Consider the following 144179-nt stretch of genomic DNA (forward strand, 5'->3'; position numbering starts at 1 on the left):
CCTTAAGAGTTGTCTAGGGTCAAAAGACATTAGAAGAGGGGTGAGAAACCCATGGTTCTCCAGATGTTCTGCAATCTTCTGCTCATGCAACGCTGCTGATGCAGCTACACAAACGCTTTAACATTTGGCCAAACGTTGCATAGATCCACATAATCCACATTTTCACGTCCCAATTAAGATGTCCAGATTGGTTTTTTTAAAAAAATAATTCACAGTGCTATCTTATAAATGTCTTCTCAGGAGTCATGTTGTTTGGTTGAAAGCCAATTTGAGTTGCCCCAGAAGCAAGATGGAGTGAAATCATCATCATCAACTATTGAGTTCAGTGGGACTTGCCCCACTGGGGGGGAGAAATTCAGTTCAGTTTTCATTTAAAGGCAAACATACCTTGTCCACACTTTCTGAAACATGTGACCCAAAATAAACCCATCCTTCAAAATTCACTGTTCTCTGAATTTTGCAACACAGTTCTCCAGCCAAGTGATGTATACAAAGTGCACACATAAGAGCAAACTATGCCCCAAAACACATATGTCGATGAAAATAAAACCCCCCAAAATGCATTGCATCGGGGAAAACTGCAAATAGAAATTGTATTATATTAGGAGAAATTCACACAAAAATGCTGGGGGGATTTTCAAGGTGACATTTAATCTCAAAAGGATGTGTATGTGTATGTTGTTGGTATTTTGTTTTTTGTTTGTTTGTTTTTTGTAAGTTTTTTGGCTGTTTTAAATTTGGAGGTTTAAGTACATATATGTTGGTGTTATGTACTGAGCTGAATCCTAGAACAATAGGATTCAGAATCAGCAGTCTGATTGGTCCGCAGGAGCTACCCAATCCAACTCCAGGTGGAAGTGAATCCGCAACCTGATTGGCCTGCAGGACCAGTCAATCAGGCGGCTGGCAGAAGTGAATCTGCAACCTGATTGGCCAGTAGGAGCAGCCAATCAGGCTGCAGGCAGAAGTCAATCCACAACCTGATTGGCCCACAGGTGTAGCCCTAAAGTAGCCAATCACGCAAGGCCCATTGTGTAAATAATGTATATAAGCAGATGGTTTTGGGAAAAGAGCCATTCTTCTCTTCTTCTCCTTGAAGACTATGAGCTGAATAAAGAGCATGAAATTCACTCTCGACTCCGAATATATTTCACTGGCGACGATGATGGGATCCTGCTGAGCTGACCGCCACCACGCACTGCACCGCAGCACCGCCACCTGCTGCACCACTGCATTGCACCGTGCATCCAGGCTTCAGCTCCAGGACCCAAGGAACCCAGAATGGCAACCGACAGCAGCTTCTCGCCATTCAAACCAGCATCAGGAGACTGGGAAGGGTACGCCGCCCGTTTCAACTTCCTCCTGCAAGCGAAAAAAGTCACCAACGATGCCATGAAGAGGGCGACATTCTTCAGCGTCTGTGGAGAGGAGACGTTCGAAATCACCCGGGCTCTCCTTGCACCTAGAGATGTCGCTACCGTCTCCTCTCGACTCAGAGTATATTTCAGTTGGTATGGGAATTGTTGTGTGATGGGCCAATGGCCGTAATAAATATCAATCAATGTGGGGAAATGAAGACTGCAAATATGAGAAACTGAAATGAGCAGAATCACCCATCCCTGCTCCCAGGAAAGCATGTATAGGATTGAAAGCCATAATTTCACAAAGGATTCAGACAAATTTTCCCCAGCCACACCCAGGACAAGTATTTGCTTCTCTGTATGTAAGCATCCTCTTTGAAATGTCCATCTTAATTCTTCCAGAGTTCACATCTGATCGGGTTTAAGGCAAAGCGCTCATATGATGTGCCAACAGCTGCAATTTAACCAGGCACTTTGAGCCTACTTTGAGAAGGGGAGTGAATGAGCAGGGGGAGCAGGATTTGGTATTCCAGCTGAAACCTGAATCCAGAGACCAGCTGAAGTTTACAGAACACTAGCCGGTCCTACATGCTAAGAATTCTTGACTCATCAAGAAATTGAGTCCGTCCCCCTACGAGTGTTTCCAGTGCAATGCGTATTTCTCCTCACTATTATGGTGATCATACAAATGACAAAAGAAGCAAGCTGCTAAAACAAAATGTGTTTTAAAGGGCCTTTTTTAAGCTACTGTGTCACAAACACACACACACACACACACACACAAACGTTTGTGTATGCAAGGAGATTTTCTGTGGGAACTGTTCTTTGGACATGCGCAGTGTGACAGGAGGTACTGATAAACAATGGTTCTGTGTGACTTGTTGTAACTTGTTCTGAGTCTCTTGCTTGTATCTTACGGTGAGAGAAGCGGAGAGAGCGTCTTGGACTCTTGTTGGACTCTAAACATGCCTTGACCACGGCAGTGGTGAACATCTGTATATATTTGCTACCAATGTGCTTTTATGCCTGTCAAGTAAACCTCTACACTAGACTGAATCTTTATGGCGCCCATGGATGTTTATTGCCTACTGTGTGTACCCTCAATCCCATAGACGCTTCCAAGGAAGGAGGAGATGCGTTGAGATGCAACTCAGCTGAGTACAGATACTGGCACACACATGCAGCAAGTGTCTAAATCATCCGTCAGAAGTTGATGGATTGATCCAACAGTTTCGTTGTCTGGAGAGGTCACTTCCTGGTTTGCATGATGGAGAAGCCATTTTCAACAGAACCCAGTGACGGAAGCATGCAGCTGTATTGAGGCAGCACTGGGCGATGTAATTTTGTGCCCAAACAATTTTGCGCCCAGGCCAAACGTCCCCGTGGCCCTCCCATTCTACGCCACTGCCTGGTATTATCCGACTTTTGTTACCATGTCTCTGATCTCTGACACGTTCCACCTTTCTACCACGTCGGAGCGAGGGCTTTGCCTCTGCAGCTTGCAAACCAGTGGGGGCAAGTAGCTGATGGGGCAGTGAACACCCTGCTCTTGCTGAGACCACTCTTTACTGAAACACTGAATCCTTAGTAGCATCCAGATCTTACAGGGGGGGGGGACTGGACACCACCTTCCAGCAGCAATTTCCTCACTATTGTCAGGGACCGGGCAGAGGAGGAATGGTAGAGACCGCCTCCCCAGCCTGACCCTTCCAGGAAGAAGGAGACAGTTCAGAATTACAACAGGGGTTTGAGGGAGGTCACAGCTCAGAGGAAGATGAGCGGGGGAAATGTTGGGAAGTAATGGGAGAGGAGGAGGAGGAGGAGGAAGGCAAGAGCTGATGGACACAACATCTTTGGAAAGCATTCCAGACCCCCTCCCTCCCAGAAACCTTGAAAGTAGGAGAGCAAAGAGCTCAAAGGCAGAGGATACTTTTCAGCTCCTGTAGCGATGATGCATGAGGAAGTGGGAGAGATGGAGGAGATGGAGATTCACTTGGGGCAACGCCATTATTCCAAAAGGCTGCATTTCCAAGCTTCTCTCTGTGACTATTGAATAAAAAGCAGATGGAAATGACTTTCCCTTGTCTTATCCGTTCCTGGCAACCTCCCATGGGGGTCGGATCCTGACAACTATTCACTTCCTCAGACTTTTCAGATTTTAGACATGGACCTATCTTCTTGTGCCCTGCAAAGTGCCAGGCACCCTGTTGGTCCTGGATAACAACAACGCCACCCCTGAACAGAGACCAAGTTCTAGTATCATCTGGAAATATAAGCAGTTTGCCTGAAAGCCATCGAGCCGCTGAGTTGCAAAAATGTTAATGCCGTGCTTGGATCCTATCCATATTATTACAGTGGTACCTCTAGTTATGAACTTAATTCGTTCCGGAGGTCCGTTCTTAACCTGAAACTGTTCTTAACTAGAGGCGTGCTTTCGCTAATGGGGCCTCTTGCTGCCGCTGCGCTGCTGGCACACAATTTCCGTTCTCATCCTAGGGCAAAGTTCTCAACTCGAGGTAACTCTTCCAGGTCAGCAGAGTTTGTAAGCTGAAGCATTTGTAACCTGAGGTGTTTGTAACTCGAGGTACCACTGTATTGGATTCACTGAGATTTACTGGGAAGGAAAAATGTTTAGAATCAGATTGCCTCCAACCAACCAGCAAGGTGGGTCAGCAGCTGTGTCTGTGTCTGTGGGCCAGATGATTTTTATGATATTATAATTACGCCATATGCTCAAAACATACAAAAGGGCTCAGTTTGGGAGCATATGCTTTTCATGCAGAAAGTCCCATGTTCAATTCTCCTGATAGGGCTGGGAGAAACTGCTACCAGTCAACGTATACAACATCGAATTAGATGCACCAGGCTCTGACTCGTAGGAGGCAGATTCCTATATTTTCATATACATGTTTTTCTTGTGCAGAACTGATTACTATCTTTAAAATGAGCACATATCTGCCTTGAATTCTGATGAGCACAAATGCCCGCCAGAGGGCGGCATCACCCTCTCAAATAACGCAGGAACAAACTTATTTGGAACATACAGACAACTTTTCATTTATGTAGTCTGTATGGAAGGAAAACCTAGACTGAATTTCTCTGTCTACTCAATTCTATTCAACACCTTAATACAAACAAGTTTTCTTGCATTTCATGGCCTCTGATTTATTGGAGAGTAAGGGAGCAATTGTTAATTATTCAACATTGGCTGAGATCTATAGGGCCACATGCACCCATAGTTTTTTGCAGTTGCCTCATCAGGGGCTCATCTTCACCATCCCTGACCCATTTTGTTCTTTCATACAGCCACATTTTCAACAACTAGGTAAACAAAACCACAGCATCAAATCCAAAAAAAAAAACACCCCTGAATGCAGATCTAGGCCTACCCTCATCTTGCAAATGCCTGTGTAGAGATATGACTTGAACTGTTGGTGGAAGGTCATAGAATCGTAGAATTGTAGAGTTGGGAAGGGACTGTGAGGTTCATCTATTCCAACCCCCTGCAATGCAGACCATCTCAACCCATGGTCTCCCATCCAATCTGAAACCACACCAGGCCCTGCTTAGCTTTGCAAATGTGCTCACAGGTTTATTGCTGCACCACATCAGCCGAAGAAATAGCCATACTTCTATGGCAAGACAGAGTTATTTGGGGACTGCGTCTAAACCACTGAGCCCCTTGGGCTTGCCGATCAGAAGGTCAGCGGTTCGAATCCCCGCGACGGAGTGAGCTCCTGTTGCTCTGTCCCAGCTCCTGCCAAACTAGCAGTTTGAAAGCACGCCAGTGCAAGCAGATAAATAAGTACCACTGTGGTGGGAAGGTAAACGGCATTTCCATGTGCTCTGGTTTCTGTAATGGTGTTCCGTTGTGCCAGAAGTGGTTTAGTCATGCTGGCCACATGACCTGGAAAGCTGTCTGTGGACAAACGCCAGCTCCCTTGGCCTGAAAGCGAGATGAGCGCTGCAACCCCATAGTCGCCTTTGACTGGACTTAACCGTCCAGGGGTCCTTTACCTTTTACCTTATTGGGGGACCATTACAGAGAAATAGCTCTCTGCCAGGTCATTGCATATAGGCCAAAACTTTTGGCAGGATCGTGCGAAGAACCTCCCCTACAGGTCATAATGCCTCAGCTGGCTGTCAGAACCAACACCTTGAATTGGGCCTCGTGGCAAACAGGCAGTCAGGATAGCTTCCAAAGTGTCAGTGAGACTCAATCCCAACTTGCTGCTCTGCTCAAAGTTCTGGTTCCATGTTTTACACTAGAAGCAATTTCCAAAGCATCTCCATGGGGCATTATACCAAAAGCAGAACTTTGTTATGATGATTTTTTTTAATAACTCAGTTTCATAATAAACAGAAATGGAACCAAGTATTTACAAGCAAAAAAAGAACGAAAAGAAAGGGGGGCATATCGAGTTTTATGAGGTGGAGAGCGTCTCGTGATTGTTTCTTCCAGCACACCTCCTTGTTTCCAAGTTTTTGCTGGTTTTGCAGTCGGCTGTTGAAAGGATTCACGAATTGTGAGAAAGCTGAGATTCTTGAGTGTCTAATAAAGCTATCACGTTACCTTGACACCAGTTCCCTTTGCTAAATATCATTCAAATGCTCCAGAATCAAACAGTTATCAAAAGTATATAGAAAAGTGAAACTGGACAATAGCAATGCCATTATTTTATAAAAAGCACTTGAGGTATAATGTTATACTCCATGACCAACACCAATCCCCCTGTCTGTTGTCTTTTCTAAAATAGTGACAGGAAATCAGCCCCAGGTCACACGGCCAATGGCCAATGGCCAGGGATGATGTGAATTCTAGTCTTTGGATCTGTTGACCACAAATTGTCACCACTATAGTGGAAAGAATAAGAAGCAAGGCTACAGTCCAATATATACTTACAGTGGTACCTCGGTCTACAAATGGCCCTGTTAACGAACTATTTGGTGAACAAACTACGCAAAACCGGAAGTAGGTGTTTCGGTTAGCGAACTTTGTCTCGGAAGCCAAATGGTGGAAGGGCACTGGCGGCAGGAGACCTCATTAGGGAAAGCGCACCTCGATTTAACGCTTTGATTTAAGAAGGGACTTCCAGAACAAATTAAATTCATAAACCGAGGTACCTCTGTACTTCCAAGCAAGCTCCCCTGAACTCAGTAGGACTTACTTCTGAGCAGTCAGGCATAGGTTTATTTTGTACACCTGTAATTTTAAAGCCACTTCTTTATCAAAGCCCATATAATAGAACTTGTAGCCTTCGCAGCGATTATTGTGGTAGATTAGTCATGGCTGCAGATTAACATGGGTTATCAAAAGACGAAAATTGGGAATACCGAGGATACAAAAATTCAGGATCAGAGCCTTATAACCATGGGAACCGGACAACACTTAAATCTTGGCTTGGGGGGGGGGGGAGTCCCACTGATTTCTACGCAACCAGCATAGGACAGGCTCACAGCGTTACTTTTAACAGCGAAAACTTCAGTTTGTGCCGTCTACAAAATGTACAGGAGAAAGAAGAAACACAAAAGCAACAGCATAAAATCTCGATAAATAACATGTGTGAATAAGGCAGGGAATGCAAATGATAGGCAAAGATGGTAGAAGGGAAGCTATATCCTCTCAATGACAATTTCCCCATCTATCAGCTTCACTTGTTTCTTTCTCTTCCGGCGAATTTTCATTCTGCCTTGGAAACCTGGAGGGAACAAGAAACATAGATGTGAAAAATGATCAGGGGTCAGCAAACTTTTTCAGCATGGGGCCGGTCCACTGTCCATCAGACCTTGTGGGGGGGCGGATTATATTTTTTTGGGGGGGGGGAATGAACAAATTCCTATGCCCCACAAATAACCCAGAGATGCATTTTCAATAAAAGCACACATTCTACTCATGTAAAAACACGCTGATTCCCAGACCGTCCGTGGGCTGGATTTAGAAGGCGATTGGGCTGGATCCGGCCCCCGGGCCTTAGTTTGCCTACCCATGGATGTGATGTACTAAACCTGGCTCTGTATTCCCACTCTCTTCCGTCTAATCCTAGGTTGCAATCCCCCCTCGGAACAAGTACCTGTCCTCATGTTGGCTGGTACCCAACTAGCTCATTCCGTCAGTGCAAGCTCATTCCGTCAGTGCAAGGATTTCGATTGGAACTTCCTCCGCTCTCCTTGCACCCTTCCCAGATCTGCTCCAGGTTTAGGGGAGCTCTGTTGCAGAAGCAGAAATCCTTGCACTGATGCCATTTAGCACTACATGGGATACAACCCTTTCCATTCAATGCTCCGTGTCAATGAAGGTGCTATATCAACTAACAACGCCTCAGGCTCCAATAATAACCATGTCCAATAAGCATATCTGGCGCCCTGGTACAAAGATCCCTCTGGCACCCCTCCCCCCCCGTTTCCCAACGCAGCGCCCCCCCCCCCATGCGCTCTGCGCCACCCAGCCTTGCCGTAGGGCCGGCCCTGACCATGTCTGTGTGGAAGGAAGTTCCACTGAATTCCATAGGACTTACTCCCAGGTAAGAAAGGTTAGGACTGGAGCATAACCAGTCCTAAAAGTAAGCTGCAGTGACTCAATGTGAGCTTCCTTCTCTCCAAGGCGAATAGCAGTCATGAGCAGGGCTGCCATACATCTAGGAATCGGATGCCATTTTGGCATCCTGGGGGATTTTGGCAAAATGTCCAGGAAAACCCAGATGTATGGAAAGGGATGGCAACAAATTTAAGAAATCAATTTTAAAAATCCACACAAAAAGAAAAAGCAGAGAGAGAGAGAGAGAGAGAGAGAGAGAGAGAGAGAGAGAGAGAGAGAGAGAGAGAGAGAGAAGCTCAATAACTTTGACCTTAAAAAAACGAAAAAAAAAAAACTCCACAACTTTGACTGGATTTTCAGTTTGGGGAATATGGCAACCCTAGGCATGAGGCTGCTAATCTGTATTGAGCCCGTAGCAAAGGGCAAAGGACCACTCACTCCCCAGGCCAGAGTCTGGCTCAGGGTCTAAAGCCATTCACGCCAATTCCTAAAGGTGCCCAAGGTCTAAATTTGCACACAAGTAGGATTTCAGTAAGAACAGCAGTGGAAAGTCTGGTGGAGTTTTTGTGTGTGAATAAAAATAATAAATTATAGAATAATTATAATATGCAGCAAGAATTGAAATTTGGGGGAAACCATGGAGGAGGAGAAGAAGCGTTTGGATTTGATATCCCACTTTATCACTATGGCTAACATTCTCCTTTTCCCTTCCTCCCCCACCACAAACACTCTGTGAGGTGAGTGAGGCTGAGAGACTTCAGAGAAGTGTGACTAGCCCAAGGTCACCCAGCAGCTGCATGCGGAGGAGCGGAGACACGAACCAGGTTCACCAGATTATGAGTCCACCGCTCTTAACCACTACACCACAGAGGACGTCCTAGGTTGATTAATTGCTTGTTAAATTTGAAATGTTGTTGAATTATTTTTTATTTTTCAATTTTCTATATATGTACCGTGTTTCTCCCAAAATAAGACACCGTCTTATATTTATTTTTCCTCAAAAAAACACACTATGGCTTATTTTCACGGGATGTCTTATTTCCCCCCCTCCTTCTGCCGTGGCCAGCATTGCTGCTGTGCCTATCACTATGCCTTATTTTCGGGGGATGGCTTATATTCCTTGAATGCTTAAAAATCCTGCTACGGCTTATTTTATGGCTACGTCTTATTTTCGGAGAAACAGGGCATATATATTTTAAAAGGTTAAATTTGCTTGACTTGTGCATCGGATAGTAACTTTTTTCCCCCGTGGAGGAAAAAATATTAACCCTAATACCTCAGCCCGTTGTGTCTATACCTTTCTTACACATCTGCAGGCACGACTTTCTAGAGGTAAAGTTGTTCTCGTTCCCGCCGCAGCCACTGTAACTGAACGGGCGACATTTGCCGGTAGTGAGATTGTAGAAGAACCTTTTCTCGTTGGCTTTGCAAAGGCCTCTGTCCCTGCGCATCACACAGAGGGAAGGGAGCAGGGCAGATTCTAGGCACAGGAAGAAGAAGCAGCTCATTAAGGATCCACCAAATCGTTAATGCTCCCATTGCGTTTGGGCACCTCTTAAAAAGATGCACTCCTCTGCTTGCTGCATTTAAGTACTCAGCAGGTTATTGGGAAAGAAGACACGTATTTGAAAAAAGTCTTCCTTTAAAGTGCAGATTAACGTGGACAGAATGAGAGGGGGGGGGAAACCAGTGACATCATCTGGAAACAGACAGGACGGTCCACATTCAGAAGATATTGTATGGTGGGACAACAGATTTTAACATTGTGCAATTCAAAACATTGTTTCAAATTTGTGTTTTCTTTTTCTTTTTTCCTTTCCCCACCTCTTTTTTCCTTTTATTACTAATTTGCCAATTAGAAGTTGAATTCAGTTGCCGAAACTGTGTTTGTTATGTTATGTTATGTTATGTTATGTTATGTTATGTTATGTTATGTTATGTTATGTTATGTTATGTTACGTTACGTTACGTTACGTTACGTTACGTTACGTTACGTTACGTTACGTTACGTTACGTTACGTTACGTTACGTTACGTTACACTAAGTTAGGGATTATTTTTCAATCTAATTTTTCAATCTAATTGGAAGAGGCGAATTCTTTTGTTGGTATTATTGTTTGCTCTGTTTGTTTGTTTGTTTGGTTGGTTTTCTTTGACTTGTTTTGCTTTGCTTGCTTTCTACATTTTATTTTTCTACATGTTGTTTTTTAAAAAATCTCAATAAAGATTAGTTTAATTTTTAATTTTTTTAAAAAAAGAAACAGACAGGATGGTCCACATTCAGAAGATATTGTATGGTCAAATGGCTGATTACTATTCAGTCTTTTCATTTATTTATTTGTGTGAAAAGATTTGTGTTCCATCAACATTAAGAAAATATATATATATCCTTTAAAAAAGAATGGGAAAAGTTTATAACTTATATTCAAGATCATTGTAAGCAGGTTAAAATATTGGCAGGGTTTTAAACACACTTGTAATATAACAGTGTGCATGGATAACTTAGAAAGATTAAAAAATTTGGAGAAGTATTGATATGCAGTTGAAAATAGGCTCAATAGATGGGGGTGGGGAGTCAGGAGATTCAAAGTGATCTGGATATTTGAATTCTGGAATTGGTTTTGTTGTATGTTTATATTCTAGAAAATCAAATAAAAAAATATTTCAAAGAAGAAGATGAATATATAATGACCACGAACAGCATGAAATCAACAAGGGCATTGCATTCATAAAAGAAGTACAAAAGACATAACAGATCAGGAGATCGGATTGATACATCAACATTGCTAGATCGCCTCTGGGTAAACAGGTGAGTGTTAAGCAGCTGCTTAAATGCCAATACTGTGGGGGGTCTGCAGGTTTGGATTATATGGTGTGAGAAACCATATTTATATCATATGATTAAAAGCCTAGCACCTTTAACATTTGCTATTTATAAAAATTAAAATGCAGAGAGAAAAAAGCATGCATACCTATACGGAGGGAAATATTTTAATAATAATAATACAGTCGTACCTCTACTTACGAATTTAATGCGTTCCAAACGCACATTCGTAAGTCGAAAAAATTTGTAAGTCGAAGCAACCCTATCTAAAAATTCGTAAGTAGAAAAAATCCTATCTAAACTGCATCCAAGATGGCGGACGGAGCTCCATTCGTAAGTAGAAACATTCGTAAGTACTGTACTGAGGTGGGGCAGGGCACTGGCTAGCAAAGCACAGTCCTAGCAGAAGGGGGCACAAGTTCACAGAGATCTGCACTTGCCACCGCCAATCTGGTGCTTCCTGCAAACTTCGTGCCACTCTGCCCTGCTCCATCCTGGCACCCCAGCAGCCAGGAGGGTGGCGTGGTGCCCTGACTCATGGGCTGCAATTGATCCTGGTTCCCTCCTATTCTGGTATGTCTCTGCTTGCAGTAAAGGTAAAGGACTCCTGGAAGGTAAAGTCCAGTCAAAGGCGACTATGGGGTTGTGGCACTCGTCTCGCTTTCAGGCCGAGGGAGCCAGCGTTTGTCCGCAGACCGCTTTCCAGGTCATGTGGCCAGCAGGACTAAACCGCTTCTGGCGCAACGCAACACTGTGCCAATTGCCAGAGCGCATGGAAATGCTGTTTAAACTTCCCGCCACAGCGTTACCTATTTATCTACTCGCATTGGTGTGCTTTCGAGCTGCTAGGTTGGCAGGAGCTGGGACAGAGCAATGAGAGCTCACTCCATCGCGGGGATTTGAACAGCTGAACTTCTGCTTGACGGGCCCAAGAGCTTAGGGGTTTAGACCACAGCGCCACCCACGTCTCTGCCTGCAGTACGCTGCCTGTGATGGAGATGATGGATAGTTGGTGAAAGACCTTCATGAGAGGCAGGGAAGGGGAGATCTGCCAGGCTGGGTGGAGAAAGGGGAGCTTCCAGGTGAGAGCTGAGAGGGTGCATCTATATTGTGAGAGAGGACTTTGCATTCTTCTAGCTCTTTTTTTTAATAGAATGGTTTATTTCTTTTTATTGGATCGTGAAAAAGTCTTAATAAAGCTTTACGCCGGTAAAGTCAGTACTCAGACCAGAGTGGAACGATTCCTTCCCGAGATCTGGGCACTCTGATTATGTACAATCCCTTACCAGGGTTTTGCAAAAAATAAATAAACCCAGGCCGATTTCCACCTGTTTTTCACTGTGGATATGAATGAGCATGTTTTACAGACATGGTTGCAAGTGTTTCCCTGCATCTGGTACCAGTTGGCTATGCCTTTTTTTTTACTCATGGCTATCTCTTGAATGTGTGCTTCAAAAGATAGGATGAAGTGAAACATGTCTATTGCAAAGCAGACAATTAAGGCTGAGGCACTGAAACACACACCAGAGGTAGAAATTGCTCCTTTTCTATTTAAAAAACGAAATAAAAGAATAAAGTACTGATTTGTCACAATGTAGGTTTCCCAAACGTCCGGAATACCGCAGTCGGCAGCAGCTCAACAACTTTTCTGTACGGATTTTCACTGTTTGAAATATGGCAACCCTATCATAATGCCACTCAATTATTTCCAACACAAATGGCTTTCTTCCATTATCGGGATGTTTGACTGCAGCTCGAGTGGTTTCCAGAGTTTATGGCAAATGGAGCCACGGTGCAAAAACAAACAAACAAACTAATGCAACGGTTTCCAATCATGTGCACACTCGAAACGTTTCAAGGACATCTTATTGTGTGGATTGCATGTTCATTCCTTGTTTTCTAACCACCATCCACACATTATACGCCGGTCCCCAAACAGAAGTACATGTGAGCGCAAGTGCAGATTGCCAGCAGGAAAACATGGCGAAAGGGACCCGTCTTTTGCCAGCTGTTGCTTCCTGCCTTCCGCACCACTGTGGATCACAAAAACGACAAGCCTCAATCTCCAGTACAGCGAAGACTCGCGGAGGAGTGCTTGCAGCAGCTCCTTAAAATATGGCTTTTAGAGGAGAAACTAGGAAAGGTCTAAGATAAGAAGGAATCGAGCGAAAGTATTTACTGAGGGAGCAATCCAAACCCAAGGTCAGGGGTGGTCTGAGATGTTTCAGTGCTCAAATCAAAATGCTCCCTGCTGCCATGGCACGGGAGCCGAGTTGCGCTCAACATTGCAGAGCTGTGTGCGTGCGCATGGTGACTGTAGCATTGGGAGAGGCCAACCAGACCTCCTCCTGATGCGACATTCACACACCATGCTTACCTTCCAAGTCCCAGACTGCAGAATCCGGGACCGGCAGCCGTGTGACACCGGAGGTTGTGTCCACGTAACTTCCTGTGTCGTTTTGCCCTTCTATGGGTACCAAAAAATGACTGCCGCCGACACCAGAAGTCGCGTCTATGCACTTCCGGACATGTGTAGATGCGACTTTTGAAGCCGGCGACGGCCATTTTTGGTGCCCATAGAAGGGCAAATCAGAAAGAAAAAAAATGGCTGCCGGCAGGAGAAAATAACGGAGAAAAACAGGAGCCGAAGTGATACGGGGGACCACCGGGAAAAGGTAAGTAAAAACGGGGGTTTCCCGGGGAAAACGGGGGACTTGGCAGCTATGACACCATGCCATGCCGGTTGGCCTGGGGCAACATCCCACCAGGCCTCCTCTGCCCCCTCAAGATTGGGGGGGGGCTGAACCCCATTTGAGGGGACCTCGGAGGGCTGTAGAGGCCTCAGCCCCATAGACTGCGCCACTGTAACGGAGTTGGGGGGCTGTAATGAGGCTCCGCAAAGGCTTCCCCCTAAGCTTCCCCACCAGTCTCCCCTTCCCACCCCATGGGGGGAGTTTTGTTTTCTTTCATTTTGTCCCTTTCATATGGTAAATATGTTGAATATTAAATTGTAAAATCTGATAAAAATATTTTTTTAAAAAATAGCCACTGATAGTCTTGTCCTCCATTGTCTAATTCTCTAATAATTCTCTAAGTTAGCGGCCATTGCACCTTGTGGTAGCAAATTCCAGCTTTTAACTGCGGGCTGACATCTGACTCCGAGTGCCTTGCAATTGTGACTAGTGAGGAGCTGCCTGTAGAATCACAGAAACATAGAACGGTAGAGTTGGAAGGGACCCCAGGGGTAATCTAGTCCAACCCCCTGCAGTGAAGGATTTTTTTTGCCCAAGATGGGACTCGAACCCACGACCCTGAGATTAAGAGTCTCATGCCCTACCGACTGAGCTGCCCTACAGCTTATATGTATAAACCTCTCAAGTTTCTTCTTGTCCCCTTGTACAATGTATTACGAATATGCACGTATAATGAATCGAAGGAATGGATTAAAATTACTTTTTTTAAAAAACAACAACAACCCAGAAGCTTTTCTTTTAGGGGTAATTGTTTTAGAGTTGCTTAAAGACCAAAAAATAAAGAATAAAAAATGTTTATGTATGCTGCAACAGCGACCAGGATGCTTAACGCACGGAGATGGAAAGAAGATTGTGTATCAACCAAAGAGGAGTGGGAGATTAAATTAATGAATTATGCTGAAATGGCAAGGTTTATGGGAGCTATAAGGAACCAAGAGGAGAAAGACTTTATCAGAGACTGGGGAAAATGTGTGGGTTACTTGAAAGATTATTGTACACATATAAGTTGATTAGCAGGGTTAACTTAAACCAAACAGTTAAAACGAAATTCATGGAGAGATCAAGGATTAACTACTAACTGGAATAATGAAGAAAATGCAGAGTCGGAAACTAAAATAATATAAGAAACCTCAAAAGGGGCAGGAGGAAGTCAAACTATTCATGTTTATTAGTTACAAGTAGGTAGCTGTGTTGGTCTGACGTAGTCAAAACAATCCCCCCCCCTTCCAGTAGCACCTTAGAGACCAACTAAGTTTGTCATAGGTATGAGCTTTCGTGTGCATGCTTTCGTGTGCACTTCTTTGTATCTGAAGAAGTGTGCATGCACACGAAAGCTCATACCCATGACAAACTTAGATGGTCTCTAAGGTGCTACTGGAAGTAATTTTTTTTATTCATGTTTATTGTAACATTGGATTTGTATTGTTGTTAAAATATCTTTAAAAAACTGAAAAAAGTATTTTTTAAAAATGCACATGCAATCCTGCACATTGACCATCTTCCACCAAAAAGAATCTTGATGCAACCATATATATTCGCATCAAGCCTGAGCTCTTTTGGTATGTTTTATCAAAACATATTTGCATATCAGTGCCGTACAGGAGAGAAAGGTACCATGGAAATACGGTAAGTTGCTATTTTAGGTTCATTTACATTTCACTTACACTTGACAAAAGTGGTAGTTTATTGCCATTTCCATGCTCATAACTGTCAAATACAACAACAGAGAATTCTTAATGCATTGGTACCTCTTTGAATCTCATCTCACGTGACTGAGAGAACCCTATAATTCGTACCTAATGCTAAACTTTGAATACATACCTTGCTTTACAACTGGAGTAGTATTATACGTTGTGCTAACCAGAATTTCGGTTATTTGCAATGAATTGGCAGAAAGAACTAAAAGGGACGAAACAATGATAAAATAAGCGTTTAAGAAGTGTGCATAATTAGTAGAGAAAACAATGATTGACATATAATTCATATAATAAGAGTGCATTATCCAAAACCATCTTCTCAGTATTTTATTTAAGCATAAGTCGCTCTTTTAGGATGATTTATGTTTCAGTTACATTTTACAAAAGGTTTATTCCTGTTTGAAATTCAGCAGTGCAGAATTCTGATACTTTATATAGTTCTTCCCCCAACTTCTTCGTTGAGGATTTAATCACTTCCTCTTCCTCTTCGACTTGCCCTGAGACTAAGCGGAAACATTGGGCTGGATCCAGAGTAACAGTGCAATTCTAACCATGTTTATTTGGAAGGTAGTGCCACAGAGATCAAAGAGCTTGCTCCTAGGTAAACAGGGGAAGGATTGCAGCCCCAATTTGTTGAGCTTAGGTACATTAAAATCAATTGGCCAAGTTAGTAGTGACTTAAGTCCCAATGATTTGAATGGGAACATGCAGTGTGATCCTATTTACTTACTTACTTACTTACTTACTTACTTACTTACTTACTTACTTATAAAGTTCAGTCATACCTTGGATCTCAAACGCCTTGGCTCCCGAACAAATCAGCCCCTGAACGCTCAAAACCCGGAAGTGAGTGTTCCGATTTTCGAACGATTTTCGGAAGCCGAACGTTCTCCACGGCTTCTGATTGGCCGCAGGAGCTTCCTGCGGCCAATCAGAAGCCACGCTTTGGTTTCCGAACGTTCTGGAAGTCGAACAGACTTCCGGAATGGATTCTGTTCGACTTCCAAGGTACGACTGTATTTGTATGCCACCCTCTTGCACAACCTCAGTGACATACAAACATTTAAAAGCAATACAGAGAGATCATTAAAGCCACAGGCTACTCAGAGAGATATTTTAAACAATTGCAAAGGCCTGTTGGCATAAAAGAGACGTCCCAAAAAACGGAAAGGAAAAGTGGTACCTACAAAAGAAATGTGGCAGAATAAATTGATAGAATATACAGAACTAGCATCTATGACCGTGAAAATAAGAAATAATGAAGATGGGACACAGCTAAAAGAAGAGTGGAAGTGCTTGGGAGAATATTTTAGAAGGTATAATATTCGATCAAATCTCCAAGTGAGAATAAACCTATGAGCAGCAGATAATATCAAATATGGGAAGACTTGAGACAAAACTGGGTGGAAGATCAGGATTTGCAACCGATCAGGGTTTGCATAGAATGCCACAGAGAGATGGACTGGGAAGCCTTTAGGAAAAGGATAACTGAGGGACAATGTGTGATGTATGTACAATAAAATCCATCTTCAAGGGAAAAGAGACATGGCGGATATCACGGTTTCAGGTAGAGATTGGACCTTCTTGACATGGTATAATCATCATACCATCTACTATGAGCACCAAGGGATATAGTAAGATACAGTACCAAAAGACAAGGCCACTTACGGTTGTCCTCACAGGTATCTTGGCATTCTTTCAAAGTATAAAAGTTGTTTTGGTTTCCTAGGCAACCACCATACTGGAACTTCTCACACTTCAACGATTCCTTGTTGAAGAAATACCGGGTAATTAATCCTCGGCAGATACCGGGGTCATTCTCCAGAAGGCAGTAAGGAGGCTTTCCTGCGAATGGAGATTGTTTTGAAGGGAGAAAGTGTCAGGTTATCCAATAAGGCCATTAATGAAGGACTTGCTGCACTTTACCAAAAGTGGGCACGGTCTAACTCAAGTTAAGCATTTTGGCAAGGCGTGGGAGACAAATAGGGGCAAAGCAAGCATGCAACGTATTTTCTGCTGCTGGGGATCACAAAACTAAAACATCGATTTAAAAACCAGCTGAGATGTATTTTAAAGTATCAAAAAGATTATTAAAAGAGTAGTTTCTAAAAAGAAACAAAACACAGGCAAAACACATAGAACACATTTCTCTAAGTTACCTGTCTGAGATTTTGATCTCTTTTTCTTCTCAGGCACATCTGCAATCGAAACAAAATGTTTTTAGTGTAGACCGGGGGGGGGGGGGTTGATAGCATTTACTAAAAAAGTGTTTATCTAACCAAAATCCCATATTTTAATTTAGGAATGCTGCACATGATCCCATTGCTCTGTCCCAGCTCCTGCCAACCTAGCAGTTTGAAAGAACGCCAGTGCAAGTAGATAAATAGGTATCGCTGCCGCGGGAAGGTAAACAATGTTTCCATGTGCTCTGGTTTCTATCACAGTGTCCCGTTGTGCCAGAAGCGGTTTAGTCATGCTGGCCACATGACCTGGAAAGCTGTCTGTGGACAAATGCCGGCTCCCTCGCCTTGAAGCAAGATGAGTGCCGCAACTGCACGGTTGCCTTTGACTGGGTCCTTTACCTTTACCTTTTTTAAGGCATAGGATTGCAACAACAATCTAACTGATTTAATAGTAGATTCGATCAAATCTGCCCCAGCATGAATATTGTCTTATGTGCAATCATGTCATCTTAATTTTTTCAGAGGTGACATTTGATCAGGAGTAAGGCTCACGTGAAGTACCAACAGCTGTGGACAACTAGGCATGTTGAGATTAATGTAAGGAGAGGAGTGAATGAGAGCAGCCATGGGATTTGATATTTCAGCTGAAACCTGAATCCAGAGACCAGCTGGAGTGTTCCAACACACAAGCCTAACCCATACATAATGAATTCCTGGCTGATTGTCAAAAGCTAACCTACAATTTGAATTTGCTTGCCTACAAGTGTTGCCAGAACTGTGTGTGTTTGTGTTTATGTGTGTATTTGCTTTGTTGCAGCTTTCATGATCACATGGATGGCAAAAAGGGCAACCTGCTATAATGGCGCTAGTCAAAGTGGGTGGGATGCTTCACAAACCAAATATGGTACCTGTTCCTGGCACATTAGGGGGCAAGTTGTCAGTCCTCCCCATCAGTTTAAGAAGCAGTGTGCTATAATGCTGTGTTTTAACGGGCTTTCCCACATTTTTCTTCATATAAAAGAATTGAGCCAAATGGTTTAAGCAGCTCTTAGCTTTCCGTTGGCCTGATAACAACCACATTCGCTTTGCTCGTTCCCTCTGCTCCAAACACAGTTGACATTTTGCCTTTGAATTGATTCACTCGTGTGAGCAGTGCAATGTCTGGGTTTGGTTCACACGCCACGTACTTGTCACTGTGATGACTGACACGTGTGAAATGGTCCCACTCCACACCAGGGTAAGGGCTTTAGAGTAATCTGTTGTCACTTCTAAGGGAACCAATTTCAGTGGGAGCAGTTCACCTTTTCAGTCATCAAGTGATAAGCCTTTGATAAAGGAAAAGGTAAAGGGACCCCTGGCCATTAGGTCCAGTCGTGACCGACTCTGGGGTTGTGGCGCTCATCTCGCTTTATTGGCCGAGGGAGCCGGCGTACAGCTTCCAGGTCATCTGGCGAACCAGAGCAGCACACGGAAATGCCGTTTATACTTTGCTAAAGTATTAAGATCAAAAACTACGCATGTAAGAGTCAGCTGTAGGCAGTGGAGTCTGGTGCTCATTAGGACTGGTAGGGTGAAAGGCAGGGAGGCCCACAGTAGGTGGCGACAGAGGACGCAGCTAGCTGTGCCAGAGCCAGCAAGAGGGAGAGGCACTAATTCTGCTTCCCTGTTGAGTTCTACAAAGGCAACACTGAGGAAGCTGACAGCTAGTTGTCACCCTCTAGACCAATGGTTTTCAACCCTTGTACCATGGCACACTAGTGTCCCTTGAATGATGGTCAGGGGTGCCATGGGCAACTCCGGCCTCTGTCCCTCTTTCCTTCCCTCCCTCCTCTGGTGCCCTCTGATGCAAACAACATGGTAGTCAGTCCTGCCATTTGAAAACCTGCTGCTCCCATTGGCTGCCTCCAATACTAGACATGAAGTTATTTGTTTACTTATGAAAAAAGTCTCCTGGAAGTGCTAACATGCAATCGACCGTGTTAAAATCTAGGGGGAAAGGGAAGAGGGGAGGGAAGAGGGAGAAAAGCAAACTCAGGCACCAATTCATAAAGTGAAATAACATTTCCTACAAGGATCTGATGGGAGGAGAATGTGCTGCATTTAACCTAAAGAAAGAGAGAAATGGAGGAGGACATGTACTGACCTGGTACTATGCACTTTAACTGGCATTCCTCTAGAGTCAGAAAGTTGTTTTCATTGCCTTCGCATCCCCCATAGTTAAAGATTTCACACTGGCGGGTTTGGATGTCAAAGTGATACCGGACATGCAATGCTTTGCAGGGCCCGCCATCCGCTTTGAAGGCACAGATGGACATGCCCAGTTTCAGGGGGGGCCAAGCAGGACCTGGAGGAAGGTGAAGGAAAGCTCAGCATATCACAATCCACTTATAAATGCCATTTTCAACTCCTCGAAAGATTCCATCAGCGGTGTCTCCGAAAATGTTTACACATCACTTGAGAAGACAGGCGAACTAATGCCAGCGTACTGGAAGAAGCAAAGATCACCAGTGTGGAAGCAATGATTCTTCAACATCAACTTCATTGGACTGGTCATGTTGTGTGGATGCCTGATGATTGTCTTCCAAAGCAACTACTCTATTCTGAACTTAAAAATTGAAAGCGTAATGCTGGTGGTCAACAAAAGAGGTTTATGTCAACACAAGGCAAATCTAAAAAAAATGTAGTATAAACACCGACAACTGGGAAACATTGACCTGTGAGCGCTCCACTTGGAGAACAGCCTTTACCAAAGATGTCGTGGACTTTGAAAATGCTCAAACTCAGGACGAAAGAGAGAAACGTGCTAAGAGGAAGGCATGCTTGGCAAACCCTCACTGTGATCAACTCCTGCCCGGAAACCTAAGTCCCCACTGTGGAAGGACGTGGGGATCCAGAATTGGCCTCCACAGTCACTTACAAACAAACCGTTAAGACTGTGTTCATGGAAGGCAATCTTACTCAGCTACGAGTGATCGCCAAAGAAGAGAAGATCCCCAAGACATAATGAATCACCTTATTACATTTGTGACCCACCTTTTTCTGCCAGGAGTTCTACGATGGTGTACATGGCTCTCCCTTCCTCAATTAATCCCCACCACAACCCTGTGAGGTAGTTTAGGCTGAGAGGCCGTGACTGGCCCAAGGTCAACCAGTGAGCTTCATGGCCCAGTGAGGATCTGAACCTTGGTCTCCCAGGTCCTAGCTATAATAACCACTGGAATTGGTCAGTATAGTTAACAGCCACATAGGTTCCCAACGGACAAGCTCACAATGACAAGGATGAGTTGGAAGATCTCGTTTGCATGCTTAATGAGAGAGGCAGCACCTACGATGAACCACACAACTGAATTATTTCCCAGATGGCCAAACAGAAAACTCTGTAAAATATCCTCACTTGACTTCTGGTTTTGCTTATTCTATACATATGCCTCTTTTGTAAGGAATTGATTAGAACATCTGGTTTTGGGATTTGCACTCAGTAACCCACGTCAGCCCCTTTTGATCTGCTCCGATTTCTGCCAGCATTAGGGAACCTCATGCCTGGTCGGAGGAATTTGATAGGCTGTGTCCCGTTGGTGGATCAATAGGCACCACTGAAACGATTAAAAAGCAACAACCCAACGAACATCAGTTATATGTGGATTGAGAAATCTCTGCTTGTCCTACATATCTGCTCTGAAAAGAGATTGTCAGGCATGCTCCAAGATTTATTTCCTGAGGGTGGGGGTGGAATGGAATTGGGTCTGGAGCAGATCAGATCTTCCTGATGTGGGATGGAGAAACTGCTACCCAAATGGCAATGGTAGTGGGAGAATCGAAATGCCACATGGCACGCAAATCCCTGATGGGCCCCGAAATTGTGATCAAACATGCAATATATAGCGGTAGGGTATTCCCTCCTGGTTATTCTACCGCTGATAGGTAAGAGACAGAACTGGGTGATCCAGTCATGCTACGCAAAACAGTGAAATATAGCTCAGCATTTGTGGATTACATTAGACAGTGTGACACCAATTCCAGTATTTTTAAACTGTTTTTATATGTGGAATTGTTTTTCAACATTTGTATTGTTTTTATACCCGGAAATGTTTTTTTAAAAAATTGTTTTATATATCGAGCCTGTTTTTACTTGTTTTAGCACTTTTCCTGTTGGATAGTTGCAACCGTTTTCTTTGTTTCAAGATTGCCCATTTCATTGACGTAACCTGCCCTGGGGCCTTCTGCTTAAGGGAAGGGAAGAAATGTGACAAATAAGAAATTATACAAATGACACCTTGGGCTCTAAATGCACGTCTGTTTTTCTTGAAGGGGGCTACGAATATGTTAAATGTGCTACATCGTCCCTGAAGGCCAATGAGCACAAAATGTTCTCCAGAGGGCAGCATCGGCCCAGAAAATAACGCACCAGGGAGTCATAAATTCAACGGACTCACTGGAACATACAGATCTAAAGCCAACTCCCACAGTTTTTGCAGTTTCCTAGTAAGAAGCTGACAAATTGATACAGAACTAAGTTTTTAAAAAGCCAATTTGGGGATTAAAGGTAAAGGTAAAGGGACCCCTGACCGACTCTGGGGTTGCGCGCTCATCTCGCATTATTGGCCGAGGGAGCCGGCGTATAGCTTCCAGGTCATGTGGCCAGCATGACAAAGCCGTTTCTGGCAAACCAGAGCAGCACACGGAAACGCCATTTACCTTCCCTCTTGGAGCGGTACCTATTTATCTATTTGCATTTTGACCTGCTTTCGAACTGCTAGGTTGGCAGGAGCTGGGACCGAGCAACGGGAGCTCACCCCGTCACAGGGATTCGAACCGCCGACCTTCTGATCAGCAACCCCTAGGCTCAGTGGTTTAACCCACAGCGCCACCTGGGTCCCCAATTGGGGGATTAGGCGTAGTTTAAAAGGAAGCAGCTGCTCTTACACCTTAGAAATTTCCTCCTTTACAGTTTTGTGAAGGCAGCGTTCTGTGGGCGCACCCTTCAAATAAAAAAATCTGCAAGAACTTTACAGAACTGCATTATTATTATTATTATTATTATTATTATTATTATTATTATTATTTATTTTTTATACTGCCCTATACCCACAGGTCTTATGGCAGTTCGCAAGGTAAGATCACACCATAAAACCACAAAATACATAACACAAATAAAAACAAGAACAACTTAATAATCCCCCCCCTCCCCAGCACATTTTAAAAGGGCAATGGGTGTCAATCAGCCAAAGGCCTGGTTGCAGAGGAAAGCTTTTGCCTAGTATCTAAAGATCTATAATGATAGCACCAGGCAAGCCTCCCTGGGGAGAGCATTCCACAGATGGGGCGCCAGTGCGGTAAAGGCCCATTCTCGTGTTGCCACCCTCCGAGCCTCTCGAACCTTTTAATTGTTCTCTGAGATGCGGAGGGAGGAAAAAGGAAAACCGGGACGTTCCGGGATCAAATCTGAAACTGGGGTACCTTCTGTAATTCTGGGACTGTCCCTGGGAAATAGGGAGACTTGGAGGGTATGGTACCAGGAGTGGTGGTGGGGAGCTAGCTGAGATAGTGGGGAGTGTTGTGTGGTGCAAGCACATAACTGCAGGAGCACTGCAATGGCTCTGCTGGTGTGTCTGCACCACACTGGCCATGCTGCTGTTTTCCCCTTGCACTCCTAGTAAACAGCAGTGACACCCTTGCTGGGAAGTCGGGTAAGTTCAGGCATAGGCAAACTCGGCCCTCCAGATGTTTTGGGACTGCAATTCCCATCATTCCTAGCTAACAGGACCAGTGGTCAGGGATGATGGGTGTTCTAGTCCCAAAACATCTGGAGGGCTGAGGTTTGGGGATGCCTGCACTAAACCATGGTTTAGAGTTATGTGCAAACACAGCCAATGCGTAGTCTGCTTACTGAGCTGATATATTGCAGTTGTTGCTTTCGTATTTTACATTTTGTTTCAGTGTCTAGCTTTTTTTAAAAAAAAGTTGTATATTTTTTATTCTCATGGGTAAGTGCCTCCACCCAACTATGCTGTCCGCTACTCAGTAAATAACTTCAGGGCCCTATCCCTAAGCCATAGTACCTTTGAGCTGTTGCTAGATATGGCTGCCAATTTTCATTCTTTTTCTTTAAAAACTAACACGCCGACCGCAGATGCGTTTGGGACTGATGCCCAACAATTACTCTTATTTTTTTTAAAAAAAGCATTAATTAGAATGTTCCACCAAATAAAAATAAATAAAAGAGGTAAAGGGTTCTATAAGCCTTCCAGAACTTGCAGCCCAAGAGCACCTCGTTTTGAGATGCAGCAATATATCTTCATCTCTTACGTAGCAATCACTATTTCTTCCATGCTTGAGTTATTTCCAGCGTACCCAGAATTCTAGGACGCAGCGAGCATGCTGAAAAGATAGCTCACCCCCCAAAAAAACCCAGTCTGAGATTGCTTTTGCAATTCAGTGGAGGCTAAACCATTAAACTATTTATAACATTCGTCTTCGTCAATTTGAATCCCTGGTGTAAGACATGGTCTCTGTGGGACTTATTAGGACCAGCATTCTAGCTCTGCCTTGTTTCTGCCAACGTACATGCTTGATTTTCAGTTTGTGAAGCTGTGGCTGTTTCCCTTCCTCACGATTTACACACTTTCTGCCTAACTTCTCCCTATGGATTCCAACAAATCTAAACCCACACATGCATAGCAGCCAACACTTCCATAGCAATAAAAGCCACACAGGGCCATGAGAAACCAGCAAGAAACTGGGTGGCTCTCTAAATGTTGCTGTTGTGGTTTTAAAAAATATGTCCTACCCACTCTGAGGACTGAGCTTAAAATGGTGTCTCATGAAGTCATCTGGAAGTAACTGCTGCTTCAGTTTGCAGAACCTATTCTGCTTCTGTTAGTCATGGGAAAGCTCCCAGAGAAATTAGCTGCAAAGAGGAAAAAAACATGGGCCATTTCAGGAATCACTGGGGACCCACTCGCATGATCCCCACCCCGCCCCCAGCCCAGGGAACAAAGGCCTGGACAATTGCTTGCGTGCAACTTAAAAATGAAGTAGATTTGTAATTTAGTCTTGAGAGTACATGACATCAGCTGCCAATTATCCTATGTTGTTGTTGTTTAGTTGTTTAGTCGTGTCCGACTCTTCGTGACCCCATGGACCATAGCACGCCAGGCACTCCTGTCTTGCACTGCCTCCCGCAGTTTGGTCAAACTCATGTTCGTAGCTTCGAGAACACTGTCCAACCATCTCATCCTCTGTCGTCCCCTTCTCCTAGTGCCCTCAATCTTTCCCAACATCAGGGTCTTTTCCAAGGATTCTTCTCTTCTCATGAGGTGGCCAAAGTATTGGAGCCTCAGCTTCACGATCTGTCCTTCCAGGGAGCACTCAGGGCTGATTTCCTTAAGAATGGATAGGTTTGATGGATCAATGCCTTGTCGTGGCGAAGGGGCTTGAATAACTCAGAGAAGCTATGAGCTATGCCATGCAGGGCCACCCAAGATGGACAGGTCATAGTGGAGAGTTTTGATTAAACGTGATCCACCTGGAGAAGGAACTGGCAAGCCACTCCAGTATCCCTGCCAAGGATACTCCAGTATCCCTGCCCTGTTGCCTAGCAACCCTCCACTGCCTAGCAACCCTCCTGTTGCCTAGCAACCATTCTGTTGCCTAGCAACCATTCTGTTGCCTAGCAACAGCCCCGTTGCCTAGCAACAACCCCATTGCCTAGCAACAATTATGTTGCCTAGCAACAGTCCATTGCCTAGCAACCGTCCTGTTGCCTAGTAACCCTCCGTTGCCTAGCAACCATTCTGTTGCCTAGCAACCCTCTGTCGTCTAGCAACCATCCTGCTGCCTAGCAACCGTCCTGTTGCCTAGCAACCATTCTGTTGCCTAGCAACCATCCTGCTGCCTAGCAACCGTCCTGTTGCCTAGCAACCCTCCACTGCCTAGCAACCATCCTGTTGCCTAGCAACCATCCTGTTGCCTAGCAACAGCCCCGTTGCCTAGCAACCGCCCGTTGCCTAGCAACAGCCACGTTGCCTAGCAACCATTCTGTTGCCCAGCAACCCTCCATTGCCTAGCAACCGCCCTGTTGCCTAGCAACAATTCTGTTGCCTAGAAACAGTCCATTGCCTAGCAACCATCCTGTTGCCTAGCAACCGTCCTGCTGCCTAGTAACCATCCTGCTGCCTAGCAACCGTCCTGCTGCCTAGCAACTGCCCATTGCCTAGCAACTGCCCGTTGCCGAGCAACCCTCCGTTGCCTAGCAACCCTCCGTTGCCTAGCAACCATTCTGTTGCCTAGCAACAGCCCCATTGCCTAGCAACAGTCCATTGCCTAGCAACCCTCCACTGCCTAGCAACAGTCCACTGCCTAGCAACCCTCCACTCCCTAGCAACCGTCCTGTTGCCTAGCAACCATTCTGTTGCCTAGCAACAGCCCCGTTGCCTAGCAACAGCCCTGTTGCCTAGCAACCACCCGTTGCCTAGCAACTGCCTTGTTGCCTAGCAACCGCCCGTTGCCTAGCAACCAACCATTGCCTAGCAACCGTCTTGTTGCCTAGCAACCATTATGTTGCCTAGCAACAGCCCCGTTGCCTAGCAACAGCCCTGTTGCCTAGCAACAATTCTGTTGCCTAGCAGCTGCCTTGTTGCCTAGCAACCGTCTCGTTGCCTAGCAACCCCCCATCGACTAGCAACCCCGTTGCCTAGCGACCGCCCGTTGCCGAGCAACCCTCCGTTGCCTAGCAACAGTCCCATTGCCTAGCAACCATTCTGTTGTCCAGCAACCCTCTGTCGCCTAGCAACCATTCTGTTGCCTAGCAACAGCCACGTTGCCTAGCAACAGTCCATTGCCTAGCAAACATCCTGTTGCGTAGCAACCGTTCTGCTGCCCAGCAACCCTCCACTGCCTAGCAACCACCCTCCGTTGCCTAGCAACCATTCTGTTGCCTAGCAACTGCCTTGTTGCCTAGCAACCCGCCTAGCAACTGCCCTGTTGCCTAGCAACCGTCCCGTTGCCTAGCAACCCTCCACTGCCTAGCAACCATCCTGTTGCCTAGCAACAGCCCCGTTGCCTAGCAACTGCCTTGTTGCCTAGCAACCGCCCGTTGCCTAGCAACCATTCTGTTGCCTAGCAACAGCCCCGTTGCCTAGCAACTGCCTTGTTGCCTAGCAACCGCCCGTTGCCTAGCAACCATTCTGTTGCCTAGCAACAGCCCCGTTGCCTACCAACAGTCCATTGCCTAGCAACCTTCCTGTTGCCTAGCAACAGTCCATTGCCTAGCACCAGTACTGTTGCCTAGCAACCGCCCATTCTTACGGTATGTATTTTTCTTTTTTCTTTTCTTTTTCTCAATATAAAAGTTATATAACACTACTTTCATATGAATGTATCTCAGTTTCTTTTTCTTTTAATATTACCTTCATATGAATGTATTTTAATGTTTCTTTTTCTTTTAAACTAATGTTGCATTGTAATAAATGAAATGAGATTAAAAAAATAAAAAAAATAATGGGTGTGTGTATTTTTTTGCTTGTAAGGCAGACGCAATTTCCGGTGCCGCTCGGTGAGTCCCCGTGCCGTGCCGGTTTAGCACAGCGTGTGGGGGACTCGTTGAGTGGGCGGCTCAGTTTGGGGGGCGGCTTGTGGGCTAGTAAAATTGTCTTTGTGGGCCGCATCCAGCCCATGGGCCACACGTTACCAACCCCTGGTATAAACAATAACATGATGATGGTGGTGGTGGTGATGATGATTTATTGAATTTATACCGTATACCCGCCCTATACTTGGAGGTCTCAGTTATTATATAAGGATCACCTACCAGTTATGGAATAGGAAGCTAGCTCATTTGGTGGCTTCCTGTGTGCTAATAGTTCACAAACAACCATAAAATTTGAAAGCATTGTTATCACCTCATTCGGTTCCCAGAGGAAGGGGGAGCCCCTCAGTTACCCTGGGACCCTGGCAAGCTGATATTATTGCTGTTGTGCTGAAAAAAGTTCCGGAGCCGCACTGTCTTCATTCTTCACACATTGTACCATGGACTAAAAAAAAGGGGGGGGGGTAAAGGTAAAGGACCCCTGGACGGTTAAGTCCAGTCAAGTGTGACTGCAGGGTTGCGACGCTCATCTTGCTTTCAGGCAGACAGCTTTCCGCTTCTGGTGCAACGGAACACCGTGACGGGAACCAGAGCGCACGGAAATGCCATTTTCCTTCCTGCCACTGCGGTACCTATTGATCTACTTGCACTGGTGTGCTTTCGAACTGCTAGGTTGGCAGAAGCTGGGACTGAGCAACGGGAGCTCACCCCGTTGCATGGATTCGAACTGCCAACCTTCTGATCGGCAAGCCCAAAGGGCTCAGTGGTTTAGAGCACAGCGCTATCTGTGTCCACTGACTATACACAGCACAGTTGATGAAATATAATATAGAGGGTCCATTGTATTGGAACTTATGGCAGAATGCTGAAAAGTAGACTTTACACGTGGCTGTCACAAGAAAAGCAGCCTCACATCTCCTCTGCCCCTCTCTTTTGAGAATGTCTAATAAAGCAAAACTACCCAGCCAAAGCAAATCTCTTTCCAGAATGCAATTTAATTCTGCATGTCCATTTGTGTACAACAGGCTTTAGAGTTGGAACAATTGGTTTCAAATGGGTACGAGTCGCTAGGTCTTTTTGTGGTCTGTTCTTCTGTCGGCTAGCTGCTTCTTTTATAGGAAGGACTATTCCTATGTATATGCATTCTGTGCGGCTGTTTCCAAATACATTTTGCTGATGAACTTTATTAAGGGAAAACAGCTTGTCACGCAGAGAGAAGATGGCCTTCTCCTTTGTCCCCTCCATCAGTTTGATTTGATAACTTGCCAGCCACCCAGGCAGACTCTGCTGAAAGCTTTTCCTGTTAGATGAGCCCAATTGTCAAACTGCAATGCTATTACTTAACAGGCCTTCCCATTTTCAAGAAAAGGGCATTTCGACTGCTGTGACTCATTCCCTTTGGGAAATGCAGCTGCGGGGGGCGGGGAATAAAGGTAGCCGGACAGATCTAGCATCTCAGTGCTTTCTTTGTAACATACAAAATAACGTGCACCCAGGAATTTTTGTTTTAAAAAAGCATGCCTATTTTGTGGCTTTGGGCTTTATCCTCAGTGCCATTTGATAGTAATTGTCTATCTTTTGCTGGTTTTTTTTTTTTTTTTTTTTGGTTCAGATTAGGGACAGAGGAATCAACCTATTTCCATTCCATGTCGATTTCACATGTGCTTATTCATAAGTCTGTTCCATCTTATTTCTACATTAATTTGTGATTAAAAATAAAATTACTTAAATGTCGTTAAATTTTAACAGAAAATATGTACACACAGGTCTTGCTATCCAAACGCTCGTTGTATGAAAATTCACTTATCCAAACACGAGGAATTAGCACCCAAATCTTGCTATATTCACAGCAGATTCCGATATCTCAACAGCCAGACCTGTGCGTAGTACTGTAAACAAATAAGCAGCTTTTAACAAGCCCTACTTGGGGGTGTTTTACTGGGGAGGGGGAGAGATAACAATAAGAGAGCATTTTTTCTTTCCTCGTTTTCCTTTTGCAAGGTTTCAGAGGGTTTCCCCGGGCTTTCTTTTTTTTGGGGGGGGGGTCATTTTGGGGTGAGAATTCCATGACCAGGAATACATTAGAAATGTTCCCATTGGAATAAATGGAAATCATCAACTCGCTATGTGAACACTTGCCGGAAAAATGATTCTCGGAGAATGCATTGTGTTCAGATAGCAAGACCTGTGTGCATCTCATTTTACATATTTCTAAACGTATGATTAACCATTTGGGTACATTTTTAACGTGCCAATAATAATTCCATCACAAAATTCAGAGAAGTGCATGATCCAAAGGTTGTTCTGATCTGTGCCGTTAGTCCAAGATGTGTGCATTTGGTCAGTTGACTTGAAAATGTGGACCAAACAAAATTCTCCTCCATCCCTAGCTCAAATTAACAAGGTTTTAGTACAGTCGTACCTCGGACCTCGAAGGCAAAGTGGTGCACCTTCCCCCTTCCTCCGACGGCTTGGGAGTCGCGGGCTGGAAGCATGCTGAATGTCACCTACCTCAGCGATGACACCGGGGTGGTCCGCTCTTCCCCCCCGCACCACCATTCCTATGCCTCTGGGCATCATGAATCCTAAGAAACACCGAAGCTGCCTTATACTGAGTCAAACTAGTTGGTCTACCAAGCTCAGTATTGTCTATGTTGGCTGGCGGTAACTCTCCGGGGTTTTAGACAGGGTTCTATTCAATTCTTTCCTGGGTTGTTGTTTAGTCGTGTCCGACTCTTTGTGACCCCATGGACCATAGCACGCCAGGCACTCCTGTCTTCCACTGCCTCCCGCAGTTTGGTCAAACTCATGTTTGTAGCTTCGAGAACACTGTCCAACCATCTCGTCCTCTGTTGTCCCTTTCTCCTAGCGCCCTCAATCTTTCCCAACATCAGGGTCTTTTCCAAGGATTCTTCTCTTTCCTGGGTAGGCCAGGAATTGAAATGGAGACCTTCTGCATGCCAAGCATGTGCTCTGCCACTGAACTGCAGATCTGCTCCTTGGTGGAGCAAGTTGGTTGCAACTAATTTGAAGTCCTGCTGCTGAGGACTAGCTTTAGCTTGGTTATGCCTTGGAGTGTTTCCTCATTTTTACATTGACTTCTGAAGGCCTCTTCAATATTAGCCACAATATACACATTCACTCATGCGAAGGCCCACAACAGCCCTTTTGGGCTGCTGGAAGAAATCAGAACAGTGGTTAGAAAGACTGCCCATTTGTCAATTCTGGAGTTTTGCTGCCCTGAAGCCTTAATTCTGTGATTGTCTGGACACCTAGTCAAGAAACAGTTTCTTGGGTCTGATTCTCCCACCCAAAAACAGCAGCCTGTGATGTTTTCTGTTTGTGTAAAAATTGCAGAATGGTGACCTGAGCTTTTCCAGCAAGGCAGCTGTCTATGTTTCAAAGACAAAGTAAGACACCCACCATATGTAGATCATCAGCACAAAATTAAGCTGATGGAATTAGCTACCACCAGCTGCAATGATGGATACCAACTTGGGATCGTGTGTGTGGTACAACGGTTAGAGTGTGGGGCTAGGACCTGTGAGACCAGAGTTCGAATCCCCACTTGGCCATGAAACTCACTGGTTGACCTTGGGCCAGTCGCCATCTCTCAGCCTAACCTACCTCATAGGGTTGATGTAAGGATGAAATTGGGAGGAGAACCATGTACACCACCTTGAACTCCACGGAAGAAAAGTGGTATATAAATTTTAACATAAATATCAAAACAATGTGAAAATGAATTCTATATCATTTACAGACTTGAAAAGAGCAAGTGAATGAATGGACTAGATGGCTGGTCTAGATCAGTGTTTCCCAACCTTGTGCCTCCAGATGTTTTGGGACTACAACTCCCATCATCCCTAGCTAGCAAGACCAGTGGTCAGGAATGATGGGAATTGTAGTCCGAAAACAGCTGGAGGCACAAGGTTGGGAAACACTGGTCTAGATGACAATTTGGGTCCCTCTAAACTCTGTGTTCTATGAATACCAATCATACACACTTGACTGCTTTTCAAACCACAAACTGCAGCAATTTCCGCTTCCTTTTTCCATTTTCCGTCAGATTTCTCTGACACCCCTACTGGAGAATTGCAAGTTCCCTGTACGTGCTCCAGCCTCAAAAACAACTCACCCAGCTGCTATCCTATTCGGATAGCAAACTAAATGCTCTTTGTGCCACATGCCCTTTTGTCTTTTAAAAATGGCAGAGCTGTTGAGAGGCAGCCGGGGCGGGGGTGATCCGCTGTGCGCTACGGCGGTGGGGCGATCTGTGGTGTGTGGCGGCGGCAGCTTGAGCCGCCGTGCACGGGGGCAGCAGGGGCAGCCCCCTGCGGTGTGCCTTTTGTAACCCCCCCTCAGAGATGACACCCGGGGTAGACCGCCCCCACCCTCTCTCCCTACACCTCTGCCGAGAGGCCTGGAGGATTGCAGCTCAGGGGTCTCAAGTTCCACATCCTTCCTTAGTAAGCTAATAATGTTGCGGTTCGGAAGAAGTAGAGGGCCTGCCACATGCTGGTCTACACAATCTCGGCTGCCACGCTTTCTGTCGAGCAGAAAAGTGCAGAAAGGAATGGCTCGTGCAAACAGACTGCTCAAATATGAGGGGAAACGGAAGAAAGCCACAAAGTTTATGTGCAACTTGCCATGCTAAACAGGGGTGCTTTATTTCAATGCGCTGTAGTCAGATCTCTTACCGACAACCTCTCCATATTCCTCCTCCTCCTCCTCCTCTGAAGGTGCAGTCCCATGACATGGCCTGTTGCTGGACAGAAGATACAAGATGGCGGCTAGGAATACATCGGCTCTCATTCTGCTCGCCTTTCCTGAATAAAGCAAAAGAAAACATGATGCTGGAGAATGTGATGCGTTTGAAACCCAAATTTGTTTTGAAATACCACATTTTGTTCTAATGGCCTTGGACAAGCCATTGACTCTCAGCTTAGCCAGAATTATCTCCTAGTATAGCAATGAGGACATGCCAGGGGTGAGGAACCTTGACCCACCCCCAGGATAAAGAAAGATGCAAGAGGATAGCTCTACGTCCTCCAAGGAATGAGTGCCTTCTAAGGAAGTGTTTCATTCTTCCTCACAGTGATACTTTCCTTCCCTGAAACCTGCCTTCTCCCTGACACCAGGAGAGTTATCTTTGTGGGAATGGGGCACAGCTATAATGTCCCTGAAGGTCTCACCCATCACTGGATCTTCCTTCCTTCCTTTTTCCATGTCTGCCACCTTAGCCTTAGGGGAACTAATTTGTTCCCAGAGAGCCAGGAGCTCGTGGCACCTTCAACACACCCACGACCTCTGTCTAACAGGGTGATAGTTGTACATGTGGCTAGAACTTCAGGGCTGTTTCCTTTATCCTAGGCCTAGGACCCTCGTACTTACTGGATCGCCTCTCCTGGTATGCCCTGCAGAGGACCCTAAGGTCCATGAATAACCATAGTTTAGAGGTCCCGGGCCCTAAGGAAGTCAGACTATCCTCCATCAGGGCCAGGGCCTTTTCAGTGATGGCACCGACCTGGTGGAATGCTCTGTCCCATGAGACTAGGGCCCTGCAGGACTTGATCTCCTTCCGCAGGGCCTGTAAGACAGTTATTCCGCCTGGCCTTCAATTTAGCCTGATCCCCCATTCCTTTTTTCCCTTCCCATTTTTATGAAGAAACCCTTCTGGGTCCCCACATTAAAATTCTTCCCTGGTCTCCTTGCTGGCCTTAGCAGGACTAACTTGGGCAGTTAGCCCTGGCGATGATACATTGATGTTGTATTTTATGCTGTTTTAAGCCGTTTTTTAAGTTGTTTTAATCAACATTTTATATTTGTTGTTAGCCGCCCTGAGCCCGGTTTCTAAACTGGGAAGGGCAGGCTATTAATAAAAAATTGTTATCATTATCATTATTATCATCTGCCTGTGCCATTCCCAGGAGGAATCTTGAAACCTCTGAATAGCGGGCCCTGAGCTTCTGAAATGATGCCAATGCAAAGTCACTGGAATGGCACTTCCCCAGTGTTTATTTTTATCTTAAAGAGGGGAAGGGGCAAAAACAAGACAAAGGTTATTTCTTGCCCTGCTTTCCAGGTATTGTCACCACACAGTTTGTCGAGATGCCACGGGGAGTGCTGCAAAATGCAAACACATCCGGTCCGTTGTGCTTGTGCTCACGCTACAAAGATGTAAATTTAAATCTCAAATGAGGCATGTGTACTGAGCAACTGGCCTCTCATTCATCCTGAAGTCATGGTTGAAGTGAGTGTAGCTGCCTGCCATCCAACTTCTTAAACTAGGGCACGTGTTGACATTGCCAGGAGTACATACTTCCTTGGCAGGCCTTCCCTCGTTGTTCAGTAAATGGCTCAGGCAGCCAAGAAAGGAAGCATCTATTTCACTCTTTGAATCGAGCCCAAGGAACACACACAACAAACCCCAACCTCAGACAGCGAGTCCATTCACTTCAAACAGCAGCCCTGTTCTTGACTTCCAAGAGAAGCGCTATAGATTTGGCTACTTCAGAGATGGCTGGATCAAAGTGCGGATCGGCTGGCCCTAATAATGAGGAGAGTGAGGCTGCCACCCCAGGCAGCAGATTGGGGGGTGGGGGGTGGGCAGACAGGAGCTTACCTTCCAAGTCCCGGACTGCAGAATCCGGGACTGGTAGCCGTGTGACACCGGAAGTTGCATCGACGTAACTTCCGGTGTTGCTTTGCCCTTCTATGGGCACCAAAAATGGCCGCCGCCGGCTTCGAAAATCGCTTGTACGCATGTCAGGAAGTGCGCCAACGCAACTTCCGGTGTCGCTCTGCCCATCTATGGGCACCAAAAATGGCCGCCGCCGACACCGGAAGTCGCGTCCATTTTTGGTGCCCATAGAAGGGCAAATCAGAAAGAAAAAAATGGCCACCGGCAGGAGAAAATAACGGAGAAAAACGGGAGACGAAGTGATATGGGGGACCACCAGGAAAAGGTAAGTAGCTATGGACAGAAGGCATGAGGTGGGCAGAACTGTGTGTGACAGCCAGCCTGTCCTGTGTCCTCTAAACTAGCCCTCGGGTGCAATGGAGGACCTCCCCCATCACCAGCAACGCACGTTTGCTAGATAGGCACATGATAGGAGTTGAAGCTCACAGAGTTTTCCTGTAAGTTTGCTAGAGAGAACTCTGACACCCACTCCTCCTGAAATGGGGGCCATAGCCCTGTATAATAAAATGATTCCTGAAATAACTGGATTTTCACTTTTGGGAATATGGCAACCCTAATATATAATCTCTTCACTTGCCTGGGCTCTTCCTTTTTTCCTTTTCTCTCTTTCATCTCATTCCAGCCATGTAGAACATATGCTAAGTCTGAGCCACAGCTCAGACTTCATTTTAAACTAGACAAGTATGTCTTTGTAACTGGGTTATCATGTTAAGCCTGCCTGAAGAAAGCTGCTGTATCCGTTACTCTTCAACAGGTATTCTGAGTAAATGTTAGTTTTACTTTTTACAAGATGGTTTGTGTCAGGTTTGGACTAGATGATCCTCAGGGTCCCTTCAAATTCTATGATTCTATGATGGTTTTAAGAGTTCCGAAACAGGAAAGTTGCCTTCACTTTTGTGCTCTAACTTTCTTCAGAAATACCCACTTAACTTACCTTTTTTATTTTAAGAAAGAATCTGGGCCCCCTGCTGACATGGGGCCTGGCACATACCCCCAGTACCTCCTTGTGGGAGGCCATGAGCATAGATATACACTGAATTTCCTAGATCAGTGGCATGGTTAACCCATGGTTCCCCAGACAGTTGGGCACCAACTTCCATCAGCCTGAGCCAACATGGCCAATGGTTGATGGGAGAGGAAGTGTGACAGGAAGTCCAACTCTAGGCTGCCTTCCTGCAAACCTAAGTCTTTTATTGCAGGGGTGGCCAACTCCCAAGAGACTACGATTTAGTCACAGTTAAAAACTGGCAGTGATCTACCCCCATTTTGGGGTGCTGGGCAAAGACGTTGAGTACATTTTAGAAAGGAAAGCACTGTTTTTTGGGGGTGCAGGTCAAAGTTGTTGAGCATTTTTAGGGAGAAGGAAAGCCCTTTTTTGAGGTGCAGGACAAAGATGTTGAGCTTCTTTTTAGGGGAGCCGAAGTTGTTGAGCTTCTTCGGGGGAAGCTGGTGATCTACCGGTGATCTACTACAGATGTCCAGTGATCTACCAGTGGATCACGATCTACCTGTTGGACATGCCTGTTTTATTGCATACTTTCATTTGCTCACAATTTCTCCAAAGAGCTTTTAGTCATAAAGTAAATGACTTGATCAAATGTCTAGACCACACATTGCTACAGTTGAAGCATTTGACACCAATCATACTGAGCTCCAATGTAAGATTATCTTCTATTATTCTATAGTTTCAGGATCTCACTAAGTCAGCTCTGGTTTCAAAAGAAATATTCTGGGAACAAGTATTCCTAAGTATCTAATTAGGAGCAGAATTAAACTCTCCACCAATGGAACACTGTACTGCCTTAATTTTAAGAAATGCATATGTTAAACCCAAACTGCTCCCTAGGAGATTTCTGATAATAACCAGCAGAATAATTGAAGAGAACATTACTCGTGCAGCTTAAGAAGCAGAAACAGATAATGAAATAACATTTGCGAGCAGCAACAATTTTTAAAAAGTGAATGGCTTGTGCAATATTAATGGAATAGATCCAACACTAATTACAAGGGACAGGATTCCACAAAGAAATTGCCCAATATTTTTGTTCCCTTGAAATGCATGCCTCGCAGGGAGGTGAGTGGGAGAAGGGAGTGTTTCCACTGAAATTATTGTCTACAACTCCTCACATTACACAAGTTGGTACGGAACTTCCATTTCCCCCTCCTTCTGTATCTCAAATTCCTAAACTGTTACATCACAGGGGCAGAGAGATGAGGATGCCAGAGAGACACATTTCTCTCACTTTTCCTCTTCCCTTATGCAATACAGGACTGCTCGAGCTACAATCTGCATTCAACACGTCACAAAACTTGGATTTAAAAGCAGAGCTTGCCCTTAGGCATGATCAAAGGTTGTGGCAAAAGGCTGGTGCAGCAGGGTGTGTCTCGGGGAGGAGGCATAGCCAATGGAGAATCATAAGGGCTGGATACAGAGGTATGAAGTGCCCCACCCCTACTACAGAACTAGTTTAGACCAAATTCAGACCATGGTTTGGCATTAGGTGAGAGAGCCTTCATTTCAGGTGCTCCCTTGCCTTGCCTTCTGCCTGCATATGCTCCGAACTTTAAGTCACAGTGCAGCATGCAATTCCTGATGTGCAGACAGATTATGGTTGCCACAAACCATCCTTTATCCAATTCGGCAAACTGTCGTTTACTGTGAAAGAAGAAGTCAGGAGGATGCAACAGGACGAGGGAATGGCAAATGGGGAAGTAGGAGCCCCAGGCTTTGCTCAAAAAGCAAGCTACGGTTTAGTGTTTCATCCCAACCGACGCACTGTGTTGTCCTTTCTTTAGTCACACCTGCACAAAACCCCAAATAATCTCAAATAGATTTCATCGGGGCTTTTCTCAGCTGGAGCACAACGGAGGGGAGTTCCGGCATCTTTCCCCCTCAAACAACTTCTGGTGCTGAGCCCTGGCACAAACCAGACAACCCTTCTCCTCCTCCTTCACCCCAACCCTGACGTGACCGTGCCATTGCTCTTCCCCATGAGCAGAGGCCACTGTGGGCGACGCTGAGGCCTGCCTGCAGGCCACAGAGGCATCCCTTCTTCCTCCTCACTCCGGCCGCTGTAGCCGGAGGTGGCAGGGAAGTTTGTGGTGCTGGAGGAAGTAAGTGGGGAGAGATAAGGCGGGTGAGGGAAAGCCAAGCTGTGCTGTGAGGGGATCACCGCCAGGAAGAAGAAGGAGAGGCCTTGGGATGGCTGAGCAATGGTGGTGGGGGGTCACCCTGGTCCAGGTGCCCAGGGGTGGTGGGGGCAGTATGGCTGCGAGCTTGTGGATGGGAGACACGAGTGTGGAAAGGGCTCACAGGGTGCACAGAGGGAGGGAGGGAGGCATGGAGGTGGTGAGGGAGCAGGCCCACCACCTTTTTTTTTCTAGAAAACCCTCCCGTGGGATTTGATATGGTCAAATTTCCAAAAAGTAGAAAGGAACTGAACTGTCTGTCTTGAGGCAGAATAGTTGTAGTTTGTGAAGAAGCTGCAGTCTCTTTCTGGGATATTTAGTGCGTTGACTGAACGGTCATAAACGTTAATTCCAAACACCTCTTCCCAGAAGCACACTCTCTTGCAGTTTGCGAACAAACATGCTTAGTAATGGAACTTTTATATGCCTGTTGTCTTTGTCCATGGAATTTTCTACGCAGGGATACTGGAGTGGCTTGCCAGTTCCTTCTCCAGGTGGATCACGTTAGTCAAAACTCTCCACTATGTCCATCTTGGGTGGCCCTGCATGGCATAGCTCATAGCTTCTCTGAGTTATTCAAGCCCCTTCGCCACGGCAAGGCATTTACTTTCTTGGGCTCCTTGATCACTGCAGATGGTGACAGCAATTAAAGCTATGGTTTTCCCAGTAGTGATGTATGGAAGTGAGAGCTGGACCATAAAGAAGGCTGATTGCCGAAGAATTGATGCTTTTGAATTATGGTGCTGGAGGAGACTCTTGAGAGTCCCATGGACTGCAAGAAGATCAAACCTATCCATTCTTAAGGAAATCGCCCCTGAGTTCTCACTGGAAGGACAGATCGTGAAGCTGAGGCTTCAATACTTTGGCCACCTCATGAGAAGAGAAGAATCCTTGGAAAAGACCCTGATGTTGGGAAAGATTGAGGGCACTAGGAGAAGGGGACGACAGAGGACGAGATGGTTGGACAGTGTTCTCGAAGCTATAAACATGAGTTTGACCAAACTGCGGGAGGCAGTGCAAGACAGGAGTGCCTGGCGTGCTATGGTCCATGGGGTCACGAAGAGCCGGACATGACTAAACGACTAAACAACAACAACAATGGAACATTGAGATGTTTTCATGTCCCCTTTAAAAACCATGGCTGCCAGGAACTGAGGGGTTGCGTGGAGCTGCATCCCGAGGTTGTAAGAGGCAAAAGGGAGCCGTTCCAACAGCCATGTCCAAGCGTGAGAAGGGGAAGGGCTTCCCAGTTTCCAGGTTAAATCCCCAGCATCTCCAGGTAGGGCTGGGACTGTCACCTGTCTCAAACCCTGGAGAGCTGCTGACAGTCAGAGTAGGTAATATTGAGCAAGATGGCCTAATGGCTTGACTCAGTATAAAGCAGCTCCCTAAGTATTTCACTATCATTGCTGCTTACTTAGGTAAATTCTAGGTTGGCCAAATGTCAATCCCAGCTATCATTCATCCCCATTTTGGGTGAAATGCTGAAGAAATGTTGCCATACACTGGAAATGTAAAGAAAAAGAAGGTACCTTTATCAAATGTGGTGGACGTATAAAGTTGTTAAAAAATTCTGAGAGAGGATACATAATGAAATGAAAAAAAATGTTTAAAATAACTTTTGTTTAAAAATCAGAAGCTTTCTTATTAGGAATTACAGGTACCGAGATCCCAAAGGACCAGAAAAGATTGTTTATGTATGCGACAACAGCCGCACGGATGCTATTAGCCCAGAGATGGAAAGAAGAATCAACCCTGACCAGAGAAGAATGGCAAACCAAGATGGTGGACTATGCCAAAATGGCAAAATTAACTGGGAAGCTTAGAAATCAAGAAGGCAGGAACTTTAAAAAAGAATGGGAACAGTTTATAATTTATTTACAAGACCACTGCAAGCAGGTCAAAACATTGGCAGGATTTTAACCACACTTGTAAAGTAACGAAAATTATGGATAAAAGGATAAAAATTCGGATCAATATTGATATGCAGTTGCAAATATTATCATTACGCCCCATGGAAGTGATGGGGGGAAGTCAGGAGATTCAGAGTACAGTGGTACCTCGGTTTACAAACACAACTGGTTCTGGAAGTAGGTACTTAACCTGAAGCGAACTTTCCCATTGAAAGTAATGGAAAGTGGATTAATCCGTTCGATACTGAAAATACTCAAACCGAGGTGTACTTAAACCCAGGTATGACTGCAATCTCGACATCTGGATATGGAATTGTTATTTGTTGTTACTATATATAAAAAAGGAAATGTTGCCATTCGGCCGCCGCAAACTTTGCAAAAAAAAGCTCAACAAATTTCGTGTTCGGATTGGTGCTCTTATAGTATTGCTCCTGTATCTCTTGCTTGTAGAAAAGGCGTACAAAAAAAAGGAACACAGGTGTGTTTTCTTTTTAAAAGAAGAAAGAGGAACAGCATCTAGATGTCTCCTTACCTACATGCAGTGGGAGTGTTCCTGTGGTGTGCTGTACTTTTTCCTTTCAGACAACTTTGTTTGGATATGATTTCCATAGTAATTATACTTTTAGAGCCATTTCTTAACCCCCTCTTTAGCTTTTTGCAGGCACCCTATTGGGCAGAATGGCAAGCAAACGAGAAGGCAGCCTGTGGATTAGGAGCCAACCACGGATAAGCCTTAGCAAATGTCACAGGGTGATACTGAGTCGCGCTCTCCCAAACCCTCCCAGTTCCATTTCCTGCGCTGTCACTTTGAGTGAGTCACTTCTGCGGCTGCGGCACAAAGGATACGGGGAAAGGGCAAACAGAACGGAGATAATGGGTGAAACTGCACATGCAAAGGCTGAAGCTACAGCAAACACAGCTTACATTAAAGGTTTTTTAGAGAGCCTTGCTTGCTAAGCCTGTTTTGCCTTCACACCTCTTTTGAAAAAAGCAATAAAAACATAGCTTGGGTAGTCACTGTGTATCATCCTTAAAATGTCATTACTGTGCTCTTGCAAAGTTTATGTAGGAGAACATGTGTCCATAACCACAAGAAAAGTTAAGCCCAGCTGAAACAACCTAAGTATGATGAATGAATGCATATTTGGAATGGGGAGGGGGCTGGTTTGTACCTGTAGGCCCTGACATGTACATCCATCCAATCCTCTAATATAAACTACCTGCATTGGGTTCAGCTGGTGCCCATGTCTTCATATACGGACCTTTGATAATATCAATATCAATAATAATAATAATAATAATATTTATACCCCACCCACCTGGCTGGGTTTCCCAAGCCACTCTGGGTGGCTCCCAACAGAATATTAAAAACACAATAAAACATCAAACATTAAAAACTTCCCTAAACAGGGCTGCTTTCAGATGTTTTCTAACAGTCAGATAGTTGTTTATTTCCTTGACATCTGATGGTAGGGTGTTCCACAGGGCGGGTGCCACTACCGAGAAGGCCCTCTGCCTGGTTCCCTGCAGCTTCACTTCGCACATTGAGGGAACCGCCAGAAGGCCCTCGGAGCTGGACCTCAGTGTCCGGGCAGAACGATGGGGGTGGAGACGCTCCTTCGGGTATACTGGGCCGAGGCCATTTAGCGCTTTAAAGGTCAGCACCAACACTTTGAACTGTGCTCAGAAACGTACGTACTGGGAGCCAATGTAGGTCTTTAAGGACCAGTGTTATGTGGTCTCGGGGGCCACTCCCAGTAGCCAGTCTAGCTGCCCGCATTCTGGACTAGTTGGAGAGGAGAGGGGGCAACTTTAGCCGATTCCTTCTCCTCCTGTAGCTCCAGCACTTTCCTCCAAAAACAAAAATACCACCTCTAGAAAGTGGGGGAATACATCAGAACAAGGTAGAAAGTGGCATAGATGTAGTTCCATACAGGGAGACTCCTATATGATCCTATCCATGCCTTAAGATATTTCAAGAAAGCTTCGACTTGGAACACCCCCCCCTTTGGAGGGGGAGATACAAGAGCTGTCTGAGGGACAGAGAATTCTTAAAAAAAAATGGGATCACCCCCCTCTTCGAGGGGGAAGAGCAAGAGCTGCTTGAGTGGCAGAAAGCACACAAGAAACGCAATGGGCAAGCAAGATGGGATCATCGGGGGGAGGACAGAGACATTTGGGTGTCAAAATATGTTTAAAAGGGGGAGGGATGAAGGAGGAAGGAATATATTCTGTATTAGGATGGATAAGAAGGTTTGAAAACTGGATTGTTGACTCTGGACATTGCTGGAATTGAAGGGAATAGCCGTGAATGAGGGAGGAGGAGGAAAAATTGAGAATAAAGGTTAAATTAAAGATTGGGAAAGTAAAAAGGAATTAAAATATAAGGAAGTCCTTGGAAGGAAATTGAGGCAAGGGAGGGAAATTGTTTTAAGTTAGTTAAAATTAGGATGTAATAGTAATTGGACACATTAGAAAATTAGTTTGGGCAAGAGGATTTGGGATGGTTGGGTGTCTCCCCCCTCTTGTTGGTCTCCCTCGGGCTGGGAGCTTCTGGTGGCAGGGGGGGCTTCAGGGCTGGGGGGGCAGAGGGAGGGGAGGGACTCAATTGGATAAAGAATCATCCCCTTGCCTCCTTTTGCCCTCCGGGACTCTTCGTGGCAGGGGGAGTCCTGGAGGTTGGGGGAGGGAGGGCATGAGAAATGGGAATAAAAGAGAAGTTAATAAAGATTTTGGATGGTATATGAATATATGATTGAAAGGTTGGAAATAGAATGAGGATAATGATAAGAAAACTGTTAAATGAGATTTAAAATGAAAATCAGATAGGGGGGAGATCGGGGAAGCCTACATATAAACAATGTTTATGGAAAATGATTAGTTAGTAATTTTTATTATTATTATTTTTTTTCCTGTACTTTTTCTTCTTCTTTTTTTCTTTTTCTAGTTTTTGTTTTTCATTTTTTTTGAGGGGGGATTAAGTGTGGATAGATGATGGGATGGATACTCACTTTCATCTCTCCTGCCAACCTGGAGTCTCTTGGTGGCAGAGGGGGGTTCCGGGAGTGGGAGGGAGGGGTGGGTAGAAATTCAATCACAAATTGAACCACTGTCGACTGCCCGCTTTTCGGGGGATCCTCTTGTGGGAGGGGAGGGCCCGTGGAGGGGGGACAGAAGTAGGTGGAAAATTGGTTATGTATTTTTCTTTATTATGCAAAATCAATAAAATATTAAAAAAAAATAGAAAGTGGCATAGATGTAGTTCCATACAGGGAGACTCCTATATGATCCTATCCATGCCTTAAGATATTTCAAGAAAGCTCTCCTCAGCATACCGCTGTTGAATAGGATTTCCCTGGGATTTCAAAGGCGGAATTGACATCCTTGGGGAATTTCTGAAAGGCGGCACTTTGGGGGTTTCCTGAAAAATAGCACAACAACAACGGGACATCCTGGTTTTTACTTTTTGAAATATGGCAACCCTACTGTTGAGGAAGTGTATTATGCGGTTGCCCATGATAGAGTTGCCCCTGTAATGGCACCCCATATGTGGAATGCCCTCCTCTTCAAAGCACACTTGACCCTCCTGCAATTGACTTAAGTGAAGACTTACTCATTTCCCCCCACAGATTTTGAGGGGTTTATTAGTCAGTTTACCAAAGGTGTCATAGGCTTTGAAGACGCTCGAACTTGGGACGAAAGGGAGAAACACGCTAAGAGGAAGGCACGCTTGGCAAACCCTCACCATGATCAAACCTATGTCCCCACAGTGGAAGGATGTGTGGATCCAGAATTGGCCTCCACAGTCACTTACGGTAAAGGTAAAGGGACCCCTGACCATTAGGTCCAGTCGTGACCGATCTGGGGTTGCGGCGCTCATCTCACGTTATTGGCCGAGGGAGCCTCCAGCCCACGTACAGCTTCCAGGTCATGTGGCCAGCATAACAAAGCCGCTTCTGGAGAATCAGAGCAGCACACGGAAATGCCCTTTACCTTCCCGCTGTAGTGGTTCCTATTTATCTACTTGCACTTTGACATGCTTTCAAACTGCTAGGTTGGCAGGAGCTGGGACCGAGCAACGGGAGCTCACCCCGTCACATGGATTTGAACCACCAACCTTCTGATCGGCAAGCCCTAGGCTCAGTGGTTTAACCCACAGCGCCACCCACGTCCCATAGTCACTTACGGACCCATTGTTAACAACTGTGTTTTACTTGGCTACGAGTGATCTCCAAAGAAGAAGAAGATGATTAGTCAGTTGCTGGCAGAGAGCCTGCAATGTGGTTTTAGTTGCTCCTGCTGTTTAAAAGTGGTTTTAGTTGCTCCTGCTGTTTTTTTTTTTTTTTTTTTTGGTCTCCCACCCTGGGATCCGTTCAGATGAAGGGTGCGCTATAAAATGCCTCAATAAGCATAGCAAATATCAGAATAAAATCCATTAGTGCAATGACTACCTTCAGGAAGAACTTTTCATTGGACAGCTATACACCACATAGACGCCGAAAGTGTTTCTCTGCTTTAGTTCAAATTTATTTAATTTTTTGAGTTGGTGGGCACCAGTTGCAGCTTGGAATGCTGAGCTGAGACATTACTGGCTGGCATCGTGAACAGTGTCTTCCCTACCGAGCCTGTTTTGTAATAGGGTGGGATAATGGGCTCTTGAAAGAACAGCTGATCTTCTTCTGCTTCTTGAATCAGAGCACAAAGGATACACTTTTGACCACTCCTTTGCACTTACCGGTACTTCAGTTCTGTAAAGTAAAATGGGGAGGTCTTGAATAATAGCGTTTGTGTTTCAAGGTAGTATCTGTATTGCTGTGATGGTGGCCTAGGGATGTAGGAAGGCAGCTTTTCACACTTTATTCATCACACGCGCCGCCGTTTCCGCTTCTCTGCAGTTCATCCTGGATGGAAGAACTTTTTAAACTATAACTGTTTTTCCATTGTTATTGGTTTTAGAATATTCTAGCTGCTTTAGAATGTGTTTGCATGCTTCTTGTTTTTAAATCGTGTATCTGTCTGTTGCCCTGGGCTCTTTAGGGAGGGCGGGAGGGCGGACGGGCTATAAATTCAATAAAATAATGAAAAACCAATACTCTCATGGGCATAGCTAAGGGGGGCAGGGAGGGGCAGCTTCCCCCTCATCCAAAAAATCAATAAAAATACATAGCAAATTGAGGTTCTGCCCCCCCCCCCAACAAAAGGCCTGCCCCCAACAAAAATCCTGGCTACGTCTATGAATACTATGAATACTCTTCTACTGAAAGCTACATTATGTGCCTTGCTGTCTGGTACAGTGAAATTATGTATCCTACATAATTTACATATTATCTAAATTGTGTAAGTTACGTTGTCATTGTGCTATTCCACTCCATTCGTTTCAATGCAAAGGAAACAACGCAAATGGGAGGAAAAAATAATAATGAGTTGCATATTGCAGGAGGACTAAAAGCAACAATAACAGTGAATACTAATCTTATTCCCCAGAATGATTTCCATTTCAGACATGGCATGGAGAAGAAAAAATCTGCAATTCCAACTTCCACTTCTTTTTCGTTGGGGTCTTTCAGAAAACCCTCTTGCTGCTTCTCCATTTCCAGTTTCCCTAGTGGGAGAGAGACCCGTTTCCAGCTCTGTGGAAGATGCGTTAAGAAGCAGGGGTGGATGAACTTTCCCCGTGAGAAATCGTAGTTGCCTTACTGTTTACGGAAACCCACAGTATCCTCTTGGCCGAAGATTTGCCATTTCCCCAACAACCCCGAACTATATTTGAGTTTCGTGCATGTACATTAAAAAGCGCAACTTCAGAGCATGCCATTGATATTCTGCCACTGTGTCACATGTCACAGTGTCATGCATCACTGAGCTCCTTTCTTTGACTGGATGGCTTCACATTTGTTTGTTGTTGTTTAGTCATTTAGTCGTGTCCGACTCTTCGTGACCCCATGGACCAGAGCATGCCAGGCACTCCTGTCTTCCACTGACTCCCGCAGTTTGGTCAAACTCATCTTCGTAGCTTCGAGAACACTGTCCAACCATCTCGTCCTGTGTCGTCCCCTTCTCCTTGTGCCCTCCATCTTTCCCAACATCAGGGTCTTTTCCAGGGAGTCTTCTCTTCTCATGAGGTGGCCAAAGTATTGGAGCCTCAGCTTCAGGATGTGTCCTTCCAGTGAGCACTCAGGGCTGAATTCCTTCAGAATGGATAGGTTTGATCTTCTTGCAGTCCCTCTCAAGAGTCTCCTCCAGCACCATAATTCAAAAGCATCAATATTTCGGCGATCAGCCTTCTTTATGGTCCAGCTTTCACTTCCATACATCACTACTGGGAAAACCATAGCTTTAACTATATGGACCTTTGTCGGCAAGGCGATGTCTCTGCTTTTTAAGATGCTGTCTAGGTTTGTTATTGCTTTTCTCCCAAGAAGCAGGCATCTTTTAATTTCGTGACTGCTGTCACCATCTGCAGTGATCAAGGAGCCCAAGAAAGTAAAACCTCTCACTGCCTCTGTTTCTTCCCCTTCTATTTGCCAGGAGGTGATGGAACCAGTGGCCACGATCTTGGTTTTTTTTTTTTATGTTGAGCTTCAGACCATATTTTGCACTCTCTTCTTTCACCCTCATTCAAAGGTTCTTTAATTCCTCACATTTACCTTTGTTTATATCCTGCAATCATTTTATTTTATTTTAACTGTGATGGAAAGGAGCCAAAGGGAACAGCTGAGACTGTTGGCAGCAGCAACAGGCAGTGCAAGAAAAGAAGCACTTGTGCAGTTAAGTGTTGCAGATAGGGACGTTCAGCAAGGAAAGAGTTACAGAAATCAGCATCTGAGTATATGCAGATATGTCAGTGGCTTCCACAGCTCCGCACATGCCCACAAATGAAGATACTGTATAATCAATCTTGCTTTGAATTAGGAGACTATGGCAGTTCATTACAGAGGGATCAATGCTTGGTACACATCCAGTTGTTTTTTAACCAAGCAAATGTGACCTTTTGAACTGATCACTTATGACTTTCAGTAGCATCACTAGTGTCCAGCAGCATTCAGGGCACAATGTTGAGGCTTAAATTCACTGGTGGCTGAAATTCACAAGTGGCAAAGTTTCACACATGCATTTACGTTGCTTCATTTCTCTACATCTTTAGGTAGAAAGGCAAAGGACCTCTGGGCGGTTGAGTCCAGTGAAAGGAGACTATGGGGTTGCGGCGCTCATCTCGCTTTCAGGCCAAGGGAGCTGGCGTTTGTCCACAGACAGCTTTCCGGGTCATGTGGCCAGCAAGACTAAACCACTTCTGGTGCAACAGGACACTGTGATAGAAACCAGAGCGCACTGAAACACTCTTTACCTTCCCACTGCAGCAGTACCTATTTATCTACTTGCACTGGTGTGCTTTTGAACTGCTAGGTTGGCAGGAGCTGGGGCAGAGCAACGGGAGCTCACCCCGTCGCGGGGATTCGAACCGTTGACCTGATCAGCAAGCCCAAGTGGCTTGTATACCACAGTGTCCTAATCTACATCTGAGTACAACTTGACAAATGATGGGGCTGAAGGTGCATGAATTGATTTGAGCGAACAGCGATCATGTCTGATGTGGTTTAAAGAGACTGTGAGGCTTTTCGTGATAACCCAGACAATCATCTTGAGGTCTGAAACAGTCATGAGCAAGTAACCAAGGGGAGAATAAGGCCTTTGTTTTGAAACAGACCGTGTTGTCCACCCCTGGTTAAATATTATATTGAACTTAGTTTGACTTTTAAAGCTTAGCAGCATCCTGGGGTGGCGTGGGGGATTTCCGCTTCTACTTTGAATTAATATCTGAATTCTGAAAACAAGTGATGGTGCATTTCTTTGCTCTCCAGAGATTAATTTTTTAAACAAACAAGGCCAGTCTAAAGGAGTTAGGGAAAATACATACAGCTGGTGTAATAATAAATACTTGGCAGGAGGATACTGCTTGCAATTACATCAGGGAGCATTGTTCCAATTTAACAGAGAAAACCCTGGAGCTGGAAGTGGCTTTCGAAATTGCTGCCCTAAAGCTCCATATACTCTCTAGAAATGCCCATGTCTTAGGAACATATGAAGCTGTCTTATACCAATTTAGTCCACTCGTCCATCTAGCTCAATATTGCCAACACTGACTGGCAGTGGCACTCCAATGTGGTTTAAGCTATTGAATTTCTTCCTCACAGAAGTGAATCCAGCACCCTCCTTGTATAGTTTTCATCAAATGTAGTGTGTGTGTGTGTGTGTGTGTGTGTGTGTGTGTGTGTGTGTGTAAACTGGCCATGTTCGTTGTTAGTATCCACATTTCACCAAAACCGCTTGACCGACTTTGATCATATGTGGTAGAATTGTAAGGTAGTACAGTGGTACCTCTCGTTATGAACTTAATTCATTCCGGAGGTCCGTTCCTAACCTGAAACTGTTCTTAACGAGAGGCGTGCTTTCACTAATGGGGCCTCTTGCTGCTGCTGCGCTGCCAGCACACGATTTCTGTTCTCATCCTGGGGCAAAGCTCTCAACTCGAGGTAACTCTTCCGGGTTAGCAGAGTTTGTAACCTGAAGCGCTTGTAACCTGAGGCATTTGTAACTCAATATACCACTGTAAAAGGATTTTGGGAAATGATATATAATGAGTTGAAAGAACACACGCTTGAAATAACCTTTGCTAAAATAAACCTGAAGCCTTCCTTTTAGGAATTCTAGGTGCCAAAATCCCAAGGGAGCAGAAGAGACTATTTATGTATGCGACCACGGCTGCCCGGATGCTATTAGCCCAGAGATGGAAAGAAGATAAAGTCCCTTCAGGGGCATTCATTCATACCCAAAATCAAAATAATCAAAATACATTTCAGCTATATTCTTAACTTCCTTTGTATAATCATTTCATTTAAAACTAAGATTCCCTCCCCCCTGAATGCCTGAATGTATGGTTTTGTCTGTCGCTTGTTTTCTTTATGATTATGATTATTATTATTTACACTATATTATGTTACATTATTATTATTTATGATTTTGTATGTTATTATTTCTATAATATTGTTTCTTTTTGTATGTTATTATTTCTATATTATTGTTTCTTTAGTGTGTTTTTGAATGTATTTTAATTTGAATTCTAATAAAGTTTATTTTTAACTAAGAAAGAAAGAAAGAAAGAAAGAAAGAAAAGAAAGTCCCTACCAGAGAAGAAAGGCAGATCAAGTGGATGGATTATGCCGAAATGCCTAAAATGACTGGAAGAATCAGAAATCAGGAAGACCAAAATTTTAATAAGGAATGGGGAAAATTTGTAACTTATCTTAAAGACCATTGTAAACAGTTAAAATTGTTAGTAGGATTGGAATATCACTTGTAGTTTAAGGTTGATTCTGCACATCAATGGTAAAAGGTAAAGGGTTTGGATTATCATAAAAAGATGTGGGAAGAAAAGATGGAAGTCCAGGAGATTCCTTGGAATCTTGTTTTAACGATTTATGTTTGATATACGTATATCTGCAAAATTTCAGTTTGGAAAACCAAATAAATAAATTTATATAAAAAAAGAAATCCGGTCACCAGAGCCTCTCCCCAGCAAAAGCAAACTTTTAGAATTTCTGGTTTATAGTCTCTCCCAGCTTTGGAGGCAGCAATGCACCTCTTTGCCAAGGGTGCAAGGGAACCTAGGTACAACACCTCTACACTGTAGGCAACATTAAGCTAGTTGGACCAACAGTCTGACTCAAACTAAGGCAGCTTCCTTTGTTCCAAAATTTAGAGAAGGGAAATCTGATTACAGACCTCCACTGTCTCGTCTAGTTTTGCCCCAAGATAACACAGAGAGGAACATGTCAAATGGTCATATTTTTATGCTGAGTTACACGATCTCATCCTGGGTTTGCTATTTCTCTCTCTGTTGTGCGCGTTCTAGTGTGATGAATTAGTTGTATGAAAGTTCTCCCGGCATGTCGGGATTGAAACACAACGAAGGGTGAATCACAATCTAATTCAGAAGCTTTCCCAGGGCAAGGGGTTTTCAGATTTTAACCCTTGCCTGTATTTGCGAGAGTGGTTCTGTACGTTAAATTCCCTCCCGAGAAATAAGGCAGTTCAAGGCCACTTTGGGGCTTTCAGATAATGAAGGGGGGGGGGAATGCATCTTGTTTCCTGAGTTGCAGCATTCAGAGATCAGGCACAGTCTGTTTCATTGCTAACTAAACTTACAGCATTATAAGAAAAACATTGGTTGTACAAATTGAATAGACATTGATCGATGACTGTACTGACAGCACAGTCGTGTATGTGCATGTCTGCTCAGAAGAAAGCTTCACAGAGTTCAATGTGATTTACTCCCAAGTAAGCACACATAGGCTTAAAGGCTAAAATGCACTAATGCCTCTCCAGCTAAGGCTACAAACCTATGGAAAGTTTACATGGGAGTAAGTCCCATGAACTCAGTGGGACTTACTTCTCCGGGCATGTCCAGCAATTCTCATTGCTCTCTAAATCAGGGATGTGGACTGTGTGGCTCTTTAGGTGTTGTGGGACTACAACTGCCATCATCCCTGATCACTGACTAAGTGGACTGGAACTGATGGGACAAGTACATCTGCAGAGCCAGAGGTTCCCATCCTTGCTCTAAATCAGTGTTTCCCAACCTTGGGTCTCCAGCTGTTTTTGGACTACAATTCCCATCATCCCTGACCAATGGTCTCGCGAGCAAGGGATGATGGGAATTGTAGTCCAAAAACAGCCAGACCCAAGGTTGGGAAACACTGCTCTAAATGGTTGCCTTTACAAAGTTGTCCATAAAAGGTATTATAATACTTGACTGCTCCCTCTCTTGAGGACCAGCCAAGTCCTTTTTGGTACATATTGCTTTAAAGAACAAGTAGTCAATGTGTTGTAGTTTTACTACAACTTCCATCAGCTCCGGCCAGAATGGTCAGGGACATTGGGAGCCGCAGTCCAGCATCATTTAGAGCAGGGTTTCCCAAACTTGGGTCTCCAGCTGCTTTTGGACTACAATTCCCATCATCCCTGACCACTGGTCCTGCTAGCTTGGGATGACGGGAGTTGTAGTCAAAAAAACAGCTAGAGACCCAAGTTTGGGAAACACTTATCTAAAGGACACCACATTGGCTGCCCTGCTTTAAAGTTGCAAGTAGATGCAGAGTAACTCCCCTGATGATTTATGATTAAACTGCTTTTCCTGGGGTTTACAATAGCGTTGGGTTTTTACTAAGGCTGGAATCCGATGAACACTTACATGAATCAGAAAGCCTTGTTTCCAAGTAGAATATGCTTTAGAGTTGTGCCGAGCCAAGGAAATGGAGAGCCCAAGTATAACTCATGGGATAATTTCTTTTCCTCAAGCGCTAAGTCTGTCTTTTTGTTGCGGTGTACATGCACAACAAACCTGCAGAGGTCTACTTAGAAGTAAGTCCCACTGGAAGTAAGAAGTAAGTTCAATGGACTTACTTATAACTGGAAGTAAGAAGTAAGTTCAATGGACTTAGGAAACACAAAGAGGCTGTCAGTCTTCAATTTCCATACCCGATACATACCTCACAACAACAACAACACCCAGCTATGTGAAACCCACCTGGGAGGGTGGCGGTCCTTATCTAGCAAAATAAACAGCTTCAAATAGACGGAATCTCACCAGCTACTCACCAAGCAGCTCACAATGCCAAACGCTTCCTCAGAGGGAGAACTCCTGAGCGAGTTTTGCAGCCTGCTCCTTCCCCTTCCCGCTTCAGAAGGTAAGGCCTTGGGGGCAGAGAGAGGGGAAGCAGAGAGAGAGAGAGAGAGAGAGAAGGGGAGAAATGTAATCTGATCTTGCTGCTGGAGCTGTTAGCACAGCTGCAACAGCCTGATGTGACTGCTCTGCTCTGAGGGTGCCCCTCTTGACTCCCGAGAGGCGTTGGGATTCCAGAAGATCAGCTGCAAATTGCAATGAAGCAATAGCAGAGCTTCCTGTTCAGAGCCCAGTGACCCCGGCTTGCATTTAGGACAACCCTCCCCCGCAAATACGCTATCTCTACAAGGCGCTTCCCAACGCATGGGAAACAGACTGAACGCAGACTGTCTGACTGAGTTCAGGCTCCGTTCACAGATGCCCTCTTCGGTTCCCCAAAGAGTTAATGGCTCTCCGACCCCACATGGAATACGGTGTCTGCAGACATGCTCAGACTTGGGCTGCTCGTCGCTCGCTACCAGATTCCCTGAATTCCAGCTGCCCCTGTTTACCAGAGACAGTTTGTGTTTGCTTGAAGTTTTAAGTGGCAAAAACAGGGTTTCTGTTTGGGGCTTTCGGGAGGATGCTTTGGGGGGCGTCTTTGAAAACAAAGGCAAAGCACGCACACACACACCCAGCTGGAGTTATTCTGGTTCCAGCCCTTTGCTCCTTATGTGGATTTCCTTAAGATAAATGATGTAACTTGGGGCACCCAGCTGCATAAACCTGCAGTCAAGGGCGTAGCCAGGATCAAAACTAGGGGGGGGGGGCAAGCCATGATCATTCAGGGGCGGGGCCACAAAGTGGGAACGTGGGCGGGGCTACAGGGCCAGCTGGCCTGACGACATCGTGGTGGCGGCAGCGGCGGCAGCGGCCACCTTGTGCTTCTGGGGCTGGCAACAGCGGCGGCTACCCTGCTTGGCTGGAGAGGACGGGAGGGTCGGGCAGGCAAGAGGGGGTGACAGGGTGGGCGAGGACAAGGCAAGGCACGGCCGCAGTCACGACGGCTCCGAGGCGTTGCTGCATATCAGCATAATATTTCAACCATGTTGTGGGTTCAAGCCCCACCTTAGGAAAAAATTCCTGCATTGCAGGGGGTTGGACTAGATGACCCTTGTGGTCCCTTCCGACTACAATTCTATGATTCTATTGATATATTGCCATAGCATATGCATCATTCTGCTTTCTTGAATTGTCCTACTCCTAGGCATAGCAGCCAACTCCTAGAGGCCTAGGTGCCCCCCCCAAATACTAGTAAATACCGTATGTGAAAGAGTCATCCCCCCCATGTTGATGGGCTTTCTATGTGGGGCTTATCTGCCCCCCCCATATTTTATTAAGAATGGAAGAGGGAGGGAAGGAAGGAAGAAATAGAGAGAGGGATAACTCATATTTGTGGGTGCCTCTGGGTGACGCTGTGATGCTGGAACTCTGCAGCAAGAGGACGGGAGGGTCGGGCAGGCGAGAGGGGGTGGCAGGGCGGGTGAGGGCGAGGGAAGGCACGGCCGCAGTCACGACAGCTCCGAGGCGTTGCTGCATATCAGCATAATATTTCAGCCATGTTGTGGGTTCAAGCCCCACCTTGGGGGAAAAATCCTGCATTGCAGGGGGTTGGACTAGATGACCCTTGTGGTCCCTTCCGACTACAATTCTATGATTCCATTGATATATTACCATAGCATATGCATCATTCTGCTTTCTTGAATTGTCCTACTCCTAGGCATAGCAGCCAAATCCTAGAGGCCTAGGTGCCTCTCCCCCCCCCCAATTACTGGTAAATACCGTATTTGAAAGAGTCACCCCCCCCCATTTTGATGGGCTTTCTATGTGGGGCTTATCTGCCCCCCCCCAGTATTTTATTAAGGATGGAAGAGGGAGGGAAGGAAGGAATAATAGAGAGAGGGATACCTCATATTTGTGGGTGCCTCTGGGTGATGCTGTGAAGCTGGAACTCTGCAGCAAGAGGATGGTAGGGTCGGGCAGGGGAGAGGGGGTGGCAGGGCAGGCGAGGGCGAGGCAAGACAGGGCCGCAGTCTCGATGGCTCCGAGGCGTTGCTGCATATCAGCATAATATTTCAACCATGTTGTGGGTTCAAGCCCCACATTGGGGAAAAATTCCTGCATTGCAGGGGGTTGGACTAGATGACCCTTGTGGTCCCTTCCGACTACAATTCCATGATTCTATTGATATATTACCATAGCATATGCATGATTCTGCTTTCTTGAATTGTCCTAGGCATAGCAGCCAACTCCTAGAGGCCTAGGTGCCTCCCCCCCCAAAAGAAATTACTGGTAAATGCTGTATTTTAAAGAGTCCTCCCCCCCCATGTTGATGGGCTTTCTATGTGGGGCTTATCTGCCCCCCCCAGTATTTTATTGAGGATGGAAGAGGGAGGAAAGGAAGGAAGAAATAGAGAGAGGGATAACTCACATTTGTGGGTGCCTCTGGGTGACGCTGTGATGCTAGAACTCTGCAGCAAGAGGAAGATACCGGTACACCTGTACAGGAGCCTTGTAAGCAGCTTTCTCTCTGCTTGATTTACAGCAGGCACGTCCAACAGGTAGATTGTGATCTACCAGTAGATCACTGGATGTCTGTGGTAGATCACTGCTAGATCACTGGCACCCCTAAAAAAAGCTCACCCAAATTTTTCCTCCTCCCTAAAAAAAGCTGAACTATGACCTGAAGCCCTAAACAAAAATGGGCCTCCCTCCCTCCTAAAAGAAGCTCAACAAGTTTGACCTAACCCCCCCCAAAACAGGGCTTCCCTTCCTTAAAAAAACTCAACAGCTTTGACCTGAACCCCCCAAAAGGGGGTAGATCACTCCCAGTTTTTAACTCTGTGAGTAGATCAGAGTCTCTTGGGAGGTGGCCACCCCTGATTTACAGTATACAGATGCAGGAGGAGGGGCAGACTGGAACACCAATGCTTTTTATAAACATCACTGTGTCTATCAAAGCTACAGCCCTTCTTATTCACTTCCTTTTAGCCTTGCAGGGCCACCTTAGTCAAATTGAATCCTCTGCACCCTCATTAAATCGCCAATAGAACTGTTAATGCGACCCCTGAATGCCCATTAACAACTCCCACTGAATAACAATAGGGTGAATAGGGTGGACCTTGCCTGAAGGGATATTCTGCTCCATTGTCTTAACTGCTTAAGTACTGGTAGCCACTTTGCTTTATTTATTTGATGTGTTTTTGTTACAGCTGTGTTCCCGCCCCCAGCAAGTGGAGAGCTGCTCTTGCTAAAGCAAAGCCCTTTCCACTTCAGTTTTTGGAGGGGCAAAGTATTGGTTATGGTCTGTAAAATACAATATTTTTTTGCTTCTAGGGGGGGGCAGCTGCCCCCTCCTGCCCCCCCTGTCTACACCCATGCCTGCAGTGCCACTGAAGCACTGGACAGCAAACAGAGGGGACACAGCAGGGCCATGATGTTCTAGTCTAGAACCAAACTGGCAAGTCGAAAAGTCGCAAGTCAGAGAGCAAACTAGACAGCAATAACTAGCTCAAGAAGAGACACAAGTACAAAAGGAGAGGAGGCTGGGGGTTTTTTTGGGGGGGGGGAGGCTGGGGGAAACCCTCTCAAAGAGGAAATGAACAGCTACTTCCAGCTCTACGATGAGAATCCTGCTTATTCAGTTTTATCCTAAGAAAAACATGTTGTTGCTACTAAGTCAGCATTTGTGTAGTACTCTATTACTAAATGCACTGCATAAAAGGAACGTTTAGCACTCGGGGTTTTGCGGTTAATTACGAAAAGAGGTGCTCAGGGAAGTAATTAACCCCAATAGGATCTGAAGTCTTTTCTTTATTGTAGATTGTTTTATGTTTGTTTGTTTCATCTTTTGTTCAGGGCAGGGGAGAGAAAGAGAGAGGGAGAGAGAGAAGCCAGCCACTCCTTTAACTTACACTTGTGTGCATCCCCTCCTCTATCCCATATATTCTGATTAATAAATATATATATATTGACACATTCCTATGGCAACAGTAATATCCTGTACTAATGCACATGGTGGCTGGCCTACACGTCCTGCCTCCACCTTGCAGAAATGTATTCCTGCGGTGACGTTCCTGCCGCAGCCTGCAAGCACTGCTAAAAATCCCCCCCCCCATTTTCCTCGTCAAGAGGTCTCAAGGTGTCTGATGTGGCATTTGTGCTAAATGTGGATTTTCCTAAGATATGTAGCACCACTTTTAGTGAAATCCTCAGCATGTCTACTTAGACATAAGTCCTCCTGAGCGCTATGGGACCTACTACTAGGTATATATAGGGTTGTAGTGCAAATGAGTCTCCTTATTACAGAACTAGGGGACACAGGTGGTGCTATGGTCTAAACCACTGAGCCCCTTGGGCTTGCTGATCAGAAGGTCGGTGGTTCGAATCTGCGCAACGGGGTGAGCTCCTGTGGCTCTGTCCCAGCTCCTACCTACCTAGCAGTTTGAAAGCACACCAGTGTGAGTCGATAAACAGGTACTGCTGTGGCAGGAAGGTAAACAGTGTTTCCGTGCGCTCTGCTTTCCATCACGGTGTCCCATTGCGCCAGAAGCAGTTTAGGCCATATGAAACTGGAAAGCTGTCTGTGGACAAACACCGGCTCCCTTGGCCTGAAAGCGAGATGAGTGCCGCAACCCCATAGTCGCCTTTGACTGGACTTAACCGTCCAGGGGTCCTTTACCTTTTACCTTTACCTTTATTACAGGTAGCTGGGATGCACAAGTCAGCCAGGCACTGTCTAATTTTTGCCCCACAGGTAAAATGATGGAAAGCATCCACATCCACACACTGGAATCTGAGATGCATAGAAGAACAAGCCTCACCTAGAACAGGTTGTGTTCTAGTGTTTTTAGAACTCTTTGTGGAATGGCAGCATATGAGCTAGCAGATGCTGAATTGCATTTTGCAAAAGGTTCTTTGACACTGCTATTTTTTCTAGAAAAAGAGGTGCCAGAACTCACCTCCCTTGTTCTCTTAGAATGGCAATGGTGCCAACCTGAGAGGTGCCAGAAGTGAGTTCCTGAAAGTTCCGGCTGGGAAAAAAAAAGCAGCCCTGGTCTTTGATAAATTTCCCATAAAAGGCTCCTTAGCAAACTCTGCAAATGTGGGGTGATGACCATGTATTACTGCCGCCACATGAAAACAGTAAGTAGCTACCATATGATGGCTTTGAAGTCCCATTTTTCTTGCTTTATGGTGTCCTCCCTCAAAGAGGGCACATGTTGCAGTGGCAACCAAACCCTGTGTTGTGGGTGGGTACGATTGGATAGCCACAACACCCTATTGGTAGGTCCCTTGATGCTGGGTTAATCAGGCCAATGGGACGCTAGCCAAACTGATCAAGGGACCTATATATGCCCATGCACGTGACTCAGAGCTTCCTCTTTTGGTCAGTGCATCGGAACACCCGCCCACCTCTCCCTACTTTTAGGGCTTGCGCGCTTGACCTTGCTATGCCGTAATGTGTCGCCTGTCGTTGGGACAGGGGCACGGCAGGAATTTCCCCCACTTGGCTGATGGGCTGGTGCCACTTGGGTTTCGCCTGCCGCGTAGCAAATCGTCACAACTTGTAAGGCTGCGGATAGGCTCTGGTTCAGGGGATAGGGATGGGGGAACGCTCTCGCCATCCCTATGTGAAGGGTATTCCATTAAAGGAATCCAGGGACTCAATGGTTTGGTCAACCTGCGAGGGGTTGTGCCCGTGCCTGAGTCCAGGGTGGTGGACATGGCATGTCCACGGCTTTTGTCATTCCAGGTGTTCACCCTAGGGTGACCTATGCTGGTGCTATCTGCAATGGTAGCCTGTGCTCCCAGGACACACTCCAGCCAGGCCCCCGTCTGCTTTCTGTCCCCGTTGCCGGAGGATGAAGCTCCGCCACTGCCTTTATCAGAAGATAGATGGGGGAGTGTGATCCTGGCTGATCCTCCTCAACCTCTCGATGGCTTTCAGTACCATTGGCCACAGCATCTTTCTGGGTTGGGCCTATGGTCTGGAAACTAGGAGTACCATGTTACGGTTGGCTCTGCAGGGCCAAGACCCCAAACTACCAGGTGTTTTGCCATTGTGCCACATCCCTTCTTCTCTGCAAGAAGGATGTCTGCCACTTCCTATGGCCTCTCAGCCTCTCTCTAGTGGAGCATAGGAGAGCTTCTTAGATGGCCCTGTATGCTGGGGGTGCATGAGAAACACAGCCACTCCTTCACTTTAAAAAGGGCAGTGCACATGTGTGACCTTTTGACCTGTGCATTAGCTTTGTTAACAAATGCTTCTAAGATGCGGTCCTTCCTTTGAAAAGAAACATAATCTTGAATTGTATCCAACAGCAAGCCATTGAATCTCGTGCAACCCTGCCGAGATCTGAAAGGGTACCTTTGCCCTTCATGTTCACGCAAAGGAATTTCATCCAATACTTTTCTTTCATCTGAGAGGAACCCACGACTGTTGGAGATCAGTATATATATCATCAAAATAAACATTTTACTCTCTGTGTATGTTTGTGTGGAAGATCCAGATGCCTGGCTGAAATGACGAGAGCCTGAAAATATCTCAAGGTCACAGGGTCTTTCTGCTTGTTCAGGTTTTGTGCATTTAAAATTTATTTCTTTCATTCCACAGCTGAATGCACATAATTCTGCCACCTTTCTTGGGTGGGTGGGTGGGAAAGGGTGTTTGCAAGGCACTCATGGAAGAATTCCTTGTGCAAATGTTCTTGAATAAAATAACTTGGGTTGTATACAATGTTAGTCCTACACAGAATAAAGCCATTGAAATGGATAGATAGAACTAATCTAGAGCCCCTAATTTCAGTGGGTCTACTCTGAGGAGGCCTTAGTTGGTCATAACTCCTAACCTTGCTCATTCATGCTGTGCGTAATTTTGTACTTCTAGTGCTGATAAATGGGACTGAAGAGGAAAGTACTATTACTGAAAACGTGACCTTTCCTTTGACATTTGTTCACAGCGCTAACCAAAAACTACAGCTTCAAATAAAACGTGTGGGTTTTTTTGTTTTTAATTTATAAATTTATAAACTGCCTTATACCGGGGAAGTCACAGAACAAAATGTGTTGTAAAGTGCAATATACAAATGTGGCACTAGATGGCGACAGTGAGCTATGCAAAATTCAATGTATTTTTCAAAACTTTTTTTTCTTTAAAGCATTTTCATGGCGGTTCTTATATGTTTGTAGATTCCACCCTAGTAAGGAGTAACTGCATTCGCTCACATTTAGGCCTTGCTATCCTTGCATCACACTTCTCTCCCCCCCTTCCATTGTCTTCCCTTTTATCAACTGCAGACTGTAGGCTGCTTGGGGCCAGAGCCCTCTCTACAGTTTGCTTATGTAGAAGCACAAGGAGGAATCCAGCGTCGCCGTTCCTCCTCTGAGGGACAGCTGTTGATTCAGCAAGATTCAGCTGTTGATTCAGCCTCTGCTACTGTAAGGGAGAGGAAGGATATTCTCACCACTCCACGCTTCCCCCTGCTGTAAAGGAAGGCCCCCAAAACTCTGGAACAAATTTCCAGGGGCCGGCAAGGTGCCTTTAGCACATAGAAGTAATTAGCAACATCTCCTTCCCTTAGCAGAGGCATCTAGTTTAGGATTGCCATACTGTATTTCAAAAAGTAAAAACCAGGACACCCCAAAATAAAGTTGTTGAGCTTTATTTAGAACCCCCCCCCCCAAAATGGTTGAGCTTCTTTTAGGAAATCCCCAAAATCAATGCACTTTTTTAAAAAAAACACAAACAAACCCCAAAGTTGTTCAGGTTTTTTTTTTTTTTACAAAAACGCCAAAAAACAATAATTCTGATTTTTCGATTGACTTGCCTAAGATCCAGGACAAAATGTCGCCTTTCGAAAATTCCCCCTGGACACCCACCTTTGAAATCCCAGTAATGTCTGGGGGAATCCGGACATGTGGCAGTCTTAATCTACCAATATCGAAAGCTAATACAGTGGAACCTCGGTTTATGAACACCTCGGTTTATGAATTTTCGGTTTATGAACGCCGCGGACCCATCTGGAACAGATTAATTCATTTTCCATTACTTTCAATGGGAAAGTTCACTTCAGTTTATGAACGCTTCAGTTTATGAACAGACTTCCGGAACCAATTACACCCATGCTTCAGTTTATGAACGCTTCAGTTTAAGTACTCTGTGGACCCGTCTGGAACAGATTAATCCACTTTCCATTACTTTCAATGGGAAAGTTCGCTTCAGTTTATGAACGCTTCAGTTTATGAACAGACTTCTGGAACCAATTGTGTTCATAAACCGATTTACCACTGCAATGTGTTCCTTGTTCCATTAAATACAGTGGTACCTAGGGTTAATAACTTAATTTGTTCTGGAGGTCCATTCTAAACCTGAAACTGTTCTTAACCTGAGGTACCACTTTAGCTAATGGGGCCTCCCGCTGCCGCTGCGCCGCTGGAGCACGATTTCTGTTCTCATCCTGAAGCAAAGTTTTGAAACTGAGGTACTATTTCTGGGTTAGCGGAGTCTGTAACTTGAAGCATCTGTAACCCGAGGTACCACTGTAGATTGCTGCAATCAACCCTGACCACTGAGTGAGCTGGCTTGATCTTCTGGGAAAAGGTCTCCTCAAACCAAAGGCCAGCATACAGATAACCTTTCACCAGCTCACTATTATACGACTGTCAACTGATCCTAATAAAATGGGTACGATGCTGACTTAGCTGCACGCAAAAATACCAACCTCGAGAGAAACTTGCACTAAAATGCTGATTAATTGTAACGAGCAAACCCCTTGAAACCACAAATTGCTGCAGAAATGTGGAGGGCTGAATTTAAGATGGTAAATATAAGAGACTGAGAGAAACCAGAATTGACAAGCTTGCCAATTCCTTGCAAGGGTCCCTTCCCTCTTGTGCCCTTAAGGTTTTGATACATATAATTGTGCTATACAGTATACAGTAGCTTGCTTCTAACTTCCAGCATGGTTCATTAGTTATCTTATATGGCCCTCTGCTGCCAGCTTTCAAAATTACAGGGGCTTCTTTTTTAAAAAAAGTTCATTTAAAGATATTTAAGATTCTCCCCTTTTCTGCTGCTGAGTGATACTGGGGACTCTATGCCCTGTCAGGGGACAGAGAGTCACCTTATAAGGACTCAGTTACACAGCTGCAAATAAAAGAGGTTTGTTTGTTTGTTTTTTAATTGAGAATAAGGCTTTATTTATTTATAAGACTTTCCCATCCTGCCTTAGCTCTTAGGAGAGCCTCCAAGGCGATTCACAGCAATAGAATAATTTCTTAAATCTACAGCTTCCCCTTCCTTGTGTCCCTGGTGAGAAAAGCCAATCGTGACTTTTTCCCCTTTGGTAATTTAATCAGGGGGTGCAAGGTCCAATAGATTTGCTGAATCATGAACTCTGTACATGCACAGAGGCTACACCCCTTGAACGCAAGACCAAAGCCAAAGTAAAACCCCAAAGATGGGCAAGATGGGGGCATTTCTGTCCAGGGAGTGTCACTACTTACTGTAGCTCCATGGGATATTGCTTATGGTCAATGAAAGCCCAAGCAGGGATTCGTAGAGGGGAATGTTGCTGTGGGTCAGAGCCAGGAGGCTAACTTTGACACCTGAGAGCACAAAAAAGCAGCAGCAAAACAACTACCTATTTCATTTTAAATGGACCTTCATAATAATAGTTTATTTATACCCCACCCATCTGGCTGGGTTTCCCCAGCCACTCTGGCCGACTTCCAACCGAATATTAAAAACAATACAGCATCAAACATTAAAAACTTCCCTAAACAGGGCCGCCTTCAGTTGTCTTCTAAAAGTAAAATAGTTGCTTATTGCCTTGACATCTGCTGAGAGGGCGTTCCACAGGGATCTGTGGGGTATCTCTCACGTGCATGCATCACACATCACGATGCATGCGTCATGACGCGTGACGCACGCGATGCAGCGCATGCGTGCACAGGAGGCATGCGCCGCAGCGCCGCGGCAGACCCCGCGAGCAAGTCGGGGCTTCTCCTCCATGGCGGTGGCCTGGGGGGGGGTGCCCCCTGCTCCCCTATTACTATGCCACTGAACACCGGTCTCTCTCCGTCTTTCCTTGCCTCCCTCCTCTGATTCTTACTCACATCTCTGCCTCTCAAAGGCTTCTTTTTTGTTTGGTGCCTCTGGGACTAGCCAGGGGATGCTGGTTGCTAGGAGCTGAGGTGGCCTTGGAGGAAGCAAAAAAGTGGCTGTGGGAGCCCAGCCAGCCAGTCCGCCAGCCCTTGCTGTTGGAAATGGACAGAGAAACGGGGAGACCAGGCAGACTGGCAGGCAGGCAGGCACTGTCCTGGCCTTTCTTGTGCTTGCTGTGTGCAAGACCCGTCTGGGAGCTGAGTGCTTGCTGGTGAAGGGGAGCCTTTCCCCCATGCTGGCACGGCAGCGCCCACTGTTGCCACTGCTGCCTCCCAACGTAAGGTGCTGGTCTCATGTTCACCTTTGGCCAGTCTCCATTGGGCCGCTAAGGCTGGGGGCAGCTTCCTTCCAGGCCCCTGTGGGGCAGTGTCTCTTTGGCACCTCTCCTTGGGGCAGGTGTGGGGCAGCTCAGAGACTAGGGACATGGCAGCGGCTGCCCAGAGGACTCCCAAGAAGCGACCAAGGGAACACCCCACAAGGGTTTAGTCATGTCCGACTCTTCATGACCCCATAGACCAGAGCACGCCAGGCACTCCTGTCTTGCACTGCCTCCCGCAGTTTGGTCAAACTCATGTTTGTAGCTTCGAGAACACTGTCCAACCCCACAAGGGAGGGTGTTTAAAAAAGGGTCAGGCTGCCAGTTCAGTAGGCAAAGCTTATCAATGGGTGACATAACTGGGCCCTGATCTCCACAGGGGTGCCGCAGAAAGAATATACAGTAGTTGGTCGAGGGAGCCATGGACTCTAAAAGGTTGAAAACCTCTATTGTAAAGGAAGAATGCCGTAAGTCAGCTGGGTAAAAGGAGGAGGAGGAGGAGGAGGAGGAGGAGGAGGAGGAGGAGGAGGAGGAGGAGGAGGAAGAAGAAGAAGAAGAAGAAGAAGAAGAAGAAGAAGAAGAAGAAGAAGAAGAAGAAGAAGAAGAAGAAGAAGAAGAAGACGACGACTTTGGAGACTGAGGGGAATTGAACCCAGAGAAGGCAAACTGGAAAAATTGAGGTTTTTTATTTATTTTTTATAATATATAAATGCGAGAAGGTTATCAAAATGGAAAGAAAGGCTGGAGGTCTACACATATGAAAGTGATGCCACAGATAACCAAAATCTCTCCAGGAGATGGCAACCAGGAGGAACATATTAATATTAAAGGGTACAGGGCTTTGGCCACGAGATAAAAACTATTCAGAATGCAGGCTTATTAAACCTGAAGATAGGATATCTGGATGAAAATGGAGGACATAAGCAGCCTTGCTATGGACTGATGCTTACAGATAGTTTAGCCAGACAGGAAATTATAGGAACGTAATGGTAATTACTTTGCAGACTCAAAAATGCTCACTGCTTAATCTATAGTTGAGATGTTCATCACATCAAAGCGGATCCTGAATTGGTTGGATGGCGATACGGCGCTGGAAGAATTAAGTGTAAACATATTTCAGATTAAAGTATCGTAGCAGGTTATGCTAATTTCTCAAACTTTTTAATTGTCCTGTAAAAGGTAAAGGACCCCTGGCAGTTAAGTCCAGCCGTGAACGATTCTGGGGTTGCGGTGCTCATCTTGTTTTACTGGCTGAGGGAGCTGACGTTTGTTCGCATACAGTTTTTCTGTTCGCATACAGTTTTTCTGTTCGCATACAGTTTTTCTGTTCGCATACAGTTTTTCTGACTAAGCCGCTTCTGGCGAAACCAGAACAGCACTGGCGGAGCTTCATGCTCCGGCACTGGGGGTGGGGGCAGGGCTGACATGTGTTCCGGGGGCGTGACGCCCCGCCTGTAGGGGCGTGGTGCATGTTCTGGGGGCGTGGTGTGCCGCCCGTAGGGGCGTGGCACGCGTTCTGGGGGTGGTGGTGATTGGAGATGAGATGCCTGTAGCAAACTGATAGCACATCTATTGGAAAGCTGCCCCCTCATTTTTTCTTTCTTTTTAATGGCATTAATCATCTTTCTCATTCCCTGCAAATCAATTATCAGAATTGTTGTCACCTACATTTGCTGTCTCCGAATATTTTAGCCACCCGCCAGGCAGGCTTGGCTAAGATTGTCTCGCTTGCAAGGCCTCTGCTGTCCTGCTTAAAGAGAACTTGGAAGCTCTCTCAAGTCAGTATAATTGTATTAAGCTTATGACGCAAATTGCTCTAGACAGGCATTGTGGGCGTTGTCAGGGATCAATATATGAAACAGTAAAAATCTGACAGAAGGAAGGGAAAAAAGGCATGCTAAGCGTACAGTCGTATCTGTTTATATGAGAAGTGTTCAGCTTCTTCAAGCTGCTAAGACAAAATGAGACGGGAGAGTTTCACAGCATGTTTTCACCTCTAGCAAAATAAACCCTTTTGGTTATTATTATTTTTTGCATCCCTTGCGATGGAATTTGCAGTGGGGATGTGGCAGGGGGCAGTGTTGGAAAGGGAAAGGAATGTATACCCACTTCTGAAGCAACTGGACTTAAATTCCCTACCCGATCCAGTTGTTTATTCATTTATTTATAATTCTTATTAAATTTTCATATTTTACGTTACATATGAAACATCTTGCATTATACCATACATTTATTAAATCCCCCCTCCCCTTCCAAGGTTCATTTGACTTTTCCAACCATTCCTGCATATTTTGATATATCCACCTAATTCTATTCTCCTATCTTACATCACTTAAGTATTCATTATACTGCTGAATTCATTTTAATACTGCCAGAGTTTTCAACTGCACACAATTGTTTTCGATAAGCTCAACAACAAAAATCCCACTCCTCCTTAAATACCTGTTCTTCTTGCTCCCTTATTCTACTTGTGAGACCCGCTAACTCTGCATATTCTAACATCTTAAGTTGCCGATCCTCCTTGCTAGGGACCTCTCTCACTTTCCATTTTCGGGGCTAGCAAAATCCAGTTGTATTGCATTGCTTTCAAATGAGATGCATACTCAAAAGCAGGGGAGACCTCCAGCCTACAGGCCAATAATGGTCCGCTGGCCAACCTTAGCTCACCAAGGAGTCCAAGTTAGTTTACTAGGCCATTTCCCCCAAACCTTGCCCATGTCAAGTGATGGGCAGGATCCAATTCAGCTGGGGTCTCCTTCATTCACGTGTTCCCTGTCTGGGATGAAGCAGAGTTTGTTAGCCAGCAGGACTGAACTCTCTACTCATCAGCTGCTGGGTTAAATCCTGCTGTGTGCTGCTTTGGCAATGGCTTCCCTATGGGTTCAGTCCTGCTGGGTGCTGATTTATCAGTGTGTTCCCTGCAGGGGATACAGGCAAGAGACTAATTATGTTTTGGATAGCATACCCTCCAACATTTCCTCTGATGAAAATAGGGACGGCTTATACAATGCAATGCAATGCAATTACAATACCCCACCCATCTGACTGGGTTGCCTCAGCCATTCTGGGCAGCTTCCAACATATATAAAAACACAATAAAACATTAAAGATTTAAAAACTTCCCTATAAAAGCAATGCTTTAAAAAATATATGATGAAAAAAATGATGAAATATGGTTCCAACGATTACACCTGGTTGAGCATAGACCAAATTCCACAGAGATAACATGATGGTTTCCCACAGATTTAAAAATGATAAATTAAGATACAGAGATTAGAAACCGCATAGGGTTAGAAGGAAGTCATGAAAATTAATCAGGGTATCAAACCAGAAATCAGGTACAAAAAAGAAAGTGAGAGATATGAGGGGAAAAGATAAGGAGAAGACAAAGTGAGTTCTTACTGGAAATAAGTTTTTATAATATTATTGATGATGGTTTGTATTCCTTAAACAGTTATATGTACTAGACAAGATTTTTTGTGAGTTTCTCTTTGTCTTTATCTTCTTTTTTCTTTTCATTTAGTTTTTCTTTTTCCCATTTTTCTTTCTTTTTCTCTTTCCCCCTCTCTTTTTTGTATCAAGAACAAGGTGTTTTTATTGTATTGATCAATCCTATATAATAATGTCCAAGTTGTCCCTGCGTCCAGTTGTCCCGTGTGTCCCTGGGTCACTGCGCATGTGCCCCAGGGATACAGGGATTGGACAGCAGAGACTGCGCGCGCGCACTCTCCCCCCACTCTGCCTCCTCCAACCGCCGCTCCCGCCGGACACCGCCTCACTGCAGGGCACGTCAGGGAAGCGAGGGTGGAGGCCGGCAAAGGCCTCCTCACAACCCTCCCTGGCCGTGAGGAGCGGCGGTTGGAGGAGGCGGGGGGGAGAGTGCGCGCGTCCTTCCTGTCGGCGGCTGGGGGAGAGAAAGGAAGGAGGAGAAAGCAGCGCTTTCTCCTCCTCTGTTCCTGTCCCCCTGCCGCCGACAGCAAGGATAGGTCCCAGGGTTCGGAGAAGCGCTGCGTAAGCGCTTCTCCGAACCCTGGGATGTCTGCTTCCTGTCGGCGGCTGCGGGAGAGGAACGGAGAAGGAGAAAGCAGCGCTTTCTCCTCCTCCGTTCCTGTCCCCCTGCCACCGACAGCAAGGACAGGTCCCAGGGTTCGGAGAAGTGCTGCGCAAGCGCTTCTCCGAACCCTGGGATGTCTGCTTCCTGTCGGCGGCTGCGGGAGAGGAACGGAGGAGGAGAAAGCAGCGCTTTCTCCTCCTCCGTTCCTGTCCCCCTGCCACCGACAGCAAGGACAGGTCCCAGGGTTCGGAGAAGCGCTGCGCAAGCGCTTCTCCAAACCCCAGGATTCTAGCGCCCGTTATTGAACGGGCTGAAAACCACTAGTTTGTAAATAAAGTTTATAATAACAGCAATAGCAACAGCAAAAACCACCACCACAACAACAACAACCACAACAACCTCCGTATACAGGGCTGCCTTCAGATGTCTTCTAAAGGTTGTATAGTTACTTATCTCATTGGTTCGGGGGTTGCATAACGCCATATCCTCCAACATTTCACCGATGAAAATAGGGATGTCCTAAGGAAAAGTGGGACATTCTGAGATCAAATCAGAAACCAGGATGGCGTCTGTAAATCCAGGGCTGTCCCTGGAAAACAGGAACACTTGGAGGGTCTGCTGTGGTGAGCACAAAAGTGCATGACCAGCTCCACAGCTGCAAACAACCTTTGGCCCTCTCATGTCTACATCTAGGCAGGTCAAAAGTGGGAGATAGCAGAGGCCACTAATAGACAACTTGACTGCCTTCTCCCAAGTCCTTTCAATCTTACTCCAACAACTGGTGTGGGAGAAGAGAAATGTGGAATGTCATTTCTGTTCAGCTCTAGGTTGTTTCCGTCAGCAGGTCACACCTAGGAAGTATAATTTCCCGGGGCCCCCAAGTCCTTACTAAGCATTTGGGATGCTGGTAGGGTTGCCATATTTCAAAAGCAAAAACCGGGACACCGGTTTTGCTTTTTTGGGGGGGTGGGGGGAGAACCTCAAAAATTGTTACAAAAATGCGATTTTTTTGTTTTGTTGAGTTGCCTAAGATCCAGGACAAAGCGCCACATTTCAGAAATTGCCCCCCCCCCTCCAAGTCAAATCCACCTTTGAAATCCCGGTAATATCTGGGAAAATCCGGACGTATGGCTGCTCTAGATGCTGGAGAAATTAGATTTCTCATGGGCTTTCATGCTTGGTATGCTGCTGCTGTTGAAATCGAAAGCATAACGAAAAGACCATCTCCATTTCTCCTGCTGTAATACTGAGTTTTGTCCTCAGGCAGTCAGGCATACAGCTTGACACATGCTGGACAGTGATGAGAACCATTGGTCTTAGAAAAATCCAATGTTGAAAGCCCTATACAGACAAAATGGTCACACTCCACCCACACGCAGATTTGATGCATGAGTGTTTACATCCATATAGGGCTGAAGACAATATTTTTTTTAAAAAAAAACTCTCAGATAATACTAATGGAATATTATCTGAAGTTGCTGCCAGATGCCATCTGCAGTTTCTGCTTTCATCTGAAGAATTCTGAGGGAACGCTAAAAGAGTTTTGAGAAAACCTAGCAAAATTTCTTAAACTTGTGGAGGAATGGCAGCAAAGTGAAATTCTATGCATATACAGATATTCTTCCTCAGGCAAATGACTTGATCATTTCTTTGGTGGGGGCAGATTTTAGCTTCTCCAGGTGTTGCCTCTTATCTGCACCAATATAATTTCAAGTTTCAATATTTTACATGGCTCTTTGGAAACGGCGGTTCGAGTCAACAATGGAGTTTGGAAACACTTTTCAATCATTCTCAGCAAAAAAAGCATTCCTACAAATTATTTTTTCCTCACTGCCACAGAAAGTGTTCTTTAGCAGTGAACTCATTATCTCTCAAAGACTGTAGCAGCTAGAAGTCGAGACTGTAGCAGTTGGAAATCTCATATTTTTTGCTGGGGGGAAATGAGACAGCAGTAATTGCTTTTGTGGATTCTCAGTGCATAGACCACTCCAATCGTAACCTGAAACTCTAAATGAAATGTGCATATATGTCTGTCTGTCTGTCTGTCTGTCTCTCTCTCTCTCTCTTTGTGTGTGTGTGTGTGTGTGTGTGTGTGTGAGAGAGAGAGAGAGAGAGAGAGAGAGAGAGAGAGAATGAATTTGATTTAGAGTTTCATATTCATTAAGGAAAAGCAGGGGCATATCTGTAGAATTATTTCTGTATGCCAGTGTTATTTTACAACCAAACCATTAAGATTTTAGAAATAAATTAGTCAACCTTTAAAGCCATTTACAGGCTGCATTTCAATGGGCTCCTATCACAACTGGTGTGTAGCCCAGTCTGCCTTATGGCAAGTCTATGTAGAGGAAGATTGGGTTATTTATGTGGTAAACAGCCAGGTTATCCAAACAGGTAAATGAGAATTGTAACCAGAGGCTCAAAGTTCCATTAAAATGCCCTTGTTTTAATCAAACATTAGGCAAACGGTTGACTGGCTCTCTCTCTCAAATGTCCTAAAGGTGGAGCTCAAGTACAAGTTTGCGGCTGATCAGATTTTACAATAAAACCATGTGCACCACTATATTTTTCTAGTAAGCACTATAACTGAAATCCAAAGATTTATGGAACTAGTTCTGCATTCTTGCGGGGGACTATGAGAATGCGATTCTCAAACAGCAGCCCCTTACTAATATCCTATGGGAAGCCACCATTAAAAGTGAGAAGATGTTGTGCTATTCACCCAGCAAAAGACCAAAGATTCGTTGGGCATGCCCAAATCGTTGTGCACTCTTAAAGCAGTCCTGTGGATCCTGGCATGTGTTCATTTTTATAAACCACTTCAGTGCAAAACCAGATTGATCCAGTCATAGCCTTGTATTTAAAACAAGACAGGGCGACATTGGCCCCACCTCAAGCTGCAGTTTGACCCACACTAAGGCTTCTCCCACTTTCTCCCCTAGAACAGAGGTTTTCAACCTTTTTGAGTCCACGGCTCCCTTGACCAACTGCATTCTTTCTGCAGCACCCCTGTGGGGCTCAGGAGCCCAGTTACGTCACCCGTTGCCTGCAGAGCTGGCAATCTCTCACCCTTTTTTGAACCCCCTCCTTTGTGGAGGGTTCCCTCAGCCTCCTCTCCTCTCCCCTCTCCTTGGGAGTCCTCTGGGCAGCTGCAGCTGCCACCCCCACTGCCCCAAAGAGAGGTGCCCCACACTGCCCCACGGGGGCCTGGGAAGCACCCCCTGTTCAAACCCAGAGGCACCATTCACCTATGGAGCTTATAGCCAGGCCTGCTGCAATAAACAGCTGTGCAAGCCTTTGGGAGGCAGTGATGCAAGAGGGCATCAGAGAAGCGAGGGAAGGAAAGAGGGACAGAGGCCAGTGTTGCTCGTGGCACCCCTGACCATCAGTCAAGGCACCCCAGGGTGCCACGGCACACTGTTTGAAAACCACAACCCTAGAATGTCTAGTCCTTGCAGGCATCACACTAAACAGCAGACAGCTATGACCTATGCCTCTTTCATTGACGATCTTCATGTAAAAGGTTTACTTCCAACAGTAAAGCCACTCTCCATATCGGAAACTCCCACTGACTTCAGCAGGATGAAAAGTGCATAGGATTGCAGCCTTGATCATCTAGACCAGGGTTCCCCGAACTTGGGTCCCTAGCTGTTTTGGGACTACAACTCCCACCATCCGTAGCTAACAGGACCAGTAGTCAGGGAGGATGGGAATCATAGTTCAAATAACAGCCGGAGACCCGAGTTTGGGAAACCCTGAGCTAGATGGCTGTGGGTTTCAGGCTGACGTTGTCAGGAAACTGCATGACTAGCACTTATCAATATTTTGCAACATTTTCCTCCGGCAATTCCCAGAGAGTCCAAGACTCTTCTTGAATCAAGATTGGGAGGTTTTACCAGTCTACAATTATTATTATTATTATTATTATTATTATTATTATTATTATACCCCTCCCATCTGGCTGGGTTTCCCCCGCCACTCTGGGAGGCTTCCAACAAATACCAAAATACATTAAAATATCACAGATTAAAAACTTCCCTAAACAGGGCTGCCTTTAGGTGTTTTCTAAATGTCAGATAGTTGTTTATCTCCTTGACCTCCGATGGAAAGGCGTTCCACAGAGCGGGCGCCACTACCGAGAAGGCCCTCTGCCTGGTTCCCTGTAGCTTTGCTTCTCGCAGTGAGGGAACCGCCAGAAGGCCCTCGGTGCTGGACCTCAGTGTCCAGGCTGAACAATGGGGGTGGAGACGCTCCTTCAGGTATATAGGACCGAGGCCGTTTAGGGCTTTAAAGGTCAGCACCAACACTTTGAATTGTGCTCGGAAATGTACTGGGAGCCAATGTAGGTCTCTTAGGACCAGTGCAAAGTGGTTTAAAGTGTAGTGAATTTTGCCTAAGTGCAATTGGAGAGCAGAATCAATGGATGTGGGGTTGGCTGAAACAATCATAGAGGTCCCATTCAGGTTTATGTTTCTGGATAATGCAAGGCAAACAAATTCTAAACCATACCTGCCAAGTTCCCATCTGAAAAATAAGGGACCGGACCGAAAGTAGCATACCAGAAGTAGCGCGACGGCTATTTTGGAACTGGGCGGAGCATGCTCAGAAGTGACTTTTCTTGCTGCTGTGCCCAGTTCCAAAATGGCCGCCGCACCAGAAGTCGTGCTGCAGCCATTTTGGAACTGGGCAGAGCAGCATCAAAAGTCGCTTCTGAACATGCTCCGCCCAGTTCCAAAATGGCCACCGCGCATAGCTGCCAAGTATCCCGTATCCGCCAGGAAAACCCCTTTTTTCTTACTGTTTCCCGGCGGTCTCCCGTTTGGTGATAAATCCCGGCATTCTCCCTTAAATTCGCTTCTTCCCGGCGGCCATTTTTCTGGTGCCGCTTTGCCCTTCTATGGGCACCAGAAAATAGCGACGCCGGCGCCGGAAGTCGCTTCCGTGCATGACCGGAAGTTGCGTGACGCGACTTCCGGTGACGCTTCGCCCTTCTATGGGCATCAGAAAATGGCGGCGCCGGCGCCGGAAGTCGCGTTTACGTGTTTCCGGTCATGCGCGGAAGCGACTTCTGGCGCTGGCGCCGCCATTTTCTGATGCCCATAGAAGGGCGAAGCGCCACCAGAAGTTGCGTCATGCAACTTCCGGTCATGCGCGCGCTGCCGATCCCGGATCTTTACGACCCGGACTTGGCAGCTACGCCGCCGCGCCAGAATAAACCGGGGAAAAACACAAAAAAATCTGTTTTTTCGGCTGGGCACAGATGGAAAATCTGGGGTTTCCTGGGGAAAATGGGAGACTTGGCAGCTATGTTCTAAACCAGCCCTTCAGTCTTATATTCACCCCTCAAGATTCTTCCTAGGCCACACACCCTGTGCCAGGGCTACATCCCTCACTCCCCTGCTTTGCACCCTCCACGAGGTTTTCCCCCCTGGCTGGACTACATCCTTGAACTCTTGCTTCCATGGGAGATATAAGGTAGCCTACTGTTCAAAGGTAAATTTCACATTTGTTCCACTGCCCAATTTTGCCTCTGGTCCTTTCCACCACTAGCATGTGACCCTCAGGTGTCCAGTGGCATCTCAGGCTGAAAAGGTTTCCCCATCCTGCTATGAAAGTATAACACGATCCCCCCCCCCTGCAACACATTGTTACACTGCAATGATATTTCAAGGAAAAAAGAATTCACTTAGAGGAAACTTTCTTCTTCTTCTTCTTCTTCTTGAGAACTCTTGCCAACAAAGTACATTTCTAGAAGGTTGGTTCTGGTCTTGGGACAGCTAACGAAATGTGGCAAGGTCGCTGCGGTAGGTGAAAAGCGATTTGAGCGGAAATGAAGTTCTGATCACATCCCGCTCTTCCTCATTCAGCGCTCCTCCGTTTTGCTCGCTCTCCTGATTTATCTCTCTTGAAAAGAGAGAGGAGAACTGTTTACAAGTCACCTATTTCCCGAGGGGAGTGTGAATCAACAGCACCTTGTTGTGGGGTCTCTCTGTGTGGCGTACCGAGAGCATCCTACCTTTGTGGCTTTTATTACAACTGACTCTTCTGTCAAAGCTCCCCATCCTTACTGCTATCACAAGCTGTAGTGAGTAAAGATAGAAAGATGAATTGCAGCAGTAATGGAATGACCCTGCTTCCTCTGAATATAACCCAGAGGTAAAGAACGTCAGGCCAATTCCCTCATCAACAAAGCTTCTGAAGGAAAGATAAGGGCTGCGAGAAAGAGAACAGCCAGGGAGAAAAAAAGGGATATGATCACACAACTATGTTATAAAATAAGAATTGGGGAAGGGCTGTGGTTCAGTAGTAGGAGTAAATGCTTTTCAGGAAAAAGGAGCCAGGTTCAATCCTTGGCATCTCCTGGTAGGCTTGCCTGAAACCTTGTAGAGCCATTGCCAGTCAGGGTCAACAGCTGAGAGCTAAAAGGACCAATGGTAAGATTTGTACCTTTGACACCACCCACGACTTCTGCCCAACAGGTAGACCATAGCTGCCAAGTTATCCCCTTTTTTAAGGGAAATTCCCTTATGCTGAATAGGCTTCCTCGTGAGAAAAGGGAAAACTTGGCAGCTATGCAGGTAGACAGTAATAAATATGGCAGGAAGTGGGAAACGCTGGTGCCAAGTATTGCACACAAAAATGCACACACTAGGGGGAAAGTGTGTCTAGAAATGCACATTTTAGTGAAAATAACCTGCAAAAATGCATTTTATTTGGAGAAACTGTTTTTTTTTAAAAAAAGTATACAGTGGAACCTTGGTTTTTGAACGTAATCCATTCTGGAAGTCCGTTCAACTTCTGAAATGTTCGAGAACCGAGGATCAAAGGGTTGTCAGCCAGTTCAATGGGGAAAAATTGAGAAATGTGCCTCGGAAGCCATCCGACTTCCAAGGGACATTTTTTTTAAAAAAAGAAGCATTCACTTCTGGGTTTTCAGCGTTCAGCTTCCAAAAAATTCGGCAGCTGAGACATTCAAAAACCGAGGTTTGACTATATTAGGCAAGATTGCATACAAAATTGCATACAAAAGGCACATGCCTTTGGGGAGAAATTAGCATTAAAGCACTCATGAAAAATCATGGGTACTGGGGGGGGGACTGCAAACAATTGTGGAATTGTGGAGAACTGAATTTAAGATTTTTTAATTATTAAAAACAAAACAAAACTGAGAGAACCAAAAGTGATCTATTTGCCCATCTCTATAAGATGATACAAAGTATCTCAAGTCTTGAGCTGAAAGGCAAGTCCATCTGTATTGCATTACCATAATCAGAACATAAAACAAAACTCAATTGGGGCAAATGATGTCCGCAACTTTGTTGAAGGCAAGAGGACGATACAAAGAGCCTAAATCGAACGAGAGGGGGAAGTGAAGATTAAACAAAGAAACAAACACACAAACAAATGTGGAAATGTAGAGAATGAATTTAAGATTGGGAAAATGAGAAACTGAGATAAACGGTAATTGGCAGATTCACTCATCCCTAATGGTGAGTCCTTGGGTGGGATTCACCTAATGGAAATTGTCAGTGAAAGCCCTGCACAAGAATGTGCCCAATATTTTGTCAGTTCAGATATTTAGAAGATGTTGGGCAACTGTTCCGATTAACGTTTTATCATGAGGAAGGCTGCATGCTGTACAAAAACTCTGCCACTTCAGAAAGAAAACATTACGAAAATTAACCTTTGCTTCCTTCTCATTTCTAGCTCCATGATATTCTTAATACAAACAGGCAGGACATATAAAATTTAATAGTTTATGAGTGTGCTAAAGAATGATTTAGTCAGTGTGACGGTTGGCCATGTTCATACCAGGATGGAATAATTGATACGAACCTTCCCAATACCGTTTCAAAGAGCTTGGTTCATTAAAATGGCTGCAGAAATATCTTTGTTATGTGTCAAATCACAAGTGTCAAAGCAAGGAAAGAGATGGATGGCATAAGTCTGAAAGCAAAAGAGGCAGAGTGAATAGAAGGACCTTCCTGGTGGTGGCTTCAGATATTTAGAGATGGGGAGGTGGAGACAGGAAGCCCAACTACCTCGTGCTTCCTGTTTCCATCTGTGACACACACCCTCACTTAGGAAGGATGCTGAGTAATATGGGCGCTATTTAGGGGGTGTTACTTGTTAATTCTGTCCTGTTATCCCAACCGAGGTCTTGTATTAACTGTTTGTGGTAGCATATTTGTTTACCAGCAGCAAGAGGTGAAGGGGAACTTGAGAGCACTCCGCTCTCATCCAGAGGATCTCAGTAAGGATGAGGCACTTTTGAAATGAAACTTTATTTGGTTACAAGGCACAATACTTTTGCGAGCCTAGGCGTTGATCCTGCGTTAAACAGTTCCCCGCACAACACAGATCAAATGAGATGAACCTACCAGGCTCGGATAGCCAGAGACTCCTTCTGCCCATCCAGACAGAAAATTCTTAACTTTAATCTCAGGTCCCTACCTAACCCACAGGTCAACAACAAGAACCCACCGAAAGCTTACAAATCAATGTGGCTAACATAACCCAACACGAAAACAACTCTCACTGCAATCAGCTAAAGACAACCAACCATGTCCTGCCCCATCCCCCACACAAATGGGTTGCCATACGTCCAGAATTTCCTGGACATATCCGGAATACCACATTTGTCAGCAGCATCTCAGCGGAAATTGGCTAAATGTCTGGGAAAATCCAGAAATATGGCAGCCCATGTCGGCTGTGCCGATTTGGATGATTTCTCCTTATAATAGCTCAAAAACAGCAAAAACTAAAAAAAATTTTTAAGCAGGGGCAATTAGAATAATGTCTATTATTTGATTATTTATGTAAGCCTCCAGAATGCATTTTGTATTGTTAAATTTTTACCTCTATCTTCAGTACATTGTATTTTATTTTATTGCTATGGCTAGTGGCTGACGCAAACAAATATTCTTCTGATTCCATCACCGATTCTAGCTCAAAAACAGCATTAAAAAAATAATAATTCTGCGATGTCATCAAAAAAAGCTCAACAACTTTTCTGTCAGGTTTGAAATACGGCAGCCCTACCCAACAACCTCTCTCATCGCCAAGGAAAAATAATAAATGAATAGAAAGAAGTTACTCAAGTGACATTGACACAAAAACCCCACATATACACTTAATAAAAGGACGCAAGTTTTACCACCCTACCCCCTCTCCCCCCCACAACCTTATATTATATATAACACTAATGTCTCACATCGAGTAACTGATTTGCAGAAAAAACTATATGACTTGAAAAAAGAGAAAATACACGTACTTTTGTAACCTAAAAAATTAATTAAAAAATTTATTTTTTAAAAAGAGAATCCCTGCCTGTGCTCTCAGATAGTCCCTGACTGGCAATGGTCAGCATCTAACTTACTGTCAGGAATGAGCCAGCTCCAAGCAAAGGTTTGCAGCCAACTGCAGAAAGCAGCCAGGAACAGAGGGGCTTTGATGTTAGTTAGGCAGGGGAGAGCCGGCAGCTGCAGACTTCAGCTCTTCCTGACCTTGACAGGCAGGCTGATAAGGCAGTAGCTGAGAGCAGGCTAGAAAACAGCCAAAGCTCTCCGGATGCACATACAGGCATGAGCGAACTCAGAGATAGCCTCTCAGAAAAGGAAGAGGTGGGAGCTGATCCACTAACTCCGAAGAGTCGGCGAATGAGAGGGATGCTAGATAGGAAGCAAAACAAGAGACGTAAGGTCCATAAGTTCAATATCTTCTGTTGACGCCGGAAGAAGTCTTCAGAAGGGTCATCTTGAGTAATGGTACCGGAGGCTTCATTAGAGCCATCCGAAGCTATCTGTTTGTTTTTGCAATAATTCCACCTTTTTAATTAGCTACACTTACTGTGTTATGAAGCTGGGAACCTAGGCTCCTGACACTTACATCCCCTCCTCTCCCTCTCCTTCCCTATTTCTCCTCCCTCTACTCACTAGCTTCCACTGGTTGTTGAGTCTCCAGGAGGCAGACCCCAGACCTGTCTGTCAAACCATCACTTCCTCCAGCATCCGAAATGCAACTTCTTCATTTTTCCTGTAACATTTGCGCACAAATCTGTTTAACATAGACACGGTTTCTTTCAATCATTTCTGAGGCAGGAGAAATGGTTTCTACATTTTTGGGGGGGGGTATTGCTTGCAGATACACAGCAAATAGATTGTACAATTTGAGCAATCCTTCAGCTGTGAGCTAATGCCAAGGGAAGCGTCGAAAGGAGCCGTGTGACCTTTACTGTCCCTCATCATTACACAACGTGACATTTCATTCAGTAGCGATCAAATGAAAGCAGTTTGGGACATGAAATTAATTTTCTATTAGTTTTGGTTTTATTAATTCTATTTCTCCCCCACCCCCTGGGCATATGAAAGTACATAAAGCACAATTGCAGCAGATACTCTTGGTGCTTCTAAATGTGGGTGCCACATTTAGCCACACCCCAAGCAACTCTGCTTCCAGACCTCTTGATTCCAAATAACATTCTGAAACCCGGTCGATGGATCTTCTTTCCCCAGCTCCAAATGTCAAGGAGAGGAATTTTCACTGTGGTCATAGCAGCATAGCTGCCAAGTTCTCCCCTTTTTTAAGGGAAATTCCATTATGCTGAATAGGCTTCCTCGTGAGAAAAAGGAAAACTTGGCAGCTATGCATAGCAGTGCTGGCTCTACCATTAGGCAGACTGTGGCAGCCACCTCAGACAGCGTGTGGCCTGGTTTTGTTAGGGCTGCCATACACCTGGATTTTCCCAGACATTACCGGGATTTCAAAGGTGTCATTGATGTCTGGGGGGAATGAGAGGCCTTCTAGATGTTGTTGGACTCCCAACTTTCTCCATCCATGTCCACAGGCCATGTTGACCCCTGGAGAGCACCTTGTTGGCTAACTCTGGTTTATTGCATCTAAGAGGCGATTGCTGGAGCCAGAACTGATAACACCAATCTTCTACCTAGTGATGCTTTCTCAGGACATCTTCACTCCCTGTGCAGAAGATTTTCCCAGCTTGGTCCAAGCGGACATCTCTATGCTTGGGAGAGCATATACGTATGTGCTGGGTTGTGGGAAGTGCCTTAAAAATAAATGAGCTCAGAGCCAGGCCATGTTAAAATTCAGCAGAAAGCTTGACAATGAAATTCTGTGTTTGTCCGCCCCTGGGTTTTTTTTTTATAGGCTGTTTCCAAATGAGGATTATTAAAATCATAAAAAATGCCTCCCATTCCAGGTGATTGATCTCAGCAGTTTGAAAGGCACTGCCATTCTTTAAATTATTCGCATAAACCACTACCTGCATTACAAGTCATATACTTCTGTTTTATTGTCTGCTGGGAAAATATTTGGGCTATTGGTGGGAGTGATAAACGATCTCTATCATGTTCTCCTCCAGCAAGTCTCACACAGCAACATCTAGCATTAAGTAATTATTTGAAGAGCATAAAAGAAACAGCATAAGCGATAACTTTTCAAAGTGATGCTTAAGGGGAAGATTATGTTACACATGTAAGTTTCCAAAAGTGATGCATTGGCTGCACAGAGCATGTGCCCCAATTTTTAGGGCCCTCTGAAAACTGAAAAGCCTGTTTCGCTCCATGCAATTTCTCAGAAAAGCAGCAGCATTTGAAAGCCACCGATTATAGAAAACAAGGCTGGGCAAAGAGACGGATCTACACTCATGTGGTTTTTAACGTGAAGGAAGGGTTAAGGAATGGATTTGATAATGCAGATGGACTTATGACGTCCTACTGTTTCACGTTCATAATGCGTTATCACTTTGTCTTTTTTATCGCTTTGTTTTTAATTGTTTCATGCTGCTATATCGGTGAAACAGTGCTCATATCCCTATGTAGCATTTTACCTCCTTTTTTTACTGCATTCAAACTCCGACCACCCTCCAATGGTATTTGAGGGACAGATAACAAAGGACGACACATGTGCACGACGGACACCTCGCCCCCCAGTGGGGTGCCTTCGGGTTTGCCGCCCCAGGTGGCTAGCTACACCACTGGCTGGGTATAACTTCCATTTGTCGAAAAAAAACAAGGTAAAAAAGTTTTAATTTACAAGCATGCCCTGTGAAATTGTAGAACGACATATCTAATACCGTTCTAAGGGGGGGGGGAATAATATTAAACAGGTCAGTGTAGATCCAGCCAAGGAGTGGATCTTATTTAGAGCATTTGCAAAGCTTTTGGTGTTGATCATATGACTGATTCAAACCGATTAAGAAATCTGAAGTTATATGAAACCTATGTGCATTGCTTCTTAAGCAAGCTAATACGCTCACAGCAAACCGTGAAAAATGTCAGAAAATGAGGGGGGTATTTTGACGCCAATGAAAGTTGCTTTTATTGCATTGCTGCTTATGTTTCATCCTATAAGCCACTTTGTGAACAATTGTTTAAAAAGTGGTGTGCCAATGCTTTCAATAAACAAACAAATGCTACTCACTGGCATTGCCCCCTTGTAAGGCTTGCTCACACATTGCATTAAACACAAGTCCGCTTACCATTTTGGGTGGGTGGCATTATTGCCAGGCCCCAGGTCCCACAGTGATCTGGCTGGGGGCGGAGATTGATGCCCTCCTTGTCACTGTTAGGCTGCATTGCCGACGCTGGAGAGGGCTCTGCCATGGGGCAAACTCTGTTGTCCAATCAGTGCCAGCAGGTGGCACAACCATAGGAAATTTGAACTGTGGCACAGCCATGAGACCGTCCTCTCGCGGTCTTCAAATGATCGCCCACCCACCTGCCCTCTTTTTATGCTTTGCTATGACACAACCTTGCTATGGACAAATGTCGGCCGCCATATTTTGGGGCAGGGCAGGGATTTTTCTACTTGGCAAATTGGCACCAGCCATTTGGTTTTCGCCTGCCTTGTAGCAATCACCACAACTTTGTGAAGTTAGGCATTGGGTAAGCCATTGTTTGGATAGAGGGGAGGTTGGATAGAGCCTCCACCTGGTCCTCTTCATTAATGGTTTTCTGTTAAAGGGATCCGAGGGTGCGCATTCTGTCCAATGCCCAGACGTGGTTTATCCTTAGTTGGACTCCCTGCAGATAAAGTCTGGCTTTAAAGGTAAAGGGGCCCCTGACCATCAGGTCCAGTCGTGTCCGACTCTGGGGTTGCGGCGCTCATCTCCCTCTATAGGCCGAGGGAGCCGGCGTTTGTCCGCAGACAGCTTCTGGGTCATGTGGCCAGCATGACAAAGCTGCTTCTGGCGAACCAGAGCAGCGCACAGAGACGGCGTTTACCTTCCCGCCGGAGCGGTTCCTATTTATCTACTTGCACTTTGATGTGCTTTTGAACTGCTAGGTGGGCAGGAGCTGGGACCGAGCAACGGGAGCTCACCCTGTTGCAGGGATTCGAACCGCCGACCTTCTGATCAGCAAGCCCTAGACTCTGTGGTTTAACCCACAGCGCCACCTGGGTTCCTAAAAGGTCTGGCTTTACCCAATGCCTAAACCAAATGACTCACATCTGTAACCAATAAAGTTGTGGCCTATTCAAACCCATAAACCAAAATCTACTTGTCTATATGTTTATTTATCCACTAGGGAACTGTAGGTCACAGGGCCTTGGCATGCAAGTAAAGACTGCCTCTACTAATGCATAAGTGTAGGCTTGTTGAATTGTACAATTTAACTATTATGTTCAAAGATAGGCAGACCATACACTTGCTGCATGTTGCATGTGACTAACTGAACAAGAGTGCAAGTATTGCACCGGTATGCAGACCGTACTCTTATTGAATGTGATGTGTGAACACCACTGTAAAGATGGTTGTATTAATTTTGCAGACCCCCCACCTCAAATAGCAAAATAATAGCTTTTCTTTTCTAGCTTCTTGACCAAATTAAAATGCTACCCTGCACCAAAAACACATAGCAAAAAACCTGAAATGCAGTTGTGTGACATTAATAATGAAAGGCAATATGCACAAAGGCAACAGTGGCCATTAAAAACATTATGGAAATAATTAAAAAGAGCTTAGGTTGATGATAACAAAGCACTGCCAGTATTACAATTACGCAAATCCTGTTTGTCAATGAGTTTTAGCCTTTATCGGAAAACACAGTTAACTCAGCAATTCCATATCCCCCCCAGTGCTGAGATGCCAGAAACTGTCTTTTACAGAACATGACTGGTGATACTCTTATTACATTATGATCCAAGCAGGCTGAATGATGAGAATTAAAATTCTCTCTTACATTCCCCACAAACCAATATAGATGGAAAGCAGGCATTTATTTTGGGCCCAAATGTATAAATTTTGCAAGCATTCTTCGCTTTCTATAATTCATCTGTTGTTGTAACACATTTACTCTGAACTTTATCCTAGGAGAGTCCCTTCGGCGGAAAGTGTGATGCTACATTTCTTACTTTCTTAGAATATGGCGACTTGGAGAAGTACCAAAATGGGATGAAGTTTCAACTTTGAAGTTCTCTGTCCCTTAGGAGCAAAATACCAGGCCTGCTGCCTCAGACCAATGCTCTATCTAACCCAGCATCCAGATGCGTGTATAGACCTTCTAACCACCCCCCAAAATAAATTCAGACAACTCAGTTTTTTGTTTGGTTTTTGGCAGAATTTAGGCCACAACTTTATTGATTACAATCAAGTGAGTGGTTGCATAGGCTCTGGTTTGACTAGCTCCCTGCATCCTTGCAGGTAGCGCTGACCCTGGGCACCAACCATAAGTCAGCCTCGGGTGAACACCTAGGACAGTGGAAAGCAGGAGCCCTGCTAGTCTCCCACCCAGATGTCCCCTGGATTCAGGCTCCGGGCACAACCCCTCACAGGGAAGACCAACCATGAGTCCGTGGATTCCTTTAGTGGAATACCCAACACATAGGGATGGCTAGGGCGTCCTGCCACCCCTATCTCCTGAACCAGAGCCTATCCACAACCTTACAAGTTGTGACGATTTGCTACGCAGCAGGAAAATCCCAAATGGCACCAGCCAATCAGCCTGGTGGGGAAAATTCCTACCATGCCCCTGTCCTGACAACAGGCGACACACGCCAACATAGCAAGGTCAAGCGCAAGCCCTAAATATAAGGAGAGGTGGGCGGGTGTTCCGATGCACTGAGCCCAAAAGAGGAAGCTCAGGGACATGTGCATGGGCTTAAGTAGAGGTCCCTCGATCAGTTTAGCTGTAATCCCATTGGTCAGATTGCACCCAGGATTGAGGGACCTCCAATAGGGTATTGTGGCCACCCAAACGTTCCCACCCACAACACAGGGTCTGGTTGCCAGGTCGCACCACAACACGTTCCCTCTTGTTAGAGAGGAGCTGATTTTTCACCTTGGTTGGTCTATGAGAAGCCTGAGGGCAACAGCCCATCCCCACTGTTGTTCCTAAGCATAGAAGATAAATGTCTCTGATACCAGTGGTAGATCAGGGTTGTCAGGTGATCGTTGGGCATCTTCACAACTAGGGCAGAAATGGCATTGGGTAGGATCTAAATAGGAGAGGGAATGTTCTCAAGGGGTCTTCAGGAGAAGCACCAGCTCGCAGCCTGAGTTTGGATGCGCCAGGTTTGGTGCCAATATGGACCCAGTTTGCACATCCTGAAACAATACATGACCTGAAACACAACCATACTTCAAACCTGGAGCTTCTCCAAATTTTTCAATACAGTTGCCTGGCCAAAAAATTGCTAGAAACATGTATATACGAGGAGAAAGTGTGCATATATTTAGTGTATATAACATACTGTAGGGCTGCCATACATTTCCCGGACGTATCTGGGATTCGTACATTGGAGAAAGATTTTGTGCGGAATTTCCAAAAATTGATAAAAATGTCCGCAAAATCCCGGGCGTATTGGAAACTACGTCAGAAGTGTTGATATGTGTGTGTGTGTGTGTGTGTGTGTGTGTGTGAATTTCATAAAATAGCTCAAGAAGTTCATTTTGAGGGGGAGATTTTGCAACGACTTTGCAAGCTAAACAACTTTGCAAAAAAAAAAAAGAGCCTTTGAAATGTTCTTTGGAAATACTTTTTGAAATATGATAACCCTAACATACAGAAATGCATTGTGCTAGGGATGGGTAAACTGCAAGGATGGGTAAACTGCGTACAAAAATGTGTTTATTTCATATATTTATATACTCCTTTGCACAAAGCAGTGTGCAAAAGAACAAATAGAATATGTATCTATGACAAACAGTAGCAAAAATGAAATGCAATGCCATATAAAGCAATAGCACCCCCTGAAATCACATTTTGAACACATTTTAAGAGTCCTGGATCCCTTCTCTCTTCAGCTTCCCTGTTGATGAGGCATAGCTTGACTCACAATATTCATTGCCCACTCCACTAACACATATATATCACATCCAATTTTTCTTAGATCTACAGTTACAATGCTTACTGCTCAGCCAATATCATCCATCTTATTCTACTCCCACACCTCTAACACATCCACCCATACATGCAAACACACAATCCAAATGCATAGTAAAATGCCATTGGATTTTCATGGGGCCTTCTTTTTCACAAGCAAGCAAGCAAACAAACAACAAACAAACAAACAAACAAACAGCAAACTGATCTGGAAATGCAGTGATTTGAAGCTAAGGACTCAGCTATACAGCTGCAAATAAAACGTTTTAAGTGCAAAGTGCAATATACAAATGTGACACTAGATGGAGATGGTGAGCTATGACAATTTCAATGTATTTTTCAAAATGTCTTTTTTTTAAAAAAAAAAAGCATTTTCACAGCATTTTTTTATATGTGTGTAGATTCCACCTAAGACTGGAAAAATGATAAACTGAGAGAATTGGCAGATGTGTCCATTTCTAGAGCAATTTGAACATAGCTTAACAGCCTTCAGAATCTTATGTAAATTGATGAGGAACAATGAAAGTCGAAGCACAAATGATCCTTCCTGCTTCCTCTTTCCCTCTCTTTATGTGGTAGTAGATTAAAGAGGGGAAATCGCACATCCTTTCCATGGAGAGACGTATGAATTTTCCCTCCACACATTGAAGTCCATGGAAGCTACTGTTTCTGATATTCTATGAATTAGGCCTGAGTTGCCAGGGTTCTAAGACTAATGACTTCTGACAGCGGTGGCTTCAGCATTTAGGAAAGCAAGTTCAATCAGACTTTGGTTGCTGTAATTCAGGACTTGTGACACATTCCCCATTTATCTTCCTCTGTTTTCCCGCACCCCTCAGACCTTCCACTTCTGACAAGAGAGAGCTTGATCGATACCAGCCTCTGTACTAGAAGCAATACAAATCCCCCGACAAGGGAAACCCATCTATAACTAGAATTTGTTTACAATCATATTCCAGAGTCATAGGCAAAATATATGACCCCACTCCTCATAAGACAGTAATCCACATCAAGCTACAAGCGCATTTTTCAGTCGTATTGCCTCCATAAATTCAGAAGGCCTCAGCTGCGGACAGGGTTGCAAATCTGTCACACGCTGTCAGCTGCCCTGCTCTTATTACACCCACAATATGAAAATGAAAGGAGGGAGAGGTGACATTTGTCCAGGTGGAGTGCACAGAGCCAGCTCCGAGAGCCCCTGTTTGCTCACTTATATATTTCCAGCCGTTGCTCTTAGTGCGCACTCTCTGCCTTCGGTACCCGTCTCTTCCTCCTGGCAACATCGTGAGGACCTTGAAGCTTCAGTAATTTTGCCAGGGAGAGAAGTAGAAAGGGCAGCCAGCGCAGAGTAGCTCAATTAGCTAGTGGCAAAAAATAGAGGCTTTATCCTTCCACTCCAGCACCACGCTAGCCAACTGCTGCCTGAATGATGTTTCCAACATGCATTTTACAGCCAGGAGCAAAGCTGTGGATCATATGAGTGAAATTATCAGATGGCTTACTGAAAAACTGGTGCATTATCCCTAGCTCCATCCCCCCTTTTAACAGCAGCAAAGGAAAGCATCTCTAAAGAAACAGCCCATATCTATCTATCATCTATCTATCTATCTATCTATCTATCTATCTATCTATCTATCTATCATCTATCTCTCATCTATCATCTATCTATCATCTGTCTGTCTATCAATCTATCTGCGACTATGGGGTGCAGTGCTCATCTCGCTTTCAGGCCGAGGGAGCTGGCGTTTGCCCACAGACAGCTTCCTGCGTCATGTGGCCAGCAGGACTTAACTGCTTCTGGCAAAACAGGACACTGTGATGGAGATAGATAGGGATAGGGATAAGTAAAGGTAAAGGACCCCTGGACAGTTCAGTCCAGTCAAAGGCGACTATGGGGTCACGGCGCTCATCTTGCTTTTCAGGCTGAGAGAGCCGGCATTGGTCCACAGACAGCTTTGCAGGTCATGTGGCCAGCATGACTAAACTGCTATTGGTGGAATGGAACACTGTGATGGAAACAAGAGTGCATAGAAATGTATCTGAAGAAGCGTGCATGCACACGAAAGCTCATACCAATAACAAACTTAGTTGGTCTCTAAGGCCTCCAGGAGGCGGCTGCCCAGGTGAACGCCGGCGGCTGCCAAGTTTCCAGCCTGCCCGGGCCTCTGGGAGGTGGCTGCCCAGGCCTCCGGGAAGTGGCTGCCCAGGCCTCCGGGAGGCGGCTGCACAGACCTCTGGCATGCCCAGGCCTCCAAGAGGCAGCTGTCTAGGCCAGTGTTTTTCAACCTTTTTTGGGCAAAGGCACACTTGTTTCATGAAAAAAATCACGAGGCACACCACCATTAGAAAATGTTAAAAAATTTTTACTCTGTGCCTATATTGACTATATATAAAGTAATTCTCCCACGGTACACCAGGCAACATCTCGCGGCACACTAGTGTGCCGCGGAACAGTGGTTGAAAAACACTGGTCTAGGCCTCCGGGAGGCGGCTGTCCAAGCTCCGGGAGGTGGCTGCCCAGACCTCCAGCATGTGGCTGCCCAGGACTCTTTGAGGCGGCTGCCCAGGCCTCCGGGAAGCAGCTGTCCTGGCCTCCGGGAGGCGGCTGCCCAGGCCTCCGGCATGTCCAGGCCTCCATGACCTTACAAAAAAAGGCTTTTACGGGACTTCCGGTGAGGCAAGATGGCGGGCGCCACAACCGCACATAGCTCCCAGGACCATCAGCAGTAGTATAAGACACAAATTTAAGGGAGCGGCTTATATTTGGGTATTGTCTTTTTTTTCTTTTTCCCCTTTGAATTTTAAAGGTTCGGCTTATTTGTGGGTGCGGCTTATATTCGGGCCAATGCGGTATAAGATATTGTGTGAGTACGGAACACCATACATTGGTTCAGATGTGCGTAAATTTGATTTGCACAAGCCGTATTCGAGCTTTCTACTGCCCAGATATATATGTCTTCATAACAAGTTACATCAATATGTAATGACGTTACAATTAAATTTTCCCCAACAATTGATATGTCTCAGCATTTTTTTATTTTTTTACACCAATGCATAATAAAAAAACACTCAAGTTTTCAATAAAGAGTATTAGGTTGTCTACCTTCTCTTGATCTAATTATGTTAGTTCACTTTACTTCCCAGACCTGTAGGATCTAATTTTCTAATGTCATGGTCCTTACATTTTTTAAAATGGCACAAATCATTATGTTAGCGGCTGTTAAAAGATGTGTCACCATTTCCTTGCCCTCCAATGAAACTAAATCTTTTACATAACCCGGCTGGTAATTCCTATCCTGATGTGATTCCCATTTCTCTTTTTATGAGGGTCCAAATGTTCTTATTTTGGGTGCAAAACCCAAATATATGATGCCTACCAGCATTCATTGCCTTACACCAACCTGCAAATACAGTTCAGACTTTGGGGGTGTCAAATATCAAACAAAAATAAATCTACAGAGTAGGCATTTCCCCGAGCCAACACATTTTCAAATCTGCCAATTGACTTAAATAATCTCCCTCCCTCATAAATTGTCACAGTTATTTCCAGAAAATATCTTCCAATTTCTGCATGATCCTTCTTCCCAAGGATTTAATTATATAGTGGTACCTTGGTTTATGCAGGGACGCAGGTGGCGCTGTGGGTTAAACCACTGAGCCTAGGGCTTGCTGATCAAAAGGTCAGCGGTTCAAATCCCTGCGACAGGGTGAGCTCCCGTTGCTTGGTCCCAGCTTCTGCCAACCTAGCAGTTTGAAAGCACGCTAAAGTGCAAGTAGATAAATAGGTTCAAATCTCCGAGCAGGAAGGTAAACGGCGTTTCCGTGTGCTGCTCTGGTTTGCCAGAAGCGGCTTTGTCATGCTGGCCACATCACCTGGAAGCTGTACGCTGGCTCCCTCGGCCAATAACGCTAGATGAGCGCCGCAACCCCAGAGTTGGTCACGACTGGACCTAATGGTCAGGGGTCCCTTTACCTTGGTTTAAGAACAGGTTAGCTTATGCAGAACATGGATTAAGAATGCTGCAAACCTGGAAGTAGGTATTTTGTTTTGTGAATTTTGCCTTGGAAGCAGAACATGTTCCGCTTCCTGTTGAGTGTGTTCCATTTGTAAATTGAGTCCCTCGCTGCTAGGGGAAAGCACGCCTTGGTTTAAGAACGCTTTGGTTTAAAAACGGACTTCTGGAACAGATTGAATTTGCAAACCAAGGTACCACTGTACGTGGAATCACTTGCTTGTTGTTGTTTTTCCTTTGTACACCTATCCAAACTGAGACACATCCATTCCAATTTGGTGCAATTAAATTTATACTCTGAAACCTTACTGAAGGTAATGCAAAAAGTTTTTGCTTCTGTGTTAGATGAGGAAAGCAAAGTGTACAGTGGGGGACCTCAATGAATTGGAGAGATAATGCCCAAAGTGAGGAGCCTTTTCTACTTGCCCAGAAATATTAGCTGGACCATAAATAAGGCTGATCGCCGAAGAATTGATGCTTTTGAATTATGGTGCTGGAGGAGACTCTTGAGAGTCCCATGGACTTCAAGAAGATCAAACCTATTCATTCTGAAGGAAATCAGCCCTGAGTGCGCACTGGAAGGACAGATCGTGAAGCTGAGGCTCCAATACTTTGGCCACCTCATGAGAAGAGAAGAATCCTTGGAAAAGACCCTGATGTTGGGAAAGATGGAGGGCACAAGGAGAAGGGGACGACAGAGGATGAGATGGTTGGACAGTGTTTTCGAAGCTACGAACATGAGTTTGACCAAACTGCGGGAGTCAGTGGAAGACAGGAGTGCCTGGCGTGCTCTGGTCCATGGGGTCACGAAGAGTCGGACACGACTAAACGACTAAACAACAACAAGAAATATTAGAATACTGATTTTCCAGAGTTCTGGATTGCTCCAACTCATGAAGAGCAGCAGAGCAGATGGCAGGGAGGGTGCTAACATCCCTTACATCCCTGTGTTGATTTAACACAGCAATTGAATGCCAGAATAGGACTACAGTCTCTCATTTAATGAGGCAGAAACTTTGCGCAAATTGGTCCTCTTATCCTTCATGAACATGGAACATTTATGCAAAGCCCCAAGTAGATAAAATCCCTTGTGCGTTGGTTGTTGGGAGAAGAGCAGGGGTCTGCATTATCTCCGTTGATTCTGCCAGCAAAAAGTGATCAATTCTTTCTTATGCATCTTCAACGAAGCTGATTCAAAGGTTTCTATGTGTTACAATTGGTATGAAGTCCCTTTCGAAGTTACTTTTGAGGTATGGAGGGGGGGGGGGAATCCATGATGCACAAGAAACAAGGATTTGTACATTTCACGTCTTTTCATCTTCTTCGGTTTGATTCTTCATTAACGGGGTTGTTTCCACCTTGCTTGTACCCTTTCTGCTTTTATGAAAGTAATAAACTTTTCTAAAGACACTGAGGCCCATTTAATTAGCAATAACACTGCATCAAAGTGTCTTCGGGCTGTATCAAAGGGATATGCCTCATACCACCATCAGGGGGGTTGGGTACTAAGCAAATTCATTCAAGCTTGTGCCTTTGATTTCCAGGGATCCAGATGCTGTAAGACATTGCGAATCACAGCACAAAATAGGAATGATGTCTCACAAGAGGCGTGAAGAGCAAACACTCTGAATATTGCACAAATTCACCCTGAACAACCATTCCATTTCCCTCCTCTGCTATTCCAGTTGCCATTGTTCTTTTCTTTGTGGGCCCCCTTTCATCTTGCCTTGACAAGAGGGAAAGTTTTCCAGTGGAAGAAGTATATAATTATTTCAACAGCATAGTAATTACGGAGAGAAATTATATGACTTCTGACCCTGTTCTGCTTTAAAATGGTTAGGAGATAGTTTTTTAGTTCCAGCGAGTTTTTGTAACCTACGGAAGCAGTTTACAACCACTCTCATCATGAACCACAAAACTAATAATAATAATAATAATAATAATAATAATAATAATTTATTTATACCCCACCCATCTGGCTGGGTTTCCCCAGCCACTCTGGGAGGCTCCCAACAAAATATTAAAAACACGATAAAATATGAAACATTTAAAACTTCCCTAAACAGCTTTGCCTTCAGATGTCTTCTAAAAGTCAGATAGTTGTTTATTTCCCTGACATCTGATGGGAGGGCATTCCACAGGGCAGGTGCCACTAATGATAAGGTCCCCTGTAACCTCACTTATCACAGTGAGGGAACCACCAGAAGGCCTTCGGCGCTGGACCTCAGTGTCCAGGATGAACAATGGGGGTGGAGACGCTCTCTTTCAGGTATCCTGGGCCAAGGCTGCCATGCTATGATTTAAATCAGTGTACTCAGAGTTGTTTTTTTTTTTGTTTTAAACCGGAGCTCACAGGAGCTCAGCTCTGGCACCTCTCAGGTGGGCGCCATTGCCATTCTAAGAGAACAAGAGAGTTCATGGTGAGCTTTGGCACCTCTTCTAGAAAAATAGCACCGAGTGCAGGCAAAGATATTGTACCTGAGTTGTGCAATATGCTTTTCACCTTTACATTTGCTCCAATAGGCTTTGTAGATGTTAAATAGGAAAGAGTAGCAGAGCACATGGCATTTCACGCTGAAACTCCCAGGTTCAATTCCTGGTAGGGCTGAGAAAGACTCCTATCTGGAACCCCAGAGAGCTTCTGCCAACCATTGTGCACCATTGTGAGCTAGATGGACCATTGTTCTGGCTCAGCAGAAGGCAGCTTTCTGTGTTTCTGAATTTGCATATGGAACTTTTCGTCATGTACATGAATGGCACTCATGTGTGTCTCCAACTACAGTTTGTTGTGCTACATCAGACAGAAGATCGGTCTTGAAGAACAATCTTTCAACTGAAAGAATTAAAGTAGCAGGTAACTAAATTTAGAGTTAATGGTTTCATGTTTACAACCTTATAGTCCCAGCTCAGTGAAACATGATTGCTCAAAGAGAAGCATAATTAGTCTGCTCGCATTCAATGGGATTATTGTTTATTTCAGAAGATTTTAGCTCAGACAATCCCATGACAGATAAAAAATACATCTGATTCAGTTACAACTCCTTGTGCAAAAGTTATCGCTTAAATTTAAGAAGTGCTATTTACCCAATTAACAGATTAGACTGTAAACTGATTTTGCCAAGGCATCTCATCTTAACTGAGATAGATATGCATAGTCTGTCCAGTGGTTAACTTTATGAGATTATACTGTAATGGTGCAAAGGTGATCTTCCTGCAAGATGTTGTAATGTTCACCAATTTGGAATGACTTTAAGCGAGGATAGACAAATTCATGCAGGATACAACTATTAGTAGTTACCAGCCACAATGGCTATGTTCTGCCTCCACTGTCAGGCAGTGCGTTTCTGAGCACAATTCAGTGTTTTTGCTGACCTTTAAAGCCCTAAACAGGGGACAGCGGGTGGCTCTGTGGGTTAAACCACAGAGCTTAGAGCTTGCTGATCAGAAGGTTGGCGGTTCGAATCCCCGCGACGGGGTGAGCTCCCGTTGCTCAGTCCCAGCTCCTGCCAACCTAGCAGTTCAAAAGCACGTCAAAGTGCAAGTAGATAAATACTGTAGGTACTGCTAGAGCGGGAAGGTAAACACTGTTTCCGTGGGCTGCTCTGGTTCGCCAGAAGTCATGCTGGCCACATGACCTGGAAGCTGTACGCCGGCTCCCTCGGCCAATAACATGAGATAAGCGCCGCAACCCCAGAGTCGGTCACGACTGGACCTAATGGTCAGGGTTCCCTTTACCTTTACCTTAAAGCCCTAAACAGCCTCGGCCCAGTATCTGAAGGAGCATCTCCTGCCCCATTGTTCAGCCCGGACACTGAGATCTACCTCCAAGGTTTTTCTGCTGGTTCCCTCACTGTGAGTAGTGAAGTTACAGGTAACCAAGCAGAGGGCCTTCTCTGTAGTGGCCCCTACCATGTGGAACACCCTCCCTTCAGATGCCAAGGAAATAAACAAGCACCTGACTTGTAGAAGACATCTAAAGACAGCCCTGTATTTGAAAGTTGTTAATGCTTGATGTTTTAGTATGTTCTGATACATGATGTGAGCCACCCACCCAGATGGGTGGGGGTATAAATAATAAAGTTGTTGTTGTTGTTGTTGTTGTTGTTGTTGTTGTTGTTGTTGTTGTTGTTGTTCCCTCTCAATTCCAGATGCTGGGAATAATAGGTATGGAGAATGATGAACCCCCAGCCCAAACCCCCTGATGATCTCTCCCTGCGGCTTCACATAGATGTTAAAAAACATGGGGGAGAGGACCGAACCCCGAGGTACATGTCTCATCATGTATGGTTGATGTTTCTGAAACAGGAAATGTAACCTCAGTAACATCTCTTACAATTAGTCCAATAAATGCAGAGACTAGCAAGGTAAAGTTTTTTACTTTATATATTATGCCATATATTTTACTTTATATATTATGTGTTGTATCACACTGTGTACTCAGATCTATCTTTTTGAGGGGGGCATGGGGTTCTTTAAAATGTAGCCTGTTCTCCCCCCTCCACCAAGTGACTTAAATCTTTGTATTATCCACAAAGTGGTGGCCACCCTTCTTTCTACTCAAAATTAATTTGGTGTACCAAAGCGGACACTTGTTCTTAATTTGCCGGATATCTTTTTGACAGTAATACTGTCAGAGTGTTATGTTCAAAGTTCAAAAGAGACTCTGAGGGAAGATTCAACTCTATGGATTATAAAATGTCAGACTTGGAATTTCCTCCAGCAAGAGAAATAAAAAATAATAATTTCTGTGAGCAGTTATTTTCATGGGCTCTTGTCACAATTTATATTTCCTAAAAGTATTTTTTTAAAAAGAGTATAGTGATAGATTTGCTTTTTGAGCTGTAAGATTCACTGTCTCCTGGTCATCTTTTCAACCTTTGCTCAACAACTTTGGGGGTTGTCTTAAAAAAACCCAACAACTCAGCAACCTTCAGGGTATCCTGGTTTTTACAAATTTCTCCACGCTTGTTGTGAGCAGCAAAGCCAGACAACATTTTGTCAGATATTCTTGTGGCCGGCTGATGGGGGAATGGTGAAATCCTCCCCCCACTTTTACTGAAAAAAATGAGAACGTTTGGCTCACTTGAAATAATATGTATGTGCATAAAATGTCTTGGGGGAGTTGCCAGCCCCACCCACAATATCTCAATCTCTGCCCACTCCACCTCAATATTCCTGAATCGAGTGAGAAGGTATGAAAAAGGCTTCTGTGTGTATTCAGGTGAACACCCTCAGAATTTTCATTCTTCCTCTGTTAGAGTTTTCATTATTCCTCTGTTAGAATTACATTAATTTATTGTATTTATTAATGAAATTAATAAATATCCATAGTTCATTAATTACACTTATTAATGCAATTAATAAATCTTCATAAATCTTAATTGTTTCCTTTTTCTCATTAAATTGTCACTGGTAGCAGCAACAGCAGAGCTGATTCAGGTGACCACTCCTGGCTCAGATTCTGCATTGTTATGGGACTTTATGGTGAACAAAATGGCAGCCGCTACAAAAAATGGTGCTCCCCTTGGTGGCCATTGAACTCGATTTCTATCACAGAAACAGTTAAGTCTGTCACATTGAAAAACATCAGTTTATACTTCCATGCAAACCATTGAGTCCATTTAGTTCAATTTTTCATTCATTCTAAAACCCCAACGTTGTGCTATTTGCAGGCAATGTTCCACCCCTACACAAAAGAGAATTATTGACCAATAAGGGTCTGAACAATAACAAGCATCAGAGTATCTCAGTTGAATTGGTGAGCTTAGATAGGTTTCCTAATTATTTGATTTTGATTGCTCATTGTTCTTATAAGAATACTACAGCTGAAACTCATTTAGTACAGTTCACAGAATTTTTATATCCATTGTATTCCAAACCCAAACAATAATAAATGATGATTCAGCCAGGGAACAAAGAAGCAGCAGGAATTTATGACATCCCAGGTTCTAATGAAGGGAAGCTGATGTCCTCTAGATGGTAAACTCCTATAAGCCCTAGCCAGCATCACCATTGATCAGAGATGATGGAAGCTGTAGTCTGATAATATCTGAAAGAGACCACAATGGCTACCCATTCTAATGCAACATGCAAAAAAAAAAGACTTACAGATCTCACCTGTGTGACCCCCTTATGAACCCCAAAGGTTGGTAAATGTCACAGTTTAACAGCCTCTACTGAAGGTGCCAAAGTGTGTTGCAAAGAGAAATCTACACGCATATAAAAAACACTATGATAATGCTTTTAATTTTTTTGAAAAGTACATTGAATTTTGCATAGCTCACTTTCGCCATCTAGTGTCACAAGTTTTATTTGCAGCTGTGTAACTGAGTCCCAGGTGTATTTCCAACTGGAAGTACAAAGCCCCTTGGCATGGAAGGAAGTTAAAAGTAAAAATAAAATAAAATCACTCTTGCACCAGGATAAAAATAATATGTTATTCCCCACCCCACCCTTTTGCATAGAAATTACTTTTTTTTAATGCAAAATGAGAAATCAAGGAGGATATTTGAAACTAGCACCAAACTTGTTTGGAACTTAATTTTGAGGGTGTCATGTGGCTCCAATTTTAAATTTAAATAGCCAAACATTTTGCACCATGGATTAATCTTTTAATAATAATTCTACAGTATGGAGGGAATCAAAAGTGATTTAGCACCTTAGAAATAATCAGGATCAACACACAGCTGATGTAACTGCCTGATGTAATTCCCATTGCATCCTGTTGCTCATCCATTGATCTTAGTTGCCTTTTGATGACAAAGGGGACAAACACCTCCATCTTGGGCTTCTAGTTGCTATGTGCAATGTATGGCCCATGCAAGAACTATCTAACTGCCTAATTGTGGCCTGAGCTTTTCCTAGGCATAAAATGGATTGAGGTTGTGGGTCATGTAAATATTAATCACACTGCAAAAGTTCATAATTACCTGGTTTGGGATGCAGCTTCAGTCATGTCTTAATGCGCCAAACAAAGTATTCTAAATTGAGTGCCATTTCCCTGAAAGTCTCCCATTTTCTCCAGCTCAGAATATAAAATATGAAATGTTATTCTGTGCATACACAATCAGGGTTCAGAAAACCAGATGTCCAAACCCAGCTGTTTTGTAGGCATGCATTTTATTTAATGCTAAAGCCTTATTCTTGCTGAAATGCTTGTTGATTGCTGTGAACTCTGTGACCAAACCTCCCTCCCCCCCCTCTCTCTCTCCTTCTCTATTTGGGTTAACGATCTCAATTGTTCCTTGAAAAAGTTTTATGTGACTGTTGTCTCCTACCCAGATATAGAGCCTACTCTCATTTCGGGGTATGTTTGCTTTGGGAGGCTCTGGTGCTGAGAATTACAAGTGGCAATCAATATACAGGGCTGCCATAGGCTTTCCCGGACACATCTGGGAATTGAGCTGCAAAATGGCATCTGGGTGGATTTTCGCTGAATCGACCAAATATCTGGGAAAACCCGGATGTATGGCAAGTAAAGGTAAAGGGACCCCTGACCATTAGGTCCAGTCGTGACCGACTCTGGGGTTGCACGCTCATCTCGCATTATTGGCCGAGGGAGCCGGCGTATAGCTTCCAGGTCATGTGGCCAGCATGACAAAGCCGCTTCTGGCAAACCAGAGCAGCACATGGAAACGCCGTTTACCTTCCCGCTGTAGCGGTTCCTATTAATCTACTTGCATTTTGACATGCTTTCGAACTGCTAGGTTGGCAGGAGCTGGGACCAAGCAACGGATCCTAGGCTCAGCCCTAGGCTCAGTGGTTTAACCACAGCGCCACCTGGGGTCCTAGTATGGCAAGTAGGGTGATTTAAAAATAAAATAAAATACTTAAAAAACACAAAAACTTTGACTGGATTTTCACTTTGGGGAATATGGTAACCCTGCAATATAATAAGGCTTGGGAGCATCAGACTGTGTGCGTCAACATTAAGACCCAGCAGAGAACTTTTGGAAACAGATGAGCTTTCCACACCCCGAGACACTGATTAAAAATGCTGGTAATTACCAAGCTGATTCCGATTCGAGCCAATGGGAGTTTGTCCACTGCTAAATAATACGCAGGAGTTGAGCTAGGAATGCATGCAATTGAGGGCTTCAACTTAACATCTAAATGCAATGCATCCTCTAGGGAAGTACTGTACAGGATTTCCAAAGAGTCTTTGTGACCCAAGGGATAAGTTAGAGCACAGCTTCTTGTGCGTTTACCTGAATGTTCACCTGCGGTGGGATTCATGAGTCCAGATAGAAGGCATTTCAAATTCAGGGTTGCCATGTCTGGGGAAACCCGGACATGTCCTCTTTTGGGGGAGGCCAACATGCTCATTCGGGCAGATTTTTACATTTTAAAGGAAATGTCAGGGATTTTTTTTTGGGGGGGGGCGCTCAGGCTTGCGCTGTTCTACATGCCGTGGCTGCTTCCAGCCTCTGCACCTGTTTCCCTGGGTCAGGCTGGCAGCGTCTGGGGCTGTCCTCTTTTTCTGCTCTACAAAATATGGCAACCCTATTGAAATGTGACTTTATTTGCAAGGAATCAGCCTTACATTTATTTTTATTTTTTATTTTATTTTTTTACTGAAGACCAGAACTAAATAGTCTACTGCTTCCGGAATGTGATTGAAGGTGAGAGTAGGTCAGTTGGTAGAGCACGAGACTCTTAATCTCAGGGTTGTGGGTTCGGGCCCCACGTTGGGCAAAATATTCTTGCATTGCAGGGAGATGTACAAGATAACCCCCACGGTCCATCCCAATGCCACAATTCTATGAGTCTATGAAGCCACTTACTAAAGGAGTTAGCATAGTTTTTAGGTAGGAAATGGGGGCCTAATCATTTTGTGTATACAGTAAAAGCATGTTTTGGGGGAACCCGGTGAGAATAAGAAATCATTACTTCATTACTGAATGTTAGGATGGCAAAGTATGGTAAGAATGGATGGATTTGAAAAGTTCAGCAGAAGGATAGCCTATTTCCTTTGGATGGGTATTGGCAGAAGCATAATATATACCCCCAAAAGGGGCAGCGTGTTACTCCCAGAGGGATTATTACCAGGAGCAGTGGCATGAAAGGGAACAAAAGAAACCTTTGAGCTAAATTTCAGGAACGTTGAAATCTGCTAAACTGTGAAAAAGGGGAGGCCAATTGCCTCCAAGGAAAAGGTGACAGCTTTGTTTAGAATGGATTAGGCTGGACTGCTTGAGCATACATTGCCATGAGAGAGCCATTGTTGCATTGGATAAGCTCAGAGCATTTTTGTATTTCTTACCTAGGCGCATGCGGAACAACAGGCTGGGATTTTAAACCTGCCACATGAGGAGTCAGGGCGAGAGCAGCCATGCAAATTACTAGCGAGGGAATGCAAAAGGAACGATGTTGCTACCTTGCAGATGCAGTTGTGCTGGCATGCTTACAAAACCAAGGCATGCACAAGGCCTAATTGAGCTTGGACTAGGCAGGTGGGAGTTACTACATTCAGAATCCTCTTCATTTTTTAGGGCCTGTAGTCCGAGGGGGGAAGTGTAGTAGATTCAGGCACTTTCCCTCTCCCTCTTTCTCTCTCTTCACACAATGGAGGAGCCACCAGTGGCGGAGGAAATCACTTGGGCACCCAGAGCAGCAAACATGACGTGCACCCGGGGGCAGGGCGATCCGCCCACAGAGGTGGGGCGATTCACCCACGGGGGCACGCCGATCCTCCTGGGGGTGCCAGTGGCAGCGCCTGATCCTCCTGGGGGAGCCAGCGGCAGCGCCTGATCCTCCTGGGGGAGCCAGCACCGCCTGCTGGTTGTGAAATATGCCCAGCGTGCAGCGCTGGCCGCCAGGGATGCAAGTGCCGCCCAGCAGGGGGTGTGAATGTCGCCCCCTGGGGGGGGGTTCATCCCCAGCGGCCACTGTCGCATGCCAGGTGTATTTGCATGATCAGCAGGCGGATTTTCGTAACAGGGATTGCGCCAATTGCGAAAATCCGCCCACCGGGGGTGCGAGCGCTGCCAAACCGATCCGCCCAGGGGGATTTTGTCACCCCCCCTTAAGCATGACACCCGGGGCGGACCGCACCCCCATTGCAACGCCCCTGGGAGCTGCCACCAAAGGGTTTTTTTACACAGCTTAAAAGATGGTCTTAGATAGTAAAATTCATGTTAAATTGCTGTTTTAGGGGGTTGTTTTTAAAAGTCTGGAACGAATTAATTCATTTTGCATTACTTTCTATGGGAACGTGCCCCTTCGTTTCAGAACGCTTTGGTTTTGGAATGGACTTCTGGAATGGATGAAGTTTGAGAACCAAGGTACCACTGTAAAGGAGTGCCTGCAGCTAAAATGTTCAGAACTCCCTCCCGAGCAGAGCATTTAAGTTACAGAATTATGGATAGGGGAGGAAGGAAGGAAAATGCAGCAATCCTACGAGATCCCATATTTCCCTACACTTCCATGGTAAGGTTTTCGAGGGGATGTTAGCTCCAAGAGTGTGGTTTCTAACAAAACTATGGATGACGTTCAGCACCAGTTCATTGGAGCTGCAAAACATCAACCCTGCAGGGATCATTTTCTCCTAATTGTGCCTAATGAGCTGGTTTGGAAACAGTCACTCACCCTTCTCATTTTCTCTCCTCTTTTGCAATTGAAAGCTAGACAAGGAGGGCAGTGGCGGAGGAAGACAAAGTATTAGCTGGCTCCCAAGAGAGGGGAAAACAGCATCCCTTCCCTACTGATATTTTTTTTTCCTCTCCTTAGCAGCAAGCAATTTCAGGGAAGGAGGCCATGCAGAATTTACCCAGCTGAGTCACCTCGACCCTTATGGACAAGTGCAAGACATTTGGATTAGAGGAAGGAACCATGTAAGTTACCGGTATCTTACTCGGTACACCCTGATGACGCTTATGCGTCTCTCTCTCCACTCTTTAGCTACAGGACATTATCCAACATCTCTTTCTCTGTCCCTATTTGAATTAAATAACATTGCCACTCATATGCGGGATGTAGAATGAGACTGGGAGACTGCACATTTCCACCCCATGGGTTCTGTTGCTTTAAGCTGAACTTTTATCTCTCTAACCTTCTTGGAAACTTGTCACAAGTAATTTTAGAATCTTCTCGAGGGTTTGCTTGTTTGTTTGTTTTTTTAAGTCAAACATAGTAGAAAGATGGTGCTGGAGGAGACTCTTGAGAGTCCCATGGACTGCAAGAAGATCAAAACTATCCATTCTTAAGGAAATCAGCCCTGAATGCTCACTGGAAGGACAGATCGTGAAGCTGAGGCTCCAATACTTTGGCCACCTCATGAGAAGAGAAGAATCCTTGGAAAAGACCTTGATGTTGGGAAAGATGGAGGGCACTAGGAGAAGGGGACGACAGAGGACGAGATGGTTGGACAGTGTTCTCGAAGCTACGAACATGAGTTTGACCAAACTGCGGGAGGCAGTGGAAGACAGGAGTGCCTGGCGTGCTATGGTCCATGGGGTCACGAAGCGTCGGACACGACTAAACAACTAAACAACAACAAGTAGAAAGATACGTTCTCTGGAATCTGTATAAAGCTTAGTGCTCATTTTAATTAGCTCTTTTTTTTCAAGCATCCCACTCTGAAGGGACTCATCCCACAGAACAAATGCACATCTACAAAGCCCAAAAGTGGAAGCGCTATCAATGGTTTATTAGGTGATTGACTGTCTTCTAGTATGTTTCAAGCTGAGACTCTTCATCAGGAGCACAAAGACTTGTTTAGTTTTTCTTATACCAGCTAAAGAATTTTCTAACTAACGAATCTTTGAGCAAAGTTAAACTCTATCAAGAAATCACGACCATTTCTGGTATTCCTTGCATGGATACATAGGAGAGGATGGAACATATGTGTTTGTCTTGTACAGAATATTTCCCCCCCTTTTTTGCAATTTTGCCCATTTTCACTGTTTGAAATATGGCAACCCTATCTTATACCATCTTAACAGTCACTATAGCTCTCCCACCGCAAAGAATCATGGGGACTGTAGTTTGTTAGGGGTGCTAGGAATTGTAGCACTGTGAGGGGATGTCTAACAACTCTCAGCACAGTCCATCCTGTCCCCAAAGACCTTTTCCCTTACCCTCTTTATTAGAAGGCATGTTCACAACTGCTAAAAACTCCAGAAGCACACATTGGCAGGCTTCATGGAAAATGGCGACTCAGCAATGCCACCCCAGGTTCACTGCCCTAACCTCTCAAAATAATGGATGACCTTGGAATGGATTGTCTCTGATGGGTTGGAGGCAGATAAAATTAGTTGAACTTAGCCCCCTTTTAAGTCAATGGAGACCAAGTGAAGTCATGACTACCTTGATCCATTGGTATCCATTGGGATTAATTTAATCTGGATCCAGTTCCTTGTGTGTTATAAACTGATTGGCACATAAAAATGAATGGGCCTGGAACAGAGATATTCCATGTTGCCCTTTACTCTGGACTGCCTCTTATCATGTAGAATTTACACCTGAGAATATTGTGAGTTGAATTCATGGGTACTAGTTTGGATGTCAAATTGCAAATGACTCACTCCTAATTTTAGCTTCAATTCCAGTAACTTGCAGTGTTAAATCTCCTCTTTAATGCCATAGAAAGCATCCTTTCTCTGTTCGTGCTAATTGGCCTTTGAGAAAAGAACATAACATTGTCTGGGACAGGCAGACTTACAAAGAGATAGAATAGCTTAATAGCTGGATTTCCACTGTAAGGCAGAAATATCTATAATTAGCATCAACTTGATTGGTTAATAGAGTCTGCAATCTTGGTTTATTCGCTGTTGAACTGTACTGACTATCAGAGGGAAATGTTGCATTTATAGAAAGTGACTCAACATCTATGGTCTCTGATTTTGATTGTTATGAATGCTAGCATTCAATTATTTTGTTTTTTAAGAATTCCATTCAATGGCACGGGGTGCTCCATTTGTCAAGCAGATAGTGCTCTTTGAAAATGAGAAACTCATAAGACTTAAATCATTTATCCTAGTTTGTGCCTGCACTTTTTGGGGTGGAGGTTAGATCCTGCAGCCAGTAGAGCCCCAGACCACCAAGGACAATATAGTTCTCATTTTCAAAATGGCACCTGGGAACTCGGTATGCCATTGTAACCTCATCTGAACGGAAAAAATATTCAGCTATCACCTGGAATTACAGAGCAGTGTCTGTGATTAACAGTCAGAGCTCCTTATTTGACATTTTTTTGTTTCCCTGGCAAGGTGAAAGTAGATTAAGATAGGGCTGTTTTGAAGTAACAATGGTCGTAAACTGTTAACTTGTAGCACTGTCAAAACAGTCTTTCCCCAAAAACATTACATTGCTAGCAAATGACTGCATGTTGGTCCCATAAACTATGAATTCCCATAAACTGGAAGTCATGGAGAGGCAAAAGGTACCAGATTCGAACCAGATGTCTATCTATCCCTGTTATATTCGGCAGCTTGCAGGCCATGGCAGCATACAAGCAAAAGGTTACGTTTCTCTCCCATCACAGTTTGAACCCTTTTCAATTTGAAAAGGCAGCATAAATCTGACCATTTCTCTCTGCATCGCTGGATTTGGTAATATCTGAATCTCCCAAAGCTTCCTTCCCCCCTGATTTTTAAAACTGCCCCCCCCCACCCCCATGTGTCACATTGCGGCAAAATGAGCAGCAGACTGAAGAGCATTGAATCAGAACGTTGTAAAAAAATAAATAAATGCTGGGCCTCTCACACCTCTCTACCCCTGTTTAAAATATGTTCGGCCAGGGGTTGCGATAGTGAGAAAAAGAGGAGCAGAAAGCTAGCAGCTCCAGCAGTTATATCTAATTATATCTGGTTGCTGTGCACTTTCCAACATTAGCAAGGTGGTTGCTTTTCAAATGCAAATAAATATTTTCTGTGGGCTCATCACAGTTTGCATGGGCGTACCCAGCATGGGACAGGGGGGCAGCTAACCCCTAGAAGCAGGGCAGCTGGAGAGGACAGGCAGGGACGCTGCCTGCTGTGCTCCGCCTCTGCCTGCTTGGCTGAAGCGAAACGGCAGCAGTGGCAGCAAAGCTGCCTCCGTTGAAAAAAAACCTGGACCTGGGCTAACTTCAGCCCACACTCCTTCAAGTCACAGCGAGTAGAGCACAGAAAGTGCTGCCCCACAATGCTCCGCGGCACCTCATTTGCATACATGCAAATAGACAACTTGACTGCCTTCTCTCAAGTCCTTTCAATCTTACTCCAACAGCTGATGTGGGAGAAAAGAAATGTGGAATGTCATTTCTGTTCAGCTCTAGGTTGAAGCACATCTGGCACTTTTCAAAGCCACTCCTTGGATATACAAGCCAGTCAACAATTCCTTGCCCTGGAACCTACCACTGGGCCACTATTTTCTGTACAAGAAGCATTCATAGTTTAGAAACCAGCAGGAAACATCCTAAAATTTGATGTGAATATTTGATGTTTTCTCCCCTTATGATCTTGATCTATGGGCTACCACTAAAACCAGGCTGCATTTTAAGCTGTATTTTAACCTATATTTCAATCAACTGTTTGTTTGTTTGTTTGTTAATGTTTTTACTGTATTTTATATTTGGTGTTAGCCGCCCTGAGCCTGGTATTGGCCGGGGAGGGCAGGGTATAAATATATGATGATGATGATGATGATGATGATGATGATGTGAAGATTGATCAGCAATTCTCCATTTCATCTGCTTGTTCAACATTCAACCTGCCGGCGATATGGATCCCAGCGGGTTTACGAACACCTGAAACTAGACCCGTGACACAACCATTGCTTTCCTTGTTGGACAAGCCTCTTCAGCAAATGACTACATTTCACTCTCCATTCTTTTCAGTTTACCACTCAACACCAGCAACACATTTACCCAGGGGGAGAGAAGTAGGAACCAGAGAACGTACGGGGGAGATGCTTTAAGCTTCTTAAGGATCGTTAACTCAGGCAATGTTGCATGTGTTTAAATGTGTTGGGCTGCGTGGGGAGAATAGGCAATGATGAGTCTTTACGATTCCAGATGGGTTAATCCAGCCAGATCTGTGAACCCTGAATTCTGGGACCTTTGCAAAATGTCAGAATTTCCCAAGACTTTAGTTATTATAAAGGGAGTAAGGTAAAGGTAAAGGGACCCCTGACCATTAGGTCCAGTCGTGTCCGACTCTGGGGTTGCGCGCTCATCTCGCATTATTGGCCAAGGGAGCTGGCGTATAGCTTCCAGGTCATGTGGCCAGCATGACAAAGCCGCTTCTGGCAAACCAGAGCAGCACCTGGAAACGCCGTTTACCTTCCCGCTGGAGCGGTTCCTATTTATCTACTTGCATTTTGACGTGCTTTCGAACTGCTAGGTTGGCAGGAGCTGGGACCAAGCAACGGGAGCTCACCCCGTCACAGGGATTCGAACCGCCGACCTTCTGATCAGCAAGCCCTAGGCTCAGTGGTTTAACCACAGGGCCACCTGGGTCCCTGCTATAAAGGGAGTAGGGATCTGTAATAAAATGAGCAGACCCACAGGCTGAGACAAATCTTCTAGCACCAATTTTTAAAAAGAGACAAGGACTACCGGTAGGGGCTCTGCCAGTGGTGAGCGTCGTCGTTGTCGTTTAGTCGTTTAGTCGTGTCCGACTCTTCGTGACCCCATGGACCATAGCACGCCAGGCACTCCTGTCTTCCACTGCCTCCCGGAGTTTGGTCAAACTCATGTTCGTAGCTTCGAGAACACTGTCCAACCATCTCGTCCTCTGTCGTCCCCTTCTCCTAGTGCCCTCAATCTTTCCCAACATCAGGGTCTTTTCCAAGGATTCTTCTCTTCTCATGAGGTGGCCAAAGTATTGGAGCCTCAGCTTCACGATCTGTCCTTCCAGGGAGCACTCAGGGCTGATTTCCTTCAGAATGGATAGGTTTGATCTTCTTGCAGTCCATGGGACTCTCAAGAGTCTCCTCCAGCACCATAATTCAAAAGCATCAATTCTTCGGCGATCAGCCTTCTTTATGGTCCAGCTCTCACTTCCATACATCACTACTGGGAAAACCATAGCTTTAACTATACGGACCTTTGTCGGCAAGGTGATGTCGGCAGTGGTGAGCAAGCCTGTATAATTTCAGGACACATCCTGGATCCCTTTTGCACGTTAAACTATACCCCCCCCTCCTCCTCCTCCTCCTCCTCCTCCTCCTCCTCCTCCTTCTTCTTCTTCTTCTTCTTCTTCTTCTTCTTCTTCTTCTTCTTCTTCTTCTTCTTCTTCTTCTTCTTCTTCCCTTTGTTGAATAAATTTAGAACTGTTTGACATAGCACCATGGAAATGATAAATAAGTCTGTCACAAAATCATGACGGTGCCTGTCACAAAGCTTGAAATACACAAGAGTGGCAGTATAGCATCTAGCAAAGTTCAGGTTCCTCACACCCCAAACCAAGCATAAACATGAGACTTGACAGCTCATCAAGCAGATAATATACCTCCTGGCTTTGTTTGTATAGCCCTTTGCGGGCTTCAGTTAGGTAGAACTATCTGAATAGCACTTTAAAAAGAAGAAGAACAAAGAGATGTGTGTTTTTAGTCAATTCTTTAGTACATACTTCACTGTGCAATTGTTAGATCCAAAATGGTTATAAGCGGCAATTATACACATGAAAAGAACTGTTGAAAAAGCATTCTTGTACATAGAATCATAGAGCTGGAACGGACTCTGAGGACCATCAAGTCCAACCCCTGCAATGCAGGAACATGCAGCTGTCCCATACAGGGATCGAACCTGCAACCTTGGGCGTCATCAGCACCATGATCTAACCAACTGAGCTATCCAGTATTCAACTCCTATCCCACTCCCTGCATACACACACATATAGGGGTGAATTTATTAAGGGTGGATTTAGACGACAATCACATGGTGGTCACATATTGTCAGGGACCATGCTGATCCTGATCCTGAATCTTCCCAGAAGCAGGAGGAAAGTATAGATATGGAACAGTGGTTTGCAGAGGGGCATAATTCAGATGGCAGAAGCTGGGAAATACTGGATGGGGAACAGCTACTGTAGCAGAAGAAACACTAGAAGAAAGAGAGATTTAACAGATTCAGAGTCTCTGGATAGTATTCACCCCCCCTTCCCCAAAGTCACGGAGAGCTCAGAAAGTGTCAGAACAGAAAGCACAGAGGTTACAAACTCAGATTACAAAACATAGGTGTGACGTAGATTAATAGGCCATTTCTAGGAGACTTGTTCTTTTCTCTCTCACTCTGATTATTAAAGAATCTCACTGGTTAAATGTTCCTTCCGTTTGATCTTCTTATTTATTGCCACGGGGGAGGAAGCCGATTCCCCGAAGCCTGACACATATCTAGAAACTTGTGGCCAGCTATTAGGTCATCATTGCTTCACTGTATCATTGAAAATATTCTAACACGGTGGTTCCCAATTAGCTAAGTGCTGTTTTTCCAAAGCTAAGACATGGAGCCCTACTTTGGGAAATTTTGATTATCTCTATGGTAGTTTTTGTTATGTGACATGGACCCCCTGGGTGGGCGACGTGAACCCCCTGGGGTCTGCGGACCACCAATTGGGAACCACTGCCTTAAATAATTCCTGAAACAAATGGTGGCTCATATTTGACTAGCATGGAGAGTCAGAACAAAAGGCAGTGCTGGTGGGATCTGGAAGGGCGCTGGTGCCCCCAGAAACTCCCTGAAAGGAAGAGGCATTGACATTGGTCTTGCTTTGGGCAAGACAAGTCCCACCATTCACTCACTCTCGTGGCCCCGCACTGTTGTTGCAAGAAGGAAATTGAGCTGGGGGCAGGTACCCTCTAGCAAACAACAGCATCTTTCTAGAAGGGGTTGGCAGCACTTGTTTCTGAGGCCCTTTGCACCCCACTTTCCATGTCTTTAGTTCCACAGCTATCCTGCTTTATTAACTTCAAATGTGAATTTACCTGGGTGGAATCTACACACATATTTTTTTAAAAAACGCTGTGAAAATGCTTTAAAAGAAAAGTTTTGAAATACATATTGAATTTGGCGTAGCTCACTGGCGCCATCTAGTGTCACATTTGTATACTGCACTTTATGACACATTTACAACGTTTTAATTGGAGCTGTATAGCTGAGTCCGTGGCCTCAACAATGAAGGAGTTAAGTGCACCATACTCTATTTAAAAAGGAGGCCATGCAGATCTCAGGAGAACGTCACAATTAGTTTCTAGGACAGTTTCTCACAGGTTGATAGCCTGATATTCTGTGGCCCAAAAGAGGATTATTTGCCTAGCATTATAGTCCCATGGACTGCAAGAAGATCGAACCTATCCATTCTGAAGGAAATCAGCCCTGAGTGCTCACTGGAAGGACAGATCCTGAAGCTGAGGCTCCAATACTTTGGCCACCTCATGAGAAGAGAAGAATCCTTGGAAAAGACCATGATGTTGGGAAAGAGTGAGGGCACTAGGAGAAGGGGACGACAGAGGACGAGATGGTTGGACAGTGTTCTCGAAGCTACGAAGATGAGTTTGACCAAACTGCGGGAGGCAGTGCAAGACAGGAGTGCCTGGCGTGCGCTGGTCCATGGGGTCACAAAGAGTCGGACATGACTAAACAACAACAATGTGTCACAGAAGCTTGTCTCCATCAGCTGCCAATGAACTGTGGCTATGATTACCTGTACCTGTTATTTTGGCTCAGCTTACTGCTTTCTCCACCCTATCTCATGCTCTCATATGAGGCTGAAAATCAGGGATATTTTTTTCATGCTACAAAGCGGCGTACTCAAATAGCAGATGAAGGGAACCTCCCAAGGATACATCCATTAGAAGCACATGAGTGCTATATTGATCCCCTGTGCCACACACACACAAGGAAAATGAAGGATGAACTACTTAGTGTCTGAAATCGATTGAACTGAAACATAATTATACTTCGGCATACACTGAGATAGGGATCTTTGGACGTTTGCTCTGCAAGTCATAGCAATTTGAAAATTGTTGGAGAAGACCGTACACCCATTATTAAATTTGTGCCAAATCAGGTGGGACTTTCCAGATAGATGTAATATTGGGAAGATAAGGCCAGTGAGGCAGTAGATGTCGACTAAGGGTGTAAGAAGCCATCATTTCCCATTCCACTCTGTATTTGACGCAGGTAGCACTGTTTCCATTCTGCTGCAGTTCCATCTTCTGCCAAAACCTACCGGTATGTAATTTACCTTGCTGTCTGCCGTGCTGAGGTCATTGTGTTATTCCACCCCATTAATTTCAGTGCAAAGGAAATGTAATAGAGATAGGGGGAAAACGTAATCAATCATGTATTGTTTGTGGCCTGAAAGCAACAACAGAAACAAGCCCCAACCATCTTTTCTGGATTGATTTATGTTCTGAACATGGGATGAATAAGCAGACACCAGCAATTTCCGCCCCGTGCTTCGAAAAACTGCAGAGGAAAAGCACCGTCTTGAGATGGCGGCAATTTGTCTTCAAATATGATGCTTGTTATGACACATGCATGCATCAGACGAAAACAAAGAACATATGCTTCTTGTTCAGAAATACTGGATCGGATTAAACTAAGTAGTTGCACAAGCAAAAGCCAACACAATGAGTCCTGTTAGCACAATGGGACTTCCCCCTCAGGCAACCCCCCCATACCCTCCTGAAATCTGCTCAGGAGCGGCAGGAGAACGCCTAGGACAGTCTGCAGGAGGAAGAGAGGGGCTATCATTTCATTTGGCAAGCAGAAATACTTGCACTGACGCAAGAATCACCTTAGCATGACAATGAATTTCACCCATTGTTTTGACTCCACTTAAGACTGGCAAATTCATTTATTAATCAACTCAAACGGCTATGGTTAATTGCTTAAAATATCTAAAATCAAGTTGCAGTCCTATTCAGCACAGTATCTAAATCCGGGGAAGAAGCCATACATCGTGACAACCATTTAGATGGGTCATCTGCATGGGCAATATTGTGCCATCCTTACATATATCAACAGCTGTAAAGCCATAGATTCCCCACCCTTACCATTGTCCAGGATGATATAAGGGCAGACCTTCTCAACTGGCATGTTGAGTTGAGTGAGGCTCTGTCCAATTGCAATAGCTATGATAAATGCTGGGTCCCTAAATCTGGATGTTGGACTTGAACATAGTTTCCTTGGTTCTGTGGTTTATTGAAAAAGTGGTCGTTCCTCACCTGGGTAATGAACAAGGTGGTGCAGAGGTGAATTCTTACCACAAGGACTCTGCTGTGCTACACCTGAAGACGTAGAGTATGTATACTATTATCTCTAAGTTCTGGATCCCTAGTTGATTGGCTGAGGTCTAGTCAAGGGTTGGGGAACCTCTGATCCTCTAGATGTTGTTGGAAACCAACTCCCGTCAGCTCCAGCGGGTGGTCAGGAATTGTGCAAGTTATGGTTCAACAACTTTTGGAGCTCTCATACATGTGTGTGGGGTGTGTGTGTGTGTGTGTGTATGTGTGTGAGATGAGATGAGATGATTAGCTACAACGTGTGGCCAGTTACCACGGATGAACAGCTTTGCATTTAGGTATATCAGCCTTCAGACAGATAATAAAAACAGTCCATAAATCCTGCAGAAGCTACCAGCTCCATGCATCATAAATTATCTCAGTCATTTGGGGTCATTTGGCAGACAGAATCATGTGGTGGGTCAAAGCAGTCCTAAGTACTCCAAGGCAGCAAACGATGTACAGAAATAAAACTTCAAGTATATCCAAACTGACTACTTGAGAGGGACTTAAATTTTATATTTCAAGGAAGGTGAGTGCCTGTCATTTATTTCCATAGCTGCTGAGTAGCTAAAAGGACATCAGGTGTGTTCAAATGTCAATCTAATGAGTGATTGCTCTCAGATAAAGCCACTAGCCATCTCCTAATGTTTCAGGTATGCAGCCAAATTTTGAAGTCGAAGACAAAAAGTCAGTAAAATGTACAACAAATGAGCTCTTGGAGGAATGTGAATAATGTATTGTATTGTTTGCATTTCCATCCTCAAATGAATGAAGTAGTTTCCCCACTGTTTTCCACCCCCATTAAAATGTGGGTTAGAAGTTGATTGCATTTAGATTTACCAGTACAAGACTGCTTTCTTTCCATTTATCCCTGGAAGTATGACACGCAAGCAAGCCAGCAAAATCATGGCATTGCTTAGAGCGAGCCTTTTGCAAAGCCCTTCTGCAAGGTCCTTTCCCCGACTTCTGCCACAAAGAGGCTGGAGCCAACTTGACCAAGGCCTAGTCTGGCTTTCAACTAAATATTACACAGATTGAAATGAATGAACATGTCTAAGCAAAGTCCATTAATTTCAACTGGTCGTGCTTTGTGCAAAGGCCATAGTTTGTGCAAAGGCACAGCATCTGCCTTGCATGGAGAAGGGCCCAGGATCAACCCAGGTATGGCTGGGAAGGACTTCTGCCTGATATGCCAGTCCATGCAGATGATACGGGGCCAGAGGGCCAACATTATGAACTGGTACAGCCTCCTGCGTTCCTATGAAGTGGAACCATATAAGCATAACCCAATAGTGGACTGTGGTGGCAGGCCTGTTCTGTTTCACCACCTGAGGCGAAAAGAAAACATGCCACCTCCTGCCTTCCCCTGCCATGGCACTACGCCTGCCCCACAACTTCCACTGCCGCTGGAATGCCACCCCCCTCACCCAAACTTGGTGAAAGGAGGGCGTCCCAGGGCTGCCTTGCACGCTTCCGCTACCTGAGGTGGTTGCTTCACCCTGCCTCATCCGTGGGCCAGCTCTGCATAGCGGAGCCACAACACTCACCTGCCTTTGGTCCGCTGTATTGCTGCTGAGGGACCCAGGTGGCGCTGTGGGTTAAACCACAGAGTCTAGGGCTTGCTGATCAGAAGGTCGGCGGTTCGAATCCCTGTGACGGGGTGAGCTCCCGTTGCTCGGTCCCAGCTCCTGCCAACCTAGCATTTCGAAAGCACATCAAAGTGCAAGTAGATAAATAGGGACCGCTCCAGCGGGAAGGTAAACAGCGTTTCCGTGCACTGCTCTGGTTCGCCAGAAGCGGCTTTGTCATGCTGGCCACATGACCTGGAAGCTGTACGCCAGCTCCCTCGGCCAATAATGCGAGATGAGCGCGCAACCCCAGAGTTGGTCACGACTGGACCTAATGGTAAGGGGTCCCTTTACCTTTACCTTTAATTAAAGATTAGATAAAATTTTACTTTCAAAGAGATTTGATTAAAAAAAAACCTCACATGCAAAATGATTTAAAAAATTTTATTTATCAGTTTTTTGACCATTTTTGAAGTCACTGTAAGCAGATGTAAAATTGAACCCAAGCTTTAGAGCAGGGGTCAGCAAACTTTTTCAGCAGGGGGCCGGTCCACTGTCCCTCAGACCTTGTGGGGGGCCGTTTACCTTCCCGCTATAGCGGTTCCTATTTATCTACTTGCATTTTGATGTGCTTTCGAACTGCTAGGTTGGCAGTCTTTAATTAAAGCTCATCAAATTATGATACAGGGAAATGAGGTTGAAAAAAATTCATCACCCTATTGTCCACCCACCGTTGGCTTGGTGGCTGGTGTGTGGAGCCTAAATGCCACGTAGGTAGAATTTTATATTCGCCTCAGTGAAGGGCAGAGGGGTTTTTTGTGATGCATTTGAAATCAACCAAAAGCGTTCATTAGGCTTCCACACCCTTTGCTTCTCAAGCGTCCCCACCTGCAGCGATGTCAAACTACAAAACCAGGCTGCAGGCCTGAGGGACTCGCCTTACATTTAAAACATGGTCAAGTGACTGTGAGAAGAATATAAGCGGCAGAACTGTCAATGGCCAATCAACCCAAAAGTATAAAAAGAAATGTGGACTGTAACTTTGCCAGAGGCACAAGTAGAGACCTCGGTGAAATCCAGAGCACTTCTTACTCTTTTTATTCTTTTATCTTCCTAACCTGGTGTGGCAAAGAGAAGGAAACCCTAGCTCCCATATTATCTGAATTTGACACAAATAGAGGTCATTACAAGTGAATGTAAATGATAAACTAGGCGAATCTGAATAGTCATCAGAACGTGCCATTGCTGAAAGGGTTTTAGGTGATCCCCGGCCTTCGGGCATTTTCAGTGCATTGTAACATACCATTCATGAGAAATCTTTGCTCACCAATAAGCTGGCCCACAGTAGGACATGCACGTAGTGACAGGCCAAATCACATTAATTTCAATGTTATTGCTGCATACATGCCCCCATAGGAGGTTTGCAGCCGAAGAGTTACTTCAGTGGCAAAGAAAAGAAAACATGCCGTTTTAAATTCTATGCACACACAGAGAAAAGTATATTTAACATCATCCCCATATTCTAGGGTTGATACCCCGAAAGTTGTTGAGCCCCCACCCAATGCCCCCAAACGTGATTTTTCTTTCATTTCCTTTTTCTTTTTCATATTATTTTATTAATTTTCCAAAGACGACAAAAAATAAAAACAGCAATACATATTCAAACATAGGGGAAAAAAGAAAAATAAGAAAATAAAGTTGACTTCCCCCTATTCCTTTCCCTGGTTCTATTATTTATCATCATACAACATGTCCATTTTAAATTATAAAATCACTAAAATTACTTATTTTCCAGTCATAATATCTTTACAAGTATTTTTACAATCCTGTTAATGTATTAACATGTGTACATTGCTTCTGTATATATGCAATAAAGTCCTTCCAATCGTCTTTAAATTCATTGTCATCTCTTCCTCTTAATTTCAAAGTCAATTTTGCCATTTCAGCATATTCCATTCATTTCACTTGCCAATCTTCTTTAGATGGGACATGTTCTTCTTTCCAATATTATGCTAATAGTATTCGTGCGGCTGCTGTTGCATACTTAAACAAGTCCTTTGAAACGTGATTTTTCAATTGACTTGCCTAAGATCGAGGACAAATTCACCTCTGGGTGTCAATTCCGCCCTTGAAATCTCAGGAAGGCAGTCCTTCTTCTTCTTCTATGGCGATCACCCGTAGCCAAGTAAGATTGTCTTCCATAAACACGGTTTTAACAATGAGTCCGTAAGTGACTGTGGAGACCAATTCTGGATCCACACGTCCTTCCATAGTGGGGACATTGGTTTCCGGGCGGGAATTGATCACGGCATGGATTTGCCAAGTATGCCTTCCTCTTAGCACGTTTCTCCCTTGCGTCCTGAGTTTGAGTGTCTTCAAAGGCCATGGCTGTTCTCCAACTGGAGCGCTCGCAGGCCAGTGTTCCCCAGTTGTCAGTGTTTATACTACATTTTTTTTAGATTTGCCTTGAGACAGTCTTTAAACCTCTTTTGTTGACCACCAGAATTACTCTTTCAATTTTTAAGTTCGGAATAGAGTATTTGCTTTGGAAAACGATCATCAGGCATCCGCACAACATGACCAGTCCAATGAAGCATAGCCAGAGCCGGAACATGCCCGCTTCAGTCGAGCTGGGAGAATGGCATCAGAATTTCGATGAAAAAGTACAGAATTACATGAGCAGGAAGTTGAGGACTTTTGTTTTTAATGGCAGCTGCAGAAGCAACACCATTCAAAATGAACGCTGAGGGCATGCCATCCAAGTTTTGTTAGTGAGCATCCGATTCCAGAACAATAGAGCCACGAAGCCTTTCTACAGCGGGGGCCGTGGTGGAGGGAGTGCATATGCTATGCACAGTAAAATGGAAGAACTTTGCTGGCAGGCGGGGAGCATTAAATACAGTGCTGTAAATGAAGAACAGGCGCATATGCTTCTCACTCTCAGGATTATGTTTGGCTCAGGGAAGCTCTTGTAACTCAGGATACCCTCGGAGCAACAGGAATCCTTGGCAGCAGACAAAGGATATGTGCCCATTAACGAACACTCAGGGGGGAACACGGCGTTTGTGGATTCTTAAGTGAATTTCCACAACAATGCAACTGCGGAGAGAAGGAAAAGATCGGGTTGATGAAATGTGTAAGGTTACCAGATTTTTTTAAAAAGAATTTGGGGACACTTTTTTAAAAAAGAGAAAGTTATTTTTCAAAAAGTTATTTAAAAAAAGAAGTAGTAATATCTTCTGTTCTGTGATCTATATCGCATGGCCTTTCTCTGGGCCCAGTCCTGCTCTCTTGGAGCGCTAGCCGCCAGGGAGTAGGCTTGGGTCGGGCCTGTGCTCGATCACACATCCTTGCCCTCCCGGTGCTTTCCTACCCCCCCCTCAGTGGCAGCGGTCCCAGCGGCAGCAATGCGGCAAGGTCGGGGCTCCCCTCTTTTTCCTCTTTCTCTTCCTTCTCCTTCTCTCCTCCTCCTTCTCCCTGTGCCTGCTCCTGGGTTTTCCTCGCACCGGAGCGCCACTGGGCAGTCGGCCAGGTGCCGGGCGCTCTCGCTCCCAGCTCAATTTGGGTCATGGGTGTATATGTCAGTGCCCCCCCCAGTTGACCCGCCAGGTGTCCCTGGCTCCCCCTTAGCAGCAGCAGCGGCAGTCTCAGCAGCCTGGAGCCAGTCTGGTAGTGCAGTTGTCTTTGGCTGGCATCAGGAGCTGCTCGCTGCCATGGCACCTGTCATTTTGCCTCGCCGGAAGTCCCCATATGATGTCTTGTGCTATTGATCCAATCACACAACTTTCATCCCCTATTAATAAATCTACAACACTTAAAAATATAAGTCAGGGGACATTAAATGAAATCCGGGGACATTCCGGGGACGGATTTTGTCCGGGGACAGATTTGTAAATCCGGGCACTGTCCCCGGGAAATGGGACATATGGTTACCATGTTGTTGTTTAGTCGTGTCTAACTCTTCGTGACCCCCATGGACCAGAGCACGCCAGGCACTCCTATGGTTACCATAGCCTAGCGGAGAAAGAGGAGCAAAGTTCTACAAATTCTACCTCAGTCATTTGCACTTCATTTGTTGCCCCAGGCAACCTGCATCATGAATGCACTTGGAACAGAAGCTGTGGGCCTCCAATTGTTGCTGGACTCCAACCATAGCTGCCAAATTCCGGCTTGAGAAATAAGGGACTGGACCAGAAGTAGCAGACCGGAAGTAGCGCTGCAGCCATTTTGGAACTGGGCAAAGCAGCATCAAAAGTCGCTTCTGAGCATGCTCCGCCCAGTTCCAAAATGGCCACCGCACCAGAATAAACCGGGCGGGAAAAAACAAAAAAATCCGTTTTTCCAGCTGGGAACAGCTGGAAAAACGGGGGTTTCCCGGGGAATACAGGAGACTTGGCAGCTATGACTCCAACTGCCATGGCAGCAGTGGGTCAGGCATTCCTTGGAAGCAGAAACTGCTACCCCTGTGGTTTGTACAGCCTGATTCAGTCACTTCACCTTGCCTCCTTGGTGGGTCAACCCTCACTGCCCTAGTCCCACTTAGAAACCCTGTAAAAAAGTTCAAGAAATGTAGAAATGAATCTCGTAAAAGATGGATTGTGATCGGACACGCTGGCCCTGTCTCTGCACACTTAAGATCCTATCAGTACAGGGTTCTGCACCTAAACACTATGTAGACCAGTGGCAGGGATACTGTGGCCTTCCAGATGAACTGCATCAGTCCCAGACCTGGACCAGTGTTCGGAAAAGATGAGAACTGTAGTACAGAAATATAAGGAGGGTCATAGGTCTGTCACCCTTGATCTAGGCCTTCAGTCTTGAAAAGTTATAAATTGCACAAATGTAGAGAGCCCTATGCAAAGGAGATCTTGAATACATAGAGACTGGGGCTGAAGACATGGGGCAATCTTTATCTCCCTCTTTGCAAAACATCACTTCTTTACACTGGGCAATGGATATAGGACACAATCGAGACCTAAACCTCTGGGAGAAACTCTGGAACAATGACTCGAAATTCACCACATGTTATACATTGAAACAAGATAATATGAAAATGATTCATAGATAGTGTCTAACTCCAAGTAGGTTGGCTAAGATGTATAAAGCAGAATCAGATGCGTGTTGGGAATGTAAGGAAATGGAGGGGACCTTTCTTCATACGTGGTGGACATGTAAAAAGGTTAAAGTATATTGGGAAATGATTTATAATGAGTTGAAGAAAATGTTTAAAATAAGTTTCCCCAAAAGACCGGAGTCTTTCCCATTAGGAATAGTTCAAACAGAAGTCTGTAGGTGTTAGAAAAATGCTATTTATGTATGAGACAATGGCGGCTTGGGTTTTGTTAGTCCCAAAATGAAAAGTGAGAGAGGTTCATGGCAAGTAAGACTGGCAACTTAAGATATTAGAATATGCAGAACTAGCAATTTAACATATAGAATCAGAGGTCAAGAAGAACAGGTATTTAAAGAAGACTGGAAAGTATTTGCTGAGTACATGGAAAACAACAGCACACAGCTGAAAACATTGGTAGTATTAAGATAAAATCAATAGTGTAACTTTTATTTGAGTGTTGTAAGATTGGAGAACTATTTTATTTATTTATTGAATTTATATAACACCCTATACCTGAATGTCTCAGGGTGGTTCACAGAACAAAATCAGAATAAAAAAGCAAATATATATATAATCAAAATAAAAAAGTAACAACCCAATAACACCCTCCTCCTAGCCACATTTTAAAAGGGCATAGAACAGGCTTCCTCAATCTCGGCCCTCCAGATGTTTTTGGCTTACAACTCTCATGATCCCTAGCTAGCAGGACCAATGGTCAGGGATGATGGGAATTGTAGTCTTAAAACATCTGGAGGGCCAAGGTTGAGGAAGCCTGGCATAGGATGTCTAATAAAAAAATGGTTATAGTAAAATATGCAGGAATGGCAGATAACTAAAATGAACCTTGGAAGGAGGAGGGAAGTCATTAGAGATATAATATCACGTAACATGTTTATTTTGAGATGTAAAATTGAAAACTCAATTATCACTTCTTTAGGAATGTGCACTTTTAAAACCAGGTTGCTTCTTTGTGCTAGGATTATAAAAAGTGTAACTCAGCTCTCTCAGAGACTCCCACAATGCTAAATATGTGTGCACTTACCACATACTAAAAGGACAGCAACAGCAACAAGGTAGCCAGTAGAGTTTTATATCTCACAGGGAATCGTGCTACTGGGTGACATTTTTAAACTAAGCTTGACAGATTTATCAGGCATATGAAAGGCAGCGCTACATCCAGAAGGAAATTTGCATCCGCAAATATCAATCCACACCTGTTAAGGACAGAGAGGGAGGGTTCGGCAGAATGCTATTAGAACAGTCTTCTCTGAAATGGATGTGCCAATAATACTCAGGGGCAATGAGCATCGCGCACCCAACACGTCCATAAAGGCATCAGAATGACAAGGGGGAAGATTTAGAGGCAGGGTTGTGTAAGCACTTTCAATTAGTGCAGCTGTAAGATTTCATATCTAATGTCGGACTTCAAACACTGCTTCCTCCCTGCCACATGCACGCCAGGTACGTCCGACAGAGCATCCATTTTCACTAAAAGAATAACACTGGCTGGCATTTTAAGCAAGGCACGACAGATTTATCAGCCATATGAAAAAGAGTGCATTTTTTACGGCCGAGAATTTGACCCGAGGAGGCACTGTTTTATTGTCAATAGAAAATAGCAACTTCTGGAGCCATGGGATTGGCGATATGAAACCCAAATAAATGATCAAAAAAGCATGTGGCTGGTGGCATGCGTTGTCCCAGCCACTTTGCCCTTCTCCCAGCAATCAATGTTTTTGTACAGCAAGAACATCTTGTCCTCTGAGCAAAATCCTGATGAGTAATATTGTCAGTGCTCACAACCTTCTGCGAGGCATCTTTGGAGTTAAGAGAGCCACTGCTCTGATGGGGAGATCGCAGGAGCAGGGGGAAAGACACACTTCTTGGTGGCAGTAGAGAGACAGAGGTCCCCTGGATGGTTAAGTCCAGTCTGAGGTGGCTATGGGGTTGTGGCGCTCATCTCGCTTTCAGGCTGAGGGAGCTGGCATTTGTCCACAGACAGCTTTCCAGGTCATGTGGCCAGCAGGAATAAACCACTTCTAGTGCAACAGAACACCATGCCGGAAACCAGAGCGCATGGATAAACGCTGTTTATCTTCCCACCGCAGTGGTACCTATTTATCTACTTGCACTGGCGTGCTTTCGAGCTGCTAGGGAGCTGGGACAGAGCAATGGGAGCTCACCCCATCACAGAGATTCGAATCACCGACCTTCTGATCAGCAAGTCCAATAATAATAATAATACGGTAACAATAATATTTTTTTATACCCCGCCCTCCCCAGTCAAAACCGGGCTCAGGGCGGCTAACACCAATAAAATTAAAATAAGACATAAAAGAAAAGAAAACAATTACTTCAAATACAGATTAAAATACAATATTCAAATTTAAAATGCAGCCTCATTTTAAATAGTCCATAAATCAAAACCATGAGGGGTCAGACTGAATCCAACCCAAAGGCCAGGCGGAACAGCTCTGTCTTGCAGGCCCTGTGGAAAGATGACAAATCCCGCAGGGCCCTGGTCTCCTGTGAAAGAGTGTTCCACCAAGTTGGGGCCAATACTGAAAAGGCCCTGGCCCTAGCTGAGGCCAATCTAGTCCAAGAGGCTCAGTGGTTGTTGTGGCTTGTTGCAAATATTGTAAAGCCCCACATTTGCATCTTATAGGAGTCTCAAGCCCTTTCAGTTGTTGTTTTTTGCAGCATGATTCTCTATGTAAAACCAGGGGTTTCAACAAAATGTTACCATAGTAGGGGGGGGGGCTGTAAATGAGCATGTGCAATTGACAAGGCTTGTGTGAATGTGTGTGCCACCACTTTGCAAAAAAACACAAAAAGCACACACAACCCAGTTTTACCCAATCCACTTGTGATTTATAGCAATGTGCCAAGCGCACTACCCAGCCAATTCTGCAAAATGAGAAATAAATGTGCCTGTTTCTTTGAACTGTATCAGTCCCTTCGTTTGAGGATATTGGTTTGGCACCCCAAAGTGTTTTGCAGATAAATCACAATCTTTCCACATGGCAAGATGGAAAAGTGCGAAGAGGGGCCAAGGGAGAGGAAAATAAAAAAACAAAAAGGCGCTATTCATCAGACTTCAAGCTAGGAAATGGCAATGTGAAGAGATAAAGTACTTGAGAGTCACCTTTATGATCTGAGGTGAACTCAGACATAAGCCTTTTTGCTAGAACTTGGAGAGCTCAGAAAAATCCTCCAGGCAGGTACTTTATAAAATAAATCCCACTCGTCCAAATTCCCTTTTCTAAGTGAACTGTATGTGGCTTCCTTTCTTCAACTGCTTCTCTTCTCTTCAGTCTCCCACCCTGTTCTAAAAGACAGTTGTAGCTTCTGAAGTAGCCGATAGCTGGAAGCCATTAATTTAAGCTCATTCACATTGTAAGAAACCCAACATAGATGGGATAGGTATCCACAGTAATAATGTATTCTTTAAAAGTCACACTTTCCCCACTGTATCACTCATTCCCACCCCAAGGATGCTAAACGAGGGTTCTCTCTCTTTCTCTCTCTCTCTCCCTCCCTTCCACCCTCTCTCTCTGTTACCAGGCAGAGGGCCTTCTCAGTAGTGGCGCCCGCCCTGTGGAACACACTCCCATCAGATGCCAAGGAAATAAACAACTATCTGACTTTTAGAAGACATCTGAAGGCAGCCCTGTTTAGGGAAGTTTTTAATGTTCAATGTTTTATCGTGTTTTGAATATTCTGTTGGGAGCTGCCCAGAGTGGCTGGGGAAAATAATAATAATAATAATAATAATAATAATAAAAGTCCCAAGTTCCGGATTGAAAAATCCGGGATCAGCAGCGCCGCTGCACCGGAAGTCACTTCCACACACTTCCGTACATGTGTAGAAGCGACTTCTGACGATGCGGACATTTTGGAAATGGGCACAGCGGCATCGGAAGTCACTTCTATGCATGTCCGGAAGTGCGTAGAAGCGACTTCCGATGCCGGCGCGGCACCAGAAGAACATGGCCGCCGGCAGGAGCTCCGTAATCCGGAGGAATACGGGGTATTTTGCCATTCGGGACACCTGCGGGAAACAGTAAGAAAATACGGGGGTTTCCCAGGGAAAACAGGGTACTTGGCACCTATGATAATGATGATGATGATGATGATGATGTAAGGGGGGGTGTTAGTTCAAGAGTTGTATCTAGTGTATTCAAAGCTCCAGCTGGGAAAAGGTTCTATAAGATTTTAGAATTTTTAAAGAAAATATTCAGGGTGTTGTTGTCATTGTTGTTGTTGTTATTATTCTCCTCTTATTCTATATGTTAGGTCCGCAAGCTGTGCATATTCCATCAGTTTAAGTTGTCATTCTTCTTTAGTTGGGACCTCGCTCATTTTCCATTTGGGGGCTAACAAAACACGGGCTACAGCAGGATTGCTTTTCTTCAAGGTAGGATAACCAATCACACACACCCCAAATGCGCTCATCTAAAATATCACTCCGTCAAACAGAGCAAAATATTGCAGTGTTAGAAATGTTGTTTCGAGCTTCTTTGCTACCTATCCAGAGCAAGCGAAGCTGCTGTAGCTGCATTAATGACCCCCAGAAGTCTCAGAGTGATGGTCACAGTTGCTTTGTGAAACACCATCCCCTCTTTTGGGGAATACTGGGAATATATTTTCTTCCTGGGGCATCTCGTGACTTTTTTACTCCATTGTACATTTGTGGCCAAGAATTTGATTGCTCTCATTTCTCTCCACTCTCCCTTTCTTAAATTGTTCTCATACGAATCCAAGAGATAATTTTCCCTTCTCAAAGTCAGGCTCTCTCTTGTCCCAGAGTCTTCAAATTACTACTGCTCTTGTCATTTTTAGCTGACTGCTTCCTCGCAGGCCCTGGGTACAAGGAGGGGTTGCTAACATCACACTCTGACACGCTCTGCTCAGTTTTAGAAACTGAGATTATGGAAGCTAGGAGCTAAATGACACCTTAAACTGAGGTTATGGGTAGGCAAACTAAGGCCCAAGGGCTGGATCCAGCCCAATCACCTTCTAAATCCGTCCCACGGACTGTCCGGGAATCAGTGTGTTTTGACATGAGTAGAATGTGTCCTTTTATTTAGAATGCATCTCTGGGTTATATGTGGGGCATAGGAATTTGTTCATTTTTTCCCTTCAAAATATAGTCCGGCCCACCACACGGTCTGAGGGGCAGTGGGCCAGCCCCTGCTGAAAATGTTCGCTGACCCCTGTCTAGTCCTCATCTAAAGACTGTGAAAAACAAAGTCATGCTTTCCTGCCCGCCCCCTTAATATTCTTATGAGGGTCCAGGGATGTGGGTGGTGCTGTGGTCTAAACCACTGAGCCTCTTGGTCTTGCTGATCGGAAGGTCAGTGGTTCAAATCCCATTGCTCTGTCCCAGCTCCTGCCAACCTAGCAGTTCAAAAGCACACCAGTGCAAGTAGATAGATAGGCACCACTGCGACAGGAAGGTAAACGGCATTTCACTCTGGTGCTTGTCCTCTGTGTGCCAGTAGCAGTTTAGTCATGCTGGCCACATGACCCGGAAAGCTGTCTGTGGACAAACGCCAGCTCCCTTGGCCTGAAAACAAGATGAGTGCTGCACCCCATAGTCGCTATTGACTGGACTTAACCGTCCAGGGGTCCTTTACCTTTAACTTATGAGGGTCCCTCAAAAGACTGCCTCTCTTTAAGGCCTGCTGAGAGGCAGAACCTATCAGCTTGCCTGAAGCTTGCAGTGATTTCTTGGAAGACGAGCAGGCAGGAATTTCTCCTCCCACTCCCTCAAGCACAAGCAATTTTCATCTACAGTGGTACCTCTAGTTACGGACTCGATCCGTTCCGGGTTTGCTGTTTGCACCCTGAAAAGTCCGTAACTAGAGTGGCGCTTTTGCCCATGCGCGAAAGTGTGATAGTGTGCTTCTGCACATGCGCGAAGCATGCAGAACGCTTCTGCGCATGCGCACGGGGGCGAAACCTGGAAGTAAACACTTCTGGGTTTGCTGCGTTCTTATATTGAAAAGACGCAACTCGCAGCGGACACAACATGAGGTATTAAGCATTTTTGGTGTTTATTTGCACCCAACGTAAGAGGACAGTGGTCCTATTTGTCATCCTTGGAAAATACCAAAATGCATTTCTGTGCCATTCCCCTATTTTCTTTACTAGATTGCCCGTAGTATTTCTTTCTGCATTTGCCCCTTGGGGAATGACTGCTGGGGAACTTTTCTACCATCCCATTTATATGATTTCAAATGATCCCCGAGGTGGAGCACCAAGATTTATAGCAGTCTGGATGGCATCAGCGTTTATTTCCACTTAAGTTTAGTTCCTCGGCTGGCAAGCAGTAAGAAACCTAAGTTATTTCAAAGCAAGTGGGTGGTGGATGAACGGGTGGAAACATACTCTTTGAAACCTAATCACCCATGGCCAATATATTTTCAGCTTTGATTCTAAGGAGCTGCTAAAAGAGGTCCTTAGCATCACATCTTCCTATGGAAGAAAGAGAAAATTATATGCAATGAAAATATGTAAAATGCATGTAGATATTGGAAATGTTATGGCAGTTATTTTCAATCTCTTCTGCTGGAAACCTTATATGCAACTCATTCTACATTACATTGTTAAGCATTACAAAAGCATTAAGTTTCAGCACCTTTCTTTGGGTACCTTTCTGCAGCTTTAACCAAGCATGAACTCAAAGTTCACGCAGGGCAGGGTGGGGCAAGGAAATATGAAATAATATAAAACAATGTTTGTGATTAAATCTGTTTAAGTAAATAGAGGTCAGATATCACCTCTCCTTAGCAAATACATTCTGCCTAAAGAAAGCATGCAAGCCAGTCTTCTGGGCTGGCTCCCATGTTATTTTCATGAATATACCATTTTTTTTTTTTTGGTGCAGACTTACCTTGAATATATACATTTTTGGCAACATTGTCTGGAGAACTACCCCACAAAGTTCAGGTAAGTGTGAATTTTGAATGATGGCTGTGGTTTGGTTTTCATACTGTTTTGGAACATGTGAATTCCACAGAATAAATATTAACTGATTAAATTTCTCCCCACCCCCACTTCTCATGTGCCTTAGAACAGCACTTATCAGTTCTAATGTTCTATTTCAGATACCATCAAAAAATCACGATATCCTATCTATGGAAAACAATGTATTGTTCAAATCTATTCCCTGTCCTCTCTGGTCCAATGAATTATTATTATTATTAATATTTATTTTTTCTTTTAAAAAAAAGTGCTTCAAAGCTGTATACTAAGAAAACAGGCTCTATAAGGAGGACCCTGCTTAAAGAAGATTGACAGGAACAGTAGATGTTAGGTTAGCAAAACCTAAAGGTCATTTTCCAACAGCAATCGTTTGGCCTTTAATATTGACAATATTGTTAGGTAGTCTGAAGTATAAGACCAACATGGAAGGCGCTTATTTGCCAAGGTTCAAGATTTAACCTTTAGGGGGATGATGTTCAGAGAAAATGTAGTTCTATCTTCAAAGACCAGCTGGATAATGAAGTACATGATATAACTACAAATATATAACAGCACAGCACAGAACATCTCACTGTCTAATACAGTGTTTCTCAACCTTTTTTGGGCCAAGGCACACTTGTTCCATGAAAAAAATCACAAGGCACACCACCATTAAAAAAGTTAAAAAAATTAACTCTGTGCCGCCCTATATTGACTATATAATTATGACTGTAAGAAACACTTGCTAATTGCTGTGTTGGTTGCAATCTCCTGTAATAAGGCTTCACAAGCCGCTGATTTCTCTGCCAGCACAATCCTTTGCTCAGCAAGTTTCAGGTTGAGCTCATCCAGCCAGCTTCTTTAAGTTTGTCTAAAACCACCCTCCCGTGGTGGTGGCTGTTGAGAGCTGCGCTCGCCCCACGTCGTGACCCGGCCGGCTTCCTTTCCGGCGGGTCAGTGCTGTTTATTGGCGGCCGCCAGGCACGTGACAATGCAAATCGCCCTTCTCGTTGCCGCACGTCGCGGCACACCAGCCAGCGGAACAGCGGTTGAGAAACGCTGGTCTAATACTATAGGTTGCTATGCTTTTAATGGCCCCTTCTAACTCAAGTTCACATCCTTTATTTACATGTTGTAAGGAATGTGGAAAAGATATTTTGAAGACAAAAGCAGTGTTACTGTTTATTGACATTGGAGAGCGTCAGGGTGGTGTCCTCTTATCAGGAATCTGAGGATCCACACACCCCTTCCCCCAGTAGGTTGCCAGGATTGGATAAGACAAGGAAAGTTCTTACCAATGCTTTTTTATTCAATAGTCACAGAGAGAGACTATTGGTAAGAGAAAGCATTGTTAAGAGAAATGTAGCCTCTTGGAATAATGGTGTTTATCCGAGTGAAACCCCACCCCCTCTGTCTCTCACACTTCCTCGTGAGTCATTGCTACGGGTGCTGAGAAGTGCCCTCTGTATTTGAGCTCTTTGCTCTCCTACTTTCAAGGCTCGCCGGGTTCTGGGAGATGGTGGGTCTGGAATGCTTTCTAAAGACACTGAGTCTGTCAGCTGTCTCTTCCCTGGTGCTTCTTCTTCTTCCTCCCCCCCCATTATTTCCCAGCTTTCCCCCTCCTCTGTCTTTGAGCTGTAACCTCCCTCATATCCCTGTTGTTATTCTGAACTATCTCCCTCTTCTCTGGAAGGGTTGGGCTGGGAAGGCGGTTTCCAGCATGCCTCCTCTGCCCTGTCCCTGACACCTCTAGATGTTGGATGTTGGTTTGTTGGGTGACCTTACTCGTTTATTGGGTAAGCTTTGGTATTATGTGAAACCAACAGAAGGCAAAATTTCTTCTACCTAGTATAATCTGCACGTGAGCTGAGAAAGCAGCTTGCAGATTTCAACGTATTTCCCTTATTGAAAAAAAAGTCCCCATGTGCTTGCCAACTTATAACGAGCAATCATTTACTACACACAGAGTTGATATAGGAGGTTTACACAAAATATTCAGTATTTAATATTGTACTCTATGATGCACAGCTAATTAGCTGGAAGCGGTGCTGGAAAAGCAGGGGGACGATGGCCTGGAGGCTTTTAAGAGACTAACAAATCAGAACTAAATTAAAGCCCATTACTCCTCTAAAATATTCCATTTTAATGAATGTACCTGTGAGTAATAACAGCAGGTTATCATGCCAGTGGCAATGTTAAGTAAAAGAAACATGCAAAAAGATATGCAGATTTGCTTGATGTATACAAGGTGACATTACAACTGGGAATGTCAGAGAAATTCTCCAAATTCACATTTGCACATGAATTGGGGGTGTTGCCGGCCTCAGGACTAACTCCCCCACCAAGGCTTCTCCCATTTTTGTGGCGAATTACTGAGTGTTTTTTTTTGGGGGGGGGTCCACAAAAGAAAGGATTCTTTATTTGCAACATAAATAAGTGAATGGTTACTGCTTCCACCCAACATCTGACAATTACCTGCTGTTGGCAACAAATCGCCAAGCCTCAGCCAACTCTTCAGTTATGCAAAAGCTTAAGAAAGAAAATGTGTGCCAGGCTACCTACTTAACAAAAGGAGCTGGTTTGGCCATTTTGTACCATTTTCTTCTAGTTGGGTGGCAAAGATTAAAATAGTTGCTGCTTGAACGTGATTCCTTGTGTAATAAAGCATGATGGACACCATTAAAACATATAATTTGCTGCTTGGGGGGGGAAGCCCTAAAACACACAGATCAGCCTGGCCAGTGAGATCCCTGAGAGAGACCTTTCTCTGAATGCTCCTGTCTTTGGAGGTGAGAGGTGTACCTAACGGGCCAAGTTGCAGGGAACCAGGCAGAGGGCCTGCTCGGTAGTGGCACCCACCCTGTGGAATGCCCTCCCACCAGAGGTCAAAGAGAACAACACTTACCAGACCTTTAGAAGGCATCTCAAGGCAGCCCTGTTTAGGGAAGCTTTTAATGTTTGATGGATTTCTGTATTTTAATATTTTGTTGGAAGCCGCCCAGAGTGGCTGGGGGAACCCGGCCAGATGGGCGGGGTATAAATAAATTATTATTATTATTATTATTATTATTATTATTATTATTATTATTACTATTTTCAGTAGCTGTGCTCTGACCATGGAGTTTCTTCTGAAGGAAGAGTTGACTGGTTCATACTTTGCTATAAAGTATTTCAGATATTGGATGAAGGTTCTCTTGTTCACCTACGGTAAGTGTTTTGTGGATTGAGTTGTTTTTGTATTAATTTTGAGAAACTAGAACCCTACACCTACAATGGTTTAAAATGTGATCTATTGTCCATTCAACAGCTGTTGTTCTGGTCAGTCTGTTAACTGCTGTGACTGGTTTTTCCTGCTACTAGAATTGCTAGCACCACCACTGAGAAGGCCCAGAACTCATTTGGCTGAACAACAGAACAAGGCCTTCCATGCCAGCCTTGGAAATGGATGGTGTCAATCCTAGGGTTGACACCATATTTCAAAAAGTAAAAACCAGAACACCTCGGAGGCACCAAAATTGTTGAGCTTCTTTTAGGAACCCTCCCCGCCCCCAAACTTTTGAGCCTTTCCCCCCGAAATTCCTCCCGGACGTCAATTCTGCCTTTGAAATCCTGGTAATGTCTGGATGTATGTCAGCCGTAGTCAATCCATTATCAAATGATACTTGTCAGACCCTGAACATTAACTGCCTACTCTCAGCACTAGAAATTCTCAACAGAGGTGGCATACTAAGCACTGGATGCTATCCGAGGACTAAACCACAATGATCCTGATGAAAGGAAACTCTATACATTAATTTTTCAGCACAAAGTATCAACACTAAACAATGGTTTAGTGCAGCCTTCTTCAAACATGTAGACTAACAACATCTGGGTACCCAACTCCCATCACTCCTAATCTTTGGCCAAGCTGGCCAAACTCCAGTGGGCAGTTTCAGCCCAACAGTATCCGGAGACAGAGCATTGAAGATCTCTGGTTTAGTATTACCAGATATAGCCATGACAAGGCTTAGGCTCAGATGCTCTCCATCTTCCTCTTCTGGTGTGGTTCTGTTCCTTATTTCTGATTAATCACAGCTGCCATAACACCTGAACCTTGACAGACTGGGGCTAATCTTATCTACAGTTTGTTGAAACAGCATAGCTTCATAAACCATGGTTTATTGAACTTCTGACCATAGACGATTAAGCTGGCTTGTTTCAATGAACTATAGCAAAGATTCATTGTTCAGCCAACACTCTAAGCTGCAGGTAATTTAGAATGGAAGCAGAATTCCTGGATCTCTTTGTGGCAGTGCTGAAGAAGGAAGGGGGAGAGCATGAACCCAAAATTCTTCGTAAGATGAAACAATGGTTTAACATTAAATCTGAACACAGTCATTCATGCCCCAGGTCTCTTTAATCATGGAATATCCTGAACACTTTGGTAAGACTTCATGTATATTTTTAACCATCAGGCTATACTTTACTATATATTATTCATATGTTTCCTTTCCCCCTTCTGGTTCCTCACTGTTCTTTTAGCATCAAGGTTGCTCTGCCAGCTTGTCTGGAAAATAAATGTGCCACAGCTCTGTCATTTCTTACGACACACACACACACACACACACAGAGAGAGAGAGAGAGAGAGCGCTGCACAGTTGCTTGTGACCAATTACAGAGGCAAGCTCAAAATACCATTTCACAGGGCGTGCTTTCCCAAATGCCTATCAGATTACCTTAGGCAGTGAAATACATTCAAAGCAAAACATCGTTTCTAGAGCACAGGACAAAGGCAAAGGAGCCACACTCATCAACAGCGTTCTGTGCTTTTGTTCCTTCTCCTTGAGCACATCTTGGAGCTCAGAAGGTCTAAATTGAAATCACATCCCTGAGAGTACAGATCAAAAAGATAATTGCCACTCACATTGGTGTAGTCAAGCTCCAAATGTTATACGAGACTGCAAGGAAGTTGTATTTATATATATTACAACATATATATATCTACGGTGGCAGAGGTAACACTGCTGCACCCACCTGCTCCAGGGCTGAATTCTAGCGTCTGCAGAACTGCCATTAGAATCAAGGAAGCAAAAGAGAGTCTTTATCTTAATTGGCCTCCTCAAGGTCAGTGGGGTCAAGCTCTTAAAGGGACAGCCCTTTGCATCACAACAAAATCCAAGCTCAGTGTGCCCTCAAGCTTAAACCACGAGCTTTTCCCTGCCAAGGACCCCTGTATTCTTATTAGGGTTGTACTCCCATATATTTATGCAATTTGTTTTCCATTGAGCCCTTAAGGGCTCGCAGGAAGGAACGTTTGTTAAAATGGCAGAAAATCTAAAATAAGATAGATATGGGAGGAGGACTTGACACCATTTGCCCTTCCTAGCATTTCTCTTTTGCTGCTGTTGCTTCAGCAAACTAGCCTGTGGAGAGGACCCTCCCCTCTGCATTTAAGTCAGTCTTCTGAGAGATTCATTCGACTGAAACAAAACCACCACCTGGAACTTTAATGTTGGTTGCTCAAACCTCTTGAGCAGATTTTGAGGGTGTAGAGCAGTGGTGTCCAAACTTTTTTCAAAGAGGGCCAGATGAAGTGAAGGGCTGTGACCTTTTTTTTTTAGGATCGAAGTTGTTGAACTTTTTTATGATTTTACCCCAAAGTTGAGCTTATTTTAGGATTGAAGTTGTTGAGGTTTTTGTAGGATTTTACCCCAGGAAATAAACTGCCACAGGCCAGGGTCCAGATTAAACCAACGGGCGAGCCGGATTAGGCCCCCGAAACAGACTTTGGACATGCCTGGTGTAGAGGGAAGGAGGAATCAGCAAAAATGGCCTTCTTCCACTTTTTGCTCACAGAAGCCTCTGTTCCATCAAAGAGCTCGCCACACACCTTGATGCAACTGATAGAAGTGGATCAAGGCCATAATTGCAATGACAAGTATTTAGCTCACTTAATAGAGCAGCTGTTAAGTGGAACAGGGATGTAGGACATTCTTGCTCCAGTTACAACCACTGCATTAAAATAACTTACATTTCTACTGTATACATTCTCTTTGGCTTGAAAACAGTGATTTGCCGCCTCAAAGAGAAATTTAAAATACTTAAGAGCTCTCCCACTTTTCAGAATGAAACAGATACCAGTGAAAGAATGGTATGAGAACTGCTTGAAAACAACCGAAATGTCCATTAGGTGCTGTCCATTAATCCTTAGATGTGATAACAGTATGCTTCCATTACATACAGATACATTTTATTTCATGCGGTGGCTATTAGCCTTTCATTTAGAATAGTATAATCATGAGGCTCTTTAAGCAATTAGAGACCCGAAGCATCCATAGGTTTTCAAGAATTTTTCATCAATGTCTCCTCCAAGGATGTCTGATATATATAGCAATTTTAATTCTCTGAGTGCCAGCCCTCATGCAGCCAAACCAGCACCGTTGCACACAAGAGGTTGGCAGGTGGAGGGGTGGGGTGGGGGAGTCCAACGACTTGCAGAATGCTTTGGGGGAATGGAGTAAGCTGGAGATCCTGGGTATGGAGTGGCGAAACGAAACTGGCATTTGACACAATAGTTCTTGAGTGCCCTTTCCAGAGTTATGGAGCCCAAGTACTGGCGAGCTTCAGGCTATGGAGCAAGCTGGACAAAGACTAGGGTGTAAGAGGCTAAAGTCTTGCACCGAAGCCAGGCAAACCCTGGTTAGGGAACAAAATTGTGGCTATCGTTTGGTAGTGCAAGCTGCATAGAAGGTTCATTTTTCAGCTTCCATTGCATCCTCCAGTACCTGGTTGGCAGAGTTATTTTGGTCTCCATTTTGAAAATCATGCCATAGTCGTCCCAGCCATTGTGTTCCGGGAGGCTAAGCCTCAGATTAGTGTGCAGAGAACTGCAGCTTCAGGCTGATTAAAGTCTAGATGGTATGTTTAATTAACTTTTTTTGTTAACTGTTCAACATGAAATACACTTTTTTATTAGTTCATAATGGGGAGGAATTCTCCCATTTCACAATCTGGATTATTTCCAATCTGCTTATAAGAAATAAGTCTGGGCTAATACATTGCTTTACTTCTGCATCATGTTTTCAAAGGTTTTCTTTTTAACATCCCACAAAGAAACTGTATCAACAACCATATACAGTACTGTCAATAAACTCTCTTCCTGGATTCACATGTCACGGGCCCAAATGTGTTTTTGTTAAGGATGCTGATTACTATGTACATGTTATTACAGTTCATTTTTGCAGTCGTTTTCTGCAGGAATATAGGGCCTAATTCTTACCAAGATAGTAAACCTGTATCTGGACTGTGTCACTTCATTGGTGGCTATTATTTGCTTGTCGCCAAGGTCTTACATTTACAAATGTAAATATAAATACAGCGGTACCTTGCTTCTCAAATTCCCAAACACCGAAAACCCAGAAGTAAGTTTTCCAGTTTTCGAACGTTTTTCGGAAGCCAAACGTCTGGTGCGGTTGTCGGCTATTGTTTCCAGGACGGCTGCACCAATCAGAAGCTGCACCTTGGTTTTTGAACATTTCAGAAGTCAAACGGACTTCCGAAATGGATTAGGTTTGACGGTTTTGTTTTTGCTATTTATTGTGCATTTTTGTTTTTCAGACTTTTTCCATTAATTTGTTTTGGTGACTGTGTTAACCCAGTTCAGCTACTGATTGATTGACTGTTTGACTGTGGAAATGGATAAAAGCCACCCATCCAGACAATGACTATCATCAGTGCAGGTAAGAATAAATAATAATTTTAATTTTTATCATCTACAATACAGTCTTATTTACAGTATTTTATAGTATCAATGGTCTCGTTAGATACTAAAATTCATGTTAAATTGCTGTTTTAGGGGTTGTTTTTAAACGTCTGGAACAGATTAATCCATTTTGCATTACTTTCTATGAGAAAGCGGACCTTGGTTTTTGGAATGCTTTGGTTTTGGAACAGACTTCCAGAATGGATTAAGTCTGAGAACCAAGGTACCACTGTATGCTGTACTATTAAAACATTGGCATCATCATGCAAATGCCTGCAATCTCTCCTCTGCTCTCTCTGTCACTCACTCACACACGACACAATGACAGCCCTGGATAGCTTTGACAGCACACTAACAACAGAACAAAATCAGTTCAGTCCATCAAAAGTCTTTGTCAATGAAGACCTCACTTGGGAATCATAGAATCATAGAGTTGGAAGAGACCACAAGGGCCATCCAGTCCAACCCCCTGCCGAGCAGGAAACACCATCAAAGCATTCTTGACATATGCCTCTGCTTAAATATGCCTGTCAAGCCTCTGCTTAAAGACCTCCAAAGAAGGAGACTCCACCCACACTCCTTGGTAGCAAATTCCACTGCCGAACAGCTCTTACTGTCAGGAAGTTCTTTCTAATGTTTAGGTGGAATCTTCTTTCTTGTAGTTTGAATCCATTGCTCCGTGTCCACTTCTCTGGAGCAGCAGAAAACAACCTTTCTCCCTCCTCTATATGGCATCCTTTTATATATTTGAACATGGCTATCATATCACTCCTTAACCTTCTCTTCTCCAGGTTAAACATACCCAGCTCCCTAAGCCGTTCCCATAAGGCATCGTTTCCAGGCCTTTGACCATTTTGGTTGCCCTCTTCTGGACACGTTCCAGCTTGTCAGTATCCTTCTTGAACTGTGGTGCCCAGAACTGGACACAGTACTCCAGGTGAGGTCTGACCAGAGCAGAATACAGTGGTACTATTACTTCCCTTGATCTAGATGCTATACTCCTATTGATGCAGCCCAGAATTGCATTGGCTTTTTTAGCTGCTGCATCACACTGCTGACTCATGTCAAGTTTGTGGTCTACCAAGACTCCTAGATCCTTTTCACATGTACTGCCACCACTGAAGAGGTTCTTTCCCTTGGCATCATGCTTTGAGAAAGGTCTCAGAAGAGAAGTTAAGGGTCCAGGGATGAATGAATGCTGTTCTATACAAATGCCCAATTTCCATATAGCTTAGGGAGAGGGATTTTAGCCTAGCCTTCTCTCAAACATCTACTTCCCTTCATGGACATAACTGGGGGGCAAGGGTTGCATGAAGGATAATTCAATCACATGACCCCCCCCTTTTATCTGAAGTGGTACGGCTAAGACACAGTCAAGTATGGAACTAGGTCCACTTGCCGCCATCATTTTGAAGATTTACATGGAACAAGACACTTCCTGCAAGGTGCGTGTCAAGATTGTATTCAAGAACTGGTTAGATTTGTGGCATGTCTCATTTCCAATTATTGTCAAAACAAAAGGATGAGCTGTGTGCTACTCGTCAACCAGCAGTCATTCACAGAGTGATTTACAGACACAGATGGGTTTTCTGGATGATACGAAATGAAGTGCCATTGGACTCCCTTAAAATTGCAACCCAAATATAAAGGAGGGTTACCAGAGAAACTATCGCACTGAAACACTCATCTCTTCTAGAAGCAGTTCTCATTGACTGTTAACCATTAATGACTGAGACACCATTATCTGTTTAAGGGACAGGTCTACTATTGGTATTGTTTGGGGTGGGGGAAGAAGTAGCTATTGGTCTTTAAGCTTTGCACATCTATGGTAAAGACCAGTGTTTTTTTTTCTAAAAAAAATTAAAATGTTTAGGGGTACTCTCCTTTTGACACAAGAAAATCACCATTTCATAGTTCAAATTGGGGAAAAGAAATACACTAAATGGACCAAAGTACAAAGATCCACAAAATGTTTAGGGGTATGCATACCCCCTGCGTCCCACCAGAAGAAAAGCACTGGTATGGACACATACCGGTTTTCAGAACATGTTCTATTCATCCTACAAGTTCAGGAGCTGGCACTCAGTGGGTTAGAGTGTGGTGCTGATATCACCATGGTTGCAGGCTCAATCTTTGTACAGTATGGGACAGTTGCATAGTCTTACATTGCAGGGGGTTGGACTAGATGATCCTCGGGACCCCTTCCAGCTCTGCAATGCTATGATTCTATTCTTTAGACGTGCTAGCTGTTACTAAAAATAATTTAGAGATGCTGCTTCTTTTGCAGTCATCCCAGTTCCAGGACTCAGCTATACAGCTGCAAATACGTTTTAAATGTGTTGTCAAGTGCAATATACAATTGTGACACTAGATGGCGACAGTGGGCTATGCCAAATTCAATATATTTTTCAAAACGTTTTTTTCAAAAAGCATTTTCACAGCGTTTTTTTATGTGTGTGTAGATCCCACCCCTGTTCTAGGAGAGAGTTTCTCATGTGAAAAGATGTCGCCCTCACAACATAATTTAAGCATTCCCTCCTCCAATTTTCTAGGATAAATGTTTTTGATCAACCCTATATATCAGGGATGGACAAACTTTCCAGAGCTGAGGGCTGCATCTGCTTGGAAGAAGCAGTCGGGGCCACCTATTGGTGGTGGCAGGTAGGGTCAAAGTAAGCATTGTCTTTTTCTCTCCCCTTACTTCCTCTCTTCCCTTTCTCATTCATCTTCTCTCTCACACACACGTGTGTACACATGCCTATTCACACAGAAACACACACACACATTTCCCATTCTTTCATCTCCCTTCCTTCAACTATAATCCATTCATTCTCTTTGTCCTTGATGGGGCACCCAGAAGGAGGTGGGGGTCCACATACAGCCCCTTGGCTATGGGTTGCCCACCTGTGCTGTATATTAGGGATGTACAAACATGTCTCAATCCATTCCGGCATTCACCCGCACTTTCATCTGGTTTTAATCGGTTCATTGGCTTATTTCGGACAAGGATTTCTTTAGTTTTGGTCATCTGCCAATGCAGAAACAGACATACTTGCAGACATATATTTTAGTGTATGATACAGGTGCATATCTTAGCTATCAACAGATATTACAAATAGGTAACTGTATCTTCTCTGTATGTTCCCTGGCAGCAAAATCAACAAAGAGTCCCGTGGCGCCTTAAAGACACAGTTAATAACATGGCTAGTGGTCCATCAAAAAGCTTTCCCTAGGTGTAAGCATAACTGTGTGTACTCAGAAGTAAGTAGCACTGAATTTAATTGGGCTTACTCCCAGATAAGTGGGGTCAGGATTGCAGCCTTGGCTTTATAGCTCAGAACCAACTTAACCCCGTCTCCTTTCCCACACTCAGATATCAACAGCGCCCTGTTGATAATTTGCTCTTTGTTCCCCAAATTGTACAAATTCCTGTGAGCCATATTAACCATTTTTACAAGCACTCTAATGCCACTTATGTAAATCAATTTTGTATACAACATTTTATTTCATAAATATGTATTGCATACAGAAAATGCTCATGTGTGTATGATGCATCTGCAAAAACAGAATGCTCTAGCTAATTTATGCTTTCAATGTTTCCTTTTTTTAAACAACTTGAAATCCTCAGGCTGTAACTGAGGAGCACAGATGAGGTCAACAGGTAACAGGAGAGATTGCTTCTTTCCACGTGAAAAGAACAATAATGAACAATGTATTGCATTGCTTTTTTAAATTCACAGTAGGAAGCAGACTAAGGCTACCACCCTAACCTTATTTCCCTGGGAATCCCTGGTTAGGGATTCTGAGTAGACATGGCTACTATAGGGCCTTAAGGGGATGTGGGTGGCGCACACACTGAGCCTCTTGGGCTTGCCGATCGGAAGGTCGGTGGTTGAAATCCCTGTGACGGGGTGAGCTCCTGTTGCTCTGTCCCAGCCGCTGCAAACCTAGCAGTTTGAAAGTACACCAGTGCGAATAGATAAATAGGTACCACTGTGGCAGGAAGGTAAACGGCGTTTCTGTGCGTTCTGGTTTCTGTCATGGTGTTCCGCTGTGCCAGAAGTGGTTTAGTCGTGCTGGCCATATGACCCAGAAAGCTGTCTGTGGACAAGCGCCGGCTTCCTCAGCCTGAAAGCAAGATGAGCGCTGCAACCCCATGGTCGGCCTTTGACTGGACTTAACCATCCAGGGGTCCTTTACCTTTTTACCTTTACCTTTTAGGGCCTAAAGGTTGCCTATGGAAACAAATAACCTGTATGCACAGAATGCCAACAAACAACCCTTCAGGAAAAAGGAAAAGCAACAGAGCCCTCATCAGGACAGCAGCAAATATAAATCAACCAATATGTAAATTGCAAAGCAATTGATTAAATGCTCATGTATTATGTGTCTATGTTTTTCTCCCTTGAGAACTTTGGTGCAATCATTCATAGCAAGAGTCTATGTTGTGATGGAAGTCAAGCCACGGTGTGGAAAGAAATCCACTACAAGCTCCTTGATTGGGCAGGAAACAACAGTTCTGAGCATGCCCAGAAGAATTATGGCTACCAACTTGGGTGGCTTTAAAAGAGGATTAGACAAATTTATGGAGGAGTGGGCTATCAAAGGCTACTAGCTAGGATGACTATGCTCTGCGTCCACAGCTGGAGGTAGCAATGATTCTGATTACAGTCATACCTCGGTTTAAGTACGCTTTGGTTTGAGTACTTTCAGTTTAAGTACTCCACGGACCCGTCGGGAACGGATTAATCCACTTTCCATTACTTTCAATGGGAAAGTTTGCTTCTATTAAGTACGCTTCAGGTTAAGTACGGACTTCCAGAACCAATTACAATGGTGCCTCGCAAGACGAAAGTAATTCGTTCTGTGGGTCGCTTCATCTTGCAATAATTTCGTCTTGCGAAGCGCGGCCTGCCGCAAAAAACAAACAAAAAAAACACACCAAAAAACTTCATCTGGCGAAGCGAGGCCATAGAAAACTCTGTCTTGCGAGTCACCAAAAACATCGCAAAACGTTTCCGTGCTGCAAGTTTTTTGTTGCACGAGGCATTCGTCTTGCGAGATACCACTGTACACTCATATTTCGGGTTAAGTACGCTTCAGGTTGAGTACTCCGTGGACCCGTCTGGAACGGATTAATCCACTTTCCATTACTTTCAATGGGAAAGTTCACTTCAGGTTAAGTACGCTTCAGGTTAAGTACAGACTTCCAGAACCAATTGTGTACTTAAACCGAGGTACCACTGTACTGGTTGCTGAAACCATGGGAAGGAAGAGCGTATTTGTGCTAGAATCCTGCCTTCAGACTTCCCACAAGCATTTGGTTGGCCACTGTGAGAACAGGATGCTGGACTAGATGGGTCATCGGCCTAATCCAGCTGGATTTAGGTTCTTTTTTAAAACAAGTTTTATTAAATTTTCTGTTTTACTATTTAGAATATTCACTTAAACAACCTTAAGATATCGCTGACTTCCCCTCTTCTCTTTCCATGGTTCATTTTGCATAACATAAATCCCAGCATATTTTATACAAACCCAGCCATTCGGTATTCCATTATTGCATCCATAAAAACTTAGTTACACTGTTGAATTTATGTTAATGCTGCCACTTTTTCAAGTGTACACAATCTCCCCACCCCATATATTTAATAAACATTTCCCAATCTTCTTTAAACATACGTTCTTCTTGTTCTCTTATTCTATATGTTAGGTCCGCAAGCTGTGCATATTCCATCAGTTTAAGTTTCCAATCTTCTTTAGTTGGGACCTCGCTCGCTTTCCATTTTGGAGCTAACAAAACACGGGCTGCAGTAGTGTATGCCACTACTGCGGACTTAGGTTCTTAAGTCATTTCACCTTGGAAGCTGAGTAAGTAGCCCACAGGTCTGTTCCTGTTACTACCCCTTCACAACGATATGGGTTGTTTTCATGTGTGGTGGGGAGAGAAGGGGCAGGAAAGGGAAGGGAAGAGATCAATCTAGACATTGTAGGTCACTTTTTAAAGAAAATATCTTCTCCCTCCCAATCTGAGTGCTCTCTTCATCCTTGGTTGGAATGAGAATCTGATTTGCGCCCACCATTCTGAAAAGCTAGGACAACCATGGAGTCTCAATAGCAATCCACAACCATGGGGCAGAAAATAATGATCAAGAGGGACAGGTTGTACAATCCCTACTTATAATAATCGTTTTTAGAGTTTATAATGTCAGAGAATGTCAGCTGAAGTAGTTACTTTGCTGATTTGATCTGTACGCTATGTTTGTTTCTGTGCTACAGAAATGAGCACCACTCTAAAAGAACAATGTGCTTAGAAATCAGGAGGAGACACATTTTATAGATTTGCCCTTTTAAGATGCTGTTCTTGACTTCCACGGTCAATAAAGCTCTGTTCCTTTGCTTATTAAATACCTTTGAAGATTTCTCAGTCAGCCAAGGAAAAGTACTGAAGTGAATATTTCTCTCTGAATTCCCCAAGAAGGGAGGAGGGAAAGGAAAAGAGATTTGTTATTCTGAATAGCAGTTCTAATTCTGCAGTTTGTGCTTAAATACCCATGAAAAACAAAAACAAAAACCTCTCTTTCAACTTTAGGTAAGCATTGCATTCCTTTCTGGCACTATAGACAAGCTTATAAAAGATGAAAACAGTACTGTGGAGTATCAAACTCAGATAGCCAGGGCTGTGCCCCCTCTTCCCCCGCCTGCTGGATGCCAGTTTATACCAAATGTAACAACTGATACACAACCCTGGATACCAGTTCTGATTCAAAACCATGTTTCCAGATCTTTTGGTTGCAGAAATGCTTAAGATGTGCAGTCGAGTATTTCCAAAAGACATCAGTTGTCATGACACTCAGATTACTGCACCCTACCTGTCTGCAGAGCTGCCGTGATTATGACTAGAACCCTACAGGGCACGATGGAGTCCCATGAATGAACTACTAGGCAGACCTGGAGCTACAGGACCACGGACAGCTCCACATAGACAACTGATTCCAGGGCTCACCAATCTTTTTGGGTCACTGGGCATATTTGGAATTTCAAGAAGTGCCATGAGCACCTGTCCCATCCTAGGGATGTGGCATAACCTACAGCTACCATACGCCCGGGTTTTCCCGGACATTACTGGGATTTCAAAGGTGGAAGTGATGTCCATGGGGAATTTCTAAAAGGCTGTCCTGGATCTTAGGTAAGTCAATCAAAAAACCGTGTTTGTTGGTTTTTGAAAACTTTGGGCTTTGGGGATGCCCTGGTTTTTATTTATTGAAATATGGCAACCCTACATAACCCCAAATGGTTGCCACATCCAAATGAGCAGGAAAAAAGACAGACCACAGAATGGTATGGACACACACCTGCCCCATTGATGTGCAGTGGGATGGGAGGCACCTACACCAGCCACTACAACACTCACAGAGAGAAGCTCTTTGCCCCTTTCCTCTGTTCAGAAGAAATGGAATGGTGGGTGTCCAATCCTGTTATTCAATGAAATGCGGGCATGTTCAAAGGGACATGTTCAATGTAGAAGAGGGTTGAGCCAACAACTGAGGAGGAACAGCAAGCAGTCTGTTGCGTATTGTGGAGTTTTGAGGGGATATCTAGGCTGCATTCACACAGCAGTGTATCCCATTTCCTCGATGTTTCTACGGGACCGCCTCTTCTGGTATGCCCCGCGGAGGACCTTAAGGTCCACAAACAACAATATTCTGGAGATCCCGAGCCATAAGGTGGCTAGATTGGCCTCAACTAGGGTCAGGGCCTTTTCAGTATTGGCCCCAACTTGGTGGAACGCTCTTTCACAGGAGACCAGGGCCCTGCGGGATTTGTCATCTTTCCGCAGGGCCTGCAAGACAGAGCTGTTCCGCCTGGCCTTTGGGTTGGATTCAGTCTGACCCCTGTGTTTTCCTCCCTCATGGTTTGGATTTATGGACTACTTAAAATGAGGCTGCATTTTAAATTTTAATATTGTATTTTAATTAATTGTTTTCTTTTCTTTTATGTCTTATTGTAATTTTATTGGTGTTAGCCGCCCTGAGCCTGGTTTTGACTGGGGAGGGCGGGGTATAAATATATTATTATTATTATTATTATTATTATTATTATTATCATTATTATTATTATTACTGTTACAGTACAGTACATATTCTATATGACCTTTCACACAACATAAAAGCAACTTCTGGAAACAAAGTGGAATATAGTGCAAGTTTGGCGATAATTTCCATGTCAATTGGTTCCAGAAATAATCCAGTTGCAACCCTATTAACACAGAAAGCTGTGGGAGTGAAGTGACATAATTTTGGGTGGTAAATGGTTCTTTACTGCCATTTTCATGGGTGAATCATGTGGAAACAGAAGGGTGGGGGAGTAATGATGTTGTCGTTCACTCTTGTTCCAGACTATGCCCACTGGTGTGAATGAAATTAGTGCAAAATACCAGTACAGTGGTCAAAAAGCCATTGTTCCATAATACAACAGGTTCCACAGTGTGAAAGGAATGTTGGGAAATGGAACAGAAGCACTAGCATTATAATCAGGAAAACTAACACAATATTCTGCAGGTCTGAATACACTCTCATTGATACCTTTTGTGGCCACCATAGGAGGTAATGGCAGTCACACTGGTACCCACATGCACCTCCTTGGCAATCTCTGAGTTATTCCAATAAAGTTCTGGGCACAATGAAGACATCATATCTTTCTTAGGCCATAGGCACCACCCACCCCTGGAGAGTAGAGAGCTTTAAAAGTGCCATATCCTGCCTGGAAAGATTCCAAGAGCTCTGGCCAGGTAGTAGATTAATTTTTAAGAAAGTTTTAAGTTGAGAATAATAAGACAAATTCCAGTAGCAACCCAGTTTTTAGAAATCCAGGACAAGGTCCTGTTTCGGTTCATTCTTCATCAGCTCTAGTTTCATAGTTTCAAGGTCAAAGCGTATCAAAACACGAATGGTACACTTTCACCTTGAAACTATGAAACTAGAGCTGATGAAGAATAAACCAAAACAGGGCCTTGTCCTGGATTTCTAAAAAAACTGGATTGCTACTGGAATTTGTCTTATTATTCTCAACTTAAAACTTTCTAAAAATTAATCTACTACCAGGCCAGAGCTCTTGGAATCTTTTCATTTGATTTTCTCAACTCTCCAAGGACTCCAATTTATTTAATACTCTGCCTGGAACCTAACAATCCGTTGCCTCTCAGCCAGCTCCAACTTTATACAATCTGCATGGATGAGCAGCCGTCATTTGAACAAGGCTGGCTCCTCTGGAGTATGTGGCTGAGGGGTTACTGTCTCTGGGGGTCCCAATCTGGGGGTGCCTCTGACACAAAGAGGCTTAGATGAAAGCCCCATGACCACCTGATTTCATTATGCCCCCAAAGCTAGATATTTTTAGTCTGACTTGTTGAAAGGCTTACAGGATTCTGGACATTTGTGTCAAAACACAAGAGGTTGCATCAAATTTTTCGTGGTTTGAAGAGTTGTAGGGGCTGCCATACACTTGGATTTTCCTGGACATTACTGGGATTTCAAAGGCGTCTTTGAAAGCTCGACAACTTTGGGGTGTCCCTTTTTTCTCTGAGAATAGCAATCCTCTGACAAAAAGACACATTTCCATGCAAAACCACCACCTCTGCTGTTTGCTGGGAAGACCAGGCTCCATATCATACAGTTGTTTACCTCCCTTAGAATGGCCGCTGCTGCCATGTTAAAAGAGCAAATCCACCCAAAACACAGTGCCCACAGTGCTCTCTCGCACACTTGCCAAGAGAGAGAAGGGATTGCAGCTCTTATGGCACTGCAGACTCGATACGCCAGAGAAAGCCTCCCAGATTTGGCTTGGAACTTACTTCAGTCTAAGCCAGGCGTCCCCAAACTGCGGCCTTCCAGATGTTTTGGCCTACAGCTCCCATAATAATAACAATAATAACAATAACAACAATAATAATTTATTTATACCCCGCCCATCTGGCTGGGTTTCCCCAGCCACTCTGGGCGGCTTCCAACAGAAAAATGAAATAAAAATAATCTATTAAACATTTAAAGCCTCCCTAAACAGGGCTGCCTTCAGATGTCTTCTAAAAATCTGGTAGCTGTTTTTCTCTTTGACATCTGATGGGAGGGCGTTCCACAGGGCGGGCACCACTACTGAGAAGGCCCTCTGCCTGGTTCCCTGCAACTTGGCTTCTCGCAACAAGGGAACCACCAGAAGGCCCTCGGCGCTGGATCTCAGTGTCCGGGCAGAACGATGGGGGTGGAGACGCTCCTTCAGGTATATTGGACCGAGGCCATGATCCCTAGCTAAAAGGACCAGTGGTCAGGGATGATGGGAATTGTAGTCCAAAACATCTGGAGGGCTGAAGTTTGGGGGTGCCTGGTCTAAGCCCACCTTGAAACCCATTTCCCAAACCCATTGTTGCCACTCCCACGACCCAAACACACTCTGCCTTCCTTTAAATCAGGGTTGGGAAACCTCTTTCGACCTGAGGGCCACATTCCCTTCCAAGCAACCTCCTGAGGACCACATGCCAGCTATAGGTGGGGCAAGAGAGGGCAACAAATGTAAGCATTACTTGTGTACTGTAGAGCAGTTTCTAGCACACACCAAAAGGCCCTTCCAAGCAAAAGGCCATGGTTGCATTCCAGATGGGGGGGAAACGACACACCCAAAACCTGGAGAGCAGCCTGGGGGGGTTGCATTTAATTCCCAGGTCTGAGGTTCTCCACCCCTACCTTAAATCGATGGTGTGGGAACAGCATATAATAAAGTTATAATAATTCCTCCACTTAAGTTGGAAACTGGTTTTGTTAAAAAGAAATTGTCTTGTGGCTGCCAGGAACCCTATTTTATAGGAGATAAAGCTGGTAAAAGACTGGCTAGGACATTTCCTGGAAAACCACTGAACTTAGATGACACCGCTGATCAGATTGATTGCTGATCATTACGGGGGTTAGAAAATATGCTTCTCAGCTTTTGAACTAATTTGAAAGGTGTTTGATCAGCTCAAGATAAGTACCATGCCTCTAGCTCAAGAGTATTTGAAAATCATCATTCTATCACAGTCTGTTGGTATTATTTTCAAAATGTGTCTCTCATGCCTCAGTAATATAATCCCAGGGTGGTTAACCACCAATAAGAAGAATTAAAAGGCTAAAACAAGATGTCAATAGGACGTAGGTTTTTTTTAATTTAAAAAAAAAAACCCCAGAGGCAATATATTAACCATGAGAACACTGCAGTTTTATTAGCTGGTTTGGAGAAATTTTTTTAAACTCCTGGGGAAATCAAAAGGCCTTTTCCTGGGTCTAAAAAGATATGAACAAATGCTAGGCAGGTCTCCATTGGGACAGCATTAAAAAAAAGGGGGGGGAGACACTAAGTCAAGAAGACCTTCTCCCCGTTTGGAGAGCGGTCTCTGAGAATGACCTCCATATACATGGGAACATCATTTTATTGACCATTTGATGACCGTCTGAAGCTGATGACCTCAAATGACCTTAGACTGTGTGAAGAGACTCCTACCCCTTTATGACAGCATAGTTTCCATTTTATGAATTTGCGTAACTCAAAACACAACACCTGACTTGGATAATGTCAACAGATATATAAACTGGGCACTTTTCAAAGGAAAAACCCGGGTATCATTACAATGGCTTAGTCCTCACAGGACCACCACATGTGGAAAAAAGGATCCCTCTACTTCATTGCATTTCCAGGGCCTGTAAAGTAACCAGGGAATTCTGGGAAGTAATTTATAATGAATTAAAAATATATATTCCAAAAAACCTTCCAAAAAAAAAAGCCTGAGGCACTCCTTTTTTGAATGGTAACAACAGAAGTCCCTTTAAAAAAAACACACAATTACTTTATGACACCACTGCGGCTAGAGTCTTATCGGCACAAAGGGGGAGAACAAATATGGTACCCACCAAGGAAGAGTGGCAGTTAATAATAATAATAATAATAATAATAATAATTTATACCCCACCCATCTGGCTGGGTTTCCCCAGCCACTCTGGGGGGCTTACAATACAATATTAAAATACAATAATCTATTAAAACATTAAAAGCTTCCCTAAACAAATATAAGGAGGATTGGAAAATGTTTACTGAGTATTTTCAGAACCTATATATATATATATATAATATATATATATCTATATATATATATCTATATATCTATATATATATATAGATAGATAGATAGATAGATAGATATGTGTGTGTGTGTGTGTGTGTGTGTGTGTGTGTGTTGTTTAGTTGTTTAGTCGTATCCGACTCTTCGTGACCCCATGGAACATAGCACGCCAGGCACTCCTGTCTTGCACTGCCTCCCGCAGTTTGGTCAAACTCATATATATATATATATATAACAATGACTTGGTCTTAATTTGTGAGGTGGGGTGTATTAGCATAGCATCCCACACAACATGGGTTCTCTTGGTGCAGAATATTATGCCGCCTGATGAAAGCTGGGTTGTTCCACCCTCTCTTAAACTTAAGTGGGAACATTAATGAGACAGTGCCTTTTACTGTATCAGACCGCTGGTCCATCTTGTGTTCGTCCAACACTAACTGGAAGCAGCTTTCCAGGATTTTTAGAAAGGAGTGCCTTTACCATTCCTCCCTGGAGATGTCTGGGGCTGACCTGTGTGATTTTCCTTCCAAAATATGTGCTCTGCCATTGAGCCGTGGCGCGGCCCAACAACCCAAAGCCGTGCATTTTAGCATCCTTCTATAGGTATAGAGGGGATATTACCGGATCAAGAATGCCCCTGCTCCTCTTTGCAGCAAATTTAGATGCCCCCTGTTACTCATACTGATTTTCTGCCCCCCCTGAATACCTCATAAATTTTAGTATAGCAGCAATGACACAATATTTTAGCGTCAAATTCTTCAGCAACACATTTGGTAGCATACGGTTCTGCATTTTCTTTTTTGCCAAAAAAGACTAACATCTCTCTCCAGCTACTCAATGTTTTATAAAACAGAAATCTGCTCTCCGAGAACTTGGCATCTTTCATCCCTTATGCAATGGATCCTCAGTACAACACAAATGAACCAGCATATGGCGACCTACCTCATCACATTTCATGCAATTTCGGCATGGTATTTTACCCCTCTCCCCATGATGATGATTCCACTTGATCTGGATGACGCATGAAGCAGCACAGAAGCCAGTAAAATCGTAGATCTCCCCCCCTCCACCAAGTGCCAAGGAGAATAATTATATAGAGAACAGCGCTATGGAACGGAACCTCTTGTAATCCTCCATCTTGGTCTTACTGCTCCCAAAGAGTGACACTACTATTATTACTATCTGCACCAATATCACCCCATTGCCCCTCTATCTGCCTTCAGGCAAATGTCTCCTCTTATTATCCACTGCTGTTGACACAGCAACTAAAGTTTGGAGAAACAGCTGAAGTTAAAGGAAGTTTTAATGGGCTTTAACACCCAATGAGTTCAGGTTCTACAGCAGTAAATGTTCGATACATAGCTTTATGTTAACCCAACCTTTCTAACCTGGAAGATTTGAAAGGTTGGGTTAATGCATGACTGTGTATCTTGCGCTTTTACTTATCGCTGTAGAATCTGAATCCTGGAAGGTCTGTTATATACAGGGCTGGCCCTACGGGCAGGCTGGGTGGCGCAGGGTGCCAGGGCACTGTGCTGCCAGGGGGGCGCCGTACAGCTGCGCCCGCCTGCCACGCTGCGTGCTGCGCCCGCCCACCCGCCCGCCATGCAGCTTCGCCCGCCTGCTGCACTGGGAAACGGGGCGCCGGAGGAATCCGTCGCACCACGGCACCAGGGCGCCAAATATATTTAAAACGGCCCTGGTTATATATCAGGGTATGGGATAAACTGACTCTTTTGCAAGTTGGACTTCTTATAGGTTCAGAGAGTCAGGAGAGTCAGACTAATGGACCAAGAAGTGGCCAGTGATCTCTCACCTGGGAAGGGAACTGGTACCCTCAAACAAACCTCCTCAGGTTGCTAAGATTGGAGTTGTTTTTAATGACATTCTGCACATTAGAAATATAGCGAAGCTAGACATTGTGCAGAGGGTATTTCAGGTTCCCTTTGCATTCAAAAGACAATGGCTAACATTGGCTACACTGGCTTCCATTACCTTTCCGAGCACAATTCAAAGTGTTGGTGTTGACCTTTAAAGCCATAAACAGCCTTGGCCCTGTATACCTGAAGGAGCATCTTCACCCCCAACGTTCAGCCCGGACACTGAGGGCCAGCTCTGAGGGCCTTCTGGCGGTTCCCTCACTGCGAGAAGAGAGGTTGCAGGGAACCAGCCAGAGGGCCTTCTCGGTAGTGGCCCCTGCACTGTGGAACATCCTCCCATCAGATGTCAAGGAAATAAACACCTATCTGACTTTTGGAAGACATCTGAAGGCAGCCCTGTTTAGGGAAGTTTTTAATGGCTGATGGTTTATCATGTTTTTAATATTCTCTTGGGGGCTGCCCAGAGTGGCTGGGAAAACCCAGCCAGATGGGCAGGGTATGTATAAATAAATAAATAAATAAATAAATAAATAAATAAATAAATAAATAATTGAGAAGAGCGTTTACTATGGCCCGTTTCCATTCTATACCCACGGCCTTCCTGCAGGGGATTTACTCTAAGACCCCTATTACTCAGCGCCTATGCCCATGCACAATGAATGAAATAGAGGACTTTCTACATTTCTTTTTCTACTGCCCCATTTATGAGCCAGTAAGATCTAAGCTCCTCCTCTTGATCCCGTCCACCATTACATCTAAGGAAGACTGTTTGAAATTGCTTCTTGTGGACGCAAATCCCCTAATTTCACGTGGGATGGCAATCTTCATAGTGCAGGCTCTGAAACTCAGGGCTACCCTGGCAGGGTAGTGTGTCTTAGACCTGGACCTGTTTTAATTCTCTCTATTTCATTTTTAATTGAATGTGCCGAGCCTATTTTGGGCTATTTTATGCTTTACATATATCTGCATACTAGATTTTTGGTGCTGGCACCTAAATCTTTGCATTATTGTCTTAGGGTAATTTAAATGTTATTACACCAGCAATATCACCTTGAATTATGCTTTGTTGCTTGTCTCTGGCATTTTGTATTGTTTTTTATTTTGCTATGGCTGTATGCTAACGCAATAAAGGTTTGAATTGAACTGAATTATTATTATTATTATTTATTATTATTATTATTATTATTATTATTATTATTATTATTATTATTTGAACACACTTAATCCCACTGAGGCCGGCACACTGAATTCTTAGGGCCAATGTGCAGATTGATCCTAGGATACCTTCTATTCTGCATGGAAAGAAAGAAAGAAAGAAAGAAAGAAAGAAAGAAAGAAAGAAAGAAAGAAAGAAAGAAGGGGTCAGAAACAAAAAACGGGTGGGAGAGAGAGACACCCTCCAGCAGGACTGTGTCAAGGACAGATCCTTTTCTAGGCAACCCTAAGAATAAATGATCTAATTCAGCATGCTTCCTTTCCCCCCCAAGGAAAGATGCCTGAAGCAGGGCCCACTGAAAAGAAGCTGATTTGGGGCTAGAGGTTGCTTCACCTCTCATCATCTCAGGGTTGGCTACTGAATTTATAAACTGATTTCGCTGAAAAGCGTTGTGCCCTCTTAGGTTACATGTATGAAGCTGCTGCAGTCAAGTGACTAATTAAAAGCCTGTGCCATCTATAGCCCCATCACTGCAAAAAGAAGCTGAAGAACAAGTAGATATCTAATTGATTTTGTCTTGGGTACACGCTCTTCCTCTCCCAAATGCCTGAGACGATGAAGGAACATCTACCGCACTTGCAGAAAACATCACCTGTGTTTGCGCATTGTTTTGGAAAGTATAAATGATGGAGGCTTGCAAAAAAAAAAAAGTGGACTGAACAAAATTTCTCCTCCATTCCTCCTTCCTACCACAGAGCAAGTTGAAAATGGAACAGGTTTAATTTTGAATTCAAAAGGACAGGGAAAAGCCCTTCTGGCAAACATTTTACTTCTTTAGTGATAAGTGGTATCGCTTTCCTTGTGGCATTAAATAAGGTTCATTGATTATTTATCACTTCGGGTTTGTCATTTCTTTTTCCAGCTACAAAAAAACCCCTGCAGATTTTCATTGTCGCTACAGGTATTGGTAGAACATGCTTGAAGGAATGTATAATTAATGCAAAAGGCGCTGTTCAATTCAGCTGCATTTTCCCACATGGTTTCTGGGCCTTAGTGGATCACAACACTTTTTTATCTTCTTAAAGTGTTGTTGATCAATGCAGGAAACAAAGGAAGGAACAAGAAGTGTAAGATAGTGTCAGGGATTTCTGATCCTCATAAAGGAAATCACCCAAGCATCCCTCAAAGGCTCCCGATATCACAGTCTTTACTTGGCAAGGCTGCCATTGATTGCGTTGTTGCCTCGGGCAGTCATAACCTGCCTTTTTACTACATTATCTGAGCAAAAGAAAACATTTCAGTGCCCTCCTCCCTTCTAGTAATAGCAGAAGAGAGAAATGAATCCGGCAAATGAAAACTGCTTGACTCAGTCTTAGGAGTTAGGTATAAGTAGATATAATAAATAATAATAATAATAATAATAATAATACAGTGGTACCTCTACTTACGAATAACTCTACTTACGAATATTTCTACTTACGAATGGAGCTCCGTCTGCCATCTTGGATGCTGTTTAGATAGGACATAGTTGATTTATTATTACGGTTCTTGACCAGCACACATAAATATGCAATACATAAAAACAATAAAAGAAAACAAGAATATCTAAAAATAGACAATAAGTATAAGTTTTAACAATTGGTTAAAAGAAAACTAATTAAAAGGAGTATTACTACTTAGGGAGGTAGACTACAGCAGTTAATATCACTGGATCCTCTTTAGCTAGCCTGAAGATGTTCTGAGGATATTTGGACACTGCTAATTAGATTGGACCGATTTTTTATGGCTCTAGCACAGAATTTGGCAACCTTCGCTGACACATTAGGGTTAGCGTCGGAAAGAAGCCACTCTATATAGAAATTATCCGAGCGTCCAGGTAGCTCTGCCAGTATAGTGTGGATAAGCTAAGAATATTTCTACTTACGAATGGAGCTCCGTCCGCCATCTTGGATGCAGTTTAGATAGGATATTTTCTACTTACGAATTTTTAGATAAGGTTGCTTCTACTTACGAATTTTTTCTCCCAATGCATTCCTATGGGATTCG

General features: G+C 44.4%; 1 protein-coding gene across 1 annotated transcript; it reads right to left on the reverse strand.

The window, feature by feature from the left end:
- Positions 1 to 5234: 5234 nt before the first annotated feature.
- On the reverse strand, positions 5235 to 77620 carry TFPI (tissue factor pathway inhibitor). Its single transcript, XM_035113228.2, has 9 exons — positions 77497 to 77620; positions 50399 to 50425; positions 31639 to 31767; positions 19496 to 19696; positions 17329 to 17367; positions 16838 to 17014; positions 15294 to 15371; positions 9194 to 9376; positions 5235 to 7060 (listed from the first exon to the last, which is right to left on the reverse strand). The coding sequence occupies exons 1-9, from the start codon at positions 77618 to 77620 to the stop codon at positions 6975 to 6977; spliced, it is 1044 nt and encodes a 347-aa protein (XP_034969119.1). The 3' UTR covers positions 5235 to 6974.
- Between the last annotated feature and the right edge of the window lie 66559 nt (positions 77621 to 144179).

Source organism: Zootoca vivipara, chromosome 1 (assembly GCF_963506605.1).
Source record: "Zootoca vivipara chromosome 1, rZooViv1.1, whole genome shotgun sequence".
Classification (NCBI taxonomy): domain Eukaryota; kingdom Metazoa; phylum Chordata; class Lepidosauria; order Squamata; family Lacertidae; genus Zootoca; species Zootoca vivipara.

What these genes read in the sequence shown, in the direction of transcription:
- TFPI (XM_035113228.2), bottom strand. Translation starts at nt 77,620, where the DNA reads ATGGCAGAGCCCTCTCCAGCGTCGGCAATGCAGCCTAACAGTGACAAG. An exon ending in AATGCCACCCACCCAAAATG is followed by an intron (nt 50,426 to 77,496) that starts GTAAGCGGACTT and finishes TCTCCCTCTGAG; the next exon opens with GAAGCGTTTGGCATTGTGAG. An exon ending in GTTAAAGTGCATAGTACCAG is followed by an intron (nt 17,368 to 19,495) that starts GTCAGTACATGT and finishes TTTCGATTGCAG; the next exon opens with ATGTGCCTGAGAAGAAAAAG.